Source organism: Aythya ferina (assembly GCF_964211825.1).
Source record: "Aythya ferina genome assembly, chromosome: 18".
NCBI lineage: Eukaryota > Metazoa > Chordata > Aves > Anseriformes > Anatidae > Aythya > Aythya ferina.
The window spans coordinates 10,647,413-10,787,683 of NC_140317.1; the positions used below are offsets into that span (position 1 = coordinate 10,647,413).

Consider the following 140,271-nt stretch of genomic DNA (forward strand, 5'->3'; position numbering starts at 1 on the left):
CTCTTACTGGCCATCTGTTTGCTGATCCGGGACTTTCTGGCTGGAGGTCGTTTCCATGAATTCAGAAAATGCAGCTCCAACGCTGTGAGCTGACCCCAAATTCTGGCAGCCCTGAGGCCTGCCCAGGCTCACCAGCAGCTCCTGCAGCACGCAGCTTCTTCATCCCCTGCCCTGCCAAAGCCCCTCAGCCCCACTGCGGCCACCTCCATCCCCAGGGGGAGGAGGATGAACGTGCTGAGCTACTGCTGGGGGTCCGCAGCAGTAATGACATATGAGGGTGTTGCTGCGGTTTCTATAGAGACATTTATTGGAAGGATATAAAAATACAGTGTAAATTTTAATAAGATGTATTTAAACGTGTCTCAGGCACAGTCCCACATGTTGGCAGGAGATGAGCCCAGGAGATTGGCAGTGTGTCCAGATTCCCTGCTGCACCCAGACTCACCGAGCAAAGCAAAACCTTGGTCCCTAGAGATGAGCCAGGACCCTTCTCACACCCTTCTGGTCCCTCTGCTCCCTCAGCCTCTGCTCTGAGCTGCTCCCTTCGACAAGAGCTCTCGCAGCGGGCAGCATTTCATCAACCAGCCCTCAGAAACTCAGCCTGGGGCAGGGCTCGGTGCAGACACCCCCAGAGTCCAGGTGAAATGCCGTAAGAAATGCCCTTGGCAGAGCTCCTCCTCCTCCTCCTGGTACACCGATAATGACAGTAAATACGCGCAATATCACACCACTTAGGTTAATATGGAGTAATGTGTAAATGAGCATCGTGGGTCTCTAACTGTCCTCCTGCTGCAGCTGTTTCCATTCGAAAGCCCCATCCAAAGCCAGATCGAAATTATCCTTCTCTTGCTCTCGGGAGAGTTCCAAAAACACCTGAAATGGGCAACGTGAAGTTCGGATCACTTCTCAGACCCTCCCTAACCCTCTGATGCACTTTTGCAGGCGGTGCAGCTCCTGCAGTTTCTTGCCTCCTGCCCAGACCTGGCTTCTGTTCCTGCTCACGCCTTTGCAGCACATCTGTCACCTACCTGAGCCAAAGTGTTCAAAGAGAAGCTGTACTCCTCGAGGCTGAAGTTCTGCTTGGCTGTGGAGAAATGGAAATAGAGCTGAAAATTACCAGTCAGTGCTCCACCTTTTCAAAAAGCCATCTTCCCTTGCTCTTACCTTCCTCTAGCTTGGAGAAAGACTGGGACAGGGGCAGCGCATCTTCCATTGGGACCTTGTAGACGAGCAAAGAGGGGAACCTGGGAGGAAAAGAAGAGGTGATTCCTGCTCGGTATTGACCATTGTCAATACTGTTTTTTACCGTGAAAAATGCCTTTTTTCATGTCACACTAGGAGCTGGACCTGTGGGTGTTTTATTGTGGGGATGGCAGCAGGGCTGGACTTGGTGACATTATGGGACCAGATCCCCACAGAGGGACTCTGACCCCTCTGCCTCTCTTCACCTGAATCCTGCATTTGCCCACTGCACTGGGCACACTTTTGGGGAAGAGGTGATCCTGGAGCCTCTGGTTCATCCTGTATTTATACTCACCGCTCCTGACGGGCTGCACTCGGGAAAATCCTCAAAACCTCAGTGTGGAGGAGATCCGTGCTCTCTGGGTCCTTGACTTTAATTTCCAGCAGGTAGCCTTTGCCAAACTTGCTCTTCAGGTACTGAATGGAGCCAATGCACCTGCAGGGGAGGGGTGAAGCATGAAGTCAGTGTGAAACCACTGATACCCAGCTGTCTGCTCCTTCCCAAATCATACTGCAATTGGGAGCACTTCATAATGCCCATGGTGGGGGGCTCAAGAGGCTGAGGCTGGAGGGAAAGACCCCATTGGACCCAGGGGGGGCTAAGAAATGTTTCCTGTCCCAGCCACACTGCTGCCCACCGTAGCTGCCCGGCCACCAGGATGGCCACGCGGTCGCACACCGCCTCCGCCTCCTCCATGTAGTGCGTGGTCAGAATGGCCCCTGTCTCCTTGGTTTTCAGGGCGGCACGGATCATTTTCCTGAGGACACAGAAAAAAAGAAAAAAAAAAAGAAAAGCCAACACTCCCTAGAAATGCCAGACATGTTTTCTTAAACCTTTTTGCCCCTCCAAATACGCCTACCCCTAAAACTAACATAAAAGGATATAAAAACTTTAGATGGGTGGCACTCGGAAATAATGAGAATATTCCTTATTTTTGACTCAAGTCCAATTACGGACTTTTAAATCCATATACAACCATCCTAAAATCTACAACAAGGATGGAATCAAAAGAAAAAGGGCTTCTCTCTTCTCGCTCATGCATTAGTTGGGGAGAACCAGGAAAACAGCGATTCTGATAAAACCACTGGCCCAGGGTGAGCAGCACTAACCGCAGATGAGGTAAAATGCCCTTTACCTAACCCTACACATTTACTGCTCCTACCCACCAGACGCAGCGCTGCCCCTTGGGGTCCATGCCGGTCGATGGCTCGTCCAGGAGCAGCACTGCGGGGTTGCCCAGCATGCACATGGCGAAGCAGAGCTGCAGAAGGGAAAGGGGCTGGGGTCAGGTCTGCTGCAGCCCCCAGCACCCTGTCTGCAAAGAGCTGTGGGCAGCATCACATTGCTTATGGGAACCGAGCCTCTGGTTTTAGGAGACACAAACTTAGAAGACGCTGGGTGAGCTCAGCCCACCGTGGGGTGCAATGAGATGCTCTCCTGGGGGCTGGGAGCACACACAGGTCCCACTGCTCACAGAGGGCATTTTGCAACGCTCAGCATAGGATCAAAAAAAGCACCTTTCTGGTTATCCCGGCAGATAATTTTCTCGCTGATTTTTTTAAGTAGTCCTGAAGCTCCAGAGCATTCACTATTCTGTGGGGGAAGGGAACAAAGGAAAAAAAAAAAAAAAAAAAAAACACATCAAAACCGACATTTTTGTTATTCCCAATTGAATACTCTAATCAGAGGTTTCCAAAACAATAAGAAAACAGAACTTTCTTCCCCTGGTTCTTGGCTCCTGTTTGTTTTCATTAAACATTTATTGTGTTGTAAAAATGTGAATGAATATTTGAAGCAGAGTGCACTGAATAGGCCACAAACTTTTTTCTAAGAACAATCACTCGTGTCAACAGCATTATAAATCCACTCCACCTTGCCGGTGTCAGCTCAGCAGGCAGCACTTAAGCACCCTTCTTGTAGTGCCAAACAATAAAACCCGAGATTTTAGAAATGCTTCCTGCAGATAACGTACTTAAAAGGGACGTCAGTGGTAAATCTATCCCCACCAAACACACTTAGGTAAATTGGAGATTTTCTCAGCCCACTCACTTAATCGCAGCATTCAGCACAAAATCGCTTTTGCAGATTCATTTCCCGAGTTCCTTCCAAGGTGCCCCCTGGCTCACAGAGGACTTTGACCTTCTGGTCTCCTCCCTGTGCCTTAGGAAGGGGGATAAAACCTTGCCCAAGACCTGGCACCACCCTGCCCTGTACCGGTTGACAGCAGCAGCCGTATCCTCCTTGCGCACTCCTTTCACAGCCGCGTAGACCTGGAGGTGCTGGTGCACGGTGAGGTCCGGCCAGAGTGGGTCGTCCTGTGGGCAGTGCCCCAGGTGGTCCTGCAGGCAGCACATTGCTCCTTCTCGCCTCTGCAGCAGCACCTGTACAACCATGCCAATGTTTCACCTCTCCCAACCTTGCCCAGACCCAGGCATAGGGCTCAGAGGAAGGCCAGGGGGTTTCAGCGGGATTCAACGGGGAGGGAAACCCAAGAAGCAAAGGGCTGATTTTGCAGCCCTTGGCTACATGGCTCCTAAATATAGTCACGGTGAATCCAGGGAGATGCAAGTGACTGGTAAAGCTAAAAGTGATTCACAATCATTTTTATTAATACACCATTTAATTTAATGGCACAAAGGATTTGCTTAAAACCTTGGTCCCTCATACTGCTTTGAAGAAAATCATTCAATAGCTAGGTGCAAGCTTTGCATGTGCACTTTTTGTGGACATTTATCCCTTCTCTCCAGACTCCAGGTGCCTCCTACCTGCCCAGCAGTTGGTGTCGTCTCTCCAGCAATCATCTTGATAGCTGTGCTTTTTCCAGCTCCGTTTGGCCCCAAAAGTCCCAATACTTCCCCTGAAATCAGGACAAAACACTTATTAGTAATAATCACCATTTAACAAATATATCAGGCAGAGTCCTATTAAAAGAAAAGAAAAAAAAAAAAAGCTTAAAAGAGAATGTATTAATAGCAAAGATCAAATAAAATTAAACAGCTGTATAAATATATACTCTGAGAGTCCATAAATTACATTTCAACTCTATAGCCAATGTGAGTCTGAACACTGCTCTGAGGTCACCTAGGAATTGCAGTGACTGCTGCAGAGGGGGTTATGGCATTTTAAATCAGAGGTCTAATTGGATCAGAGATTAATTGGATGCATCCATCTTATTCATTACCACATCAGCCATAGCACAGATATGCCTTAACCATGGAGCAAACAGATTCTGCCTTTATGTCGTGGCTCAGATGACTGAGACTCTTCAGAGGATTATCTCTTTGGGTATGAGCAGCATCCAAAACAGGGTGAGTAAAACAGTTCCACTTCTCACCTTTATTAACACAAAAGGAGATATTTTTGGTGGCCATTTTCTTCTTCTTCTTAAAAACAGAACCCGCTTTCTTTGTTTTATATTCCTTGCACAGATTGCTGACAATAATAACTGATTTCTGAAAGCAAGCAGGAGGAAGAAAGATTAGTCTATTATCTTGGGGAGCATTAATACTTCAGTAATACTTTTCCATTAAAAAAAAAAAAAGCAAAACAACTTATAAAGATCTTTGAATTTGATTTGTAGTTCTCTGAGAGTCTGAGGAGTGCTCTTAAAAGCTTTTTTCCCTATCCTGATGGGACCCATCCAGTCCCTTTGAGGGCTGGATTTTCCCAGTGAGGAGTAATACAGCCAGAGCATTGACTTGCCCTTATTAATCTTGTTATTTATTTATTTATTTTAACCAGAAGTCCTATTACTGATATCAAATAAAGAGGGAAGGACCACACTCAGTCTTACCTCCTCCTGACTCGGAGCTATGATGGCATTTCTCACTGCTGCTCTTTCAGCTTTAACATCTTCATCCTCCTCTTCTTGCTCCTCAGGATGCTGGTGGCTGCTCTCATTTCTCGGGGAAATTCTACAAACCCAACAGGTTCATCTTAGCAGTTTAGTCTTTACCCTTGTTTTCCACCAACGCATTTTGGATAGGCCAAGACTGGTTCAACATTTCTTTTTTTTTTTTTTTTTTTTCTTTTCTTTTTTATCATTATTTTCTGCAGGGCTTTCTGCGTTGTATGGAGAAGCAGGCTAGTACCTCCTCACAGCACAGGCAGCACCATGTGGAGGCACTAAAAAGCTTGAGGGCTGCTTTATGCTATCATAACATTGCAGGATTTAAGAAGGGATTTTAGTTATAAAAAAACCACCAGTAGTAAAAATAAAGAAAATAGAAATAGGGACATGAAAATCCTGACATTTGATCTAAATGTCTTCAAGGAAAAGCAGTGTGCCAAGAGATTAGATCTCGCATGTGCCTGGGGTGCATGTGTGTTTATACAAACCTAAATACCGGGTCCTTTCTCAGAACTGTTCTTCCATATTTTATCTCCAAATACCGAAGAAGAAAAATGAAACCCACAGAATGGATATAAGGCTGAAAAATAGAGGTTGGCACATTAACAGCCTTGCCTTCCTTTCTACTGTGGCTGAAGCTGAAAAGATGGAGGCAGTGTTATAAAATAGGTGAGGGGGAAACCCAGTGTGTGGAAAAGCCCATTACCATCTAACTCGGGGTAATCCTGAAGGCGGTGAACTCTGCTATCATTTATCAATGCACGAAACATCAATGGCAGAAGCATTAAGTGAGCTAGGCTCATTTCATTTTCCCTTACCTGTTTCAAAGGAGCAAAGCTATTTTTGCACAGGTGGGCAATCTGTCATCCAGACCCCCCGACATCCACCTTCTACATGAAACGAGCTTCCTCTTAGCTGAGGACAGGGTTTGGGAGACACACATTCCTAAATCAAATTAATCTTAAATGTTTTCTTACTGCAAAGACGGCTATTAGCACATGGTTCCTTGGACTAGCAGCAATTAAGTCAGCGTCCTCTACAAAAATCTGCAAGAATAAAAATATATATATGTAGTGAAGACCTGCAGATTTTTAATATAAAGCTGGCTAGTGTTGGAAGCCTTAAATACAAACAGAAAATACAACAACAACATATAAAAGTTTCTGATTTACCCAAAATGTTCACCATACAGACCCTTGGACTTGGGCACCCCAGTTCCAGAAAATGGCCCAGCACTCAGGAGGTGCATCAGACTTTTTTTGGGGGGATAATGGTCTATTAGAGGAAAACATCTGGTCTCCTCCTCCTTGGGGGCCCAACAGAGGGGGACAGGACAAAGCAGGACTCTCTTCTGTTTGGACTTTGCTCCTGAGTCACTTATAGAACATAAAAAGTTTTGCATGTAGCTGGAGGGTTTTGTTAAATTCTGAGCTGCCTTTCCACGATCACCCCTAGCTGAGAAGAAGTAAAGTGCCTCGTGGGTTTTCATAACGCTCACACGCTTTCCATGCACAGTCAGATGTATAACCTCAAATTTTCTCTTACGGTTGCTTAGGCCAAGTTATTTGACTTTGCATGGAAAGAATTAAGATTGCTTACCTAATCTACAGGCATGGCTCAACTGCACGAGAAGTAGCCCCTAGCAGTAACGAGCAGCTGGATAAATTACATCTGATCTGACATGGTTATCCAACAATGCGCTCTGATGGTTTGGAAAATCCTACCCACACGAAGAAACTAATGAGTCTTCCCAGGACGCAGCATGCGATCAAGCACCAGACTTTGCTTGCCAGAACAAAAGCTTTTGTTGTGCAGCATTCGTATAGAGCTGTGGGTATCTCGCCACCCAGTGCCCCTGCCTACCTGCTCGCTGTTGATCGTAACACCCAGCAGTGGGTACAGGGGAATCAAGAGAGACATGAGGTAGAGGGAGACACTCATATCAAGTGTGTAATCCATGACTCGGCTGATGATAAAAGACACGAGGCATACCTAAAAACGAAACAAGAGAGTTACTCAGCTGATACAAAGGGATACACTCCTCACTGGTCATCAAAATTGCATAGATGTACGTTTTCAGTTCCCTGTTGAATTTCTCAAAATGGACAAGAAACATACAGAGAAAAAAGGGTAAGGATGCAGAAGGGTAAGGATGTAGAAGGCACTCAGCTGTCTCTGCCTAAGGGAAGGCTGCTGGCTTGGGCCAGCTGGGGAAAGTCCAGAAACAGGGCTGCTTTGGGCAGAATAAAACAGTATGGCTTCTCATCCTGTTCCCATCCCAGTCCGTGCCAAATACCCACCTGAGCTGCCCAGAATAAGGGAACAGAATACAAGCTCCCTGTTAGTTTGCTTTTGAAACTTTACCTTGAGCAAGACCTTTGGGCAGGAGAACAAGATTTGCAATGGTCCAAAATGTGAAATGAATCCTTATTTCCAGAAATGTGAGAGCAAAGGGCTGGGGGAAAAGAGAGGGACTGGCACTGAGCAGAACACAGTGATGCTAATGTACATTGAATTGCCTACTATAAAACATATGTCCTTATCTATGTCTTGGACCTATACTTGATATTTTGATCTCTAGTTCATCTTTAAGAGCTCAGAATACTTTTCTGTAAACCCTACATCACATTATCTAGCCATATGCTTACCACGATCAGGATAAAAGACCAAAAATCACAGTTCCATCCTTTGCGAAAGATGAAGGAGATTAAATAGATGAAGAGAACAATGGAAACTCCGTAGCCCAAAGCACCCATGACCTGCAGAGAAAAGTGCTTTTATTAGAGAAAATGGAGCTGTGTCAACAACCAGAAACCTGTATGCAGCAGTGTGGTTCAGTTTACATAGTCATAAATTAAGATCAGGGCATTCAGAAATTACCACAAATTGACTGCTGAGTGTGAAGGAACGTATTAAGACAAGATTTATTGCCTTTCATTTCCAGCTGGGGAAATCCTCATAGGAGGTGAAACGAGGAGAAGGGCAGTAAGGATTTGGGAACCTGTAGGTGTGCCAGCATTGGCTACACTCATGCATTTTAGTCCTGCCTGCTGAAAATGAACTGGTAAATCCTGCCATGGTCCTGCATTGTTTTATGGAGATTTCCTGAAAAAAGCTGCCTCCCTAGACATGGCTGCTGTCTCAGCTACCCTTACTCTTGCTCAAATCATTACCCAAATCCCGCACTAATGAACCAACAACCACCAGGAGAGGACGTACCAGCAAGAAGATGTTGCCGATGCTCCCGGAAATCTTGTTGCTCATGGCGAACTGAAGGCCGAACATGGAGAAGAGAAGGAGCCAGCAGAGAGGGATGTCCACCAGCGCCTGGCCGCACCAGTACGCCGAGGGGAAGAGCCCCGAGACCCGCAGCTGGGCACGAGCTCCTGTCTGGGAAGGCACACGTTGGCCAGCTACCCCCGCGGAAATAAGCTAATAAAGCTAATAAAAAGCTGTTCCCATTGCAATATCAGGGTTAAATGTCAAATTTATTTACTTATTTATCATCTTCTAGCATTCTGTGCTGGCTCATGGCCACATAGTGAAAAAATCCCTAGAGATGCCCATCGTATTCAAGCGTCCTCATGGCAATACAGTTATGAACCCCAACCTGCTCCATTTCAGTGAATTTACCTTGTAATCCTGCAAGTAGCCCATCGCAAAGTGAGGAGGAAAACCAGGGAACAGCAACAGCATGTAAATGAGGTAGAAAGAAACAAAGTAATCCCAGAATCGTGGATTATCTATCTGAAAAGAGAAGAACAAAAGGTTTGTAGAGAACATGTGCAGCGCAGTGGCTGGATGCCACAGTTCATTTCGCTGCATTTCTCGAGGAGTACAAGACAATGAGAACAAGGCGGGCCTTTAGCCAAATTTTGGCAGGAGGAAGGTTTTCCTCACAACCACGGCAAAGTGCTTTCACTGGAGAGGAGAGGCTCCACGTGCCTCCCTGCTGCAATCTGATGGCTCACTGAGACCTGAAGCCTTTTTAAGGACAGTGCTTTGACACCCAGCTATCAGACCCTGACACTTACAGAGAAAAAAGGGTGACTCCAGATCCGAATGTGCGTGGTGGAGTTGAGAGCTCTCAGCAGAGCGTTGCTGATGATGTTCACGAGCACTGGGAAGCAGTTGACGGCCTCCATGTGGCACAAGATGGTGAACCTGTAGCTCTTCAAAGAGCAAGAAACAAAGGTGAAAACTCTTGGCCAAGAGAATCCAAGCCTGAAATAGCTAATTCTGCTTATGCCTTGTGTGTCAATTGCTTAATTCTTAAATTGTTAGGAAGAAATGGTAGGGCAAGAGGAAAAATCCTCACCTGGCCTTCACGAGACACTTTTATAGCCCCATTGTGTTTCAGCTCCTCTGTGATATTTTCCTGGCTTGTGATTTCCACTGTGAGATCTTGGCTCTCGAGAGTGTGGATAAAGTCTTCAATGCCTGAGCCTGGTGTGAAAGCCAAAAGCAGAGGAATCATAATACTGAGCAACAAAAGAGGCTTTGATGGTTTCTTTTTTGAATCCATGACCACCAAACAAAACCAGACAAAATCTAATGACCAGGGAAGCCAGACAGCACGTCGTTTTTATGAAGTTAATGGATTACACACTCACAGACTGAATTTTTGCCCTTTTTTTTTTTTTTTTTTTTTTTTTTTTTTTTTTTTTTTTTTTAAATAACATCCACTAAGAGGAATGTCAAAGGTAAAACTCTGGAAGCAGGATGATCAAGGATTAGTGTGCCCTTGCTGGAGCGTGGTGCCCAGTAAGACGCACACTCTGAAAAAGCAGAATTTGGGGCAGGGAAAGAACAGCCTCCCTTCTAATCCCATCTGCTGGGATATCCCTTTTCATGTCTGCATCAGGACCTCATCAGCTGCTGAAGCAAAAGTAGGCTTCATTCACAACCCTCTAAAATGGTGATTACCCTGCTCTTCTCTCACCAAAACTTTCACCACCCTTTACACCCCCTTCATCCTACAACCATCGTCCCTTTCCCTTCTTTTCCTTAATGGGAGAGAACAGCCCCGAACAGGACAGGATGACAAGGAGCCTCCCTGCCCCTTCCCCTCACCCGTGCTGTTGTGGACCAGCAGGCTGGTGGTCTCCGCTGGAGCCCTCTTCCCCAGGGGCATGAAGTACCGCGCCGAGGAGAGCTCCCAGGCGCTCATGCTCTGCCAGGCAGCAACCAGGGCCAGTTGCAAAACCAGAGGAAGCAGAAAAACCACATAGAGCAGCAAACTACATTAAGAGAGAAGTGAATAAACACTTGGAAAGTGGGTATTTTGCAGACTGTGCGTGTATTGGGAAGGATATGCTACCCCCGCATCTCCCTTCTTGTGTGCCAGACTGAAGACTGATGGGGCCAAATGAGCTCAGGCACTGACAACATGAGAGAAGTTTTAAAAAAATATAAAATTAAAAAGGAAGTCTGAAAGCAATATTTTCCTTGCTGTTTGTACACATTAGTTTATTTTAAAATTCTCTTCCCTACCTGAAATAAAACTGTTCCTAAATTATCATCTTATTCAGAGAGAAAATTGGTTTCCCTTGCATAAATCACTCAGTGTAGGAAAGAAGCTGCACAAAGGATACCAAGTATTAAAACTTTAAAGAGAGAGGGAAAGAGAGAGATGGGAGAGGCACGTGTGTGTTTGAGGCAGGTTTTATATTACTGGCACTGGAAAGGAAACAGCTTTCCTCATCTCTAAGTGCAGATTGCCAAAACCATCCATAGCCAAGACGTGACATCAATTACTCCAGATGCTCATCAGAACACGAGTGTGAAAATCATCCCCCCTGCTGTGACCGCTTTGAGCTCCAGCTCTGCTTGAGAGCATCCCTTTGGTACTTACATGGACCGGAGGTTTTTCACTGAACCCTTGAGCTTTAGGAAGTGCACCCAGGCCATGGTGGAGACCTGCTGCCTCCAGAGCGCCGCGCCGCTCACCATCGCCTTGCCGGTGCCCGAGAGCAGCAGGGAGCCCGGCTCCATCTCCTCAGGGCACCGCTGTCCTGCTTCTGCCCACTCCTCCCCAGGGATGTGATCATCTGTAGAGCACACTCAGTTATGTCTGAAACCAGCTTTTACATTACAATGTGGGGAAAAGTACGAGCCCCCTGGTGATCGGCTGCTGGGGTTGTAAAGCAGACGGGCTCTTTGGCTGGGGGTTGTGTGTTTGCGGTCACACTTGTACCTTCTTGTCCCAATGTGGCTTCTTCTTCCAGCCTCAGGAAAACATCCTCCAGGGTTGTCATGCTAACTCCATAATTGATAATTCCCCGGTCGGAGCAGCTGTCGAGGCCACGGAACAGATCTGTGTGACACAGAGACTGTCAGTGCCTTCAGGTTTCCTGCACGAGCACGTCTCAAGGGACCAGACCTTGGTGCAGCCGAAGTCAGCAGGGAAAGGGGTAAAACGTTAACTGCCAGGATGCAAAGCATTTGGAGGGAACCCAAAGCTGCCGTACACATAATTCATGTTTCAGACTATGCCTCCGGGGCAGCAGCAGGGCCATGGGGCTGCCAGACTGAGCGTGGCACACGTGGGTGAGTGAGCACCTGCCTGCTGCTGCTGCAGGTACGGGGTATGGTACCAGTTACATGGAGTTTCCTCTTATCACTGTTATTTCTTTTACCATCAAGAAAAAATAACCTGCAGTAACACTTGTGGCCCAGGTTAGCCTGTCACATGTTTCATTACAAGCAGCAGAAGAGCATTCATCACACTGTTTGATCTGAACTGTATGGATGCCCGAATTGTAGGGAGAAAAAAAATAAAACAGTTCTGAAGTCCTCATGTGACCCGTGCTGAGTCTTCTGAGAGTTTTCATTTCTCTTTCCTCACATACATTTCTGATTATTTTTATCCCACTATGGACAATTCTCAATTATTTTCATGTACATTACCTGGGAATTTATTCACGTTTTCTAATGGCAGTTTATATCTCAGCTCATATTGGCCGTGTCCCGAGAATATGACGTTGGGGATGTGCTGCTTAACCAGAGATGTCACGCTCTCTACGTTACAGGATTCACTGACATGGATCCTGTTCAGATGAAAGAAAGCAAAACAAAACACAAGACAGATGGTTCATTTTTATAAAAACAAAACAAAAATGAAAAAGCACTGTATTTGCTAGGATGGATAAAATAAAAATTCCAGCAAACTTCATTAATTCTCTCGAGCATAGTACTGCTTCAGTTAATTTAACTGAATATGAATTCAGCTCATTTTGCTGCTTTGACAGTTTCCTTCTTACAGTCCTTCTGGTGGATTCCTGTACATGCATATTCCCAGACACCAGTGTAGGGCTGAAGAAGATACCTTAAATGATAGCCGATCCCCCATTTTTTCTTCAAGAACAGGGAAGAGCCAACACACTTCAGCCTCCCATGCGAGATAAAAGCCTTGCGGTCTAAAGAAACAAAATGTCAAAGTAATTTAAAATATATAGTGATGTTTCGTGTATATATATGTACACATATTATTATTATTATTATTATTATTATTATTAATAATAATAATAATAATAATAATAATAATTTTCTTTTTTTTTCCCCAAGGGCAGATCAATGATGTTCTTTGCTTTTCAGAGGGCAGATCCCTTTGACCTAGGTTTTCATCCCAAGCAGGTTGGCCTGGGGAAGGCATCCATGTGCCAGGGATGTTCTGCATCCCTGCAGAGGCTGAGCCTGTGCTCACCGGCAAGGATGTCGGCCTCGTCCATGAACTGGGTGCTGAATAGGATCACCCGCCCGGCTCTCTGCTCCTTCAGCAGGCTCCACACCTGATGCCGGGAAAGAGGATCCAGCCCAGCCGTCGGCTCATCCAGCAGCAGCACCTGCACGAGGGATGCACTCAGGCACTTCACTGCAGGAACACTTGCCCACTTTGTGGATTTGGTGGTCCCTGAGAGGCCAGGTCCTGGCACCAGCAGAGCCAGGCCACCCGGTTTGCAGGAGCAACCATTCTGGGAGCTGCGCAGAGCTCAGGCAGCTCTCTGCTTTAAACTAGATCAGCAAAATTAAGATTAAGAATTTACCATTGTTCCAACATAACGACGACCACATTAAAATTATCAAATGGACCCAAATGTTCCCTACATGACAGAGCCATAGGCAATATACCTGGTAATTTAAAATTAAATTTTAATAATAAAAAAAAAAAAACAAAAAAAAAAACAAACAAAAAACCTAAAATTTAAAGCCATAGGTAATTTACCTGGGGGCTCCCAAGCATGGCTATCCCAATGGATAACTTCCTTTTTTGCCCACCGCTGAGTTTCTCAGCTTGAGTGTCCTGAACATTACTGATGTCCAGCAGCTCCAAAATGGTTTGCACCTAGAAAAGCACAAGAAAGTCCGCTCCCAGCACCAGCTGCCCTTCTGTCCTTTGGGAGCCACAGAGGAGATTTGGCTGCCTTGGGAGCAGCTCCCAAGGGTGCTTCCCAGTGGCTGGCTCCTGCCTGCCCCCCAAGAACGCCCCCTGCCCTCTTTAAGGCAAAGAGTTGAGTAGTTTTGGTTGCACTGAGCCCCCAAATCTGCCTGGCAGAAGCTCTACACCAGCTTCAATTTTCAGGGGAAACAGCCAGCCCTCTGAGCTTTGCACTGCCCAGCAAACCTTCGTTGAAATGAGGGGTTTGCCTGCCCTTGCCAGGCAGTGATGCCCTTCAGGGGAACACCCCCTTACCTCTCGCTCTACCTCTCTGGACTTGATGCCCTTGATCTCTGCAAAAGTTCGCAGGTTTTCTTTCACCGTCAGGACTTCGAACTGTACATTGAACTGTGGGCAAATGCCGATCATCTCTCTGATCTCTTCCCTGTCTCCTATTTCAGAGAGCTTGTAGTCATAGATGGTTGCAGAGCCTGTTTATACAAATAAGCACAAGGGGTGGGAAAGAATTGGTCTTTACAGCTCCTAAATCAAGCCCCCCCATCCTACCCTACCCTTTGCAGTCCTACCTTCAGAAGGCAGAGTCAGTCCGCTGAGGACATTTAACAACGTTGTCTTTCCAGCCCCACTGTGACCGAGTAAGGCAGTGATCTGACCCTCATAAATATTTAAAGACAAACCTAGAATAAAAGCAACACCAAGTTTGGGAAAAAAAGAAAGAAGTTTTACTTGCCTCTACTCATTGTCAAAGGCAAGACAAGTCCAGGAATATAAGAACTGAGTAGCAATATTCAGTCAGAAGTGCATTAAGCAAACTGAGGAAATGTTCTGCAAACCTAGAACAGATTCTTCTGCCTTTAATTTGTAATTAACAAAGAGAAAGCAACATGACAACTGAAAAAAAGCTTTCTTCTTCTCTTTACTCTTACTGGGAATGGAAAATCAGTCAAGAAAAATGGAATAAAATTGTAATCAGTTGCATCTGTATCTTAGATAATTTTTCAAGCAATCCAAATATTGTTTTATTTCTTTGGCCATCTGAAATATTTGCACAACTTCTTTTCTTCACCTTTAATAGGAATTAATATCACAACTTTCCTACCTCTTAAGGCTTCTGTTTTCTTGTCTTTCTTTTTATATGCCTTTTTAATATTGTTGAGTCTAAAAGGAAGGTAAGGCAGATATTATTTCAGGATTCCTATAAACACACTTCCCTGTTGCCCCTTCTCATTTCTGTGGGTCTTGATTTGAAATGACAGCAATGGCATGAGAAGCATGAGGTCGTGGCAAAGTGACATTAGGGTCCGGCAGGGTTGGGCATGCTCCATCTGCAGATGTGGACATCGCTACCTGGCATGCACTGACAGCACCAAACCTTGAAAAGACAAGGTCAGGCCCACTGCCAGGGGTGGCTTTTTACAACAGGCTGCCCTCCGGGTTCCCCTCGCTGTCTGTAATAGATGTTTAACCAAGCGTATTGCAAAACAAAACAAACAAAACAAAACGAAAACAAACCCAGCAGTTTACCTGAATTTCACCACTAGTGACCAGCATGAATGACCTATTTAACTATAACCTATTTAACCATTTTCATCCTGATTTTTCTATGTGAAACAGGTTTTCAAAGCCCTCATGGACATAGAAATTGCCTGGATGGATGGAAACAGAGCTGATGACAGGAGTGGTGGAGTACTGGGAGCATTGCCCCAAGCTACCAAGCAAAGGGCACGATTAGCAGTGCCTCCTCTCTCGACCTGATGGCCTCCTTCCCCATGAAGTCGGCGGGCACTGGCTCCACATCATCTCCTGGGGGCTCCTCAGGGCTCCTTGCACTGTGGGGTCCCTCCCCAGGGCAGCCCCTCCTGCTCCGCATCCAGTACGAGGGCTTCAGGCAGAAAAAAGCTGGGTGTGGGATGCCATATTTCCCTGAGAAGCACAGAAAATGATCCCTGGTTACCCAAATACACATTCAAAGTGTCATCTTACAGCAAACATGCTGGAGTTTCTGAAAAATACCTGTCTGCCCCCAGATTGGTGCTTTGTCCTGTTAAGAAAAGGTTGGGGATTTTCATCAGTGTGCATAGGAGCTGGGTTAAGCAGAACAAGAAAGGTGGCTTCAGAGCTATTTCTAATAAATTCCAATGTTTATATAATGAATTAAAATATTGTCCAAAACATAGTAAGACTATTTTCTCAGAAACAGCTCAACAGCAGTACAAGTATAAGTAGAAAGGAAAACAAAACCCTAAATACTCTGTTATCTTTGATTTGGGAATTACAAGAATATGGTAGACATAAAGAAGTCCCTGAGCAGGGTAATACCTTTTTTTCAATCCAAATCCTATTTTGTTTGACTTAGACAATGGAGCAGCCCATCAGCTCCTTGAGGAGCTATTACATGCAATCCATATAAATCAAAACTATAAAAGAGGAAAGAATGGTCATAAATATAAATTGCTCTTACCCGGCAGAACTTTGTCGAAGTACATGGCTAACAGCATGTACAGGACTGAGTCAAAGATCAGCATAATGTAAGTTGAAAATAAAAAGTATGATTCCTCCATAAGGTTAGAAAAAGAGAAACCTATTCCATATTTTTCCAAATGGAAAACCTGAAATAAAGGACAAAATTGAAGAGAGGTGATTTGGGATTTTTTCACAAAATTGCTCTGACGGGGCCCAGTGCAGCAAGTAGCTGGGATGGTTCATTGGCAGAGATAATGCCCCATACCTTGGCAATGCCAGCATTAAATGCAAAAGGACAAAAGAGACCCAGAAACCACTTCAAAGGCTCTGGAAGATTTTCTATCAGCACTGCGAGGCTCAGGCAGCCGAAGAGAAAGGTGATGAGGAACCCCATGGAGCCAGCGAGTTTGGATGTCCGTAAGAGGGAGCAGAGCATGAAAACCATGTGGATCTGTAAGAACAGAGGCTGCCTTCAGGCTCTGAAGGAGAGAAATATCCATAACCAGTGACATTCCCACTTGCAAAGAGATCTCAGGGGGGTTGGGTCTGTAATAAAATACGCTAACATCCTTTCTCAGTGGGTAGACCCGAGTTTCAACTCAGGTCTTTCTAGGCCACATCCATCCAGCCTGTCAGACCTCCAGGCTGCGAGTCAGATCCCAGCACTGAACCAGAAAAAACATTTATTTATTTCTCTTAGTGTGACCAAGTAAAATTTACAGTCCTGGCCACGGTGCGCGTGGCTCTGGAGCAGTGTCTGGGCTCATCAAAACCTTAATAAACCATGCAGCGGGGAAATTTGGTTCTCAAACCCGACTTACACATGCGAGGCCATAGAGGAAAAACAGCAGCAGGACGGCAGGGAAGCTGCTGACGTAGAAAGCCTCCTGCACCACGAGGGCCGTCAGCAGGCAGGACAGGATCAGCACGTAAACGGCGTAGAGCAGGCTCCAGGAGAGCCTGGAGATGGAAGCCTGCCATTACTTTGCTGTTTAATGAGGAACTGTTGTTACAATTTCACACCAGGACCATTTTAAATTAAAACATTAACTATTTTCTAGGGTGAACCCATTTGTATCCTATGCAAAGCAGACAGCATAGCCCACCTTAGGAAATTCCCAAAGAAAAACAATACTCAGCTGCCATACTCAACCCTTCTGGCTTGTTCTTAGAGTACTGGAGAAAACTTAGAAACCCATTTAACTAATTAACATAGTGTGCAAGTGCCCAAAGTATATTGTTTTTTGGCAAACAGGCATTTTAATTACAATGGAACTCACCAAAATGCAATGTCTTGCAGCCCCATTGTCTTCATGAGTACTTTGAGCTTTTTCCTTTCCCTTACGACATTCATTGATAAGAAATACATGAATGAAGAGAAACACATCACTATAGTAATCATGAAATAACTGTACTCTAGTGTAATCGAGTAGATGACGCTCCGGGACTTCATACGGACACCGGCAATTGACTTCATTTCTTCCCAGACAGAATGATTTGCCACCACCTAAAGGAGTTCAAGGTCAAAATCTTAACATTTAATTTATTTTCTACAGTGAGATGGAACTGTGTAATGAACCTCCTGATTCATCAGCCCTAGATTTTTTATATTTTTATTTTATTTTATTTTATTTTATTTTATTTTATTTTATTTTATTTTATTTTATTTTATTTTATATGCAGCTTTGTAAACAACATCAGGAAGCAATGCAATAAATCCCAGTAGCAAGGGGCTGCTCACTTGCATGTCTGCACGTCAGCTGGATTCTCTCCCTTGTCTACGGAGAGAAGAATCCTTCCCTCACCCAGTGCTGAGGATCTAGATACACCAGTGCCTTACACCCCCCAGGGCCCTGACTCTCACCCTGGGGATGAGAGCAGCCTGGACAGCTGGGGATGCACAGCCAGGTGCAAGGGCCCCTCTTCTGATCTATTTTTGAAGGACGATTTGGGAAGGAGAAATGACAGACATGCCTACTTTGAAACCAAATCATCCAGCAGCTGTTCGTACTACCCCGCTCTCCTGCAAGAATTGCCTTTTCCTTGACATCTGGGAAATCTCTAGACCAAATCGTGGCGTTACGTTTGGTTCCCAGCCTTCAGGGCTGATTGCAATTTTGAAGATAAACAGAAGTTAGTACAAATCTTCGTAATGAAATCGAAAGCAGTCCTCTTCTGCAGGAAACTGCTGATTCCATCCAAGTTTCCACTGTCGCTGTCAATAACACTCCAGCAGCTGAGTATTTCATGTTATTTTTTTTCTGGAGAGTTTTCAGACAAGCCTGTCCCTTGTTATTGTCCCAGAACAATTTGTCTTTCCTAGACAGAGTTTAAAATACAAGGAGACCTACTGCAGTTCATAAATCTGATTTACCTCTATGATAGCAGCATCGATGCTGGACTGCAGGGACAGGAAACCTTTGTACCAATACTTGGGGCTGTCACAGTATCGTACTGAGAAATTGTAACAGGTATCTGGAGGGTGGAAGGAAAAGGGCATCACTCATACACCACTGTTGATTTAATAGAAGAGGAAAATTGAAGATTCAGATGCTCTACAGGAACCAATAACTTAAAAAAAATGACAGTTTAATAAAGGCATCAAAGAGCACAAGAAAACAGCTGGGTACCTACCTATGTATCCAAGGTTGTCATTTGGAATAGCCACATTCCCAGTAGGAAACCGGAGGTAATAGGAGAAGTTGTTTTTAAATACAACCCCTATAATTTCATTATTCGAAATCCAGGCTTCCTCCAGGGCTCTCTCACTGTCCATTGCCTCTAGCTTTATACCTGTGGTTTGTAGGAAGAAACACTGCAATGAGTTTCTGCGGTTCTGAAAATGGGAGCACAGGCTTTGGGGATAGATCCCGATTTTGTCAGGGTTGCAGCTCCCCTTCTGCAGTTCTGCTCACTTTACAAAGTGGCAAAGATTTTAGGCAAAGCTTTACATTGCAGAAACACACACCAACCTTTCTAGTAGTTTAAATTACCAGAATTAGTTTTGAAGAATATTTGTGAAGAAATATTTGTGAGAATAGGGCATTTGGGATGAATTTTCTCTACTGACCAAACATACTTGAAAATAAGTAACACAAAACATAACAGATTAAACAAAGACAAAGCTAAATATTTAAAAGACAAAGTTATACCTGTCATTACAGACTTCAAGGCCACTGCATTCATTATCTGCCTTGTGGTTGGGGTGATGGGTGTAAAGGCGATGGTGACGCCAGCAGCATCATAGGCAGGGTCATCCAGCTGCCCGAGGTAGCTGTGTGGCACCTCAGGGTAGGGGATGTGCAGCATGAAGTTGCCCACAATGAACATCAGTGGCAGGAAGAGCAGAGACAGCATCCACTCCTAGGTAAGGGGAGAATGGAGAAGGGAGTTTAGTAGTATAGCAGGATAGGAGCATCTTCTCTGCAGGATCAAAATACAAACACGAGGCACTCGGTCACACCAGTTTCTTAGACATCAATTAAATAACAAGGTCTTTGGGTTGTGCACATCACCTCATCCAGGGAACGCATTCGTGCTCTTGTGTGCATCAAAAAATACAGATATCAGTTAAAAATGCATAGCCTCATAAGGCATTCATTACCAGCAAAGGCTTCTGAAGCGTAATTTAGCTGTTAACATCATAAAAAGAAATTGAAGTATAAGGGAATGCAGGGGTTAGACAATCTTCAGTGGTCACTTTATTATTATTATTATTATTATTATTATTATTATTATCATCATTATCATTATCATTATCATTATCATTATCATTATCATTATTAAATGAAATAAAACTACCTGAAAGCTCTGCATTTTCATCCTCCATTTGATAAGTACATTTTTCCACAAGAGAATTTTAGTTTGCTGGAACACACTCAGATTTCTCTGAAGTCTCCTCATCTTTGAGTGTACTAAAAAAAATAATAATAAAACATTACTCTTGGATACAACCAAAGCTGGAACTGCAGCAACTGCTTTTATTTGCACCACCTCTGCGTGTGTGCCAGGGCACCCTGCTCTGCAGATCCCACTGCCACAGACCCTCATCACCCTCAGTGCGTTCCCCATCCTTGCAGCTCGGCATTAAGACACCAATTTTGACCCAATTTCCATGCATCCATGCTTTAAGAGGGCTGGGAGGAGTTAACTGAAGTTGAAATCAGAGTGCATGACATAATTGGCTTGGTTGGCCTTAGTATCCAAGGAATGACAACTACATGGTCAAGTAAAATTGCCAAACTCTACTTGCATGTAGTTTTCATGTGCTATAGGCTCAACACCAAGTTGAGCAATGCCTGGCCATGGTACAAGCTGAGCTCATGCAGAAACTGGAGTCAATTGAAGGCAACTGGGAGCTACGAGAGAACAAATTCTTGGAAGTGCATTCAGGGAGCTGCCATTGTCGGGGTTTTTCACGGGAAATGAGAGAGAAACAAACAGCCACGAGTGTGCATTGGTGGGTTGCTCCCAAAGAGCTGGCAGCATCCTTACGATCTGTGGTCAAAGGAAAACAGGGATTCATTGCCTGGATAATGACTAATGCTGGCACGAAGGCAAAAAGCGAGCTGGAGTAACGCTGCGGATGAAGTATGTCTATGTTAACCATCAGGAAAACAGTCATGAGTAACTTTAATGAGTGAAAGGACACAGTACCAGATGCAAAGGGACTATGCTCACATAAACAAACTGTTTATCTTCTTCAAGTGTTTATATTAACATTTTTCCCCTCCCTTATTACTCTCCACGCCATCCACTTGAATATCCGACATTGTACGATTTCATGGACACTGGGGCCATATTTTCAGTTTCTCCTCCATGCAAGAAGTGTGCACCCCGTGCAACACCTGGAGGTGCCCTGGCTTTCAACGGGGTCTGGACCACAGCAGCAGGGTTACCTTAGGCATGAATGAACATTAATCCTGAGCTCCTGGCCTCACTGGCAGCCAGAGCATCAGCACAAGTGCCTGAGGAACGGCCAGGCTCTGCCGGAGAGACGTGGTGGGCACCAAGCACTCCACAAACTGCTGCAAGAAGTGGTGTTCCCCTGTGGGACACGTCGGGAGGAGAGGGATGAGCATGTTGGCTCGGTAACAAGAATCTGCTGTTTTGCCATCATGCTCCAAAGGCGTTCTTCTCTTACAGATGCCCTTGTCCAGGCATATAAAAATATGAATTCAGCCTTTGGTAACCACTTCCAGACTTCCCCGAAATTGTGGAGTTGACCTGAACTCGGACAAGCTGACCCATGGCTGGATTTAAGCTTCACACCCAGGAAATCCCGGGTGGGACAGAGCTGGCCACCAGGTCCCATCGCGGATGTCCCACGTGTCCCTCCCATCACCCCCACCTCTGCCTGACCCCAGCCGGTCCCAGTGGGAATTTTTAGCAGTGAAAGACAGACAGAAGATTTTTTTTTTAGGTTCCATCTTTAGCTTACTCTGCATGTAGGACAGAAATCTGCTCCTCTGTGTGCTGGAGGACCAAAAGTACTGAACTCAGCTGAAGTGCACCATATCCTCCCAGCACCAAGAACTGCCAGAAATACACCTCTGCTGCAAACCAAGCTCCATTTCAGTGTTATATCATACCAAAGCAGGGCTGAAAAGTCTCTGTCACATTTAAAAGTGACAACAAGCTTAAGCACAAGCTTAACTCAGCCTGTTAGAAAGACACCCAGGGACCCACCTATGCATTTGTGTCTCTCGCAGCATTATTTATGCTGTTCCTAATAACTGATTTTTTCCATCTCTTTTAAATACTGATTTTTGTTTGTTTTAAGAATAGTTAAGCCTTACCTTAGTGGGAAGGTCTGAAAGGAATCCAAAGATGGCTCGTTGCAACGTGCCCGTGGACGCAGGGATGCTGAGGCTCCCTGGGAGACGCTGGCCAGTTGCTGCAGTGGTGCTCGGAGCTCCTCTGCTCACGCACTCGTTTCTTCATTCGGGCATTTCTGCCAAAAGGCATTCCTCACACGGACCCGCGCTTCTCCTCAGCTTTCCCCCCCCGCCTTCCTCCTTGGCAGATTTTCAGATTTATTTATGTTATAAAAAGCAAACTGAGCATATTGTTGCGGAGTCGCCGAAGCCGATTCTCTGAAAAAAAAAGTTACTCAGGAAATTCTTGAGTCCTGGCCAAGAGAGGAAAAATAAGCCCAACAATAAGCCATAGAAAAATCCTTCATCTGGCAAACTCTTACGCCTTTCAGCGCAGCAATGGAGACTGAAGTCAGCAGCAGTGTTTCGGCACACTGCTGGAGGTGGAGGAGCGACCGCTGCCTGTTGCTTATCTCTGCTGACACCGGTTTTGTTTGCAAACTCAGCGCCACGAGCCCTGCTGTGGGAAGAGCAGTGAAGTGCTGCCACCTGGATGGGAACAGCCCTTCAGACTACAAAGCCTCACGCCAACATCAAAATAAACTTTTTTTTTTTCCTTTTTTTTTTTTTTTTTTTTTTTTTTGACTGACAGCCTGCTTCTAAAGGGCACGGTTTTGATTTTGTGCCCGGGCTGGGGATGCGGCTGCGGAGCTTGGGGGCCCTTGGAGAAGCAGGGTGAGAAGGAGAGGCTGGACATGAGGAGGGGTTGGAGCTGCTACCCTCTCTCTGCCCTGCCAAACCCTCTGACATTTAAGTGCCTTTTGGATGCTTTAGAGCCAGATCCATGCAGACTGAGAGGTGGAGTGAGGCAGGACACGGAGCATCCCAGTGCATCTGCTGGGTGTGCACACCTCCTCCTTCCTTGCGAATGGGGGTGGTGGAATTAAGCAGAGGGTTGGATATGCCAGGTCCTGCTCATGGCTGTCTGAATGAAGGGGCAGTTTCTGTTATGCTTATTTTCTCATTTATTATTTAGAGCCAATTCAGCCCAAGCACCAGAAGCATGCAGAAACAGCCAGGCCCTGACATCCTTTCCTCTTTCCTCTCTCCATGTCCCCAGTGGTGTGGACCAGAGATGGGTTGAGGTGGCTGGAACACACTTTTTGGGTCAAAACTCAGCCCCATGCACCTTCATAGAAAGCACCACCCTTCTCCGCCTCACAACACCAACCAGGAGGATGCTGCTTGGGCTTGAGTGAGCCAAATCTTTGGTGTCCTTGTGCTGTGGGTGAATCCGGGTTTAAGAATGGAGGTTTAAGAGCCCTCTCCAAGTTTGCAGATGAATTCCTCCAAAGATGAGCCCCTGCACAGCCCCTGGGGGTATATGTCCAGGCTGACCAGAAACATCCTGGCAAGGTTATCCCTCAGCACATCAGGAGAGTCAGTCTGAGTGTGTGGATGGACGGCAGGCATCAATTGTCAAAGGATAAAGGCTTTATTTATTAAAATATATTTTTTTATTTTCTTTGCAGAGCACCTGCTAAGCTCTACGTGATGCGAGGCAGGTAACCAGTCCCAGGGCTGTATCTGACCCAACACCCCCGTAGCACTGGCTGAGCATGCTGACAGCTTTCCTTTGTGGCTGCAAGGGCTCAGGGCTGGAGCAGCCTCTTCTCCACAGCCCCCTCGGGTGCTGCCTCCAGGTCGGGCTCCTCCAGGTCGCTGGTGAGGTCCAGGAATACCTGCAAGGCACCACAGTGGAAACAGCCCAGTTATGGCTAAGGACTGCTGGTACCAATGTTCCTTGTGGCCTGGTTTTGTTCTTAATACATGCAGTTTCTGATCTTTCCTACATTGTATCATTTCTCATATCTTACATGAAATATGTTTCCTTTATGTTCAGCTTTCTCGTATAGAAAGATTTGAATCAAAACTGTTAAGGGCTGATTTTTTATTTTATTTATTATTTTCCTCTGAAAGATCAGTACCAGGTTGTTATTTCTGGAACTTTTTTTAGAAATCAACAAACCTGTTTTTTTTTTTTTTTTTTTTTTTTTTAATAGCTTTCCAGCCATTTAGCACCATCTCTCTGGAGCATTCCTGACATTTTCTTTCTCAGTCAACATACCTGTTGCAAATTGTGCAAAGACAAGCTGTACTCCTCAAGCCTGAAATTCTGTTTAGCTGCAGAGGGATGGAGAAGGAATCTTTAAAAACCAAATCCGTATGAGCATTTTGAAAATAATCTTCATACTAAATTGTTTGTTTCCTTATACCCGCTTCTAGCTTGGAGAAAGACTGGGACAGAGGTAGTGCATCTTCCATTGGTATCTTGTAGCTGAGCAAAGAATAAATCCTGAAAAATAAAAAAAAAATGAACCCGTCACAGTGTAACTCAGCACCAAGGTTTAGGGGTGCTTGTAGGGTTGGGTGCTCTTGGGTAAATGACTGAGCGGGGTCAGTAGGAGCAACAAAAAATCCCAGCATGTGTCCAGGCTGGTGTGCAGCCTGCCGGGTAGCGACCTTTCTTGCCGAGCTGCGTGGGGGAAGAGGCGCAGAATTTCAGCGTGGATAGCATCGCTTTGCCCCGCGTCCTTCAGTTTGACTTCCAGGTGGTAACTTGTGCCAAACCTCCTTCTCAGCTCCTCAAGGGAACCGATGTACCTGCAGAGGAGGGAAAACGGTGCTTAAACCAGCTTAAGCGGCACATAAAGCATCCACTGTATATAAGCAGGATATGTACTTCCTCTAATTCATCAGCTAAATATGTGTGTATATATATATAATATATATGTATTTATATTACATTTATTATTATATTTATTTATATCTATTATATTTTTATATTTATTATATGTATTATTTATATATTATATATACTTATATTTGTTTGCGCTGCCCAAACACTCTGTCTCTTTACAAAATTATGTTCATTACATACCAGGGACAAACCAAACTAACATTTTCTATCAAATTACATAAAAATAATAATAATACAAAACAGATTACAGACTAAAATGAGGCTAAACGGATACCCACCGAAGCTGCCCTGCCACCAACACGGCCACCCGGTCGCACAGCGCCGCCTCCTCCAGGGAGCGCGTGCTGAGGATGGCTGCCCGTGCCTTGCTTCTCACGGCAGTCTGCATCGCTTTCCTGGGGACAGAGGGATGACGTTTACCTCCCAGCACAGCCAGAAAGAACAGAATTATTTAAAAGGTTTCAGTTATCCTGCTTGAAGATGACACGTGGCTGCCAGTGCTATATGGCACTTTGTCATGCATCCCTCCAGATTTTGCAGATTCAGGTAAATCTGTTGTTGAAGAATGACAGCAAGCACTAAGGCTGTATGATGGAGAGTAAGAACTACCTATAATTTTTTTCTCATGCTCTGAAGAAACAGGAGTTTTTGTCTTTTCTACCAAATGCATTGTTTCAGCTGGAGTCTACTCAGGTTTTCCTGGTGCACTACCATTAAGATTAAATCTGATGGTTGGCAAAAGGCTTGCTGCCTGCTGAGTAAGGAGCCCAGTGAGTGGTACCCAACCCCCTGTGCATCAGGAGGAAAAAGGGAACAAATGTCTGTCCTCTGCCACCGAGGCAGAGCCCTGTGCCTGCCCAGCAGTCCCAGAACCATGAGGGTCAGACCCGAGCTGCTACGTCCCCATCCCAGTCCTGCTGCTCACCACAGACAGCGCTGCCCTTTCACATCCATGCCCACAGATGGCTCGTCCCACAGCATTACGGTCGGGTTCCCCAGGATGCTCAGTGCAAAACACAGCTGGAATGGGAAAGACATGAGGTCAGGCTGGTGCTCAGTCTGTCGGTACAAATGCACTGAAACTGTGGAGCTGCCTGGGATGTCTTAATCCCTGGAAATCTCCTAGAAGCTGAAGCTTTTGATTGCAAAAAGCAGGAGGAACTATGAAGTAAACCCTCCTCAGGTGTTCTTGGTTAACATTTTAACATCTCCTCAAAACAGCTTTGTCCAGGCCTACAAGCGTGCCGATGATCTGAGAGTGGTTTTCCATCCCGTTTGCAGGCAGATGCACACCACAGGGCGTGAGGAGGAGATTACCTTGTAAATCCAATTTGTGCTAGTATTTATTAAACACACAACGTTGGAAGGGGGGGAAGTGTAAGATCCTGCCAGGCTGGATTCAAAAGCTACTGACAAAACCAAAGCATGCCAGGAAGCTGCTCGCTGTTTGCGCTTCTGGCTTAGAGCAAGGCAACTGCCTTCAAAAAGCCTAAGGACCTTCCACCAGCACATTGAGTTTACAGAAATTTTAAATTAACACTGAACTTTAGCCTTCAATCCAAGACGAAAAGCTTTTACAACACCAAGGAGTGCATTCTGCTCTCCCTGACACCCGTGCCAGGAACCCAGCCATGACGGAGGCTTTCTGTGCGCCACGCTCAAGGAAGACAAGGCAAGCTTTGAGCCTTGCTCCAGAGCCAAAGCCCAGTCTAGCACATACCTTTCTGGCTTCTCCAACAGGCAACCTCCTAGCTGGGGTGTTTAGATGCTTCTGGAGATCCAGGTCCTTTGCCAAACTGTGAGGGTGGGAAGGAAAAATACTGAAATTCAAGGCTGTGAGTGCAGCTAATGGGATAAGTCAGTTACTAATGCAACTGGACCAAAGGAGAAGCAAGTTGAAATGTTTTCTGAAGATTTTCTAGATAAACTAGAGTGAAAGTCTTCACAGACAAGGGATTGAGAACAGTACAAAGCAGCAGGTAACAGCAGAAGAGAGCCCATCTCCCCAAGGCAAAGAGGCCCTGAAGGCACCGCCTCTCGTTCGCCCTAGCCAAATTTGTCAGCAGAAAACCCTTTTCCTGTCTTAAATCTCCGGAGAGAGGAAGGACGGCGAACTGGAATCATCTGGCTGTGTACCGGCTGATGAGAACAGCTGCATCCTCTTTCCTCATCCCTCTCACGGCAGCGTGGGCCTCCAGATGCTGGCGCATGGAGAGCTCCGGCCAGAGCGCGTCCTCCTGCGGGCAGTGCCCCAGCCCTCCCTGCCCTGGGGGGGAAGAGGCCTCGCAGCCCTGCAGCAGCACCTGCACAAGACACACACCTCTGCAGTCATGGGGGGTTGTTTTGGGGTGAATAACGAGCCCTTTGGAAAGGGGGTAATGTTTTCTCCTGCGCTACGGGGACGCAATGTGGTCCTGATGGAGGAGGAAGCCCAGCATCACTCAAGATCATCTCCAGCTGCTGCAGCTTCTCCTCATCTGGATCCATGTTTGTGCAAAACCAAATGGTGTTTGCTGCCATCACACCGCGGGTGAGAGTACCAGCGTGAGACTCTCATCTCCTAATAATACTTTTCTATTTCAGACATTCGGTCCCAAATCTGTAATAGCAATGGTATTCCTTCCCCCCCCCCCAGCACATGTCGTTAATCATCGTGCACATAATTAAGTGATGGATGGTTACTGACCCAACCCTGTTCACATTCGTTTTCAATTTCCTGGTTTTGCAAGGCTTTTTATAGAGTGTTATTTCTTTTAAAGATGTGAACATTTCTTACAGTGCTTGTGAAATATCAAGTAGGGTTTCAAATCCAGACTGAAGATTTTGCGTAGCTCCAATCCATTAGTCTCTAACCCTGATGAAAACTAGAATATGCTTTATGTGTATCGACACTTTCTTCTTTCTTCTGTCTGTATCCAGGGTTGTGTGCACATAAATCCCCTGATTTAAGGGCTGTGTTACCAGCTTTTCTTATGACATCCTTCATTAATGAAGGCATCAGGGTTACCCCAGTCGCTCCAGAGGAACCACCTACCTCCCCAGCAGTCAGTGCTGTGTCTCCAGAAATCATGTGCATAACAGTGCTCTTTCCAGATCCATTGGGTCCTAACAGACCTAGTACTTCTCCTGGAACAAATATGCAAGAACAGTTAATGATGATAAATATTCATAAGACCTTTTCTCCTGTGTGCCAAGCAATGCCTACAAGTTAAGTAGGAGGAAGGGATATTCATTGACGCATCCCAGCAAAATGAAGCCCAGAGTACAGGAGCCCAGGTAGAGAAGATGCTGCTTGCACTGGGTCTGGTTGCACACAAGGAAGGTCTAATAAATATAAGGTCTCCAAATACGACCTTCACACCAGATGGACATTGGGAGTGGGAAAAGAGAGCATGGCAGCAATGTATTAGAACCTTTTTTAACACTGAAAGAGAGATTTCTGACAGTAACTTTCTTCTTTTTCTTAAACATGGAACAGGCCTTCTTGTCTTCGTACTCCTTGCGCAGACTGTTGACAACGATAACCGCCTCCTGCAAAGAGATGGAGCGAGAATAAAAGCTCTCCTCCTCCTGTCCCATGAGACAGCTCAGCTGCTTTTGCCATCAAGCATGGCTCTTTAAAATCTCTAAATTATACATCCGAGAAACAAGGCAACAAAAAATAAAATAAAAAAGCAAAAGCAGAATGTGAATAAAAGCTTTGTGCCAGTAATTCCTGCACTGATTTCTCTCTGCCACCAAGGGTCAATGGTCTGGATGATGAGGAGTGCTCCAGGACATGGACAGTCTGTCCGTGGAGGTATGTGAGCTCAGAGCAGGCAGGCACGAAGCTGGGGAGCAGGAGGACAGCGAGGGTGGTGCTCAGCTCACCTGGGATTGCAGGGAGCCCATGGCACTCCTCACCCTCTCCCTCTCCTCCTGCACTTCGGGGGCCTCCTGCCCTGGAGGGTCCTTGTTCTGCTGCACCAGGGCTCGCTGCCGCCGGATCCTGCAGGAGAGGATGGGGAGGTCCAAAAACACTCGGGGTTAGCGGGTGGCTTTACAGGATTGTTCCGTGGGCAGCATTGGTGCAGTGCCCAGCACATCTTTGAGTCCATCCCACAGATGGCAGTTCAAATATTCATTCATGGTGTGTGGGGGGGAGATCACTCTGATATGTATGAGAAAATAAAGGCCAACTTCAGCTTGTTTTACATTACTACTATTGACTAGTTCCCTGTTCAACAAGTGCCAATGACCTGGTCATATAACGTACACCAGGGAGATGTTTCGGCATCTGACTGATAGTTCAGTCCTGCCTGTTAATGTTTGACATCTGAATACTTCTACAAATACGTTTTACGTTGGTCACACACTGCTGGTGGCAGAGGAGCAGAGAGGTTAGCAGATGACCCCAGCCTGGTGGAGCTTCAGGAAAACTCTGTCCTGCAGAGAGCAATACTTGGTGCATTTGGAAAGGAGGCAAAATGCTGGACTTCAACTTGTAACTATTAATTTTGCCAGCTATAGCGAAATGTCCTGAAATTTCAGCAACAGAGCATAATTTAAAAAGCTCAGGTCACATTTACTATTCTCACTAGGACATTGCAGTTTAACTGATGTTCTGTTGCAACACGCTGGGTGGGACTGTGCCCGCAGACACACTCAGGGAAACTCCAGCAAATTAAATCTGAAACTGCAATGACCCAAAGGAATAAAACAATTCCTCCCTCCTTTCTCAATCTCCTCCTTTCTGGGTAAACTGGTTAGAACTAAAAGGGTGGGCTTTGCTCAAACTTTGCAAAATACTTTTGAGCTCACTTGTGCTCTCCCACTGCCATCATGGGTGACTGGGGGGGCCATCAGGGATGCCCACTGCTCCAAGGCACCCAGGACACACCTGAAGATGGGATCCTGTCCTGTAACTGTGTCTCCGTATTTCATCTCCAAACAGCGCAGGAGAAACACAAAAATCAGGCAATGGATGTAAGGCTGAAAAACAATAACTAATTAGGTTTGCATGGAGAAAGATAACAACACACTCAATTAATTTTACTTATAAAGAGATGCATGGACCCATAATTTACTTCACCTATTGGAAAGATAATCATGCAGGTCCAAAAGGCAAAGAAGTTAATTAAAACATTATGTACATTTCCATCTCATATGCAGATCGTTTGAGAAGCCTTGACTTCACGCTGCAGTTTTAGCTCAGTTAACCAGCACCCTAGCAGACTCTCTAAGGCATCCTACAAGATCAGATCTCACATCTTTCTTTTGAAGAAGCAGCATCAGACTGGTCAGTTCATAACAGCTTCTCACAAGTTGGTTGAAGTCTAAGCTCTGCCTTCTATATCACCTCCGCTTCATCCCCCCACCATTTTCCACATATGATTTGGTGTCTTGGGGTCACGAGACAAGCCCATGATTACTTGGCTGTGCCTCCCCCACCGACATTTAAGATGAAACTTTCTGCACAAAACACATGGTTTACTTTGGGAAGATTTATGAGAGCCCAGTGCAAGTCCATCACATTAGAACAGGCAACTATTCCAAAATAGTTATCATCAAATTGCTCCTTACTGCAAAAACAGCTATGAAGATGTTATTCAATGGATCAGGAATATTCATACTGTGAAACATCAGGGTGTGCTACAAGGAAAAGAAAAAAAAAAGAATTAAATCAGTCAATTACAAAAACTCCTTAGCACAGTGTGCCACAGCGCAGGACTGGAGCAGGTGTGGGATGTAGGGGTGCATGGCTTTTCTGCCAGTTGGGAGAAAGGAGCTTTGATTTCTATTTATTTTTCTGGTTTCATACTTCCTCAAAAAGCTGTGACTTCCATTGCTACAGCTAATTCAGAGGTGCCTCAAACCGGCTAATTTAGACTGACCTTTTCCATCATTTTGTCTCTCTTCCCACCAATCTCCATCCCTCCAGGTCTCCCATTCTACTGCCTGCCCCTCCCATTCTAGCCTGGCTGCCAAAAGGCAGCCATTGGCACAGCTTTTTGCATCTAAACAAACAAACAAAAACCATTCAAGTGAAGGATCAACAAATCCCTTCCCTCCTTCCCCAGCCTGGACCTTTTCTTCTCCCATTGCCTTTTCTCGCTCTTTTTTCTCAATCTTTTCTCAAATCCTTTTTTGAGATTTTTTTTTTTTTTTTCTCAAATTTTTCTCAATCTTTTTGGCAGTTGTTGCTTTGGGAGAGGAAATTTGGAAAGCAATGTGGAAGTGAGGATCCCAGCACACTATTCTGGTTAGCACCACAAGGACCATTATTGAGTCTAGTAGGATATGTACCCTTAATGAGTAGCTCAGCGAGCCCAGCAATGGAAACAAAGGAATCAAAGTGGAGAAGGTGATGCAGAAAACTTCATCCGAATAACTGATCATGAAGAGAATGAAGTTCACCTGGAATAAAGTCAAAAAAGTATTTCCAGTATTCAAGTATTTCTAAAAACTGGGCTATTTGCCACTGATTATTCTGGGGTTATTCCGCTGAATATCAGTATGTTTGAAGTGAAACCTCAAGAGACAAGGTGTGGAAATCAAACATTTCAGAGTGCAGATTCACTTTTCTTACCAGAATGAAGATGAAAGACCAAAGGTAGCGATTGCTCCGACCCTTGCGAAACTTAAAGGCGATTAAATAGGTGAGGAGGATGAGAGAAAATCCATAACCGGCGGTGCAAACGATCTAGAGAGAGAGGCTGATGTCACCAGCAAGGAGATGGATGCGGATGCACCAAGTCCTGCTTACAGCAGCCCATTTTGGTTAAAACACTGAATGCCTCTGGGTGCCCAGGTTCCACCTGGGCATGCTCGCGGTGAGAGGAGGGAGGGGGATTTGTGGGTGCCCACCCAGTGAGAGCTCACCATGGGCAGGATGGTGCTGGAATGCAAGGGGCAGGAGTGGCTGAAGAGCAGTATGATGCCAAACAGGATGCAGAGCAGGGCCCAGAAGAATGGGACATCCACCAGTGCCTGCCCACACCAGTATGCTGAGGGGAAGAGCCCTGCGAGCCGCAGCTGGGCGCGAGCCTTTACCTGTGATGGCAAAGGAGAGAAGGAAGGGAGCTTGGCAGGGCCCCAGACACTGTTCCTGCTCCTCCTCCTCCATCGCCCTCACTCATCCCTGCTCCAGTGGAGCCTTCCTCTCCCTTCCAGGCACTTTCAATTCTTAGCTCAACTGCTGTTAAAAAACCACATCACTCTTAATAAGAAAAAAAATAAAAATCTTCCGCCTCCAAAATCTTTGTTAATTAACACCCAAGTTGTTCTGAGCACACGCTGGCTCCCGGAGATGCAGGCTAACATATTTTGGTACAACGCTGTGTTTGAGTTTTGTGTTTGAGAAATGTACCATTTCTTCCAGTACCCTCCCTAGAAGTCAACACATGAGCTGCTGTCCAGAGCCGTTGCATTTGCATTCCCTTCCCTTTACGCAAGACTGTTTTCAGGACATGCTTTTTACCTTGTAATCCTCCATGCTGCTCACTGCGAAGTGAGGAGGCAAACCAGAAGCCAAAATCAGCATGTGGCTGAGAGAGATGAAAAAAACATCACGCTTCATTTCTGGGCTGTTTCTCTACGAGAAAGAAATTCCAAAATCATCAATGATCAACAGCTGTCTGGGGAAAGCCTAGCTAGCTCAATGCTCATAGCATGTTTGCAAGGGTAGTTAAGGTAATTCATTTGTGCTTAAGAACACGAAACAATAAACAAAAGCATTTAGCATCTTAAAATTTGCAAGAAATGTTGGGATTACTGTAAATCATGGAGAATAGGCACCATCTTTTTGATACTGACACTTGTCAAATGGATGCAGAAGCAAGGGGGAACCTGCAAATATTGCTGCTGTATTCCTCCCTTATTGCCACATAGCACAAGCTGGGATTTCTTATGGTATTTAAGCCCTATTAAAAAAAAAAAAAAAACACTGCAGAAGAAATTCTCATTAAATAGGCCTGGTATTGACTGCTGAGAATGACCCTAATGACTGGCCAGCTGGACAGGCTTCCACCCGCCCAGCCCTCATCACTCCAGCTTGGCTATCTGGAGTCATTTTCAGCAAAAGACACAGGATGCTCACAAAGGATAAGGAGTTGCTCCAGATGCGGATGCGTGCAGTGGAGTTGAAGAGCCTGAGGAAGGAGTTGCTGAGGATGTTCACGAGCACAGGGAAGCAGTTGATGGGCTCTGCGCCGCACATGAGCGTGTATCGGTAGCTCTGAAAGCACAGGAGGAAAGGATGTCACCTTCATGTCTGTAAGAGGTGTGAGGAGGCACGGATAATAGTGAAGATTTTAGAGAAAAGTGATGGCAAATGCAGTCAGTTTTATTAAAGAGTGGGAACTCAGAGACCTGGCTGTGTGCTAATAGGTACTGCAAGCAAAATGACTTAAAAAAGCAAAAATTTCTGGAGAAAAGTAGGATGACTTGCATTAATACTTTTCTCTAAAGATCACTATAATCCTGAATTCCCATTAACAAGATTACTGACAGTATTTAATGTGTCAAATAAATATTCTCCCCTTTGTTGTTCTGTGTATTTCCCTGTACCCCACTTAGACATATTTGAGACGCTCCTGTTGACGTACGGGATGAAAGAAGAAAAAGTATCATTCACCTTGCCTTCCAGGGATATTTTTATAGCTCCATTATGTAGTTGCAGGCTTGTGATGTTTTTCTCAATAGCTATTTCTGGCATTATGCTTTGAAACTTCAAAGCAGCAATGAAATCCTCAATTTCTGATCCTAAAATCAAGTCAAGAACAGAAATTAGAATAATTAGATTTTTAATACAGTCTCTTATAAACAAGCTCCCACTTGCAAAGCAGATGTATGTTAAAAAACTCATTTAGAATCTGGGCCAACTTATATTTTCTATATTTTTTTCCTGTATGAACTAAACTTTTTAAAGACAGTGAATGTTTCTGCAGTTATATGATTTTTTTTTTAATACTTAGTTCATTATTTTTTTAAATATCAGCTACTCAGATATCACCACTAAAACTGGATTTGTTTTTGCTCACAAGAAAACACCTCCCAAAGCCACAGATGCATAAAGGAACGTACAGAAAGAGGAAAACAAGGCTGGTCTATCAGCTCTAAGGGGACTCAGAGTGGTCCAGAAAGTGAACCAACATCACATGTCCTTCTTCACCTGTATCATTGAAGATGAGAAGATTTGTCGACTTGCTTTGAATTTTGCCTCCAGTGGGATGAAAATAGAATCTGGTGGTCAGCTCTGACATTCTGGAGCTGTCCCATAAGTGAAATCCAATGACAAGCATAAGCATCGGAAGGATAAATACTCCAAACATCAGCAATCTAGAGGGAAAAACAGACCATGAGTGGGTCCAGGGGAACTCCACCTTTAACTAACAGAGTGACTCATGTGGCAAAGGACAGGGAGAAATTTAAAACTGGGGAAAACTTAAGCAATTCACAGCTCTACCAGAAGTTCTAACTGTCCTTATTACTGCAACATTCAAGCAATTGCCACCTAACTCTTAGCTTCCAAATACTTTTCCCTCAGTCACCCCAGGGAAGAATCAAACCCTTTGGGAAGGCCCAGGCCAGCACGAGGGGTGCAGGCTGGGCCCTGTACTTACAAGGCCCTCAGAAGCTTTCCTTCATGCTTTAGTTTCAGGAAGCGAATTCTCATCACAGCGCAGACTTGCTGCCTCCAGAGCGCCATGCCACTTGTGGCGGGGCTCATCACTTCAGGATGCACCTCGAGGCTCTGGTCCCTCTCCTCCAGGTCTCCGTCTGCTGCGTGTTCAACACGAGAAACAACGTTATCCAAAAAGAGCTTTCAAAGGACATGCTTGTAAGTGCAAACAACCAGCAAGGGTCCTCTGTTCTGAATAGAGGAATGCTTTTGTCTTAGTCAGAAAAGAAACAATGACAGAGAAAAAGGGCCATAATTTACCCAGAACTGATTTATATAAGTGAATTGAAAGCGGTTGGACCTAGACTCATGTGTCTACACATGCAATGTCTTCACTGGCCTTGGAAATTGCCTTCTGACTTTTTTCTCTCTTCCCACCTCCTGGTCTGGGCAGTATACCCTTCAAATCCTTTACAACATCACTCTTCAATTCTTGTGTTTAAAAGCTCGTTGTAAGTCGAGACTGAATCACCTAGACTTCTCTGGGAAGATAATTGTCACTAAAGGAAATCTGAATTTTTATACAACTGCAATTCTTGACCTGACAAAAGCTATGACAAGTCACATTCAACAGAAACTTACATATATATTTTTTAAACTGAACACCCAATGCAGAACCTTAATCATGCCAAACTTGCAAAGCGGAATCAATATTTTACCTTCGTGATCAACGGCTTCCTTGCCCTCCAGCTTCAGGAAAGCATCTGCCAGGGTCATCCTGCTGACCTCGTAATTCACAACCCCCTGCAAGAAACCGCTGTCGAGGTGGCTGAACAGATCTGCGTGACAGAGAGAGCCAGGCTCAGCCCAACAGCCAAGGCTTCTTTAGCAGAAGCTCAGACTGGCATAATTAGCATGATTAATACTTTCTAGTATTCATATCACTAAGCTCCATAATGTAAAAGCCATTGCAAAACAACCATACTCTTTAGAGGTAGGTAGTACAAAATTCAGAGTTCTCGATTACCACCAGCCTTCCTGGTGGGCGAAACCTCATCCTGAAACCAGAGAAGACTCAGTAGTTTTTAGTCTGTGGATTAATTGGTGCATTTTCTTTTGTTCACCTGCAGAGTTAATATTAGCATGTTCATCAGAGGCTTTCTTCAAGGCTGATGCTCATGCAGCTCTGGGCTCCCTAATCCTACGCAGCACAGGCAGGGGAACATAATTATGACCTTCACAGCAATTTTGCATTCTGCTTCTCCCACCACTTCATTTCCCATTACAACCCTCATGCAATGGCAGGCTGTTGTTACCTGGGAAGCTGTCAGTGTTTTCCAGAGGTAGCAAGTAACACAGCTCATCCCCACTCTGTCCTTTGAACACGGCATCGGGGATGTACTGCCTGACCAGGGAGGATGCAACCTCAGGGTCACACGCATCATTTATACGCATCCTGTTTGTATTAAAAAAGCAATTGCTATAATATTAAATAAGAAAAACAATGCTTGCTTCATCCCTATAAAAGACAAAGCCAGCAGCCATTCTTCAAGCCATAGGCAAACCTCCAAAACTAGGCAGTGTTTCAGTGGGAATTTTTTAATAGACGTCTGCAGTGCCCCTGGTTTTACCATGCAAGCAAGAAATAGCTGAGGTTAAGAATATTAATCCTGGCCAGCACTGCTAAACCAAGAACACAGAAATTAAAATCCGGAGAAAAGCAACTTTACATTAATGCCGCTGTACGTCACTCTGGCACCACAGAGTATGTGGAAACTGCAATTCTTCTTACTCTGGTCCCCTTTTGGCTGCAAGGGAGGTTGCAAAGTCATGTTAGCTACATGCTCCGAGCTTTCAGGATTGGGTCCAAAGAAAAGCAGCTTGCTATCCAAAGCAAGATATTTTTGGCAGCCTCAAAAATCTCCTAACATGAATTGTCAAGATTTCTAATACTCTATATAGAAACTCCTTGGAGACACAGCCTCTATGATAAAATACACACGTTGCCTAGAAGCTTTTCATAAAAACAGTGATGACCAAAAAGAAAAGGATTTACCTTAAGTGATAGCCAATTCCCCATTTTCTCTTCAAGTACAGAGATGAGCCAACACACTCTAATCTCCCATTTGAGAGGAAAGCCTTCCGATCTAAGGAGGTATGAATACGAAAGATTTAGGGGGGATTTACAGCACTGCAGTAGATTGACCTTATTCTGCTCCTTCTGAACTCAACGGATATTTTTATAATGAAGTCAACAGGAGTAAAGTCAGGCCAGGACTGGAAGTTTTTTTTTCTTTTTTTTTTTTTTTTTTTTTTTTTTAATAAAAACAAAACACCAAAAGTGCTGCCTTTCATCTAAGCACCAAGATTAGTCTTTTACTTACTTATTCTTACTGGCTTATAGAAAATACCCCAGGCAGCCCAAGACAAATAAAGACATAGGAAAGATATTAATTGGAACAACATCCCCAATTGCTGTGCGTGCAGCTCGTGGTAAGCCCTGATTTAATGGAGCTGGGCACAGGATGGGTCTCTGAAGCACACCTCACTCTCAGACACGATGCACCCAGCAAGCCCAGACCCCACGGGGGCTGGTGGGGACCCCCTAGTCCTACACTGCAGCTGCTCTCAGGGTGGATGCCTGGGCTCACCAGCGTGCGTGTCGGCCTCATCCATAGACTGGGTGGTGAAGAGGATGACACGGCCAGCCTGCCGCTCCTTCAGGAGGCTCCACACGTGGTGCCGGGAGCACGGGTCCAACCCGGCCGTCGGCTCGTCCAAAAGCAACACCTGCAAAGAGGAGTGAGATCAGGCTGCCATATGTCCAAATTGCCATTTCCATTGCCACTTATCCTTGTTTCGTGCTTTTTGTGGTATCACTCAAAGGATAAAATGCATCCTCAATGGCAGCCATTCTTATTGCTCTTTTTTTCTATTTCATTGTTAATACCTTTTTCATTTACAAGGTTCTCACTGACCTGGATTCCTTGATCCTTCTGGCAGCCAAGTGAGTCACTAGGTCAGCAGGCTCTCTGAGTGCCAAGGGCAAAGTACACGTCTGTCATCCGAACCAAAATGCAAAGCTATGTGCTAAAACAATACCCATTTTGTGTGTGCAAGTATGACCGGTGCTTACCTGGGGATTCCCTAAAATTGCAATTGCAAGAGACAGTTTTCTTTTTTGTCTCCCACTCAGAGCATCAGCGTGGATGTCCTGAAGGCCAGTGAGGTCCAACTGCACCAAGACTTTCTGTACCTTGAGAACGAATTAAAATAAAACATGCAACATTGGTCATATTTTGATTCATGCATGGCTACACACAATACAGAAGGGAACGACTTCGGGATTTAAAACTTCCCAGCTTTAAGTGGATTTGCTGTGAAGTAAGTACTGCAAACCTGAGTTCTGACTCTTATCACATGAGGATAAGAAAGAATTAAAAAATACTTCTCCCCTAAATCAGTGTTGCTCTCGTTTCTGCAGAACAAGACACTGGTGATAATCTATAATATAGCTCACCAAACTGTCCAAATGCCGTAGGACAGAGGTCAGCGACCAAGAAGCACATACCAACCTCTTGCTCTGTTTCCTTCCACTGAATCCCTTTGATGTGAGCAAAAAGTCTCAAGTTTTCCTTCACCGTTAAGGTTTCAAAATGCAAATTAAATTGCGGGCAAATCCCAACCATTTCCTGAATTCCTTCCATATCCTGCACTTCAGATACCTTGTAGTTGTATATCGTTGCAGAACCTGCACACAGGAATAAATAAAACAGATTTCATACTGCACAATCCTCCCCAATTGTAAGGGGAAAGCACACCGTGTTCACACCTTTGCTATTAATTCCAGCATTGAGGGTGTTTCTCTCAAAAAGTAATGCTGTTCCAAAATACTTCAAGTCTCTCCCTTAAGAACTAAATTATATTTCCTATTGATTAGCAGCTCATGGAAAACATCAGGCCATCCAGATGGAGCCATAACCATCTGCATATGCTTGCACACACGAGGGATGTGCTAGTGCTGAAGCTGATGCTGAAGGAGCACTGACAATGAGCCAGACTGAGCAACCGAGATAAAACTTGGCTTTTTGCTTCTTTACCCCCTTAAGCTTGCAAACCAGACAGCTTCTCCTCTTCTGCATTCAGGTCCTACCTGCTGAAGGCTTGGAAAATCCACTGAGCAGGTTTAAGAGAGCCGTTTTTCCAGATCCGCTGTGCCCAAGCAGTGCAGTGATTTGGCCTTCATAAATGCTGAAGGACAAACCTAGAAGAGAAATATGGCAATATTAGGATGGAAGTTTGTGAGGCCAGCAGACTTGTTGCCAAGTCTGCCGGAGGAACATTTTATCTTTTGACACAGATCTGAAAATGTGTGTTGCGTGTTAATATTTAAACACAAAACATTGATTTTATTTTCTACAAGGTTCATAGCCTTTTATTTTGGCATGACTCAAAAGAGAGCCCCCACAAAAAGAAGAGCCCATAGCCTCATACCTTTCCAAGATATGAGTGTTCAGGAATTACTTTAAAGCAGGAGATACAGAGTTTGCTATCCACATTCCTTAAAAAAAAGGCTCATTTTGGATATTTTTTTCACCCTATGTAAACCTTTGAGACCACACTGATATTTTCACTGTCTCATGGCGTTCTTGTTAAACAAAGGCATTTAACAAACTTCTCAGGGCTGTGCTATGATGATGCCAACCATCTGCACACCTGTGGCTGGCAAAAGAGCAAATGCTTAGAGAGCAGGGCTCAGCCCATGACAGCAGATGTAGCTCCAGCCAGGGACCCAAAGCCAGTTTTTTTTTTCCCAAATCAATTTACACATTATGAGGGAGAGCTGAGAGGCGATTTTTCACAGCGGCTCCTGGCTGAAAAACCCACAGATTTTAAGGAGGCTTCTGCTATTGCAGAAGTAATAAATAATAATTTTCCTGGAGTGAAAAGGCAAAGATGATAACCTTATAGAAATTTGCCAGTAATTTACCCTGGCAGAAATAACCATTGCATAATTATGCCTCCAGCATTGTTAAAATGCAATAAGTACATCCAGTGCGTTTCAAAACAGCTTGGGTTCATATCTAGTGAAAAATGAAATTAAAGCAATTGCAAAACCTCTCTTACCTCTTAAAGCTTCAGTTTTCTTGTCCTTCTTCTTGTATACTTTTTTTATATTGTTTAGTCTAAAGGAAAGTTAAGCAAGCTGTTACTACTGAATCCCACAATTTTGGCACGCTTCCTCTGCCTCAAAATAAACTTGGAAAACTAGGCGAAAAAAAAAAACATTTCTCAACCTCCTCCCCGGGCTGGTCCTTCTTGTCACCGTCAGGGGGTAGGGTAATTCCATTGGAAGGGATGACCTGGTATGATTCGTTTGGGAAGCTACGAGCCATTCCCCTTATCTGTCCTGCTCAACCAGCTCAGTACACCCTTCACCAGGCAACCCGGCCATGCCCTCCAGCCAAACCCAGAAGGCAGCAGATGTTTTTCATGCCTGCAGAGCTGTTACCTGATGGCATCCTTCCCCTCGAAGCCTGGTGGCATCGGCTCGGTGTCACAGCTGGGGACAGGCTGGTGGCTGCCCACGCTGCCAGCTCGCAGCCCCGCACCCTGGCTCCCATGCTGAAGCCAGTACGACGGCCTCAGGAAGAAGGCAGGAGGGTATGGCACCCCGTACTTGCCTAAATCAGAAGCAAACAAGGTGAAATAGAAGGCCCAAACTGCTGTGTGTCAGCTCAGCTTTGTCCATCTACAGCTGCAGAACAGAGCCCCTGGGCGGTGTGGAGGGAGGGGTGATTTTTGCAGTTTCTGCTCGCTCATCCCTGTCTACAATGCAGGCAGGCAACAGTCACAGCAAAGACCTCAATAGTCACCTCAGCCCAAAATGCATACAAAAATTAGAACATCCTTCTAAACCTAGTGGTTAGGGCTGCTGGAGTAGACCTAGATGATCTCAGTGCCTTGCCAAAGGATTTAAGGTTCCTTTTGGAGCCTGCTTTTGAGGCCAAACTGGGTAGCTACACGCAGCCAGCTGCTGGGAAACGGGATTCTTCCCAAAGTTTCTACACAAGCAATGCAGTAAATCCAATTTGCTGCCCTTCATGCAATGAGGCACAGCCTTTGCTGCTGCAATGCCATCCTGCACCTCTTCCCCATGAGGGGGCTGGGGGTTATAGAAGAAAAATAGAAGAATTTAACTTTTTTTCCTTATGTTTCTACTTACCAGGCAAAACCTTATCAAAATAGATGGCCAGCAGCAAATACAAAACACTGTCTAGGGCCAGTATGATGCATGGGTTAAGGAGAGGGTACAATTCTGGTTCATATTTTTCTAATTTTATAACCTAGGATGGAAAAAATAGAAAGCACAAATCAGATGCAACACTCTTTAGACAGAAACACTGCATGCAAGCTACAGCTGTGTCATCATGGCATGTTCTCCACAAGAAACTCATGCCCATCTGGGATCTCTGCTGTAATCATTTTCCAGAGCTGGAAACTTTATATATATATATATATTTATATATATAATGTACATATACACAGAGAGCTGGCAAAGTTCCTTGTGCAGTTCAGGTTCTAATTATGTTTGTTAGGAACTAGCATGCACTTTTTAAAGACGAATTTTGGTTGTACTAAATATTTAGGGTGGAGGGGCAATTGTGTCTCTATGGCAATGCAAATTACACATGGCAGGTACTCCTCCAGCTGGCAGAAGCCTGCAGCAGGATTGCTGTGAGCCGAGCTCCCCTGATGGCTTTATTTTGAGCATACCTTTGAGATGCCAGCTATAAAGGTGAAAGGACTGAAGAGGCTAAAAATCCACTCCAAAGATGGGGGCACTTTTTCAAATATTGTAATAAAGCCCAGTAATCCAAAGATGACGTGAAGGACAAATCCCACGAAACTGGCAATATTAGGCTGCTTTAGCAAGGAGCTGAGCATGAAACAGAAGTGAATCTGCAGCAGGGAAAAACAGGTGTTAGCAGGATGCATTACTGCTTGTGATTAAGGAAAAAAAAGAAACATATAAAAATCCAACAAGCAACATTAAGAGACCCAGCTGGGTTCCAGTTGTCACTTAGAGATGCACACAGCTTCTCACAAGGATTATTTCATTTAGCAGTCAGCTTGGATATTCAGGGCAGGTCTATAGGGATGGGCAGACCAGACCCAGCTCTTCCTCCCCATGATGCAGCCTCAGCCCCACACAGCACCAGCTTTCTCATGCCCACTCATGTTACCACCACTCCTTGCTCTGATTTTAAGTCTAGATCTCCCCAAATCAAAGAATAGGAGTGGTGTATTAGCCTACAAACTGTAGCAAGAAAGTGCAGTAATGGAGAGGTTTTTGTTTCTTTCTCCCAGCCAGGGAGTACTCTGTACTCTGTTTTAGATGCTTTAATTAGGAAATGGAAAAAAAATTTGTACATCATTAAAAAAAATAAAAAAGAGAGAGAGAAAAAGAAGGCAGACTTACAGATGCTATGCCATAAAAGAAATAAAAGAAGTACATTTCCAAAAAGTTGCGATCAAGGGTGACTCCGTTAATCGTGATTGCAGTCATCAGACTGGCCATGATTGAAATATAAATGGTGTACAGGAGGCTCCAGGACAACCTGCAAAGGAAGGCACAGCTACTGTTGCTTCTGTAGGTGTCAGCACCTGCCAAGACACAGCCAGTTCAAGGTGCGCCCTTCTTAATTCGGACCCAAAGTAATTCCCAACCATGGCTCCACCTGCAGCTGCCCCACCAGAAAGGAGCCAAGGAGCCTTCCTTGCAGGAGGAGGTGCTTTGTGGTCCCTGCACCACCAAGGAGGGGAGTGAGGAGGTGCCTCGCAGCCACCCAAACCTCTGCAGATGCAGCAACACCAGCAAATTGCTGCTGAGCTCTGCAGCCAATGTTACTCATCCCGGTGCTTTCCAAACAACTGGAAATACCCATGCTCAGAAGGCTTCGGAAGTAGAGCCTTCCTGTTTTGGTAGACCCTACACCCCCGCAAGCTTCATCATCTCCAAAATTTCCCATTTCTTCACTTTTGTTGTTGTTGCTGCTCTCTGCATGTATCAGCCTGTTCCTGGAGGCGTGCAACACCTGGGCACCAAGAGCTTTGCTACACGAAGAGTGCTCTTTCACTGCCTCTTTTTATTTATTTATTTATTTTTTTTTGAGAGCTCAAAACAACGAACAACCAAATCCTGCATCAGAGCAACGTCCTTGGAATCTGAGCTCCTCCAGCTGACAATAAAAGCAGCGAAGGTTTGAAGCAAAGGCTTCAACGACGTACAGAAGCCCCCTGCCCACTTGTCCTTTCCCCTGCCTGCTCCCATCAGGCTTACCAGAAGGCAAGGTCTTGCAAACCCATGGCTTTCATCAACACCTTCAGCTTCTTTTTCTCCCTGATAACTTTCACTGAGAGAAAGTACATATATGGGGAGAAACACAGCACGGCGTAAATGATGAACCAAATATAATCCAACTTGTAGACAGGCTTGATGGAGGGGGATTGCAGACGCACGCCGCTAATTGATTTCATCTCTTCCCAGACAGAACGGTTGGTTTTCATCTGAAGGACAGAAGTGAGCCATTAATTTTATTTTCTTTATTTTCTAAACAGCCAAATTTGGGAAAAATAGCCTTTCGTAGGCATTAAACTTACCAGTTTTTCAAGAGCAATGTTAAGTTTAATAGGGGCAAATTAGCCTCAAAATTTAATATCTTTTTGTACTGCCATGTAATAAACACTAATGTTGCCTTTGAGCTATAAGAGCAAGCATTGCCTACCAAACAGATGGAACAGAAATATAACAGAAGTAGTGAAGCAATTATAGTATAGCTAAAGGGCAGGAGCTTTACTGCTCTGTAAATACTGTATTTGGAGTTGATTAATTTTTCATGACGGAAGAATTTATCACTGAAAAATACAGTTTGGTCCATACTGAACATTTCACACTTCTTTTCGAAATGGGTCAATCTGATAAAAATAAAACCTGAAAGATAAAAATTCCAGCAATATTGTTTCCATTTGTTTTACTTTGAATTTTCCTGTAGTCCTGAAAATAATAATAATAAAAAAAAAAAAAGAAGAAAGAAAAGAAAAAAGAAGAAGAAGAAAAAAAGAGTTTGGCAACAAAAAAAGTTCCATGCTTTTTAACTCCACAAATGGACTGTCACCCTCTAAATCAGCATCAGCCCAGTTATTCCACGAGTAGGTTAATTTTCAACATAACTCAGGAAATCGCTTGCACCCAGAAGAAATATGCAACTTGCCACAATGATCCATCATTCTTTTCACTTTTGAATGACACTAGATATTTAAGAAGTTAACAGCCATGGGACTTTTTTTTTTTTTTTTCCTAGTAAAGTTTCTGGATAGCTCTAGAAAGAATATTTTCTATCATGATCACACTTACTTCTATGACTGCTGCATCAATGCTGGACTGCAATGATAGGAAGCCCACATACCAGTACGAAGGGACCTTGCAGAAGTTTAATGAATAATTGCTGCAGGTATCTGTGGGAAAGAAAGAAAATGAAGCATTTATCTACATATTTTCATATATATATGGGTACATATTTATATACATACATATATGTACACACACACAGATATGTATACATGTGTGTTGAAAATGTATTTGACCCAAGAGTCAAGAAATCAAGATTTAGTACTACTGAGCCCGGAGCAGCCATTTTTCTCCCAGAATAATGTGGCATGGGGAGTCAAAGGCTGTGGCTCCCTGGTTTCCTCCTAAGTGAACAAAACCTCAAAGTCTAAATAAAATCTTTCTAGAAGCATTTAGCATATACAGCCTTGAGCCCTTCTGAGTGGCATGGCAGCACAGAGATCCATCTATACATTTTCTAGTGTAAAATCAAGTTCTCTGGTTTCATTTATTTTTCTTACCGATGTGTTCAAAGGCTTCGTTCGGAGACACCACACTGTAACTCTGAAATCTGAGATGGTAGGAGAAGTCATCCTTAAAAACCACACCGATAATGTCATCACCGAAATTTTCTCTTGTGTCCAGGATTTCCTCGTTTTCCACCTCTTCTACTAATACACCTGAGAACAAACACCACCACAGCAGAAACTCTGATTAGCAATGCACCCACACGAAGCAGCAGCCACATCGTGTGCTCTTGTGAATTGGGATTTGGGATGTCCAAGCCCTTTTAGCTAGTTACCTGTCATCACGGAGTCTGAAGCCACTTTGCTCATTATCTGCCTGGTGGTGTTTGTTACAGGTGTATACATCAGCGTCACTCCTGTTGCATTAAAGGCAGGATCGTCTAATCGCCCAAGGAATTTATAAGGGATTTCTTGCCGCACAGAGTGGTCTATCATACTTGACGATATTTGTATTATTAAGAGAAAAACCGCACATGTAATCCATTCCTAGGAGATGGGAGAGAAATAAAGGTGAGTGGCAGCACAGTGGTTTGGAAATTGGGTGCTGTGGGAAGAGGTTGGAGCTGCTTCAAGGACCGATCTGCCTGCATGGTCCGGCTCATCCAGCCACGAATGCTTTCTTCCTGAAAATGAGCTATTTTACAGGTGGAGTAATTTTAAAGTATGAGGACAGCTCTGAGTGAAAAACCATGTTTTTTTAGTATGGGAGCCAATAGGTGGACATCATGAGTTGGACATTGTGTTCTTCTGGTCAGCGCGGAGATGGGATCAACAACACACAGCAACAAGCTGGCTTTGTCTCAACCCTTATTATGCTACAATATTGTAGTGTCACGGGAAGAACCGCAACTGTGGACATTTTCCAGAGAGCCACATAACCAGCTGAGGCTTCTCATGTATCACCTAGAACAAAAACAATGCAGTGCAAAAACAGTTCGTAGTGGAAATCCTAACTTCCCTTTGGAAGGACAGACACTTGCCTGGAAAGTTTCTGTTTTCTTCCTCCACACCAGCAGAATGTTTTTCCATAAAAGAGCCCAGGTTTGCTGGCTTATTTTTGAGGCTTTCTTGAATATTCTCTGCATTTTCCCACCTAGGATGAAACAAACAAACAAAAAAGCATTTAGGTCGTTGAAAGTTAATATATTTACTTGGGTAAGCTCCTCTTTAGAGAAATCCAATAGCACTCCAAAGGCCCAGAGCTTTTCCACATGTTACAGTTCAGACACCAAGGAGAAGTTCAAAGGAAATGGTGTGGGATCACACGTGAACACAGGGCTGGGGGTCAGCCCCAGCTGCCTCGTGCTCATTTCCAGATTCAGCCTGTGCCTTCCTCAAGAGGTTTGTAGGAAGAGGCTTTTAACTGGCTGTAGTTTGATTCTTCACCTACATGAAGTTAACAGAGAGAAGCTAACGTGAAAGGATTGAGTGGTTAATGGAAGAATATATATTTTGTTTGCTTTTAATGCAATTTCTCCAAATGCTTAAGATTCTGGATCTGCCACCACAGCACGAAGGCCAGCTGCTGAGTGCAGCAGTTCTGGCACATGCTGTGCATGCAGTTGAGCCTCAGATCATGCATTTCTTGCAGGGAATTTGTGCCATGCCTTAGCCATGCATCGGTTTGCCACCGCCCCTCTGCTCTAGACGGCATAACCAGACAGTGAAACACCCGCTACATACAGGAGACCAAATCAGAAACACTGCTTAGATGCCAGAAATAGCCCAAATGAGATGCTGACACCATCTCCTTTAAGTGTGCTGGCAAGAGCCTGATTTTTTTTTTTTTTTTTTTTTTTTTTTTTTTTACCCCACCTCTCCCCTCTCAAAAATAATTCATTTCTACTCAAATGCTATGTCATAAAATCATAAGTCTAATATAGCTGGAGGAGGGTATCGCTAAGAAAATACAACCTGTTTCTTTATCTCCTCCTAAATACTGGACAGGGAAATACTGGAATTGGGGAATATTTATCCCAGCTCTAGCTTCAACCACACAGCCCAGCAGCCAACATCCCGTGCAGGAACAGCGGCAGCTTCGTGGTGACTGCCTGCACGACCTTCCCAGAACGAGAGCTGGGCGGGGAACCTCAAAACACGTTTTTGCATTTTAGCCCTTTAGAAGGGATGAAACCAAAATCAAAGCAACCTCAAAAGCATTGTGCTCCGTTCCCCTCAGACATCGCTTCCTGGATTCATGGATCGGGCAGCTGGAGTTAATAAATGATTCCACTACTCCATTCCCCTCATTGTTTGTTTTTGGAAGGACTAAACATTTGTATACTCCAGGGGCAATGGATCCCTGTTTACCCTCTGATTATTAGCACAAAGATATTTCCCTGCTGTTTGCCCTGCCCAAGGCTTTCTCTCGCGCATCCACATCGCAGGCTAACGGCAACTGGGAGGTGATTTCGAGGAAGTGCTACTTGCTTTTGGCCAAGCCTGGATTTCACTCGTGAACCGACAGCAGCAGCTCAGCTGAGGCTGGGACACTAGACAGAGATCCACATGGGGGCATTCGGATAACAAGGAAAATACAATGGTCCTTTAAAAACTACGCTGACTCTCTACTGATGTTAACAAGCTGTTACAAAAAGGGATCAAATAGGAAACCCAAAAAAATAAATATCCAATTAAATTTTTACTGGTTTTAATTTTATTTTTGCTTCTGGAACAAGAAACAAATACACATTGGAAGCTGAAACATGAAGCTAGAACCAGATAAATGGTGATGTCTACAAATGTTGCATGAACTTCATCAGGAAGAACTTCTGTGTAAAGCAGATACCCAAAGACACAAAACATAAGCAGGAGAGATGCTTCTGAAGGATCTGGGATTCAAAGCTTCAGATTCAGAAGAAAGAAACCAGAGATGTTTTGGGGACAGCAGTGCTGAGAAGCCTTAAACCAGTAAGAGCATCGCCTGTAAAACTGAGTATCTCTAGAAATATTTCCTTTTTGAATGCTCAGTAAATGAACCTAAACTTCATGTTCTCCAGGAACACACTTCCTAGGCATGGCAAAAACTTCTGCTGTGGTTCTGTGTCTTGCTATGCCAGAGGTAGTCCCAGGAAGGCACGTCCCGTGCAAGCACCTCATCCCTTCACTTACTGTCACAGGGATTTCCAACTTGGAACCTCCTCAGATTTTTTTCCCTCTAATGTAAAACGAACAGAGCATATCACAACTGACTCCTAAAAGCAAACTGCTCCTCAGCATTACTGGCAGGAAACCCTCGATGCTGGCTGGAGAGGGATAAAGGTGAGCTGCACCCCGTGCTGCCATGAGGAGCTGCCGACTCTCCATGCACCAAAGCTGAATCCCCACGTGGAGAACGTGCTCTCTCAGTGCCCTCCTGTTTGTGAGTGTCTGCAAACAAAAACTTGCAGCTGGCCCCTGCACAGCCTTGTATTTACTACCTGATAAATACAGGATGGGCTTGCACAGATTCTGCTCTAACACAGTTCTTCAAATAATTTTTTTCCCCAACTTTGAACTCTAGAAAAAGAGTGCTAAGCCTGTCTCATATCAAAGTTCAACTCTTTAATTTCCCCAGAGAAGTGAACTTTGAGGGTTCCCATCTTTCAAAGCCTTCAGTAGGAACGCAGGACCGCAGGAGGGGAGGGAAGGGAGGCAGGGTCGCCGGGTGCTCAACCTGTGGTGCTCAGGGCATCCGTGGCAAGAATCAAAATCCATGAGCACCCAGAAAAGCCTCTTTAACTTTTTGATGTAAAACTCAGTGTTTGTCAGAGAACAGAGCTGGAAAGTAGAGCTGTTACACTTTTAGCATAACACTATTAAAATAACCAGGAAAAAAGAACCCCTCCACGAAGACACCCCAGGTATAGTTTTTCACTTCCAGAACAGAAACAGGGACCCCCTTACCTGGTGATGTGTTTTCCATTAGAAGTGCATCTCCAGCAGCTCCGAGATGTCTGGGCTCGTCGTCTCGTTGCAGTCCTGGAGAGGGTTCAATGCTGAGAGGCAGCCGGTGGCCATGCCCCTCTCCAGCCTGACGTCAGAGTCCGGTCCCGGCGGTGTCGGCGCTCCCAGCGCTGCGGGGAGGAGGTGATGACCCCGGTGAGCGATGCCTGCAGGCAGCTGGCCTGGGCTGGGAGCTACGAACCTTGCATTTCGCACTACGTTGCGTTAACAGGACGCGTGCATCGCGTGGAAGATATAACAGCATGTTTCCGCCAGGCTTTCCACGTGTGCACTCATTAGGCAGTATTAGGGTGAGCAAAAACAAAATCAGAACCTAAATTAAATACCAGCTGGCTTAACATCGTTTTTAAGGTTTAAGGAAGTTACTTGATTTTTAAAAAAGTTCACTTGATTTTGCCACATTAACAACAAAAGGACACTTTCCAGCAAAGCAGCTCTGAGAGAAGACTGCTGACCAGCTCAGCATCTGCTCACACATTTACCTTTGCCTGGGGTTCCCAAGTGCTGCTGCAGGTGCCAGGGAGAGATGCAGAGCTGTGGGGACTGGGATGGGTGAGCTCAAGATCCCAGTCGTATGGCAAAGAAACCTCGACTCTGCCAAGCTCCTCTGCAGGGAAAGCTTCGCTGCCTGCTCCCCATCGCGCCCAGAGCCTGAGTCAGCAAGAACTTCTTCCTCTGCCAGGGCAAATCTTCTGTCCTAGCACCAAAGGGACTTTTATTTCGTGTTTTCAATCTCCCTTTTGTTTTTAATATTTTTTTATTTTTTACTTTTTTTTTTTTTTTTTTAGTTTCCACTCCTTTTAATTGCTTTCCCAGCAGCTGCCACGCAGCTGGAATCAAGATGGGGATTTATCTTTATTTTTATTTTTAAAAATAGATTTCCAATGGATTTGCATTCCAAATAGGGAGGTGAGGAAGCCAAATAAGCCAGGAAATCCAAGTGAGTCGGAAGGGAAATAGTGCAACCACTCAAATAGTTAAGAGAAAGTAATTTCACTATCCTAGAACTTCAGCAGCTTGAGGAGACTGCATCTGCTTTGCAAAATTGAGTGAAAACACAGAAACAGCCTGGTTGTTGCTTAACAAGGGGCTGTAGCTCTTCTGTGGCTGCCAATTCATTTAATTTCATGGAATGAGCCCACTTAGGAGAGGAGCAGCGGAAGGCACAGCAGGGATGCACAGCTCATTTTCAGTAAATTCACCGAAAAAAAAATAAAAATTATAAGCACATCCTCTGTGCTATAGTGCACTTGTACCCAGCACAAAGCAGACCCCTAGCATGCTTGCAGGTTATGTACAGAAAACGCATTTTAATACAGAGGGGATGCCTGCCGTGAGCGTGCTTTTGGGTTTCCCAACCCGCATGGGTGCTGCTGCTGGCCTCCTGCTCAAGGCAGCCCTTCATGGTGCCACTGGAGAGGAACAAGGGAGCCCAAAGAACCTCAAAGGGCTGCTCACAAGGTCTCCAGGCACTTGCTGCACAGGATTCCTTAGGGGGGGGAGGCTCAGGGCCAGGCTGGCATCAGCCCGCCCGTGTCTACCAGGGCAGGAGAGATGCTGGGGACGGGTGCTGCGAAGATGATGCTTGAAGCAACTTGTTTTGGGGAAGAAAAAGAGAACTGAAAGCTCCAAGAAACTTTTCACTAAGGAGAAAAATCAACATACTGAATTAGGGACTTTCTGAAGATCTTTTAAGGAAACATTACAGGGAAATTAATTCATTTTTCAGCTTTAAAGAAGACACTTAAAAAAAATAAAGAAAGAAAAAAGGCATGCTGCCCTTAGGACACCATTAAACACAAACTAGTATGAAAACCTGGGAACTTTGACTAAATTGAGATTAAATTTCTTTGGGGTTGTTTTCCTCCCTGCCACAGGCACACCCCGCTTTTCATTTCATTATGTCCTTAACTATGTCCTTAACTGACCCGCAGGGCTGGAGGTGGATGACCTTCCCCTCCTCCTCCTCCTCCCAACCCATCACCCTCAGCCCTTCGCTGCAGCGAGCACCCATCCAGCCACCCAGTGAGCCTGTCTTGGGCACGGATCCAGCCGGAAAAATGAATTACTTTTCTTGGTGGGGTGCATTTTAAGTGGATGAAGATGATTCATCGCCGCAGATGCGCAGCTCCGCGTGCCAGCAGCGCGCAGCTGCTGCGGGGTCACTTTTAGCAACAGCCCGGATCGGGGCCGAATCGATCTGGCTGTGAAACACGACAACTTCACGCTGTTGAATCCCAAGTGTTGCAACACCACAATTCCCTGAATTCAATTAAAAATATGATCTTAGTCCCTGCAATAAAATAACCCTGAAGGCTCCAGCCGTGCTGAATGCCGCGCGCTCACCTGCACGGTGCGCTCCGGGCTTTTTGAGCCAGTGCCCCTACTTCTAGGGCAGCAAAACACATGCATAATAGAAAGACAAGCACTTAACAATCCAATCCATCTTTATTTTGGTAGTTCTTTCTGCTGGAAAATGGAAAACCTCAACTTTACAAATAGAGCAGAATGGTAAAATAGGAAAAAAAAATAAAAGTAGTAAATCAACTGCAAATGATTCAAAGTGCCTGACTGTGACATCAGGAGTGTTACAAACATGTTTAGACCCACAACCTGCTGTTTCCTGCTACCAGAACACTGTATGTCTGCTAGATTAGGGTTTACTCACTGCACAGATGTTTTTAAATACGGGTTTTCTTGGTAACATGAACAAAATCAGACACATTAAATTCCTCCATATAAAAATACATCCTTATAATAAGACCACAGAGTAAAGGCATCTTCAGATTTCTGGATACACTGGCTAATTACTCATCGCAACATCCCTGCAAAGCAGCTAAGGATCATTATGCCTGGGAAAGGCAGCACGAAGAAAGATGGTTTGCCCCAAGGGCCACAGCAAGCCCAAACCCCACACTGCATCCTCTTCCAGGTGTTGCACAGAGTGGGGCTCAGGTTGTATGGCCAGCACTTGGTACATCACTGACAACAGCTGAACAAAGGGACTTAATCTGCAGGATTAAATCTTAGACTTCTCGGGTTATTCTAGAGTTTAATTATGCATGTTTTTTCCCTGTTCTGGCAATTATAGACATCATCTAACACTTTGGAAGACTTTTTCTACAGTATACTGTAATTCCGGAGATGTCTTGGGGTGGCACCTTATGCTACATTGAAAGCCAAAGCCACAACAGCAAAAAGATCCCACCCACATATGAAGTTAACTCAACGTGCCAGATCCTTTATACAGGAGGTTGCACAACTACAGTGCCACATCACCTGGGTTACGCCGGGGTGAGGAACAGGAAAACCAAGCTGAGGAACTCCAGGTGCTAACAAAGTTTTCATAGGGTCTGTTTGAAATGTTAGACATAAGAAACTATGTGAAATAGGATGATGTTACCCAGACAGAAATCTCATTGTACAGAATTACCTTACAGCCTATTAGGTGAAAAGGACTAAAATTAGAAAAGGGCAGCAATGGGGCTGCATGTGCAGAAAGGACGAATTCAGGTCATGGTCCTGGTGCTACCACAACTCCAGGGCTCAAAGCTTCACCGCAAAACAAAATCTGTACCCTGAGCTGCAGCCTGAGGGTACGAAGGAAGAAGTGAGAGTTGTACATCTCCCTGTGCTGGGGTGAGAAACGTTTGCATGATGACAAAGGAAAACAGATCTGGGCTGTCAACGTGATGAAAAACCAGTATTACACAGACTATGTACAAACAGCTGGGCCAGAGAAGTCCTCATTAACCCTTGGTTTCTGAATTTCCTCAAGAAAAGCAAAGGTATTTTCTAACTTTAACGTGAAGATGCACAATCGATATGACTTATGAAGCCAGTGTTTTGATAAAAATGCATCACTAAATTTGTTCATTGCAGAACACAATGAACAGTTAACAATCCTCAATTTCACATATAAAACTAAAAAAAGTGATGATAGCTTTGTGTAGAAAATAATATATTTTAAACATACATCTTTTGGATCTTAGGATAAAGAACTATGTATTCTTCTCTTCGTAGTGCTTCTATGCAAAGTAAAGGCACGATTCCTACGTGTGAGGTTGTGAAGTGGAATCTTATTCTTTTGGGTTTATGAAGGCGAATGGAAAACTGCCACGCTGGGATGAAGCACGCTATGCTGAGCACACTACGGCATTAGTTACTGCGATCACTACAAGGAAGGACTAGGATATCGTGTTGCATGTGCTTATGGATTCACCGCCAAGAATGGAAACAGCTAAAGGGACTGCCTCCAGCCCAGCCGGCAGGATACGTCGCACCCCACAACAGAATTGGACTGTTTCTGACACAGACTCGAAACACATTTCTGCAAATCCCATAACTACACAGCTATGTCTTTGTACTTTTACCAAGCTGGGGAGGGGGGGGAAGCATCCACTTCTGTGTACCTTGTTTAACCCTACAGTGCATGCATTACACACAGCAGTGCCGCCACACCTGCCAGTCTGCAGCAGAAAGGACCACGAGTGCTGACAAGGGCTGGGTTGCAGCTGTAAGTGAGCAGTTCCAGGCTGGCTGGACACCAAGCTAAGCCTGTGGACCCTTCAGGACCCTGCTTGCAGTGAATACGGTTACATCGGAGCGATTTTCCCCCTCTCCAAAGCAGGTGCATCTTCTAAGCGTGAGCAGGGATGGATTAGCCACGGGGATAGGACCTCGTGGGGACACACACGGAGCCTCGCTGGGCAGACAGCGATGCCTGCAGGGGAAGGATGCTCCAGGGGAGCTGGCGTTGCCCAAATGCCCAGCTTGCAGCGAGGGCAGCCCAACCTCGGCATTGTCAGAGCACAGCTAGCAGCGGTACCGCTGGGGCAGGCACCAACGCCAGGAGATGCCCAAGTGTCCTGGCAGCGTCTGCTCACTCTGTGTGAACCAGGAACCAAGCAGCAGAGGAGGAATGTCACAACAGGCAGAGTAATGGTGGGGATCCTCACTGCTTCCACCAGTATCGCTTGGGCCGGGATGCTCAGCGTTCCCAAATGCCGTTCTCCTTCCCTGCCCCAGATGCTTTCCACGTACTGCCCTGGCAGCTCAGCTCCCCCAGCACGACACGGTGTAGGGGATCATCACTTGCACAAAGCACCAGCAGCCCGGCGAGCCGTCGGGATGGCGAGGGGCTCAGAAAACGACCCTGTCCTCCTGTGTCCTCTCCCACCACAGCGTGCTGTTCAGGGTGCCGAAGCTGCTGTCCTCCTCCTCCTGCTCCCTAGCAAGCTCCACAAAGACCTTGAAGGGACATAAGGGAGATGAATGTGCCAGGTTCCTTGGAGGAACTCGCTCAGTCACAAGACAATTTACGGTAAAAGCCTTAACAAATACAGAACATATTGCTGCAGATCCGACTTGGAAGTTTTTTGTATTTTGGATTTTTTCCTCTTTGCTCCTACCCTCCCACCTCAAAACACTGGGAAGGAAGCTGCACCAAATACGAGCTGAAAGCATTTGTCATCAGTGGTAACTAATCCAGATTAAGCAATAGTAACCTTCAGTTTTACCCCCTTTTCATAAAAAAATAGCAATGTCTATCTTTCTAAGAAATCACAGCGATAGTTCCACTAATGCCACAATTATTTTTTTCTTTGTTCTAGCCAGCACATCTGGCCGGACTTATTTTAAAATGTAAGGGGAAAACGGGAATAAGGGGAACTGAAAGTCCCAATTCATGTTCTGGGGAAGTACAGCCCCACTTTCCTGATACCAGAGAAGTCACCAGTGGAGCAGCCTCAGCCCCTTGGAGCTGGGCACCGAGCTCCAGCTGTGGGTACAGGGATGCCCACAAGGATGCATGGCTTAGGGCCCGTAGACGTGAAGTTAATCTGCCCCAGACCCCTATAGAAACCCCATCCTGAAAACTTTAATGCCTAAGCCTGGCATGGATTACTTTCATGGAATAACATTTGCTTCAACATACCTGTTCCAGTGTTGCCTGAGAAAAGCTGTACTCCTCGATGTTAAAGGTGTGTTTTACTGTTAAAAGAATTCAAAAGAAAGCATATTTAAGCATACTTCACTATCTGAGACAACTGGATTTAAAGCATTTAAGCTGGTACATGTGCTTACTGTTGGCTTCACAAGAAACAGGGATGGCAACAGCAATAGAAAAAAGGAAATTAAATGGATTTTCAACATAAATGCAAACGTGCCTCTGCACGTGGAATGAAGGGAAACACATCAGCTGTGGGAGACAGAAAGATTTCCAAACACGATGGGTGGCAAGTGCTTAGTTACCTTCTTCCAGCTTGGAAAAACAATGTGAAAGCGACTGTACATCTTCTCTAGGGATTTTATACGCCAAGATAGAAGCAAAACTGAAACAATCAAACAAAACAAAATTAGCTTCAGGTAAAAAGCAAAAATACAAATATCCAAGTGAACAAATTTAAATCATTTACTAAAGACTACTCGAGGCGTTTTGACGAGTTGTCCACACACAAGAAAAGAGGGATGGCCCAGCTCCAAGAGAGCAGAGGGGTTATAACCTGTTTGAGAGCACCCTGGTTGGGATGCTTCAGCTGAAACTCACCTGGGCCTGCTTGGTGCTTTTTATGCCCTTCAGCTGAGAGTCAGCCATTTATATTCTACCTATAAAGTGACACACAAAAACTCCTGCCAGGGCTTAAACGATGAAGTTTTGCCTTTCACACCAGCTCTGACAGGGGTCACGCTGCACCCAGTGCTCCAGAAGAGGGACCTGCTTTACCCTGCACAAGGGCTTGTGAAAACCAAACTCTCCTTCAAATCTCCCCCATGGGAAGGATGTGCCTTGTGCAATGCCTGCAGTGCTCTTTCCGACATCCTCAGCAGCAGTCACCAGGAATTCAAAGCTGCTGGGGGAAAGCCAACCAACCCACCCTCAACCCCAGGTCCCCACAGTTCAACCAAGTGTTTCCAGCTATGGGCAGGGATTCCGTGCCTCAGAATTCATCCCATTTCCAGGATGACAGAGAAGGAAGCCATCACGCAACAGTTATGCAGAAATCTGGTTTTGCTTCTGCTATGCCACTTTTGCACACATGATTCAGATGCTTGGCCCTAGTCGGTGGCACGAACACTTCGGGTTTGCTGACTTGCAAAACATTTTTTTTTAAGCTGTATGGGAATTTTTTTTGTCAATGTTAGCATTATGGCATTCCTTACTCATTACTGATGAGCTGCTGAGAAATCAGAGACTTGTATTAAGCTCAATGTTCTCTGCTTATTTGTTAAACATTACCTTTCTTGGCGATTTGCATTGGGGAAGATGTGCAGAATCTGCCTCTGCAGATACTCCATCTGCTGTACATCAGGTGTTTCCCTTAATTTCATTTCCAAGAAGTATCCTCTGCCAAATTTACTCTTCAGGTGTTGAACAGTGCCTATACACCTACCAATGGCAGAGAGAGAAAAGGTGGTACATGCTTTACACCACACTCAAAAAAGCAGACTAACATCTAACAGCCCCTTTACACACACTTAATTTTGTTCCAGGTTGGGACAATTGTTGCCTAATTTTTAGAACAAGGCTCCATGGCCAGCAGCTGCCCCATTTTCCACTGCCAGCAGTACCTGAGCTGCCCAGCCACCAGGATGGCCACGCGGTCACACACAGCATCCGCCTCCTCCATGTAGTGCGTGGTCAGAATGGCTGCTCGCTCCTTGTTTTTAAAGGCTGCTCGAATTGCCCGCCTACAAAACAGGAAAAAAGGAATTCCCAACCAGGACACTACTGAAGCAACAGCAAAAAACAACACTGGGCATAAAATGCTAGGAAGATACTGGGAGGGGAATCATCAAATAACGCTGCTGTTATAGAAAAACGAATTCAGTCTTTGTTTCCTTCTGGTTGCTGAGGTTTTTCAACTGTCCTGGTCAAAGACAGCTGAATGTCAGTATTTTGCGGAGAGGTGCACAGGCAGACTGTCCCAACACCAAGTGTCCATGCACTGCATATTACATTTCTCCTCTCCTGTTAGGTGTGCAGTGACTCCCTGCAGCCCTGGGCTTGGTTTGTGGACTAACGGCAGAGCAAGGTGTCCCACTGAGGTTTTTTTTTTTTTTTTTTTTTTAAGAAAGATGACTCAAATCTCATACTCCTCGTATTCCTTTACTTTGAAGATTTCTTTCTCCTGACTTCCATGCTTTTCACCCCGGGGCTGTTCCAGGAGAGGACACAGGGGGTGTGCATCTTGCCCCCCAGCTGGTAGCATCAGCAGTGATGGGGCTGCTCCCCAGGACCAATTCCCAAGCGGACAGGAGCCCCCTGCCAGCACGGCACTCACCACATGTGCTGCTTGGCTTTGGGGTCCATGCCAGTGGAAGGCTCGTCCAGCAGCGTCACCCGCGGGCTGCCCAGCATGCTCAGGGCAAAGCAGAGCTGAAAGGAGGGCAAAGGAGCAGGGTAATTGCCATGATGCCTCCTGCAAGCAGGCACCATGGCAGCTTTGGAAGCAATTCCATACCTTGCGTTTCAGCCCGACTCCCAGCTTCTTCGTTGTCTTCTGCAGGTGGTCTTTTAAATCCAGGGCACTTGAGATGCTGTGGAAGGAGAAGCAGACATGAAAAGTCCAGGTAACACAGGGTGTGGTGGTTCAGCTTTCTTCTCATCACACTGGAAGCAATCAGTCCCATTTAAGAACTGAATTACAAAGATTTGTAGAGAAAAAGCAAAGCAGTTAGCAGCATCAGAGCTGGGCGCTTCTGTCTGTCACAGGCCCTGTGTCCCAGTGGAACCGTGTGTTGACAACCCAGACATGGCTCCAAGCTTTGGCCTCCCTATCCTTGCAGCCCCTGCCAAGGCTGTCACTGGCATTTCACAGTTTTTTAGAAATAATAAAATACAAAAAACAATTGGATTTTGTGCAGTTTAATCTTTATCTCCTAAGCTACAAACTAAAACTTGATGAATTTGCTAAAATGATCTGATCATAAACTCAAAAAAAAAAAAATACTGTGTTAGGAAAAGTGAAAAAAAAAAACACCAAAACAGTTAAAACCTCAAATGTTTCTATAATAAACTACTTACCGTTTTACAACTTCCTTAACATCAGTCTGACTCATGCCTTTGATAGCGCCATAAATTTCAAAATGTTCCTGCAGTGTAATATCTGGCCACAGTGGATTAGTTTGAGGACAGTACCCCACGAATTTAACCGAGTCATCGTCGCTGTTCACTCCAGAAGAATAATCTCCCATCAGAACCTGCAGAAGAACAACAGCTTCAGTCGATAATATTGTCAGTTTTAGAACTGGTTTTGCTGAAGACTTAGCAAAAGACACTCAGGAAGGGCAGCAGTAATGACAAATGTTAAGCATGGATTCACTTTCTGTTTGGTTTGTAGGAAGGATATACCTGCCCGCTGGTCGGCTCAACCTCTCCAACAAGCATGTTAATTAACGTGCTCTTCCCAGCTCCGTTGGGTCCTAATAATCCCAGTATTTCTCCTAAGGGCAGGACAACACACAAAACACTGCCTGTGAGGTCAGACAAATTAATTCACAAAACCAAGAGTCGTTTTTGTAACCGAGGCAGCTCAACAGCAAACGATCCAACTCGAACCTTTCCTCACGCAGAGAGAGACGTGTTTTGTTGCCACTTTCTTTATTCTCCTCCCCAGACGGAACTCCTTCCTCTCATCATACTCCTTGTGCAGGCTGCTGACCACAATCGCTGGCATCTAAGAAAGGAGAGAGGAAGGAACAGTGATGCTCTGGCACGCTCTGCACGGAAACCATGTCCCCATGACCCGTGGTGGCTGCAGCCCCCAGCAGCCACTGAATTTAGGGTTTGGGGCTGCAGCATTACCTCCTCACTATTGGGGTTGCTCAGCGCTTCCTTCACCCGCAGCCTCTCCGCCTTCACATCTTCATCTTCGTTCTCATCACGCGGGGCATCCGGCAGCTTCCAGGTTTTGACTTTTGTGAAGCATTTTCTAAGGGGAAGAAAACAGCACGAGGCCTGCGCTCAGCATTCCGGTGGAGCAAAGCTTTCTGAGAAATCAATCCAGATTTGCTCTCCGGTTGATACAGAAAGCTTTTGCGCTTGCCAAACCTCGGAGTAATGTGTTTATGCTGCGCATCCGAGAAGCCCCAAAAGAGTTGAAGGAGCTGTCAGTGTGTGCAATTATGCCATTTTAACGCTGAGCTCTTTGTTAGAACATCCATCTCTGATGATGCAGTGGGAAGGGAAGTTCATGGCTGCAAAGCAAGCAGCAGCTCTGCTTCGGTGGAAGCAAGTCACTGCTGCCCCTGCAGTGCTGCTCACCCTCCTGCTGGTGGGCACTCACAGCTGTGATCCTGGTTATACATTATCAGAAGAGGCATTGAAATCCCCTTATTAACCTTATTTTTAAGTAGGATTGCCCTCAAAATTTGTAGTTCTGTATAAAGATAACTCAAAAGGAAGCAAAAGCTGCACTATCCCCCATAACTGTATGCTACGTATTGCAGTTCAACCACCTGCATGATTTTTAAGAACTGCTTCCTTGGACTTACTCCTTTTTAAAAGTCTGCTCAATAGAGAAACACACCTGAAAAATGGATCCTCTCGAATTGTCCTCCCTCCGTTCTTCACCTCAAAACATCGCAGCAGGAAGAGCCACACAACACACTGCAAATAGGGCTAAAACAAATAGAAGTCATTTGTCAGAGCACTGCTAGCCCTCCGGGGATGGAGATCCTACAGGTAGCCCTATAGGCAGCCCCACCGGTGTGACGAGTGATGAGAAGCACCAGCTCTTCACCACAGAAATGCTGATGGCTCTGAGAAGATGAAATATATTCTTATGCCCCTGCTTTAGCCATGAAGAGCTGGCAGTAAAGAGAAAGTCTGCTTTGATTTAATGGCAATTGCTTGGCTTCTAGGAGAGAGACAGACTGTCCCCTGCTCTGGAGTTCGTCCTCCATCGGTATGGACTCCCATAATAATCAGAATTAATGACAGCACTGTTAGTAACTCTACTGAAGCAGGAGATATTGAGTTGGTAAGTACAGCAAGTTTTACTGATATTGTTCTGCTGCAATAGCCTGCAAAGCAGCAGACCCCACAGATGCTGAGCATTAGATCAATTTTTTACTAATGCAGATGCCCAAAAAAAAGGGGTCTCCCAGCTGGAGTTACCAATTCTCTATGGCAAATAATGATGCTTACTGCTATAACTGCCACCAGGAGCCTGTCCCATGGGTCATGGTATTCTCCATTCTTCTGTTTGTCTGTCCACGAGACCTAACAATGCAACAAAAACCCTGTTTAAGAAAATAATTACCTACCAGAGACCACGTATTCTGCATTGCGCTTTACCCTGTGAGCTCTGTGCAGATCCGGATCAATGTGCCAAACTAGCCCAGCCCCACAGGCTGAGCAGCACATGGCTTTCCTTTCGATATTTAATGGTAGACTTGTGTCTTTCCTCATGTTAAACCTGCAACACTCTGCTTGCAGGAAAAAGGTGACTTTTTGCCAGCAGCTGCCCTTCTTCATGCAGTAACTGGCTACTGATGGCACTATGCAGGTCCCAGTCACATCTTTAAAGGTGCCCACCCGATTCCAGCCATTTGTAAGCACTCTGGAGAGCATCTGCTTTGTGTCCTTACCTTTATGAAACAGATCAGACAGCCGATAAGGGAATAGATGGGAATGAAGATGGAGAAGACATAATGCAGGGTGGTGGTCACTGTGTAAAAATCCAGAAAAAAGGCCACTTCGGTGACAACCGTACACAGCAAAGCTGCCTATACAAAACAAAGAAAAAAAATTCCATTTTCATTCAATTCTGGCTCTAAAAGTGTACGTTACTTAATTTGAGGCATATTTCTAAAGCTTTTGTCATTTAGTATATGTCAGTAATAAAGAAACATTGGTAAATATTCGATTTCTTGTGCAGTAAGGACACAGTGAAATGACCAGGCTGGAAAGGCTGGCGTGGCTTTGGAGAGAATCAGGCCTCCCAGTTAACCAAAGCTGAGGGAAAGTTACTCACCACTGAGAATATAAATGACCAAAATTCTTTTGTATTTTGGACTTTTTTAAATGTGAAGGAGACGACGTAAGTGAACAGCACGACTGACGGGACATAGCCAATCAGGCAAAAAAGCTGCAGAGACAAGAAAGATTTCTCAGGAAGCGTGCAGTATAAACCCATTTTTTTTTTGTATGTTTATCAGCTGATGTTATTTTAGGGTTGTACATGATTCTGGGTACAGCATGTGTCTTTAAATACAGAAATAGATACATAGGTAGGAACGCCCTTGGATGTAGTTCCATGTTTGCTGTATTTACTCTTGCTTTTATTTAAAACAAAACAAAAAACACAGGCTCCCATACATATCAACCTGATGATTTTAAGAAATATTACCAAGCCCTCCATCAACGTTAGCATTTTTGCAACAATCAGAACAAGGGACGGATGCAGCAGTAACAGATCAGCCCTGCGGTCACACCCCAAACCTGATTAGCGCAGAGCTACCAATTCTGGGAAAGAAGCTGGGAAAATCCAATTCTTCTCAATTACAGCTAAGATTTCAGAAAAGCCAGCTCCAACTATAAAAGATATGATGGCTTGTAGCCTCCTTAGTTTATGCATATGCTGCAATTCATTGCGGAGCTGGTCTGTGTTCAAAGTCACCGCAACCTTGTCATTAGCAGAGTGCCGATGCAAGCGGCGCAATTATCAAATGGCAGCAACAGCGCAGAGCAAATTGAGCAAAGAATGACAGCGCACTTCCTTGGAAGGTTCTGGTAATTTAAAGCTCTGTTTTATTCTGGTTCTCAGTTAAACCCTAAATCCTTCCCCCCTCCCCCCTCAGGGGAAGAAGAGGTTTTGCCTTTGGTACATTCAGGCTGGTGCCTCTGCACCAGGAACCCTGATCAGGCATTTTCTGTATACATTGTTTTGGAAAACCCTGCTGAACCATCTAATAAAAATAAATGCTTGTGGAAAATAACAGAACCAAGCCCCTGCACCTCTGTGTGTCCTCAGGTCCCCACCACACTCACCACAGCCATGAACTTGCCGACGTAGAAATAGATGCCATAGTGGAAGGCAAAGAGACTGCCTATCATCAGGACGAGGATGGAGAAGAACAGCGGGAGGTCAACGACAGCTTGGCCCACCCAGTAAGCGGACGGATAAAGCCCTGCTATTTTCAGCTGTGTGTATGCTTTGATCTGCAACAGGAAAAGAAAATGCCCACGATGGTCATCTGTATTGGTACATGGGTGGGCTCTCATTTCTTGATCTGACTCACCACTTTTACATGGACATTGTATACATGTAGAAGCACATCGCCCACTTGTTGCTGATCCTAGCTGCCAAAGCACGTAACATTTCCACAGAAAGCCAAAGGGCTTTTCTGAAACCTGCTCTACCCGATGCCACCAACACCGGAGTCACTCCTGCTCTGCTCTGGCTGCCCTGTGCCTTGCAAGGCAAAGGATACTACTTAAAACACCTCTGAAGATCTTTCCAAAAAATCCCAAGATTTTTAAGATCTTGTGTGTCTACAAATCCACACCCAGAAGCTTACCTTATGGTTTTCTGCATTCTCCATGGCAAAATAGGGTGGCATGCCCGTGACAATGATTCCCAGCAGCACAGCTTCGAAATAGATCTCCAGTTTGAAAACAGTATCTGGAAGATCCTGAAATATACATCAGATTTCTTCAATAATAGAAGGCGTGTGGGGAAAAAAATGCACTTATGATTGGAACACGACTGGGAGTGAAAAAGCATGAGTTCTTGAGCCCACCTCAGCACCAGCTCTGCTGCCTGCTGCGAGCTGTCCCCAGCCCTGCTCACCTGGATGAAGGGGTTGCTCCAGATCTGAATGCTCTCGCTTACGTTCAGAGTGCGCAGCAGTAGGTTGCTGACAATATTCATCAAAACTGGCACGGCATGCACCATGGTACTGTTGAATACGATTGTGAAAACATAGTTCTGGAAAGAGAAGTATTTGTTACATTAATTAGTCTGCCTGAAGGGTAACGCCCTGAAAGGGCTCTCCTGTGGGCTTAATTAAACCTGAACAATGATAAAAAAAAATCTCTGCATGACAGAGGATGCTTTGCAGGAAGCTCTGTGCTGCTCAGAGTGGTTAGAACACAAAACCTAATTCAATAATACAGTCATGCTCATAGAGAACAAATTATTTGGAATAAATCCTCAAAATGTTTTATGCAACTGTTACACTCTGACAAATGATGCTCCAGCCAATTACAGCCTGAAAAACAAAATACACAAGGATCTGCACTCATAAGTTCTTGCTAATGCATTTTAAAAACAGACAAAAATTTATGTTAGCTAAGGACTGCACTGTCACACTGCTATTAGTAGTTGCAACAACAACAAAAAAAAAAAAGGGAACAAGAGATAGAGCTGGCATACTGCAAAGCATTTCCTTTGTTGGAAATTAAATACAACCCTGATATTCAAATCATCCTGACACTCCTTCAGTGACCATTGTGAAATGAATAATTCCAGTCCAAGATACTCATTTTTCTTTACACATGAGAGCACCATGGAATTATACTTCTGTCAAATTGTGTAATTCAGCCAGTGCAAGTAAGGAATAAGTTCATATGCCAGGTCTCTTGTGAAGTAAAATATTTTTCTTGGCTTTTTGTGTGTTTGTGAGGAAAGAAGAGGAATGGAAGTTTTATTAACCTACCATAATTATCATTATGAAAGAATGAATTTATTTTGAGCATATTTCCAGTCCTCTACAAGTCCTCTTTGCAGGCTTCTTGCATAAGCAATATTATATGACATTATTTGATTATATAATTCAATACTTTGGACGTTTAAAAATTTGATCTCCTTATTGAAAACAACCCAGAGCCTCAATACACAGAGTGGTCCCCAAATGTTCACACAAACAGCAGAGATGAAATTTCAACCCTATCACCTCAAGTGAACAATCAGCATCAACCTCATCAGGCTCACCCCCATGCCTTTCAGGACAGAGCAACAAAACCAGCCCCTGGCCAGCTGCTCTGGGATATGACCGAGCAGGTCTGTCTGTCTGTCTGTCTCACCTGTCTGGATTCAAGGTCGAACACATTTAAACCTGCACTGTGAGGTGCAGCTGAAACATAGTCGCTGTCATTGAACATCTCCACCAGGACGTTCAGGCTCCCGAGAGAGTGGACAATGTCATCAATATCTGAGTCTGGTAAGAGACAGAAAAAGACATCACCAGCTTGCAGTGTTTTACACAAAATTATTGATGTGTTTTCAAGTCAGCAGTGCTGCAGTCTTCTCCCTGATCTAACCATATGATAGCGACCACCCTTTCATTACACGTGCCCGCTAAAGAGAGTCCTCTGCTGTTCTGAGCACCGCAGATGTTTTTGTCTCTGCTTCCCCCTCCGCAGCCTCCCCAGAGCTCGGGAAACACTCGGTTATTTTACACAATTAAGTCGCACAGGCCAAATGCAACAGTTGGAAGCAGAGGTGCCAAGGAGCATCATCAGGTTACCCAGCGTTTCAGCTGCACAGAGAATTAGCTAACAGACAGAAATCAGAGGCGCTTTGATGCAGTATCTGGAGGACTGAAAGCATATTATGTACAAATTCCCGAGAGCTCAATAAGATGTTTATTTCTACTGCCCAGATTGCTGCTAGCCATTTTTAAAACATCTCCATTTGAAACAGAAAGGAATTTTACAAAGCGCTTTGTAGCAGGATTTTAATGCCTATATCTCCAAGTGTCTCTGTGCCCAGCTCCTTCACACGGATCATCTTTGTGTAGGGAGCACAGCACCATCACACACAGGAGGAGGGAGATCTCTGAAGTGAACCACACAACACAGAGGATTCTCACTCTCTACCGTGTCTGGCCACTTGGAAATGCTTGATTTGGATTCACTTCAAGGAAAGTTGTTTTGAACCCAGAAGGTTGCAACCGCCACCTTTCCCCCCATCCTGCACCTTCCCTTCCTCACCCCAGGGGATGCAGCAGCCAGCAGCCAGCCCTGCAGAGCCCCTTCCCTCCCCTACCTGTGGAGTTCTGCAGCAGCAGCCGACTCCTGTACTTGTGATATTCCTCCCCAGGCTTCAGCAAGTACAAATCCGGGGAGAGTCTGACAGGAGCTATTGAATTTTTGATGTAGTGGTGCGTGAGAAACAACAAGATCTGAACGACAAGGAAAATCAGAAAAAGCAACAACCTGAAAGCAAAAAAGAAAAGGTTTGGTTTTATTAAAATTCAGCAAATGCAGGCCCAGCTGATGTGCACGTCTATTAAAACAACATCTCCCTCACCCCAAAATGCAGCTATTCAACAGCAATGAACAGCCTCACACTTGGTTATGTTTAAATGTGACTACAAACAATAATTAAATTGCATCCTGCCTCTTCCCTGTTGTCATTCAAACAGGTTTTGAGATTTTTGTGTACGGACCAAAAAGCCTCAATACTTACATCACTCTGACACACTTATTTTCTCGCCTGAGACTAAGGAAGTGAACTTTTGCTATGGTGGAAACCTGCTTCTTCCACAGGGCTGCGTGGCTCATTGGGGGCGACCTGGTCTCTGAGAGCATCAGGAGGCTCTGCTCCATGTCATCGAGTGACTTTGTGTCTGCCTCCTCCTGCACTTGCTGGGAATTAAACACGCTGTAATCTGGAACAGAAGAGAGTAAAAGGGTATGGACTGGGCTGCTCTGACAGGGCTACATGGTTTGAGATCGTAGGTCTGGAGGAAGCTTTGCTGAAGTCAATTCTTGACCGCTGCTATTGAGAAATCACCTCATCCCTCCCTGGGCTCTCAATTTAGCCCCAAGGCCAATGATACTAATGTACCCCAAAGCACACAGATCAGACACTGAAGGCAGATGATACAGATTTCTGCCCCGGGGAGAGCAAAACTGATAGCCTACAAACACTCAGACGGTGCAGCCTTGCCCTAGCTCCACTACATCAGCCCAGGTACATACCTGCATTACTCAGCATCAGCACACTCAGCTGTTAAAGCCCCTTACACCCACTCAAAAACTTTGCAGTGTGGATAGTTTACTACTCTGCATTGCAAAAAGCTCTAAAAAGATAAAGGCAGCTTCAACCCTTCACAGCTGACATCAGAAGATCTGATCAGCTCTGCAGTAACAGTCGGCGGTCCCAGCTTTTCATCTGGATGAAATTTAAAGGAAGGGGAGAAAGACAAGCTCAGCTTCAGCCTTACGTGCAGGCTACCAATATTACTGCTCATCTAGAAGGCTGGAAATCAATTTTATATCATGAATTTATTCAAAGTAAGCTCCGTGAGGTAAACAGAGCACATTATAAAAAGATAGACATAAGAAGTGCAGCTGTGAAGCAAAGAAGTGAGATGTAGGTACACTGTATGAAAATTAAATCGTTGCAGAGACAGCACCAAAAAGCCTTTTTTCTTCATCCTCCCAGAATTTCTCTCCACCCAGCTCACAGCTTATGTGTCTTTTTCCTGATAAATATTTCAAAAACCTGGGATAACTCAAGGCCTGAGGTGCCCTGTGCCACCAGACACAGCGCTCTGCGAGGCGTTTTTAATTCTTACCTCCATAGCAAGCCTCCTAGCAGCGACGCGGCACAGCAACATCTACACTACCTCGTACTAAACCAAATACAAGGGAGAACAGGAAAACACCATGGGCCGTCCCACCTGCTTGATCGATTTCTGCCTCAACTTCCAGCTTCAGGTAGACATCCTCCAGAGTCGTCATGGAAACACCGTAAGTAATAACGCCCAAATGGGAGTGGGTGTCGAGGTCAGAAAACAAGCCTGCAGATAGAAGTGAAGAACACTGGTTGCTCTGGGACAGGATCACATCGTCCTCCCGAGAGATCTTCAAGCAAGCCAGAAGCGCTCTGCATCCCTAAGCCTTCAAGACCATAGCGCGTAAATGTGGCTACTTCAACTTGAAGACACAGGTCATGGCATGACAACCAAGGTGAGGATAGGCTCATTATAGCACAACACTTTTCATCCTATGTGGTCAGGCACAGAAAACGTAAATTACAAATAAATAAAATGGGAAGAGTTGCTGGACACTCAACAACACTCGCCAGGTCTCCCCAGTTGCTCCTGCCTCCATTGCTGAGGCACATCCTAGCTTCGACTTCTCCTTAAAACAGTTTGGGGGAACTGAATCAGTCTTGCATAAAGATGTTTCTTTTTGAAAAGTACGAACAGTGACTGCTAAAGGTAAAGCTAATAAATTATTTACTAGTTAAATGTAACGGGAAAAGGGCATTTATGAAATGTGAGCTGCAATCACATCCATATTGATTCCCCCTTAGCTTTTCCAACAGTGAAAAGGACACACTGTTTCTTCCATTTTCTTCCGGGAAACAAACAAGGAGTGCTGTGTACAATTAAAATCAGATAATTGCTGCCATCTAGTGAAACTAACACATTTGTTCCACACTCTCTCTCTCAACAGTGAATTTCAGTGCAGGGCCACAATGCTCTTTGTGGCTCACAACAAGGGGGATTATTGTAGGACTTATTGGCTTCCTGCTGGAGGCCAGCCCTGGTCACTGAAATGTTCTGCAGTAAGAAGATGCTTGTGCCAGACAACAGGACTCTTGGACAACAGGGTCTTTTCATGTTTCTGCTACAGGCATCTCACCAGCATCTGCACCACAGCCCCTTGAGGAACGCAACAAGGTCTTCGCTTGCCTGAGAAACTGATGAGAGCTAAAGCAAAGACCTCGCTCACTGATCTTGAGCCAAACCATAGCCCCCCCCAGAGCTTGTATAAATGCACAAATGCAGAAATGACAGTTTGACAAGTACTGCAGGCTACAGCCATGCTCGACTCATTTCCCTTCGACACCCATCCCACCCTACACCAATACCTGCAAACTTGTCCATGTCCTTGAGCGGCAGGGTGTACACGAGCTGCTGGTCGGTCTCTTGGAGCAGGCTGGCTGTGGGTACGTGCTGTCTGATCAGCGAGGTTGTAGCTTCTGTATTGCAATAGGCATCGATGTGCATGCTAATGAAAACACACAAGAAACTGGTTTTAAAAATGTGGCTTTTGTCCTGATGCCCAGATCAGAAAGATTAGCCTGCAGAGCACCAAGCAATCAGAAGATGATAAAAGGGTCCTTCTTGGGGTAGGGGTGCTGTCTTACTGATTTACAAAGAAAACACAGATAGATGAAGTCACACATAAAGAATACCTCAAGCGGTAGCCAATTCCCCATTTGGTTTTCAGAAAGAGAGAAGATCCAAGGCATTTTAACATCCCTTGAGAAATCACAGCTTTACGATCTGGAAACAAAAATCAAGAAGGCCTTTTGAGCAAGAGGACTGCCAACAGGCTCCAGAACCCAGGTGAGCCCTTTACGTAACGGTGCCTCCCTGGCTGCAGAAGCACCACCTGAGGCTCAGTAACACAACTGTCGTTTATGGACAGGGCCACAGCAGGGCTCACCAGCAAGGATATCTGCCTCGTCCATGAAGTGAGTGCTGAAAACCGTCACACGATTTGGTTTTCTGTTTTTCAGGAGGTTCCAGACAATGTGACGTGAACATGGATCCATGCCTGCAGTTGGCTCATCCAGCAGCAAAACCTTTGTGCAAAAGTAGAAGCATTTGTAAGGCCATATCCGTGTGCAAGGTGCAGCCTCAGAAATCCTATCTAAATGACAGACACAGGTTTTTGGTTTGAAGCCTGCTAGTTATTTGCTCAAAACACAGGAGACATCCTATCTTCCCTTCGTTTTGAATAAACACACCTCCTGTTGTGAAAAATGGAAAAATCATTCAGTAAGTTAATGCCATAATCTGTTTTATTCTATTTCAAGTGCAATTACATTTAGCTATGCATTGACTCTGTCTATTGAGGAATGCTTAAATATATGCTTTTAAAATCCCAGTGAACTGTCAGATGTATCCTTTTTTAATGCCTATCTAAAAGCAGCCCCAGTTCCTACAGGGCAGAAATAACAGATCTGTAACACAAGAGAGCTCTGTGGCTCTGCTCCCAAGCCAAGGACTCACGCTGCTTGCAAGGAAAGTCTTGCTCAGATTCACTGTTAGGGGCTAAATATTACCTGCCAGGAACAATATAAAGCTTCTCAGTTCTTTATTTCATAAAGACATCAAATCCACAGCTACTACCATCACCTAAGGAATTAACACCTTCAAGCATGGAGGTTGGACTAAATTGTTTAAAACTAAAATAAGGGGGAAAAAAAAGTAACAGTTGCGCACAGTATCAACTTAGGCATCTAAAATGTTAAATGCATTAATTGGTTTTGACAAGAAACATCATCACTTAGGTGTGTTAGTAACACAAAGCTGGGAGCGCTTCTGTCACCCTCACCTTTGGGTTCCCAAGGACAGCAACTCCAACCGACAGCCGCCTTTTCTGCCCCCCACTTAACTTCTTAGCTTGATTGTCTTTGATAGGCTGCATATCCAGGTCCAACAACACCTTCTGAACCTTTAAATGTAAGAAACAGATTTATTATTAAAAAAAAGCTATTTTTTTAAACCAGATTGCAATTTTTAGCCTTCAAATTAATGTTAAATTTAAACGTTTCATATGCATTTTAGTTTCCTAGGAAAAAACAAATAGATCATCCTTGCAAAAATGTCTGCCTGTACTCTGCCTCTGTCTGCTGTACTGTAAAGTAATATCCCCCTCCACACCTGCCTTCAGGAAGCATCTGGGCCACGTAGGGTTATTGTGCTGTGTAGGTTAAAAATGAACATATAAGACTGTACTTGTGTCCAAGCAACTTACCTCTTGTATCAAGTCATTCTGAGGTATTCCCTTAATTGCGGCAAACAGGGAGAGATTCTCCTCCACGGTTAATATGTCAAAGTGGATATCAGACTGAGGGCACACGCCTGCTATTCGCCGCACTTCAAGCATTTCATCAATTTCAGAGACTCGGTGACCATAGACAGAGACAAACCCTGAAAAAAGCCCAAAACAATCAACTTAATTTTTTCTTCTTCTTTTTTTACAGGCAGCCAGAAAGCAGGCTGGCCTGGGTAGTTAAAGAGGGGCAAGAAATTCAGGTGGGCTCTTTCAGATATTATCCAGAGAAAAAATTGGTGCATCTTGAGATAATAAGAAGGGATAATGGTTTTCAAAAGCAGGGTGGCCAAAGCTCCTGGCAGCGGGAAGCCTCACCATCTGTCGGTGGACACAGCCCACAGAGGATGTTCATCAGCGTCGTCTTCCCGGTCCCGCTGTGCCCAAGTAGTGCCGTGATCTGGCCTTCATAGATGTCGAAGGACAAGTCTATCCAACAAGGTGGACAGGAGAGAGAGGAGAGGTTGGTGATGAGCTTGTGGCACCCTGAGTGGGTTTATGCCAGAGAGATGAAATCAAAAAATGACATATGGGGTAAGCCTCGCGTTCTGCTAGGAGGAAGGCCCAGCCTCCATGCCATGTTGCGGCCTACCAGCGGGGTGGCCATGGCCATGAGTGGCACGGGGCTTTGTGCCATGGGGCAAGGAGAGGGCTGGGGAGATGGGGCAGGCAGGTTGTGCCTCCTGATGACAGGGGAGGAGGAGAAGTGACTGAGACGGTGTCATCAGGCTTTCTTTAGTGAGGGAAGGGCTCCTCTACTGGGGCACTGGTTTAGAGGAGATCATTGCCAAAGCGGTGAGAGAAGGCGCACACAAGCACATCTGGCATTCACGCTTCAAGTCCCACCCCAGTAAAAGAAACCCAAAAGCCCAAACTGAAACACAAAAAGATCACTCAACAATCCAGCTACTGCTCCTCTGCATCTGATAAGCAGCTTAAAAGCTAAAATGTTCTTACTTCTGAGAGCCTCCACAGTTTCCCCCTTTTTCCTGAATGTTTTCTGAACACAGCTGATTCTGAAAGAAGACATGTCATTTTATAAGCTATTTTAGGATCTTTATATGTCATTTTGAACGTTCAACACGCAGCAACAGTCACAGCAAGATGACTGTGCTAAAGTGGCACAAAACACATCTACGAGCCATAGAGGCAATGCAAGAGACAGGACATTCTGTCACAGAACTTAATCATCTCCACCCTGGTATCAGAAAACTTTTTCTTGTTGCCTTCTTAGGCATTTCCTATGATGACAGGATGAATTATTTCACGTCCGTGTTTCTTTCACACAGTAGAATAATGCACTAGAGGCTTCCCAAGTTAGAGAAGGGCACGGCTACTCCCCAGTAAATTCACAATCTGACAGAAGATTCAACAGACACAATGTGGAAGAGACATATTAGTACAACAAGACTCCGAAGACATGATTACTGGCAGTTCTCCATCAAAATTAAGCAAAAGAAAGCAGGTATTTTCTCTCTGAGAGGTAAAAGCCTTCCTTCCAGCCCTACTGCATTTCAAAACAAAAACGCAACACCACCAAAACCAACCACCAGTTTACCTGAAGGCACAACGTAAAGGATGGGTTTTGGAAGCCTGACCACCTTGCAAATGAGGTCAGAGAGGAAATTACAAGTATGAAGAATGGGATGAGGAAAGGGATACGAAAGACTACAAAACCTGTATGTTCAAAGACAATGGCAGAATGATGGCAAGCTGGTGGAGACACACTATGGAAAGAGTCCAGGAAAGATGAATAAGGCAAAAAGTAACTACAGCATCCTCATGAACATTTCCATTAAAACTTCAACCTATGGCAGACACCCAAAGAGACATGGAGAGCACAGACAGCACAACACTCATTCTGGTCACTAAGCTCAAAAACTCATTTGAGACTAGTGAAGCCATAAAAAAGGAGTGAAAACAGAGTTTCTCAGCTCACATGAGGCTATGCATTTGGACAGTGATGAAAACAAAAACTAAAGGAAAAATTCTCAAAACAATATCTAAGAAACACTAAAAACACAAGACAATCCGGGTGCAAGACAACAGGCAAAGCAAAATGAAGAGTGAATTATGAGACCAAGCATATCTATTTTGCAGTTTTGTTTTACCCTCTTGCCTATGACTGCTAGGTAAAACCACCATGAAGTTCCCCTCTTGTCTATGGAGAACATAACAGACTTCCCAGAAACCCAGAATTCAGCTCTCTCCTCAAATGTGCATTACCAGAAAATAAACTCTCCCAGCAGAGTAGGCGTTTCAGCATCTGCAATCACTTACGCCTCTCGCGGCCTCAGCGAGGCTGAAGGAATGGAAAACCGGCCGTTTTTGAGAGGACTCCAGCTGAAGGAATACAATACACAAACAAACCCTTTCTTTAAGCCCAGTGATTTACCCTTGGAGAGCATCCATGTAGCTGATGGTGGGGCTTCACTGAATATGGAAACACGCTGTGCTGCGTGTGCGGAGAACTCTCCGCAATGCATACCATGTGCTATTTGAATCAGCAGATTAGAGGAACAGAAGTAGTTTCCAAATTACAAATGAAACATCGAAGACTCAGGTGATCTGCTAAACTGCACATGGGGCCAGGCAGGAATCATACCTGATGGCTTCCTTTCCCTGAAATTCGGAAGGCACAGGTTCAACCATCTCACTGCAATTTAAATTGCCATTGATGCTGCTCTCGTACAGTTCCTTGTAATTTTTTCTGTGCTTTGACCAGAATGAGGGCTTCATAAAGAAAAATGATGATCGGCGTAGTCCAAACTCCCCTAGGTAATACAGGAAAAAAGAAAACTTCTTAACTGTAAATACACTGCAGCTTTTGGGATTTGGCTATAAAAGCCATGAGCTATCCTGCTCAAAGTTTAGGAGCCAGCCCACATCCAAATTCTGGAGGGGCTTCCCCAGCCAAGTTTACATTATCTGTATTTAAGCCATGGTTTCCATCAGTGCTGCTAGCAGGTCCTGGATTTGTTAAGTATTTAAATAGATGTGTAAATCTCTTTTTATCTGAGAAAAATCTCCAGTGCTGAAGGTACGGTAACTTAACTACATGCGCTAGAAAGCAATGGAGATCACAGGCAAAGGCAGTGGAAGGGCTTAACACAGGCATTAGTCACATGAGGAACAACTTCATTCTGTTTCATGTTCATTTACAGCTGTCACAAGGAAAGGTCTGGAACAGGCAAAGTGGTCTTTACTTTTTTTTTATCCCGTAAGAACAAATTGCATAAGCTGAGACCCAAGCTAGCCTAGTAAGGAAGCCTTTTAGAAAGATGGAGACAAGGTTTAGCTGACATACTTAAAGACCATCGATTCTAAACATGCTAATACTCCTTCCTCCCATATCCCAACTTTCACAGAATATAACTTATTTCAGCTAAAAGTATCCCGAGTCACTTTTTAAACTTTACTTGCAAAGAACAGCACTATCTCCTTTCTCCACAGCTAGAATCAAGCCAAACACTGCATGCCAACACTGTGGAACCCAGTGGGCAGGAGGAAAGGACCCAGGAGTTCAGAAATGCCACCCAGCTCCACCAGAGATTTCAACCAGAGGGCTCAGTACTTTGGGAATTCATGACATTAGCACAGTTCAGTTCGATTTCTCTCATGAACATACCTGGAATGACCTGATCAAGGTAGACAGCTACAAGCAGATAAAATATGCTATCCAGCACCAGTAAGATAAGTGAGATAAAGAGTGGGTAAGGACCATGACTTAGATTTGAAAATGTTGCACCATCTTCATAATCTTCCAGATGCATGACCTGCCAACAAACATGCATGGACCGAGATGTTACACACCCACATTTTACCAGCTTGGCAAGGCATGACAAGAAGGGTGCAGAATGTAGCAACAGAAAAAAAAAATAGTCAAAAAGTGACCAAGATCACAGAAACAACATAAAGTTGCTTGATGGTGCACTGGGTTTTACTTGATATTAGAATTGCCATGGGAAGCTATTAAGACGTGCATTTTTCCCCACCATCTGCTTACTAAATAAATAAATAAATCAAACTATTTAAGAATATCTCTATGACTACCTATCAGAAATGTTGCAAGACAAATGACTGCTACGAAGCTGCAGTCCAAGCAGAAGGTTCTTTACCTGTGCAACACCAATCAAGAAGCTGCACTGGCACAGGGGGCTGAGAACCCACACGAAAGACTTGGGGAAATCTTCCAGCAGGACGATATTCAGGCCCACAAATCCAAAAGCCAGGGTGGCCAAAAACTCAACTATACCCACGTGCTTTGACTTTTTAAATAGAGGTGTCAACATAAGTGCAAAGAATACCTAAGAACAGATTAAAAAAGAAAGGAGCAATATGTTAAAAAATATTAGTACAAGGTATAGAAAATAAAATTAGAAAGACTATAGCTTCTGCTAATCAAATAATTTTCCTGGTACAGTCACTACAACATGAACCCAAGTTCCTTTAAAAACAGACCATCATGAGCAACAGATTTCCCAAAGATGCCAGGTGATGGCACACAAAAGAAACTGAAGTAATAGAAATAAGGAGCCATACTGCTGAGTGTGTGTGTACATTCCAGTTAGTAACCCCCCGCGCCTTTTTTTTTTTTTTTAAGTGACAGATCATAAGCAACCAATGCAAAAATATTTGTTTATGAACTCACACATGCAATTTGTTGTGTAAATTAATTCCTTATTAATTAGGGCTTTAACATTACACTTGCCCTAAGGAAGTGACGTTTGTTCCAGACTGTTTAGTAGAGAGAACAAGATCAGAGGGGATAAAACCTGTGGATGGGATGGCCGAGGCATACTTACTGAAGAGATGCCATACAGGAAAAAAAGGAGAAATATCACAAAGGCACTGCTCTGGGGAAAGAGTGAGGAGGCCGTCGCAATCACCGCCATGAGAATAGACATAACGAAGATCAGACTTGTGTACAGAAGCACCCAAGAAAGCCTACAAGCAAAAGGGGAAAAAAAAAGGAACAGAAAGCAGTGAATGAATTCACATCCTGAACTACTCACATGCAAAACCAGCTAGAACTACAATTCTTTCACATTCCGGGCAGCTGCACCACAGGCCAGGCTTGCGAGAAAACAAGAGCCCCTAAATGAAAAGGGCTCTTGTAAACGTCCCTGGGACTGTTCTGAGCATCAGGGCACAGACATCAGCACCCGCTGCTTCCAAAAGATGAACAATTACACAATTCATGATTTCTAGTTTTTTTTGTTTTTTTTTTGAACTTGCATAATTAATTTCCCAGTTTAACCAGAAGAGGGTAACTGAGCAGTAGGTTTCAATAATTAAAGAAATTCTATTTAAAATTTAACACACTAGTCATTCCGGTAGCTGCGCCAGGTAATAAAATCCTTCCCTTTTTGACAGCGGTGTTGCAAGACTGTGAGCAACTCTGGCCTCAGCAAACAGATGCAGTTTGTACGCAGGTAGTAAAAATAACGCATTTCCTCCAACACATGCTTCTGATTTTTTTTTCCAGTGCAGAAGCTGCATTACCAGATCACACCCATTTCACCCAGGGAGTCCCTGAAGCAGAAAGGTAGAACAATTTTCTCAACATCTGCAATGCTCAGGAGGGACATGTGCAGCCTGCTACCGCGGCCGACCAGCACGGCCACAAGGGATCAGACCCGTGGGAAATGAGGTTTGTCACCAAGAAGGCACCGCAGAAAAACAGAGCCGAACATCAGGAAAGGGCTCTGGTACAGAAACACAATGAAAACAACCAGGAGGAAAAAAAAAGACAGCCGCAGCTGGCTGTTATGGTGCAGCGGGGCACAATGCTAAACCACTCTAGGCAACTGCGGGAAGCAGAAAGCGAACCCCTTTTTATCACTACAATTATCAATGTGTTTGAATTAGTACGTCCTCTTATTTGGAAAAAAAATACACAAAGCCAACTGCTTTGTGCTGCATAGGACAATTTTCCTCACAGTAAGAAAGCAAATTAAAACTTGTTGTTTAGACTGCTCTTCGTGGCACGTTAAAATTATAGAGTTAGATTGGCTTAATTATGTGTTGGGGAAATGCTGCTGATAGGCTCTGAAGAAAGACTGTGTGTTACCTGTTGATCCTCCAGGAAAGGAGTTACTGAGCCAAAGTGCTGACAACGATAAAAGCAAACTACACAAAAACACCATGCTGCAACTCCTTTAATCCCTCCAAATCTGGCACTACTTGGTATGGATAAATGCAGCAGCATTACTCTGGTATTTATTGACTGAAACATTCCTGTTTTTATGATACCGTATCTCTATGTTAGACTTTGCAGAGCACCTCACCTTTAGGCTGCTGCAATATTAATTTGATTAAGTGAATATAATTGGTAAACTGAGGATAGGATAGCAGAGCTTTACTGTGAAGTGTTATTTTATTTTATAATTCTTCTCTAAAGAATGGGCTATACCAAACACTCACGTACCAAAAAGCAGTATCGTGAAGTCCCAATATTTTTAAGAATTCCTTTAGCTTCCTCTCCTTTTCTGCCACAATATGAATTGCCAAATAATATCCAAATGGCGAGAAAGCAATTACTAGGTAAATTAAAATGATGGCGCGAGGAAAGTTGTCGATTTCCACCACCGCCGCCTCTCCCATAACCGTTGCTCTCGTCAGTTCGAGCTGTTCCCAAACGGATTGATTGGTCCTCAACTGCGAGGAAAAGGAAAAGCTGTTTTAATGCTGTGGCTGGTTTCACAGCCCTGCTCTAAGGCACTCACAGGTGCCTGCCGCCGAGCCCTGCAGTTAATGCCTGCCCTGATGCATTGGGCTCATCTGGACACAAGGACGAATGTCGGTGTGATTCAGCTGGGCAAGAACATTTCTGTACAAAATATGGCAAAACACGTGAAGCAGTCTGCCAGCTCATTGGATTCAAGCTGATTTTCGGTATGGCATTGTACAGTTAATATACAACGTCACAAAACCACCCAGAACCTGGCAGCTCATGGAGCCGAACCTCAGTGGTTTCGTTGCTTTATTTGTTCGGACTGACCTGTATAATCGCTGCATCGATGCAGGCTTGCAGAGCTGTAAATCCTGAGCTCCAGTACGTCACCGATTCGCAACCCTTCCGCAGGTTGGAGCAACTGGCTGCAGAATAAGCAAGGTGTTTTGAAGAGCAAGCCCCAGCCCCAACATAAAGATGGTGCAGCTTGAGGCCGCACCTTGTAAGAGGTGGGAACAACTTCCAAAACATGACATACACACACACCATCAAGCCCACAGAAAAAAAGAGTCTGATTTTCAAGTTCATCCCCTTATGGAGTACATGTAAGGGCGGCATGTTTACCTCTCGATTCCGTGTACACAGAAGTCATAGCCACTGTATCGGGGAACCTCAGCTGGTAGGACATGGCATCGTTGAACACGACGCCCACAAAGTTCGAGGGTTTGAAAGCACTGGCCTCCTGCAGCTCCTCTTCGCTTAAATATTCCTCCGTGATGATGCCTGTGAGGTGGAAGAAATTATCGTGTTGACTTAGGTAACGGTGCAACAGGAAGAAAAACTGTGCAACGCTGTTTATTTAAAAAAAAAAAGCCATGCTAATCATTAATGATTTATTTGGTTTGGGATATATATAGAACTGTATTTTTGTAAAGGAAGAATTTTTTGTAAAGGAAGAATTTTCCTGAACAGGAACATGCAAGACTGTAGCTCAGTAGTGGGGTAGGCAATTCAAAGGAAAATACGAATTCCACTTTTGAACGTCCCCGAGTTTTCCCCCCCAATCCTTTCTTGTCCTCAGGCACCACCGTGTTTCAAGAAGGGCAGATTAATTGGGACATAGGGTTATGTGCAAGACAAGAGGGTATTCTGCCACCACCTTCAGCTGAGAACTGCAGCTCTCTGCATGCCAAGCACAGCCACAGTTTTTAAGGGAAATGGACTGCAAAGGCAGAAAGCAGACGAGGATACCCGTAATGAAACACAGGCATCAGGCTGTGCGGCTTCTCAGCGGTACCTTTGAAGTGCGAATACAACCAGGAAGAGATTGAAAGATACCAAACTAAAAATGCATCAGAATGGTTTGGGATGTATCAGTTCCGACTAGATGTGCCAGCTGTACAAAGCACTTTAAATATATATATATATATACACACATAAATCTGTACTTTTCAAAAGAAAAGGTGAGAGTGTTAATTGGAATTGTCATTAAAAAAAAAAAAAAGTTGTTTTGATAGCTACGGGATAGAAAACTCAACCTAAAATATCTGCAGAAGAGCATTATCTCCTGAATTTGCACTGGGATGGCACAGGCAGGTGTAACCAACCCTAGGGTGGTTCAAGGGCTTTTTGCGCCCTGCATTTGGGCCCTCTGAAACCCTTTTTTGTAGCTATAAAACACTTATTGTCTGCAACAGGAGGATGGGAACCACTTTCAGGAGGCAGTGCCAGAATATTTGCCAACCAAGCAAAAACTGCCTTCACAGTCTGTTCTCTCTCTGTGACGGAAAAGCAACACTTTTTATCTTATCATTAGCAAGCAGCAAGAGCAAGCTCCTTCTCTAAACACAAGCCACAGCATGAGATATATTCAGAAAAAAACAACTAAAAACAACTGCTTAGTTCCGAGTACCGTCTTCGAAGTTATCGAAAGCCACCTTCTTCATGATTTCTCGTGCCATTCTGGTGGGCGGCGTGTATCCAACGACAAAATTCACCAGCATGGAGGTGTCCAGAGTACCGAGGTTGGTGTTGGAGATCTCGCCATACTTCCTGTGCGGATGCATCATGCTCATCAGAATGAGCCAAAACAAGAAGAAGAGTGGGAAAAGGATCTCCTGCACCGAGAAGGAAGAGACGAATTAAAACTTCCAAGAGCAGGCGTAGAAACAAGAATCACCAACAATTTGTCCGAGTTACACAAAGCTTAGACAACAGACTGTGAGCTTAATTACTTGACTGTAAAGTTTCCTGAACGTTCTCGAAAAGTTCCCTGAATGTCCTCAGTGTAACAGTGATTTCAATGCCAAATCCTTCTCTGGCACTGAAGCAGGATTTTAATCGCATGCATTGGTAACTTGAGAAACCATTTTATGATACAAAGGGATAATTCTGCATGCTTCAAATATCAGCAGGCTTATGCTCTTTGGAAAGAAACAAAACAACCCACAATCCATTAAACAATTAGTCAAGCATTCGACTGACTCTTGTTCACCTCAAAACTCGTACACATCACCTGTGCACATGGCTAAACAGTTACAACAGAAAAATCTTCTGGAGAGGTCCTGCTACCCTGGCCAGTTCTGATCTCTAGGAAGGGTGAAAATGTTTTTGAAAATGCAGTGAGATTGCATTATTAATACAAGGACATATTCTGCATAATGCCTTATATTTTTGGGACAAATAACCAGCCAAAGGATCATGAATTTTTTTATGAAAAAGCCTATTTCAACCAAAACTCAGAGCAAACCACGAAGCTTCAGAAGTATTGTAATAAAAGTGAGTGTTGCCCTCAACACAGGAACCACTTCAGTGCCGAATAACCACAGACAGGCAGCCAGCAGCCAGCCAGCACCCCGCTCACCTGAACGCTGCTTTTCTTTGTCCTACATTTAACAAGCCAGTTCTTGAACAAGAGAGCTCTGGTTTGCCTCCATACCCCTGCTTCTCTCGGAGCATCTGGCGCCATTTTTCAAGTCTTAAAAAAAAAATTAAAAAAAAAAAACAACATGAATTAACAAGATAATTTAAAAAGCAAAAGCCAGGCAGCTGCATCATTTAGTATCTCTAGAAACGTCCACTTGTGTGTATGTTAGATGCCTGCTGTGTCAAGAAATTGATAGTATTCATTTCCAACAAGAGAGCTGGGCACATTGGCTGGGGGAGACATCGGGGTGCCATCTGAGCAATCCCCACCCAAAGGCAGGGTCAGCTCTACACAAGCTGATGGGATCCAAGCCAACCCGGGCTTATTTTTGTTTTATTACATACAAATTAAAAACAAAAGTACTTATCTCGGAACATAATTCTCGTGTCCAAGAGCTGAGGGCAGCCAGCCAGACCGACGCATCAAAAAACAAGACACCTCACCCCAGGATAACTGTTCAATTTACCACGAGCAACCCCTTTTACTTCTGGAGCGGATCCAGCACTACTTATTCTCCTGATTTACCTTTTCATTAGGCCAGCTGCACGCTGCACTGGTGCTGAACGGGAGCTTTTGGAAAAACTGAAGACAACTGAAGTTGCTCTTCCCCTTCCACCACAATGTAGCTGGTGAGCAGCTGCCTTTACCCCCAGCAGGCTGCTGTCAGCGGCTCGGGGTCACGGTTCCGTGCACGTCCCTCTCCATCTCCTCACCTGCAGGTGGAAATACAGTCGTGAGCTGCTCGGCACCAACAGCAGGATGGGTGCAGGGTTCCACCGGGCCTGATGACTGAGCTGTCACCACCACTTCCAGCTCCACGTGTCCCACCTGCTGCAATGCCTACAAGCCACAGGGGAGCGACTACATCTTTTCTCAACATTTGACCCAAAACATAGTCTTAAATTTTAAGAATTTATCTGCATTCCAGGCTTTTTAGTTACTAACGCTTCTCCAACAAGCAGACTCCTGTTTTTGGTGACTGCACGCTGGGAGCTCCGTAGCAGGACATACTTTCTCTGTTATCTTTTAGACAACACACAGTTTAAGCTTCCTCCCTCAGCAGCATATTAATATGGAAATCTATTTTTGGAGTGCTGGCCTCATCTAACTGAAGAAACACATGAGGTTGCTCAGATGTCAGCACCGCTGCCATCAGCTCAGCTTGAAACACTCTGAGCAAACTGCACATACACGGACAGCAGTATCGGCGCACGTATATCCGATAAGAAAAGAGGGGTAAAGCCAGCTATTGCCACTAAAGTCACTGTGTGCCCCCTCCTTGGGCTTGGTGCAGGTGGGCTGCAGCAGTGGGATTTGGGCCGTGGCTGTAGCAGGCACCAGAGGCTCAAGGACCCACAGGAGAGCCGCCGGCACAGCGCTGAAACCGATGCCTTGGAAGGGAGCCCGCTACTGCCTCAAGTGCTTCCAGTAAAAGCCCAGGGAACCTACTTTAAAAATTAATGTTTCTTTGATTTTTTTAAAAAATGAAGTGCTTAAATACCAACTTATGCTAATAACTAATTCTTGTGGGAGATTGCATACAGCATCTCTAGATACCTTCAACCAAAAAACGATGCAAAATGGTGGCGGAGACATGTAGAAACAATCCAGAAGAGCAGCTGTCGCATATAGGTCATAAAAACCAAAGTGCTTCTTCCCTCTGCTCGCAACACTCTTTGTTAAGTGCCTGGACTTCCACTGTTTGCTCTCAGGAGCAGATTTCAAGAGCACTTACAAGAGGAGAAGCTCCACTGAGGTCCTTACTCAATGCTATGCGGCTGCATTAAAGCAGCGAACCCTTCCCTCGGTCCCACTTCACTATTTATAATGAAATACAGAAAACTGACAGGGCTGATTTAATCAAATTCAATCACTGAGGCCATTTGCTGCTTCTTTAATTATTTTCTATCCATCAATAAAAAAAAAGAGAACCCCAACCAATAAAAAAAAAACACAACCAACAACAGCAATTCCACATCTTCATTGGAACGCTTCCATCCTTCAATTTACATCGCTTAGGTTAGAGGGAGAGTCGTTTTAAAAATGCTAATTCATTTCTTGATACTACATCTGCCATCTCCAAAGAAGCTGGTGAGGCTACATAGCACACTATTGAGAGCGCTGAGGAACTAGCACTTGAACAGTGAAGAACCACAGCTGGGTGATAAAGCCTCCCCAAAAAGTCCAGGCCAGGAAAACGAACACATCGGCTGAATAGGAAAAGAGAAAGGCTGCCAAGACATTTATTTGAGTAAGTGCAATAGACAAAATGAAAAGATTCTTAACCTGCAAATGTCCCCATCAATTTAGCCACTTCCCTGTGGCCTTGCGCTGATAGGAGCAGCGGCTGAAACACAACTCGTGGGCATCTCAAGGAAATTACTGCATCCATACTTTAATTCTACACTGCAGATGCTTGTGCTTCTTACAGGGGAAAAAAGGACGATCAGCTAATAGTTAGGAAGGATTCCCTCTCCTCCCTGGACATCAACCTCATAATTCTCTTTAAGGTTTTAAGGGTCAACCTATATATGCTTTATTGCTGCATGGCACACCTGTATTTTTTTTTAAATAAAACCATAGGAGCCTCAGCCAAATGAACTGTGGCTCCAGGAAAACAAAATCTATCCCTGAACAGCAATACCTGCAGAAAGACAAGAGCACTAGATTACAGATCTTGTTGAAAGAAGACAATACCTTAAATGATACTTAAGAAAAACTCCAGATGTGCTCTTTACTGGTCTTAACGTTATTTCAGCTAAATGCTAAATTTATGCTTATTAAAAATAATAATAAAAAAAGGCTGAATTTCCTTCCTCACCCGAAGCCCAAAGGAAGCAGCTGTTTCTCGGGTTAGACCCCAAACACCCCCCCCACCCTACACCGCAGCGCACGGCCCCGCTCGGGGGGCGCTGCCTGCGGGGGTCCGGCCCCCCCCGGCCCCTTGCAGAGCGGGTCTCTCGTGTCACGACCAAATGCAGAACGCAATACACGGCGTGCCATGAAATACACAAGGCACAACGAAAAAATGCATAGTGAAATAAACACGCCGAAGCATTTACTAGACAGCGATGACGCGCACAGGTGCAGCAAAACTCCTCCTCTTCCTTCCTTTTTTTTTTATTTTTTTTCCTTTTTTCTTTTTTTTTTTTTCTCCTTTTTTTTTTTTTTTTTTTTTCTCCGTTTTCCCCTTTCCCTTTTATTTTTTTTTTCCTTTTTCCTTTTTCCCCCTCCCTCCCTCCCCTTGTTATACCCCCTCCCCACCTCGGCGGTCGCTCCCCCGGTGCAGCCCCCATCTCCACCCGCAGCGGGGGTGCCCGCTCCCCCCGGCACTCACCGCCTCGGCCCGGTTCGACCCGGCTCGGCTCGGCCCGGATCGGCTCGGGAACGCCGCGTTTGCAGCGGGGCCGCAGCTCGGGGCCGGTCCGTGCCGTGCCGTAGCCGCCGCCCCGGGGCGGAGCGGGGCGGAGCGGAGCCTCCCGGCCGCGCATCCCCGGGGGGTCCCAGGGGAGCCCCTCCAGCAGCCGCCCTAGGCGGGGAAGAGCCCCAAAAAATGGGGTGCTGGAAGGTGTCGGGGGGTCCTCAGCGTGCCCCGGGGGTTTAGGGGCGAGAGGGAGCCGCCGTGATTGATTCCGTGCTGCTGCTGCCTACCTGCTTGGGGGGATCTCCACTGCTTACTCGCCTTATCAAAAATGGAATTAAAGCATTGGAAGCGCTGCCCTGGATGCAAACGCTGAGTTCTGGCTGGGTGTCGTTGCCCGTCGTGGCTCGCTGGCACGTGATGGCTCCCACTGAGTCCTTCCCTCTGCAGTGAGCGCTCTTGTCAGCCTCGGGCCAGGCCTTAGCCCATGCCCAGCCGTGTGCTGCCCAACGGGATGCTCGGAGATCCAAAATGCTGAGATCTGGACAATCCAAGCACGGTGAGAGCGATCTGCCGCCTAGTTCCCAGATCTGCTGAAAAAGGGAAGGCAGAGGTGTTGCGGAGAGCTGCAGCAGGGATGCTGTGTGCATGCAGCTCCCGGTGCTCCAGCACGCACCGGCTGCAGGCAGCAGCCTCTCCCCCGGGAGAGCACGGCATTGGGTGGGTGATGTTTGGAGACAGTGCTTGGAAACCTCTGCCTGAACTGGGTTTGTGCACCTGAGGAGCTGCACAAGCATCTTGCACGCCTGCACTGAAGTGCAGCAGTGTAATGACAGCACGGGCTCAACATTTCTACTTGGAAAACAGATCTGGAGTCTGCATCTGTGTCCACAAGAAGAAAGAAGGTCTCAAAGTGCCGTATTTAAGCGGAAAGCTTGGTTTACAGGTGTGGCTAACATGGCCATGCAGAATCCTTTGCATTCACACTTTTACCTGCTCTGTCTGGGAATATTCACAACTCATCATGTGCCTTCTGCAGATTTTGCTCCCTGTCACGTTCCCCCTGGACTTCTGGCACCTCTCCCCACCTCCCCACTGCTCCCTGCTGCCGCCAGCCCCAGAGCAGCAGAAATCCTATGGGCTGGTTTTGGGGAGCTGGTTTTAGGGAGCTGTTTTTGGGGGGAGGAGGAGGCTGCTTCCACCAGGTGTCCTCTGAGAGCAGTGTGGTTCTGGGCTGGGCAGCACTGGGTCCAGGCTTTTTGGGATACCTCACACGTACAAAATGATCAAATTCTGCCTGATCTCTATGCTAGCAATCCCTTAGGAAAAAAAAAAATAGGAAAAGAAAAAAAAAGTAGCTATCAGAAAGGCTTTAACTGGAAATATTTTTTCTTCTTGTTTCCACCTTAACAAAGAGCAGTAGATACAAGCAATCTAATTTAAAAAATGCCCTTTCGTTTTGCTTAATGAATACTGAGTAAATGCACTGGCATAACTGGAGCTTCAATAAAAAAAAAAAATAAAAACAAAAGCAAACTTGTTATCGTCATCCAACTAGCATTAAATAGCAAAGAAGCCTGGCTGGAGCTAAATTCTTCTGGTCACTTTGATGTTTGTTGTGGTCTCTTTTTATGCTTGAAGAGTTTTAACTGCTCATATTTATGTTCTAGCTGCAGAATTTGGAGCTCCTGGGCTCTAACACACGTGAAGATAATCCCCTGCAATATATTTTGTGTTCAGAGAGGGGACACCACTTGCACCAGGCGTTGCACCAGGTGCTGCTGCAGCCAGACAGCCCTGGAGCCAGGACCATGTCCATGCCAGGGAGTCAAAGCACAGTGGGGAGAGAGCCTGCGGAGAGCAGTTACCACCTGATGTAGGGCAATGCTTTTCATCTTCAAAGCACATTAAAACCATTATCGAATTAATTTTTCCAACAGCCCTGTACATTCGAATGCCCCAAATACGATCTCCGTTTATAGGTGCAGAAAGGCAGGGGTGATGTAATTTGTTCGAAACCAAAGGGAGCCCGCATCTGAGGTGGGGACGGGCACTGCTCAGTGCAAACAGAGCTCGCCAGCAACCTCTCCAGCTTTTACTTCTTAGCAAAAGAACTTTGAAGACAAAAGAAAGCACTTCCATCTGTTTGACTGGGGGAAAGATCTAAGCAGCCAAACCCAGGTAGTGGCACCATGCAACAAAACCACGCGAATGGCTGGGCAAAGGCTTGGCAGTGCAAATTCTGTTTTCTTACAGGGAAATTAGTTTCTGCTTACTTCAAACTGTGAGGCTCTACCTCTGTAGCAGCCTCGCTCCATCAGTACAAAACAGTCCATGACAAACAAGAGGTGAGTTCACACCTGGAGACACAAGGGTTAGGGAGCAGACAGAAACATTTATGGGTTTGTTTCAGACCTTGGGACGTTTCTTCCTGCTGCTCAGTGCAAACACGCTACAGTTGAAAGAGTTGTTGCTTACAATACATTACACGAGTTTGATGATGAAAGGCAAAACAACAAATAATTCAGATGTGAGCCTGAGCTGAGCTTCTCTAAAAGGTGGGGAGATGAGCAGGGGTGTGCCGAGGCCACGCTTGGTGTGCGCTTCACTGCTGCCCTCGGCTGCGGGGCAGCTCCACCACCGTGTCTTTGCACCTCTGGCCTGTCTGTCCTCAGCCTCCAGTATCTGTCCCTGGGGAAGCAGAAGGTTCAGAGGGGACAGGCTGAGCGGGGTGCTGCAGAAAGAAGCCACTACCTGGGGCCAGCACAGCCCCGCTGAGGATAACGGCAGCATGATTGCTGGTGCTCAGCTCCTCCTGCACTGTTCCTGCACGGCATAAGCAGAGTTTGAGTTTGGAATGCAGAATTCCAATCTTTAAAGGCATGTTGACCACCTGAACTCAGTATTTTGGCTGTGTTTCCACTGTCCCCTCTTTATTTTCTGTACACAAATGCATGCTGGCTTGTGCTGAAGCAGTGGGAATTTTTTCCCATCCTCGTGGCTCCCGTATGCGGGGAGCTCCGAGGCTGATGCAGCGCACACCAAATGGCACCACTGCCCTGCCAGGCACAAAAGACACCTCTTCTGCTTTCTTTTTGGAGGATCTTGTGCATTGCAGAAAGCCGTGCATGGCCACCGGGCCCTCGCCCAGGGAATTGAGTGCATGGGATGTTACGGAAACGGCCGCGCAGTGCTCTGCAGTCCTAATGCGCACAATGCGTTTTGGAAAGGAAGCACGAAGTAACCGAATTTCCTTTCTTTGAGTAGGCAGTGCCTCAGCCTGTAATTGAAAAAGAAAAAAAAAAAAAAAAAAAAAAAAAAAAAAAGAGTTAAAATTGCAAAGGACCATTTGTAAATACTTGGGTCATGTCCCTGCTCAGCCTGCCGGCGGAAGGGCTGCACGGTGCCTGCTGCACCTGGACACGGAGCAGGGCTGGAGGCAGATGCCCACGTCAGAGCAGGTTTTATTACTGGCAATCAGCGGGGAGTTGTACCCAGCCCTTCCTGTGCTGCTTTCAGAGAAAAGAACGAGTTCAGCATCTGAGACAAATGGCCCGAGCTGGAAGCTCATTCTCGTTTCAGCTTGGTGGACGTGTCCCTTCTGTGCCCGGTGGCGTTTATGTCACGGCTGGAGGGAGCATGCCTGCCCTGAGTGCTCTGCACAGCCAGCAGAGTTTGCAAAAAAAAAACAACCTGGAATGCTCAAATGATTTTGTGCAGCGATGCAGAACCGTCAGGTGAGCAGCTGTTCCCTCACTGCTTCTCTTTTTATCAAAGCTTTGCAGAGCCCTTTGAGAGGCAGAGGCCTACCACAGAAACTGCTCAGATTCAAACCCAGATAAACCCGAGCTCTGGTTTGCATTTTCCTTTGGACTCACCACCTGCTTGTGAGCTGACTCGAGTCTTGCTCCTTGCCTGTTGCCTGTTAATGTTTAGGCCGATTTTCTCCTGCACAGAGCTGGCTCATGCACCCGGTATGCTTGTGCCTGTCCCCTGCGGCAGGGACTTGGGGACCGGGACCTCGGCTGCTGGGAGGCCTTGCTGTGCTGAGAGTGCCTTCACTTTCCAGAAAGCACTAATAAAAATAAAAATAAAATTATACTGTAGATCATGGTTGGTTTTCTCATGCAATGAGAAGGCACAGATGTTCCCGACCAACAAAAGGCTCCTCCCGCACTGCAAGCTGGAAGAACTGCTCTTCTAATTCCTCAAAGGATTTCTGCTACAGACTGTGCCAGCTAGAACCAAATTGTGTGCAAAACCTGAGATCCCCATCGTGTCCCACTTCTGTTTGGAGCCAGCACATCCCATGTGCCTAGTGCTGCTGGGGAGGACAAAGCCTCCGTGCTCCACACGTGCTTTTTGGGGACCGCAGGGCAGCATGCAGAAACTGCAGCTGCCTCCCAGCTCTGTTTCATCTGGATAGAAACAAAGCAAAGCTGTTAAAAAAGCAGCCTGGCTGGAATTCTGGGGGTTTAATTAATCAGGCAGGTTGCTGTAAATGGTTAAACTCAGAGCACATCCTCAGCAGTCAGTTTTTTCTGTAAGCAGTTGTTCCAGCCCCCAGAGCAGAGGCAATTGCTTGTAGGACAGAAAATACACTCCATATTTACTGGAAATGATGTGCTTGCATCAATAAGCCTGCATATAAGCATAAAGATGATGCATTTGCATCATCTAGTGCTAGAGCCCAGATTGTCTGCCTGGGAAGCCCTTCAGCAGTAAATCAGAGCACCTAATTTAGTGGGCTGCCTCGTTCTGTGAGCTGTAAGGAGACTAAAATTGAACTGTGCAAACACCAGCCTCCGTCAGCACTCCCTGTTACACGTCTGCAGCTGCTGTACCTGCACACAGCTGAGAAGGATGCTCTGCCACTGCCAAAGCCTCCAGCTCTTGGCCACCAAAGCCCTTTCCGATATTCACCAGCAGGGCACGGTTGTGAAGCCTAGGCCAGTATCAGCAGCAGCTCATCCCCATGAAAAGAAAAGGGATAAAATGCTGTTGAGAACAGCAGCATTTTGCAGCTCATTAAATGGCTTTGACTCTTTTTGAGTCAGTTTTGCTTATGGCAGGCAAGACATCCACATACGAAACAAATCTTATTTCAATGCCCTTATCCATTTTTTTTAAACTACATTCAAAGTGGTTCAAAATTAAATTTAATGAAAGAAGTGGCAATCTTGGCCAAAGTTTTGGCACAGAGACATTCAGCCCAGGAAAGACTTTTAGGGGAAGTCCTCTGAAAAAAAAAAAGCCAAGCTGTTCACTCTGGTCAGGAACGATACCTCATGTTTGTAGAAAAAAGAACTAAAATGTCTATTTTAAATCAGTTTTGCAAACAAGCAGAATTATGATAAGTTCTCATCCAGAGGATGCCCAAGGGCAAACTCTGCTGTGGTGTGTGGCAGCCTGTGGCCAGCCCACGCCTGCCCACCACCAGGTGTGTTCCCTTCCTGTCACTTTTGCCACACAGGTTATAAAATGCAATTTCCTGTTTTAGGAAGCACAGCATTGGCTGACTTTGTATTAAAACATACTCTCTCTATATGTTGTTTAAATAAAATTATGCTTCCTGCTGCCAGCCCAGTAAAAACATCCCTTCACACAGAGGTCTCTACCTGTCCTTGTTTAGCACTGCTTTCATTTGGAGCTGCTCAACCTCATCCAACCATGCTGGAAGACATTTTTTTGCATTTTCTTTTTTGGAGGCCATTTTTTTGCCTCTTCCTCCTTCCTCTCCCTGGCTGCCAGTGAGCCGTGAGCTGCTGGCTCCAAGGATTTGGGCTTCTCCTTCCCTTGCACCCTCAGCACGGGGAGTTTCCAGGTGGTTTCCTACCAAACCCCAGCTAGGTGGGACACTGTGCATTGCACCTGCAACCAAAAAATCACCAGGTGACCACATTTGAGGCCAGACCATGGGCAAGACTGGCTTCTGTGGACAGAAACATCATGCAGATGGGGCTGGGGCACTGAAATGATTCCTAAGGGCAAAGCCCCTGCAAACAGCATGGGGCTGGTGGCCACCAGGACTACCAGTGCCTGTGCAAGCCCCCAGTGAGCTGTTCAGTGAGACATCCAAATCTGTACCACGTTAAACAGGAGCACAGAACACCACCACAGGTTTTGACAGGCTACTCAGATATATTCACGAGGAAAGCCCTCTCCAGTAATTACCTCCAGACCATGTTACCCTGGGAACTACGTAAATATAATAAAGGTTTAACAAAATACCTCACCAAACCCTGGCGTGGCGGGGGCTGCACACACCAAGCAATGGGAGCATCCCCACCCTGAGAGTGTGCAGGCACACCGAGATGCTCTCGGTGTTGCATCTGCTGCTGGGTGCCCCTTGGCTTCCAAGTGGCCCAGAAAAATGAGCCATGGCTTTGTGTTTTTTTTTTTTTTTTTTTTTTTTTGAAGGAACACAGCTTGCAAATTGTTTTGCTGGAAAAAAAAAAAAAGCAAAAGAAAAAAAAGAAAAAAAAGGAAAAAAGGAAAGAAAAAGAAAAAAGAAAGAAAAAAAAAAAGAAAAAAAAAAAAGGAGAAAAAAAAAGTTTGGTGTAAGGTTTTAAACATTAGTCCTGAGAATTCAGTTCTTGCCATCCTCCATGACCGGCGGAAAGAAGGAATCAGGGACAAGCAGCGAGAAACAAAGTCCAAAGTGCAGAGCGGTGCCACAAGGTGAAAAACCCCACAAACGCCACAGATAAGTCAGCGAGCCGGGCATTAGCGAGGCAGGTGACACACGGGGACAGCCACCGCCAGGCCGAAGGTCACAGCCACATCTGCAGGTGGTGACACAGCCGCTGCTGTGAGCTCCTGGAGGCTCTGCCCAGGATGGATGGGGACAAATGCCAGCCCCTGGGGCTCCTCTGGGGCAGCTCAGGGCACCCTGGTCTTGCAGCAAACTTAACGGGGTCGTTTTGAATGCTCCTTCCTTGCTCTGGGTGCAGGGTGTGTGGTGCTGGCCTAAACCTTACCAAAAGGTTTGGATGTTCATGCCCGGGCAGAATTTAGGGAAGTCTGGATTTGCTTCTTGCTCCTGTCCCACCCACACTGCCGGGTCTCCAAACAACGACTGCAAAATCTTACCGCCACTGAGCCTGAAAGTGCTGTGCATGACCCCAAAAGACATTTAAAGACCCCTGGCAGAGCTGGCAGTGCCCAACGTGCCCACAGGAGCAGCGCCAGCCCTGCAAATCCAGCAAAGCACGGGCTGTGGGCTGCCCTGAGTGCTTCCGAGGTGCCCGAAGGATGCGTTTTGGTCAATTGCTTCACCAAAGTAATTGGAGGAGCTATTTTACATACACACATGTGTATATTTAATGTGTATATAAATTGTATATATGTAAAATATGCATACAAATGGAGTGCAGATAGGAGGGAGTCCAAAGAGGAAACAAACAGGCAATACTCGCAGCATCCAAACCCACACCGGCATGCAAAGGAAAAGCAGCTCCCAGCTGACTGATTTCCAGTGGTATGAGGCTGCTTAATTTGTCATCAGCCTCCGGTTTTTCAAAAATAATGGTAAAACATCTGACCTGGCTCACATGGCATGGCTCTTAGTGGTCTGAGATAGAGCATTTTAATCTCTACCCCTCTTCTTTAGCCTAAAAGAGACCAGCACTGCCCTCATTTTGCTTGGAAAAGTGTGCTCAGCCCCTCGCTCTTATCCAGCAGGGGTTATACCTCTAAGACTTCATTATTTCTTCAGTTCCTAAGCTGTAAGCAGGTTTTGCATATCAGCCTCTGCCACGTTTATGAGCTGTGAAGCCCTCAGCCTCTGGTCATTGCCCCTCTGGTCAGTGTCCCCCCGAGCTCCCCACCTGCCCGGGGGCAGCACGCTGCTGGCTGCGGTGTCCCGCTGCATTTCTACCCATCCGAAGTGGGAAAACACGTGGCATGCAAGCGGCTGCAAGGGAAAACACCAAGGAAAAAAGTAGCAGAGGCAAGGCAGAACAAAAGCCCTGGCGGAGCTGAACTCTCAGGAACTCTGCTGGGCTTTCACAGCACTCCCAGCCTGCAATCCCCTTTAAATCGGGGAACAAAAGAACGGGGGCGATCGCCCAGCACCATTCAGGACGAGGAGCAGATGGTCTCTGCTCCCAGAAGCAGCCGTGTTTAGGACGCCTCATTGTTTCTCACCTCCTCGCTCGTAAAGCATTTTTCTCCTCCTCAGCATCTGCACCCGCTGTTTGCCTTGGCTTTTCCTTGAGCTCCATCCCCAGCCGTCCCCGCAGAGCCCCCTTCTGCCTAGCTGGTCCCTCTCATCCTGGAGAAACTCCTGGGGCAAATTCACCTGCTGGAGGTGAGCCCAGCCCCGTCTGCCTGCCTTGTGGCCAGCAGAGTGCTCATCCTGCTCAGCACCGATGCTTTCTGTGCTCTGGAGGAGAGGTGAGGTGTGCGTGCTGTGCCCCAGCAGCAGGAGGGAACCAGCTGGTGTCCGCCTGTCTTCGTGCCATCACCTCTGCTGGGGTTGATCTCAGCCAAAAAATGACTGCAAAATCCTCAAGATCCTGCCTAGGGGAGAGGATTGCCTAGGGTAGGATAGCACAACATCTCCCTGCTGTGGGTGCTGCCTGGCCATGCTCCTCCTGCCCAATTCTTTCGTACACAAAGTATATTGGTTTGGGAAGATCTCGCTTCCCAGGCACTGTGACTTCTATCCTGCCATGCATAGGTCATTACCCAAAATATACACCGGGTTTAGGCAATAGCAGCAGTGCCTCTGCACCCTGAGGCACTGTACAGAGCATGATTTGGAGCCCAAAAGCCCTGGCATGAGGAGCTCAGCAGGGCTGCAGGCACCACGTTGCTTCTCTCTGTGCTGCATTGTGTGCGCCTCGGTGGTTACAAAGCACACACAGCGCCGGGATCTGCACCTGCTGAGCTCGGTGCAGCAACCTGCAGTGAAGGATTGTGGCACAGGGAGGAACATATGCCAAACAGCCAGGTGGCTGAGATGGAAACGTGGTGATAAAGAAATGCTGGAGGAGCAAAGCAGGAGGGCTCCAAGAAGCAACGCTCCTCGAGCCTGCATTGTTTGTGGACACAGCGCTGGGATTCATTTTTGGCCTGTAGATTATTTGCAAGCAATCATTCCTGCAAGCACTGAAAACAAAACCTCTAATTGTATTTTTCCTGGACAAAACACCCCATGGCACAGCGTGCCTTCCATCACCCTGATCAAAGCGTGGGCTGGGAAGCCTAAAACAAATCCGTACCTCAGTGCAAAGTGGCTCTTTACAAGTGCAGAGATGAGAATTTTCAGTTGTGTCCTGAAACCATGGCGTGTTTGTCATTTTTTTTTTCCTTTTCTGCAGCAAATTCATCTCTTAGCAATGAGGGAGCAAGCTGAAGGGAGGAATAAACAAGCCATAACCATGCATAAAATTGAAAGGGTGACATAGAGACAGTCGGTGCTGGAGGAGAAGTTATGGCCAGGCTTGGAAATCACATCTCTTCGTGCAGCCTTGTGGATCCATCATACAACGAACTTCCCTGAGAGCTGATCTCTCTCCAGGAGCTTTGATTTCGTGGCTTTTTGCTACCATTGTTTTGGTGCTTGAGCATCCCAGGGATGGGCATTGCACATCAGCGGAGCACGGGCAGGGAAGCAACAGCGGGTGCTGCAGGGGCTTCGTCACCCTGATAAATGCAACGCCCCACCTCCTGCATGCGTCCTGCAGCCCAGCTGGGAGCTGCTCTCCAAAAAGTCACTGCCCAGGTATGCAGGCGGCAGGACACTGCTTATTGCCACAACAGGATGATTAAAGTGATGCTCCTGGGGAAGGCAATTAGGTGTATTGAGAGGCGCAGCCTTGCACAAGGCTTCTCCGGTCGCCTCCCCGTGGCTCCTGGGTCTGCAGCCGCTGGAGAACAGATTGCTCTGCTCTGCTTCGGCGTCTGCTCCACCGGACTAATTGCTCCGCAGCAAATCGAGGCGTCCTGCTGTAAACAAAACCTGCAGCCAGCAGCTCCCGTGGTGCTTAAAAAATTACTTAACGAGTCCTCAAAAGGCAAAAGGCCTTCTTCTCTACCCACAGCTCGCAAGCGCTGCACACCGGAGGAGATGGTGTGAACAGAAGGGCTGGGGGTCCTGGGCCTGTTGCTGGAGAGGAGCAGGGTGAATCCTGCTTGGGACAAGGGGAATTCGGGCACAGCCTGCAGGATTTAGGAGTTTGAAAATCTCTACACAGCTCTGCAACAATTCCCATTGCCCAGCCCTAGGAAAACCCCCAGGAGAAGGGGCAGTGCTGCTTCCCACCTCGGGGCTCCCCTCTGCCACCTGCATTTCGCTGGGTATAACCGAGCATCTATGCCACTAATTCAGCTGGAAATACTTTTAAAGCACACATTTCTTATCACTTAGGTGTTGTTTTATGTTGTTGTTGCCGTTCCAGTGTTCCCATAATGAAATATTTATTGTTAAGGGCTGCTTTAGGAAGGCCAAGAGCTTTTATTTCCCTAGGGTCTCTCCAAGCGGGGTTCCTCGTTGCACAGTGGGGTATCCCCCCCTCCCTGTGAGCCTACAGGGCCTGAGCTGGCCCACGTGGCTTAGAGCCCTCCAAAAAAAAAAAACCCACAACACAGTAGGTTTGGGACACGCTCGCTGCATCTGCTTTGCCTGCAAGGGGAGAAGACAAAAAGGCTACAAATCCTTAATGCTTTCTGATGTGCCTCAGACCAGCTGCGCTGCCACCGCCGTGCTGTGCACAACGGTGCAGAGCCCCTGGCACCGTACGAACGCAGGGACGAGAGGTTTGTCTCTGGTGGTGCCTTAAAATCTAAAAGCAACGGGGACAAAGTGGAACACATATTTTTTGCTCTTTCCAGGGCATTTTTTCCACCACAATTTCTCGTGTTCATTGTGGTGAGCAGGACACCACGATAGGATCTCCTGTTCTGCAGGGGGTCAGCAACACCCTCCTGACCCCAGCATGTGGAGGGGGCAATGGGGCTGCCTACAAGGGCCCTGCTGGTGCCACCTCCTCACCCCCCATTGCCTGCATTCTGGCCACCCCACTGCATTCACCCCCGAGCATTTCCCCAGTCCCACAGCAGCCCGAGAATCCACCTGGGAAGTGCCTGTGCTAAGCAGCCACTGCCTTCTCCCTGCACCCGGTAACTCCCAGGGCAAAATTGTGCCAGCAGCAACTGTGTCCTGCAGCCAGCACTGGGCTGGGAGCACCAAATAATGGCAGGGCACGCAGGCAGGGTGATCCAGGCAGGGTGCAGGCAGGGGTACAGGCAGGGATGAAGGCCAGGAACGCACGCAGAGATGCAATCAGGGATGCATGTGGGGCTGAAGGCAAGTGTGCACGCAGGGATGCATTCAGGGTTGAAAGCAGGGATGCATGCAAGGGGTGAAGGCGTGCAAGCATGCAAGGGGCAAGCAGGGATGCAAGCAGGAATGCAATCAGGGATGCATGTGGGGTTGAAGGCAAGCGTGCACACATGGATACAGGCAGGGATAAAAGAAGGGATGCGCGCAGGGGTGCACGCATGGATGAAAGCAGGGATTTAGGCAGGGATGCATGCAGAGATGCAAGCAGAGATGCAGACAGGTGCAGATAGGGATGAATGCAGGGGTGCAGGCAGGGATGCATACAAGGGGTGCATGCAGAGGTGCAGTCTGAGATGCAAGCAGGGATGCAGACAGGTGCAGATAGGGATGCATGTGGGGGTGCAGGCAGGAATGCATGCAGAGCTGCAAGCAGAGCTGCAGACAGGGGTGCAGACAGGCATTCAGGCAGGGATGCCCGCAGGTGTGCAAGCAGGGACGCCACCAGAGCAGCGCACACAACCCCCTCCCCACTCCCACCTCAATTCAGACAAACCCACCCCCAGCACAGCCCTACCACCGCACCACTCCACCCCCGACCGCCTCCCCCAACCCCCCCCTTCCCCCTTTAGCACCACATCCCCCCCATTTCCCCCCATTTCCCTCCCTTTCCCCCCCCTCATCTCCGCGCGCAGCCTCCGCGGGTGCGCGCAGCAGCGCAGCGCCGCCCCCTGCAGGCAACGAAACACCGGGGGGGGGGCACTACCAAAAAAACCTACAACTCCCAGCAGGCTGCGCGGCGGCCGCCGGCGGCGCGCGAGCGCAATGCGCGCCCCCCCCCCTCCGCGTTCTGCTTTCCCCCCCCCCCCGGCTCCCAAGTTTGGAGCTGCGAGCTGCCAGCCCTGGCCCATCATGTAGGTGCAGCGCAGCCTTGCCCTCGCCGTGCAAGCAAAGGGGGGGGAGGCCGCCCCCCCCGCCCCCGAAGCTGCTCCTGCAAAGCGTGCAATTGCACGGCTTTCCTCTCTTCCCCCCCCCCCCCCCCCCCCTTTCCCAGCTGCAAGGAGAGCTGCTGCTGCTGCTGCTGGTGCTGCTGGTGGTGCTGCTGCAGCAGGCGGGCGGGAGGAGTTTCCCCCCCCCTCGTTGCACGAAGATTTTTTTTATTTTATTTTATTTATTTTATTATTTTTTTTTTGGGCGCTTGCAGTCCGCATCTTTGTTGCAAAACTAGCTCCAGAGGAGAGGCAAGGCAAAGTCTTTTGTGCTTCCCCTCCCCCCCAGCAAAGCAAAGGGGAAAATGTCTCAGGCGAGAGGTAAGGCTCCTGCTTCCGTTTCGTTGCAAAACGTGCAAGAAGGCGTGCATGCATTTCGCAGTGCATGCATGCATTTTGTCGGGATGCAATTGCATTTTGAAGTTTGAGGCTTTTCAGTGGCTCTCAGTTGCATTTCCTGTTTAGCGTGTGCCTTTTTGCAGCCACACACGCACTCACACACACAGTTCCTGTAAGGCAGGGCTCGCAGTTCAGCTGTGCATTGACGTTATTTGAATTCTTCTGCGGGGATTGCTGAGCCCTTTTTTTTTTTTTTTTTTTTTTTTTCTTGCCTTTTGCACAGTCAGGACAGATAAAGGGTGTTGAAGAGCAGCTGCGTTTGCTGCTGGATGTGTGCATGCAAAAGGGGCACGGTGCATGAGAATTAGAGCTAATTGCAAGTGCAAAATTAAATGAAACTTTTACAGAAGTCCGTGGACGAGATGAAAGGTGAAACTTGAGTGGAGTTACCAGGAATTAAATATATACCTATGTTTCCATGGGAAAGTATTGTTCTTGTGCCAGGGCTGAGATCATTTTCCAGCGATCTCCCCCCCCCCCCTCGCACCCTCCCCGGTAATATTTTGTAACTTTTGGTCGGAGGCAGCGGTGTGCTTTGCAGCACCGGATCGCTGAGAGCGTGCAGGGGGGGCTTTATTTGGCATTTTGGAGCATGGGGCTCGGTGCTTGGGATGCAGCGGGAGGGGCCGGGCTGGGTAGGGGACAGCAGTGATTTTTTTGCCAGCAGCGTGGGAAAGGCTGGAGCTTGCTTTTAAACTCGGTGGTTGTTCCGGACTCGCTCTGCCTTGTGTCCTGCAAGGGCTTGCGTGTCGGGGAAAGGGGGGGGTGGGAGCTGGGGAGTTGAATATTGCAAAAACTGCTGTGGGAATGCAACAGTCCCTGCAGGAGCAGGCGGAGATGGTTCAGGAGTTGCTGCTCTGGCCATTCATTGTGAAAATAGATGCACATATGTCAGCGCCCGGCCACACAGATGCAGCTTTCTGAGCTCCTCTGAACGCGTGGATTTGCTCTTGCAGCTGCCTGCTCCTGCATCTTGTGGCCGTCACGCAGAGTGGGGAGCAGGGGGCGAGGGAATGCATGCCCTGGGGGGTGACAGCAGCCCCCAGCCTGGGACTGGGGCTGGCTTTTGGCTTGTTTTGTGTTGTTTTCCTGAGACGTCTGCAAAGTTGGTGGCCATCCACTGCCAGCCTCGCTGGGAGGACATAGGAAGGAGGTGCTTTCGCAGCTCTTGCCACACAGTTTTCCTTTGTAAGAAAAATGTAAAGTTGTTGTATAATTTATTCCTAATTTGGGTTTGCTGCAGTCATCTTTTCCAGCCAAGCAGGGAATTGTAAAAGTTTCCAATGGAAAGAGCCAAGGAAGTTTGATAATGCAAAATTTGAACGCAATGATACCCGGAGCTCGCTGCTGATTGCAGGAGGGTCCCTGCAGGACCCATGGGGACAGGAGCTGCGTGGGGAGCAGCTGCTTGCTTTGGGGCCCTGCAAAGCCTGGGGTGGGAGAGCATGGCCACAAGGAGCCAGGGGTGGGCAGGGACTCGTGGGGTGTCCCCGCAGCCCACCCCTGGGGCACCACACAGCCCCCACGCACGCCGGCGCTGGCCTTGTCCGTCCTCAGTACCAGGAAAATGGGCAAACGCGAGTAGCCAACCCACAGAACACGATCCCAATGAATGGCATCATTCTTGAATCCGTTTTCCGTCCATCTCCTGCCCTGCAACGCGAGCGCCGGGGCCGGAATTCCTGGCGCAGATAAACTCACCGCGCTCAGCTGTCCGGGCTCAGGTCCTGCTGGGGAAGGGGCTGCAGGCTCAGGGGCTCGCACCCGAGGTATCGCTCCCCGGGATGAATTAAATGAGCCACAATCTGCATTTCGGGATCAGCTTTCACGTGTTGCAGGGGAGGTTGCTCGTCAGCTTTCTAAAATACTGCGCAGGGCTCCAGCCAGCTGCCGAGCTGCGGAGCCCTCTCCCTGCCTTTGAACTGGTTCCAAAGTTGTTCTGAGAATTTGGCAGAGATTAATTTTTTAGTGCTGCCTGTCAGGGGGGGACGGTAATCGAGAGGGCTGCTCTCTGATGAGAGGGCTTCTTCCCTGCAAAGAGCCTCGCCAGGCTGAGCACAGCCCCTCTCTGCAGCCCCTACCTGTGCCACACAGAGAGCGGCTTCTTGCACGGCCACGGCGCTGCTGGAGGAGACAAAACTCTGCCTGGAGCGTGGAAACTGCACTTCCCTTCGGCCCTGGCTGCAGCAGAAAGCAGAAGATGCTTTCAGCATCGTGCTTGCAATATTCAGTGGTGCCACCTGCGCTCGGATGGACTTCAAGGCTTCGTAGTTGACAAAGTATGGATCAAATCCACAGCATGCGACCGGGTGCAAGCTCTCATGTTTTGACGCCTGCTCTTTTCCACTTCCATTCCTCTCTTCAGCTACAAAATAGTGGTTTTAGTTGGATGGAGTAGCCCATGGAAAACAAGACTTCTCCGAGCACCGAGGGTCCCTCAGCCCACTCCTGAGCATGGGGCTGGGCCGTGGCGGTGGCTCGGGGGCTGGATCCTCGCCCAAACGTGGAGCATTTGGCTGTCATGACTAATAGGATATTATTTTGGAAGAAAAAAAAAAAGCGGAAGTCCATATTAATTACAAGCTAGACACAGTTTGAGGCTATAAATCTGAACTCTGGTGACAGCAGATACGTTCGGGAGCCTTCCAAATTCATCGTAACGGGGGAATTACCCACCTGCGGAGCCCACATCAGAGGAGCAACCTGCAAATATGCAAACTTCTCCGCCAAAGTAAGAGAAAAGAAGGGGAAACAGTTGCCATTAGAGCAGTAATTCATAAATGGCTCATGGAAGTGAGGTACGTGCAGCTACCGGGTATTGCCGCACATTGATCTCTTTCCTAATTCTCACAATTTGTTGCTTCGAAGACAATTTTTGTGTGCTGTGGCTGCAAAGGGATCCTGCCCTCCTGAGAACCATGTCCCACGTGATGCTGGCTGAGCGTGTACCCTATGGACTTTGACCAAAGGCCCTGCACCTCTGCAGAATAACACATTTCGTGCAAAATGCTCTTTTTTTTGTTTGTTTGTTTTTTTCCAGCTAGAAATTGCCGTGGAACAAAACGCAAATCTGCAATGGTAGCTCTTGTAAAAAAAACAATCGCTGTCCCGGGCAGGTGGCAGGTTTTTGCTAGTGTCAAATTAACCTGTGAGCACTGCGAGGCTGCTGGAGGTTGTGCAACGTGCCTCGTCAGCACCACCTCAGCGCCTCTCCATGACCGCGCTGAGCGGCGCTTGGCAAGGGCAGGCTCCGCCGCGACATGGCCAGGGAGGTGCCAGCCTAGCAAGGCTTGGCCTAGTAGCAAATGCAACCCAGTTCGGTGCAAATTGCATGCTTTTTTATCTTTATTTTGTTAAAAGAGACCATGCTGAGTCGCTCTCTCACCCTGTTGCATGTCCTGTCTGCTTCGGTGGTGGGGTCTGCCCGTGTTTGGCGCTGCAGATGCACACAGAGGAGTTTAAAAGTCTCGTGCAATGCAGTGCTGGAGGAATTGAGTAGCATGGGGTGAAAGCAAAGCAGATGGCCTGGGTGGAAAGTACTAGGCTGGAAATGTCAGACAAAACCAAATTGCTGCATGGTGCAGCTGAGTGAGGGGGGACCGAGGCACCCAGCTGAGCACCTCCAGTCACTCTCTTGCTCCGTGCACTGCGCAGGGAAGGATTTGCTTGCAGTGCTGCTGGAGGTGCTGGCAACCCTCTGCTGCAGGCAGCAGTGCTGGGGTGCCGAAACCAAGTGTATTTTGGGGTGCCCTGTCCCGTGTCCTGGCACCGAAGTGGCACGAGAGCTGGCAACGTGGCCAGGGCAGCAGCTCCCCGGAGCTGAGCATGCTGCTCAGCAGGGCTAGGAAAATATATAAACATTTAAAAGCTCAAGCTATAGAAGTAATTATAGCCATAAAAGTGATAAGTTGCAGAGGAAAAGGAGTAAAGACGTGCTTTCTCCTCCCAGCTGAAAAAAGTTTGGGTTTCTCACTGCCACACGAAGTGGTGCTCGTTTGTTTCGTTTAGTCGCCAAAAAAAAAAAAAAAGGATCTTCCTCTGGGGTGAATTCCCTCCCGTGACACATACGCAAGCTGCTAAGGTGAAGCAAATGATACTCAATTAAAACCACAGGCGTAATTTAGAGGGCTGAGACACTTCATTCTTCCAGGAGCATTGGCATTAATGGAGCACAATTACCTTGCAAGTCACAAGGCAGACTTGTCAGTTGTGTGCTGTGGTTGCAAATACATAAGATGACTACAGAGTTGTTTTTGTTTGCTTGTTTAGCTTTTTTTTTTTTTTTTTTTTTTTTTTTAAACGTGCATTTGGGGTCAGTTCTCTGTTTTCTCTTGCTGAAAAGAACTGTAACATCATCTGTAGAAGGCTCTTGGAGAGGGATCACATCTAAAGTGAGCTTAAAGGTGGAAAATGAGGAATAACACAGAGGTAAATAGCACAGGAGCAGGAGCACGCCTGCAGACCTCTGTGGGTGCGCTTGGAGGACAGGACCTGTTACTCCAAAGGCTGGGCACAGTGCTCCCAAACCCTTTCCAAGGTGACCTGCTGTCACCCCATGAGCCTGCAGCCCAGTGCTCGTCCTGCTGCTGCCTGCTCCGTGTCCCTGCTCCCAGCCTGGGGAGCTGCAGGGGACACGGCAGCACCGGTGGGTGCAATGGGGTCACGGTGTGACTGTGTGGGGTCACTGGTGGCAGGAGAAAGCCCAAGACTGCTCTTTTCATTTTAGCCATAGCCAGAGCTACAATAATCACAGTTTTATTATCCGTAGAGTTGCATAGCTCCCTTCCTTAGGGCCTGCCTGGGACTAGTGTAGGAAATTACCATTATCAGCTGGAGCAATGCTAGCACCAAAGCAGGTCGAGGACCCGGAGCTGCACCACGCCGGGTATTAGGGTCTGTGGTGGCAGTGTGGTGAAGGGCGTTCTCTATGATTTCCAGACCTGCTCATTTTGCAAAAAGTTTTTATTATTATTATTATTATTATTATTATTTGTTTTTTTTCTTTTGTCTTCCAAGTCCATGTTATTTTGCATGTTGACAAGTACAAATGGAAAAGCGTCCTCGCACAGTAACCCTGGCTCAGTAAAAAGCAATTTGGAGGGGGGAAGCCCGACACTCTTGTTTGCAGGGCTTTTTTTTTTTTTTTTTTTTCTTTCTGCCTCAAAGCCAAAATTAAAGCTATCCTTCCCTTCGAGCAGGAAATCCCAAACACTTGGTTGACGTCTCAGAGAGTTCATCCCATCATTAAAGTCTCTGGGGTGCTAAAGCACTTCTGAGTCATCTTGACTTTGGAGATGTTGCAAACAGATGCTCAACATCCTTCGTCGAAGCTCCAGGCAGCCGCTCGCACATCTCCGTCTGCTGGTGCTGGCAAAGCCTTGGCTCAGCACTGCTGGGGATCTGCACCCTGTAGCCACACACAAAGGCTGAGCACGGTGAGAGCAGCATCTGACCACATCGGGAGGGCAGCTCGGGGTGGGAGCTGCTCGGGCTGCTCTTGCTCCCCATTAATCATCCCAGGAGCTTTGGCCATTGCTTATTAGGCTGCTGCAAAAAGCCGAGTGCAGCGAAGCCCAAGGAGCATTGTGCAAGCAGCCGGAGGGAGCAGCCTCTATGGCTGAGGCAGTTTCATATTTGTAAGAAAGATTTCAGAGAGAAAGCATTTATTTTTTTCCCCCGTTCAAGCAGGAAAACTCTGCTGAGCAGAGCTGATCCAGTTTCTTGCTGTTGCTGTTTTGTTAGCCTACTTAGCTTGCAATTTTATAATCACGGCTAGATTTTCCTAGCCTGCACCGAGCAGATCAAAAATCATTAGCAGAATTGAAGCCCAAAAAACATCCACTTTTACTGCGCTCTGATGAAACCAGTGGAAAAAAACAGTAAAAGTTGCAGATGAGATGCCAAAGATAAGGCAGCAATAGAAAATGAGTACAGGAGTCAACACTTGACTGTGTCTGCAGCGAGAGGCTTTTTATGAAGGCTGAATAAGCAAAGGCTCCGGAGCTGCTTTTGAAGGAGAATCTTTTTCTAAACAAAAATATGTAATTGCACTCAATAAAACAACGCTCGCCGGTGCCAAATGGCCTCAGAGCATCGTGTGCCGGCTCTGCCGCGGACGTCTCAAGCAACATGTTTTTGTGCTTATTTTCCTCCTGCGGTGGGGTCCGGGCCTGATGCTTCTCACTCACACAATTTCGCTGGGGTTGTTTGACACTCGAGCAGCAAGTTGCTTTGTGGACATCACAGCTTCGCGCCGCGTTATCCTTCCTCTTATGGACGTTTCTTGCTTCTCTGGTAGTTCAAGGTCAGATGGAGAATGACTCAAAAAAAAAAAAAAAATCATTATTTTGGAGCTGTTGGAGCGACAAAAAGTCCCCGTCCGGCACGGACAGCCCTGCTCAGAGCAAAGAGGGTGAGAAGGGTTCAATCAGCGTTGATAGCTGCCTCTCCCCGGCCTTGATTCCTCACAGGCTCCCAGCAGATCCCATCCCATTTCTTTCCAAGGAACATGGGAGCCCTACAAGCAGCCCTGCGTGCCCACGCAGGTATCTGCGTGCAGGAGAAGCCTTCCCTGCAGAAGGGTGCCCGGGCTGAGAAGGTCCCGCTGGCAGTGGCTCCAGGCAGGATCCGTGCAGCACCTAGCGCTGCCCTTGGCACCGGCCCCTTGCTCCCCAGGCACTTTTCCAGTGCCCGCAACTGGAAGCCATTTCGAGGCACGCTTTCCAGCTTTGATTTCAACACAGCCCTTTCTTTCTAGTGCTGCTTTAATTGCCTACAATTAGGGGTCCCCGGCGCTGCAGAAACACCGGGAATTAAAGCCAAGTTCGGCTTCGCGAGGACTGGAATTGATTTCTCCTCTCAGGCAGCTGATGCCGTGGCCTCTTGTAAAGGAGATGACAGGCTGTGATCCTAGCACTCCTGCACGCTACTGCCCGCGGGTTAATTAAAGCAGATGCACGACGTTTATTGTGGCTTTATTCGAGGAGCCGAACACCTGTAGGACCCGAGAGCAGCCGTTCCCCTTCTTCCAGTTGGGTGCACTGTGAAGGAAAAAGCAGGGACTTGACGTGCTGTCATCAGGATGCCAAAATCCCTCTGGGCAAAACTATGTCTTGAGTCAATTTGTTTGAGCACGGGGCCCCAGCACTTGGCAGAAATGACTCTGAAGGAGCATGGGGCTTTGGGCAGCCCTGATGGGTCCGTAGAGGTGCGATGGGGGCACCAAGCTCCTGCACAAGCAGGATCTGAGCTGGATTTCCAAACCCCATGAGGATTTTGGAGCTGGAAGCAGGACAGAGACACCGTGACAGCTCTCATCACAAGCTGGGCCACCACTAAAATTTTAGGGATGGACACAGACCTCACCTGCAGCCCCTCCTGCAGGTTTGCCTCTGCTCAGCGCCGTGCTGGTGGTTAATGCAGAAGCTCGCTCCCAGGAGAACCTCGGTACTTAACCGTACTAATTAAATGTTTTCAGAAACCACAAGATTGACCTTCACTGCGTGCCCACAGATTTTTCTCTTATTTAACAAGCACGGGGTTGACAGAGTAACCTATTAAAGGAGAAGAAAGGCAGTGCTCTAGATACTGTTGTTTTCCAACCCCTTCTGAAGGTTTTTTTTGCTTTTTCAGCTCCGGGTTGGAAGCCATAATCCCCTAATAACCTACCAGGAGCAACCAGGCTGGAGATGACGGGTGCTTAGCTCAGAGCACAAAGCCTGATAAAGCAGTTAGCACACCTAAACCCGAAGTTTCCTCACGTACCTGTGCAAGAAGCCCCAGCAGCCATTATCTGTAGGGGCACTTCAGTAACCAGAGCGCTCCTCTGTGTGCCGTGGAGCTGTCCTCTGGGAGATACCCTCTAGAAAAACAATAAAAAATAAAGGCAATTAACAGGCTGACTTCCTTACCTTTCCCAAGGACGCCAGTAATTTGCTCAATGCTAATAAAACCTGGAACATCTCGACGGAGGACTTGAGCTCCTGCCAAGGAATCGGTTTTTACAAATTAACTCAACGAGCAGCTCGGGGCCGTGCCCGGCACGGGGGGACGTCGCGCAACAGCCCCTGGCACCAGCATCTGAGCTGCAGGAACAGCCCAAAATAACCCCCTGGCAGCTGGGGAGGGCGACACAGATGCAGCGTTCAAAGATTATTGCTAGTAAATTGCTCGCTGAAGATAAGAGCACCCAAATTCACAGCGGGTCCCTCCTCGGCAGCCAGCAGGACCTGCGGGATGTGGTGGTGTGGGTACCTGGGCAGGCGCTTCCACCCAGCCCGGCTTCAGCTTCATTCATGCCATCAGGCAGCTTCCTTTAGAGCTAACCATGTGATTTATTTATTTATTTATTTTTTTCCCCCTCAAAAACATTTGGTACTTCCCCCGCAATGAAATCAGAAGCTTTCTGTCAGATAAGAGGCTGGAACAGCTTCCTGCAGTCGGCGAGCATTCCTCCTCTCACTCTTCCTGTGCGTCCCTCAGAACAATGCCAGCTCTCCCAGCACCAGCGAGCGTTCCCTTCGCCTCCCAGCACGGCATTTTGGGCCCATCCTGTGCAAGCATCTCCCCAGGCAGCGCCTCCTTCTGCTTTCAGGAGGCCTCGCTGTAGCTCAACGCAGGCAGCGGTCTGGGAGGTTGGATGGGAGACGGGTCTGGAGATTTATTTTTTTCCACCTTACAGTAGAAGCTGATTTATTTTATTTTATTTTTTTTTCATATTCTGATATTGAAACTCCTCATGCATGTGTTAAACTTGGATCGGAAGAGCTTTTTTTTTTTTTTTTTTTCAGGAGTCACTGGGACTGGGTGTGCTTGCAGTTAAGCGTGAGGATTTACAAGGCTGGGGGTGTATTCTGTCCTGCTGCCAAGCAGGGTGGACATCAGGGATCTGCCTGGATGATTTACACCGCCTTCCTCTCCCTTGGTTCCTTTTTTCCCCTTTCTGCTTGTCTGTTCTTGCAACTTAGAAAGCGGTATCGGATTCGGGAGCGTTTCTGTATATAAGTGAAACTGCAGCCTGGAACCTCGCACAGGGACTTGTGTAGAGGCTTTGACAGAAGGGCTTATAAAGGGAGGTTTGTACTTACAGCTCCTGATTTAGAAGGCTGGGTGGAGAGATGCAGCCTAACAGGGTTTGATCCACGTGGACGTATGTGGGTAGAGAAAAATCTGCCCGGTTGTGTCAGGGACACTTGACTGGAAAAAGAAAAAAAAAAAGGGCAAGAAGTGCCATCTTCTGCCACGGTGCCGTGCCATCAGGAGGGCCGTAATGCTTTCCGGACTGAAATAAGAGCTGCAGAAAGGCTTTTGTTCTTTGCTTTACTTTATTAGGTGAGGTGTGAGCATGTGTGCGCTCTCAGCAGGTGGCTGGAGGATGAGCTGCAAGTCCGTGCCCTCTGACGTCTGGCACAAACCCCTCCGAGGCTCCCAGCTCCCCTGGGTGCCCAGGAGCTGCTCCGAGTCCTGCACACCTCCACCTGCACGGCTCGGAGCTTCCTGAGCTTCTTGCACACTCAGACACATCACTGAAGGATGGCAGGGTCAAGATGTTGTGGTTTGGGTTGCACGGAGCTGCTCCGGTGCTGGCAGCGCCCAAAGGTGCTGCAGGGTTTGCCCGTGGTCACCCCTCGCTCCTCGTGGGTGCCCACGTGTTTGCAGGCAGTCGGAGGAAGCTCTGGGTGCCTGGAGGCATTGCCAGCAGAGGGAGCATGAGGGAGGTCCTGCCAGCTGCGCTGTCCAGAGCTGTCGAGTATCACCCTCGATTATTTTGGTACAGAAATAAGCAAACGTGCTCATAAATGAGAAAAAAAAATATAGCAAAAGAGGGGTGTCTAATGGGGAAGCACGAAGGCAGATTGGTGGCAATCCTGACTGCGTCGACAAGGACATTTCTCTGAACATTCACAAAATCTCCCACCACTAAGGGTAGCTCGGGGAGGGGAGGCTGTGGGGTCTTTTGGTGCTTGCTCCTGCTCAGCATCCACGCAGCATGAACAAGGATGTGCTCACGCTAAGCACGTGCTAACATTTAAGCACCATTGCGGTGTGGGAACCATCACAGCAGGAGCCACACACCAAAACTGAGCTTTTAAATCCCCAGCACAGCTGAAATCAGTGGGTACAAACCTTCACCTTCATCTCCTTCATCTTCATCTTCCAGAGCAGCCCGTGTGTCCCTGTTTTCTTCGGGGAGCAGCTGCCCCCGATGAGCACACCTCAAAAAGCCCTCACAGGACCCGCTGGGAGAGAAACCCAGCTACACCAAGTGTGTTTAAAAAGCCTGAAAACTAAAACTGGAACTGGAGTGAGACCTTCAGCAAAGTGGTGTTCATGGGCTGGTGGGGAGCGGACCCGTGCCGGACTTTAGGAAATTGTTTTCTGGGGTTTGTACAGAGCAATGGGAAAGTTTTGTTCCTCTGCTGAGTTTTCCAGGGTTAGGAAGAGTAGAGGTGTCAGTGGCTGGGCTGGGGGTGGTGGTTTAATGCATCCTGCTCCCACCCTGGCCACGAGGACATCTGCTTTTATGCTGCGTGTAAGAGGCTTGCTGCTAAACGATGGGGCTGCGCGCGGTCACCCCTGGTGGGGTTTTGGGGTGAAACCTCAGTCATTTAGGGGAAATGTGTGAGTGCAGCCAAGGGTTACAGGCATGGGTGAGGTCACCCAGCACCCGTATGTGATTGCATGCCGTGATGCATTTTTGGGAAGCACTTGTTTCCCAAGACACAGTGGGAGGCGTCTGTCCGCGTGTCCGCGTGTCCCCAGCGTGCGCTGCAGCCCGTGCCCCCTGCTCCGCCGGCAGGTGCTCCTCGGCAGGGAGAAAAGAGAAGCGAAGGTAGCAGCCCCGAAAGCAGCCGTGTCCTCCAGACCCTCCTGCACAAAAGGCCTTTTGTTCCGCGGGTGGATTCCAAGAGCTTTTCTCCCCTTTTGAGTCCAGCAAACTCCCACTGGAAGCAGGCGGCCGAGGTTTTGAAAACAAAGCAGCGACTAAACCAAAAGTCCCTCGGCAAAATCCCCGCGAGGACTGGAGGCTCTTGACGAACAGCCTCCCCGGCCAGCAGTTCCTGTGGATTTCCTAACGGGAGATAAGCACGCGGACTCTGCGATGGGAAGGCAGCAAAGCCAGTGGCCCTTGGCAGGGGGACGATACCGGTGTGATTTATGGCGTAGCGGTGACTTGAGGGAGCGACTCCCTCTGCTGCTCAGCTCCCTGGAGCTCCACGCTGTGATTTCTCATGATAACCGGGTGAGAGGAGAGGCCCCGAGGCTCCCAGGCGGGCTCCCGATGGCCTCTGCTGCTCCCCAGGCTCTCCATCACCACCACATCCTTCCCAGGTCAACAAGGGAGGATGCAGTGGGGACGCGGGAAGCAAAATCCTCTTGGCCATCACTCGGGCACTAATGAGGTTTCTCCAAGCCGTTACCACTTGTACAGCAGGATTGTGGGGTTTGAGGCCATTTGGGGCAGGAGCAGGTTGGTGGCAGAGGATTTCTGCTGCGCGTGGGCTGCATGCGGAGCCGGAGCACTGCATCAGCACCAAAGCAAATCAAATCGATGGATGGAAAAATAGTTAGGCAAAGAAAGATGAAAAGGAAGAAGAGGGTTTGGCCCCTTTGGCATTTCCATCAGACTGCTGGAGATGGGGCGTGTGCAGGCACCAAGTCAAATCTTGCATTTTGGGTTTTTACGCAGCGTTTTTCTGCAGGTGCCTCCCCAGCCCTTGCAGATGGGCTCAGTCTGGTGCTCGGGGACACCAGGGGGAACGGGCCTGCTGCCCGTGCCCCTGCTGCCCTATGCCACGTGGGCAGCCTCCTCCGCCGGCTGCCAGCCTCCTGGTCCCGGGGGTGACTCAGAGCCCCGAGCACCAGGCGTGTTTTTGCCTCCGTTCGTTATTGCAGCACAGCCGAGCGCCAGGCGGGGAGGCACACGCACACAAACAAGGCTTGTGCAACCTGCCCACGGCCATGGACGGGGTCATTGGGGACACGAGCGGAGCGTGCACATCCCTGTGCCGGGTCCCTGCCGCCCACCACCTCCTCCTCTTTTTCCGTGGAGGCTCAGGAGGCTGCCGGAGGGCATCGCTGGAGCACCTCGTGCTTCCTCCTTGCATCCCCCTGGGCCATCCCTGCTCTGAGGAGAGCTGGGCAGGGGCAGGGCTTGTGCTGGGGGCAGCTCGGGGCAGTCGGGGTGGGATTGCCCACCAGGAGATGTCCCCAGCTCCTGCTCCCGGTGGGTCTCTCTCCTGCTTGGTGACGTTGCCACCGCCTGCACAGAGGTTGCAAGGAGCCATGCCCTTTCCCCCAGGCCACCGAAGTTCATGCAGCTGGATGCACACGTGGGATGGGTTCAGCCAAAGTGTTGTAACCGCTTTTATTTATTTATTTATATATATTAAAGCCTCTTGTGCCCTACTCTGAAAGCCGTAGGCAAGCAAACCCCTCCTATCTCCCATCTCCTGCTTGCATTAGCACCTAAAGCATGATGAATTTCGGTCTGGTTTTGCATCGCATCTGTTTTCTAAAGAAAAGCAGGACGTCAGGGGAGGACTCTGCCTTGCCTCGTCATGCCTGCAGGTCCCAGCCCAGCCCTGGCAGCAGCTCAGCAGGAAGATCGGGGTGGCCCCGCGCTGCGCCCGGCGCTGCCTGCAGTTCCCTCGCTGCGGCTGGTACAGCTGGCAGAGCTGTCTGTTGTCACCGCCCGATTTCCTCTGAATTGTCAGCCTCAGAAAAGAGCACGTGGCTGCTCTCTGACGGTCTGCGAGCGTGACAGCGGGTGCTGCAGGTCTCCTTTCCTCCCACGGGGGTATTCCTGCAAGCAGGCGCTGCAGCGAGGTGCAAGGAAAACATCGAGGCAGAGACAGGTTGGGAAGGGAACTCCAAGGTGCCAGCAATGGAGAGTCCAGGATGGTGCTGAAGCCCATAAAACAGCTCAGCGAGGTTGCAGCACCCGCTGTGGGGCAGGAAAGATCATCCTAAAGCATCGCAGCCTCTCCCCGTGTGGCCTGGTCCCGATCAAAGTGTCTCTTCTCCGCCGCGCTCAGGTCTGAACTCCTCTAAAATGCAGAGGAGCTCTTACCAGAGGGACCAACAGCCTCTCGTAACCAAAATATGCTGGCAGATAAGGAGAAATCGCATCCCTCTGGCTTCTTCATCGGCCTGGATAAACGCTGCAGACTGCAGCCCGTTTGCAGGCTGCGTGAAGAGAAAAATGGGCAGAGCGGGGGAGATCAGCCCAAGTCAGGAAATTGCCCTCAAAATTGAATTACCGAAACGCAGAGCTTATTGAAAGGCAGGGAAATGGGCTCTGATATTGGCACAGTTGGGTGATGTGTCTGCATGTTTCTGCGCTGTGGGACAAGCAGATTTACCCTGCTGGAGCCCTCGTTGCCAGCCGTGCTGCTGCGCCTTCTGCCAGCGCTTCGCTCGCCGCAAACCGTCCCCTGCTGGACGCAGGCTCAAAGGGCTGACCTGGTGGTGAATGCACCTCGCAGCAGAACCAAAGATCTTTGTCTGTGTAGCTCGGCAGAGCTGACATTTGTCAGTCGCCACAAATTGGGCACGCAGCCCCTTTGCAGCGGGGACGGGCCCTGAGCCGCAGCTAACACTGGCGCGAGCAGGGCACGGCTTTGCGCAACCTCCGCTGCCCGGTTCAGGCGGTGCACCTCCTTGCGACAGCCCTGCTATTTTGGTTTGGGGCCTCTCCTGCGCTGGGTTCATTGCAGGTTGCCGGGCTGAGTCACGGGAGCGAGCGGAGCCTTGCGACAAGGCGGCCCCGAGGCTGGGCGCAGCAGGATGGGATGGGACGGGACGGGGTGGCTGCTGTGCTCTGGTCCCAGCGGTGCTGCACGGTGCTAACGGTGTCCCTGCACAGGGTTGGGGGGACTGCTGTGCCCACCCCATGGCATGGTGTGCCCCTCTGGGCTTTGGGATCCTCAGGAATTAACCCAGGAGGTGACTGCAGCATCCTCTGCTCGCTTCCAGGTTTCCAGGTGTTGCTTTTCCCAGTGGGGACTCAGGGTGCAGGGCTCTCTGTCTCCGTATTTTTACTGCTCAGGCTGACTTTGGGAAGAGGAAATTAACCACCTCTGGGCTGCCGTTCTGAGGTTATCTCCTTGCCAAGGGGAATTTGGGTGATGGGCTGGCTGTGGCTGGGTCTGTGGGGTGTCTGTAGGAGCCGGACACCCTGCACGGTCAGAGCCAGAAAGGAGAGGCAGAGGAAGAGAGCAACGGAAAAGGACTCGAGCACTCCCTTCAGCCCGCTGGCATTTCCAGTGTTGCTATATTAGATAAGACGAATTGATTGATTGATTTTTTTTTTTGGAAAAAAGCACAAGAGGAAAAGCAGAAGGTTGGGAGGTCAGAGGAAGCTGGGGCTATCCCGTGGTATCTCTGTGCCATGTTTTGGGCATATCCTGGTGCCGGATCTTTCTGTATCCATGACAGTCGTAAAAGCACCCTTGCTTTTCCTGCTTCCTGTCCCAAAATACAGTTTGTGTGGAAAAAAAATAAAAAAATAAAAATAAGAATGCTTCAGGAGTGGGGCTGGCAGTGGTGATGATGTGTCCAGACCTGGATGTGCCGAGGGCCCCCGAAGGAGCTGGGAGCTCCAAGGCACCAAATGCAAGGAAGAGGATGGAGCTGGGATCTGGGATCAGGGATCTGGGATCTGTGAGCCAGGAGCTGCTGTAGCCCTATGAGCTTGGCCCCTTCCCCCAGCAGCCCCGTGCTGAGTTGTTAAGGAAACAGATCCCAAGTTTGCCGTTTCCAAGGCGTTACTGCAAGCGGCCACGAGGGAAGATGCAGATGGGAGAGGTGCAGGAGCCGTCCCTGCTGGGCACAGAGCAGCACCACGCTCCCCATCGTGCTGTCTGGCTGCCTCCGGCTCATCCAGGTGCTGATGGAGCCATGGAGGAGCAGCCAGTGGCACTTGGCCGAGCCTATTTATTGCCAGGGCTAAGGAGAGAGCAGCTGAATTATATTTTGAGGAGGCAAAGAAAGCGCAGCATCCACTTCAGCCCTTCCCTTGGCTTTTGATTGAAACTTTAACAGCCTTTAAGAGCCTCTTGCATGCTAAATTCCTTTTTTGTGGCTCAATGAGGGGTTGGAAAACAGCTTTTCCAGCCCATTTCCATGTCACCGGTGCTTATGTGATCACCTAGCTTTTGTTTTTCTCCAGAAACCGGGGCTTGGCTAAAGCTGTGCATCTACAGATGGGGGGTGGGAGCCCCTCACCCTGCCCGTGTCTCCCTGCTCCAGGCATCTCACCATGGCTTTGTGCTACTGGGTGCTCCTTTTTGGCTTGATTGGCTTTCAAAAACTTTCAGGAACATCAGACCCCAAATCCTTGAGAAAGCTGGGAATAGTAATGAGCCACTTTTATCTCTCAGAAAAGGGGCAGAAAGAGGCATTTCCCTCCTGTGAAATTTTACCAGCGGACTGCGTGCTAACGAGAGTTATTTGAAAGAAAGTGTTGCTACACGGCTATTAAACAAGGCTTTAATAATAAATTGTGGTGAAGACAGAACTGGTTAATACCCTTTCGCGGAAATAGGAGCTTTTTGTGGCAAGGAACCATTTACTTTGGATTATATCATAAAAAGTTTTTGACTGCAATGAGAAGTCTGGAGACTGGGGAATGGGATTTGCCTTCAGAAAAGAAGGTTTATTTTCTGTTACGGTGTATGTGGACAGCAAATTCCTCTGTCTTCCCTTTCTTTATTATTTTCTGCTGTTTCTTACCCTTCTATTGTGAAACTTTGAGGTCTCACTTTCCGATATTGCTATTTAACATTGCTCTAATTGGAAGGGGCCAGCGACAGTAATTCTGCGCGCTCAGGCAGCGGCGGTGGGAAGAGGTTAACAGGCCCACTGGAAGCCGTATTTTCTTCCCCTCCCTCAGGAACTGGGTTTAAGACCTTCACAGGGAAGTATTTAATGTGTTTTCATTAAGTTTTTCTTTTTCCTGCTGCAGGTATGCTTTCGGACTTCGCTCCCACAGGCATGGGGTGGGTGCTGGGGCAGGGGGGCTCATGCTGTGCTCCCCTTGGACAACACCAAGGGCTCCCAAAAGGGGTGAGGGCAGCATTTAGCAATTGCTGTGCTAAAGAAGGTGGATGTAAGTTTGTGCTTAGCATTGCAGAGAGCCCCGGATGTTTTTCCGAATCAGAACTCAGGGCTGGGAGATCTCTATGCCCTGCTCAAAGCCACTCTATTTTTTTTTTTTCACATTTATTCCTAAAACCTGGCTTTTGAGTCAAGTGTTTGTGAAAGTCTCTGCGTGGAAAATTGCAGGGAAGAGTTTTCAAATGAGCTTTAGCATGCAGGCTCTGAGACCAGCCAGCCACCTGGGGCTGCTTACGCGGGACACGACTCCTGATTTCTGGGTGCTGCAGCTGAATTTTCTGGGCTGCAGCTGAATGGCTGGCGTCCCCACGGGCTTTGGTGCTTCAGCCTTCCTCTGAGTCAGGGACTTCCTCAGTCACCTGCTTCTACCAGATCTGCAGTCTCCAAGAGCTCAGTTTCTCTCAGACACGGCTGAGGTCAGCCTGTGGGTTTACACTTACCACCAGGGACGCAGACAGTCGGATAAATACATGTGCGGTGATTTTCTTCAGGAAACAAAGCTAAAAATAATAATGATTCACGAAAACGCTCTGAAAAACACCATCCTTCTAGTGGATGGAGCAGGTAACAACCAATTCTGTGTGCTGTTCAGCTGCCTCCACGTTTTGAGCTCCTGCACGGATGACTTTCTGCAGACTGCAGTTCCGCACGGCGTCGTCTTTCGAAAGCGACGTCTGCTGTGGTGAAGTGGAGGCTGTTATTTTGACAGCGAGATGCTTGCTTGGCAGCTGTTGTTGCAGAGTACTGATCTTGGAACTAACATTTTTCATTTTTTTTTTTTTTTTAAAAAGAGCCCTGCCTCTGGGGACAAACTACCCCAAGCACCTGGACGCTGCCCCTGGCACGGCTGCTGGAGCCGTGTGGCCGCAGATGCGCTGGGTACCCGGTGCTGTCCCCCTTCCCTGGGTCCCTTGCTGTGACTTTCCCACGTATTGTTTGTTTGGGAGCAGGTCTTGCCTAGGCCACACTGCTTGCTTGCACCCTCCCCGATGTGCATGCTCAAAGGGATCGGGGTTAGTTTAAATAGGATTTTTTAATTTTCTTTTGCAAACCCGCATGCAAGGAGCAGCTTGGGCACCGGGTGTTTTATTGCCATCCCCACTGCTCGCCCGCCATGGTCCCTCCCTGTCTTTGCAGGACATTTTATTTAATGGGGCTTGTGTCTTGGAGCAACTGCAGAGCCTCAGCTGAGATCCCCCATGCAGCTGGGAGCTGAGCAAGAGCTTCATGCTCTTCATGCTCAGGATGGCTACTGCTTTGTGGCCAGGATGGCTGATGCTTCATGCTCAAATGCTCAGGATGGCTAATGCTTCATGCTCAGGATGGCTGATGCTACCTGGCTGTGTGGGCAGGATGGCTGATGCTGCCCACGAGGCACTTGCAGCCCCCGGCCTCAGGAGGCTCGGAGGGAGGAGCAGTTTGCATCCATCAAAACAAAAGGAGCCGAGCCCCTTTGATCTGGTGGAGAGGCCTGAAAACATGTGCTTGCAGCCTGACATTCATTACACAAGCAGCAGAGGGGTAGCAGTGCAGAGGTGACCCATCACACCCTGGCATGGGGAGCGGGTCCTCAGGAGGTGCGGGTGCTGTGGGCGCATCTCCCCCGTGGTGATTCCCACTCACGTCCTTCCCCGTGCTCTCCCGAGCCATGTGCGCTTTGTGCTGCCTCTGTTGCTTTCTTCTGTCTTGAAAAGAAAATCCCAACGAACGTTAAACTGCGTCTGTGTCTTGGCAGCTCGAATATGCGAGCAGATTGTGCTTCAAAAAAATGGCAAAGTTTCAAAATATTGTATTCTGTGAAGAAGAGACAAGGAAAATAAACTCCCCAAAGTGCAGATTTTATTTCACCAGGAGGCGGAAGGCTCTTAATATTTATTTGGGTTTGGTGTTTTGCTACCTAGTTCTTTTGCTGACACCACTTGTGAACCATGGGAAGATTAAATGCCTCATAATCTATTCTGGTTCATGTTCAAGGCAGGGTCACTTCCAGTTGGTTCCTTTACACCCTCCCAGAGCTCTTGGGTTCCTGAGGTACAGGTACAGCACCCGGGACTGTGCAAGCAAATCCACAAAGGAAAAAAATAGAATGGAAAAAAAAAAAAAAAGAGAGTAAATATCTGCTTGTTTCCCTTTTATTTTGGTGGTTGCGTGCGTATTGTTGCAGCTGTGTGGCTGGACGGATGCTCGATGTGCAGAAGTAGCAGTGTGCCAAGGGATGGCTGGTGAGGGTTAGTAGGAAAAGTTCAGCTCTAGAGTTAAAGAGGCAGGTCCTGCCTCCGTGGGCAGTTCAGCAAATTTCTGTCTTCATTCCCATGTGCAAAAGAAGGATGAAAATGCAGATTTTTGCATGCCTGTGATTGCCTTGTTTGCCTAAACTGCGAGAGGATGCAGACAGGTTTTTGGAGGCAGAGAGGCCGCGGGGACGGCAGACTTAGAGGCTGCCAGGGAAACAGGGGGTTGTTTGCTCGTGCTGCAGGACCTGTGTTTTGGAGATGCTTTTTTTAGCTAAAAGATGACAACATCGAGAACACCGCTACCGATTTAGCATCCTGTTGGATACGAAATGCACTTGAGGCGGTTTGGGCAAGAAGTGGTACAGGAGGGGCTGCTTCTCAGCTGGGCCTTCTGGAGACCTCTGTGTGCAACTACGAAAAGCAGTAAAAGGGTCAAAGAACAGCTCCCCTAGCTGCAGAAATTACTGCACTTGTTTTTACAATTATTTGTACTTCCGTACAAACCGGCTTCTACCTCTTGGAAAATCTGAGAGCTGTTCCTCATGCTTCTGAGTGGCCCCACTTCTTTTATTTTGCCTCTTCTGTGTTAGACTGGAAGCTCTTTGGAGCAGAGAACTGGCTTTTTTGTTTTGTTTTGTTTTGTTTTTTTTTTTTTTTGCTTTGTAAGTTTGCAGCTCTGCAAATTTCTAATGACAATAGCGAGCGTGCACAGTGGTTTCCAGTAAATGCTTTTCCCACGAGGTGTCATCAGCTGGGTTGCAGCAGCCTGTCCCATCCCCTGGAATTGCTCTTTGCCAAACGGAGCGAGCACGATCTTGTCTTTTGGAGCAAATGTTAAAAAAAAAAAAAAAGGGGAAAAAAAAAAAAAAGGTTGGCAATCTGAGTTGACTAATTGCTTCAAAAAGGTCATTTTCAGTTCTGGGTGCTTGCGCTTTGATCTAGCAGCCCTCCGGCATTGGGATGCGCAGACATCCATCGACCTGGGTTTGTGTCAAGGGGAAAAACAAACCCAAACATGTATAGGTGAAGTTTGAAGGAGAGTGCTGGGAATAAAGAGTAGAGCTCCGGCTTAAAAGAAAGACAGTAATTGATATAAATTGTTAGGCTGAAAATGTTTAAAGCCTAAATTAGACGCCTGTGCCTTTTTGGGGGGACCAGGGATTTTATTACACGCTCAACCAGCCAGATGTTTACCTTGGGGTTTTGGTGACATGACTTATGTTTCCAGGTTATTTTATCCATGAATCCAAAACCCCGTGCTGAAATGTGGCTGTATATGTTTAGTCATAAAAAGGTTCTTGTATTTCTCTAGTCTGCCTGGCTCTTACGTCTGCCGGCTTGGACCCCCTTTACAGGAGAGCCTGCATTTGAACTGCTTCAGAGCTTGAGCTGCATCCAGCTCAGCAAGGCTTGGCTGGTCAGTGTGAACAGAAACAAATGGCTTTGAAGCCTGCAGACTTCATTCTGCTGTATTTTTTGCTGGGTTTGCACAACTTTAATGGCCAGGAGGTAAAACGTCAGTTTAAAACAAAATCGGAATCTAGTTCGGGACTTTCGGATTCAACCTGAAAAGGATTTTTAATCCCGCCAAGGTTTGCAGTAGTGTAGCTGGAATGGTTAAAATCTGTCCAAGAAACATTTTAAGGGATCCTACATGGGAAGGGCTGATGAAGGAGAAATACCTTTCTTTTTGCATTTTCACATGGCCTTTTCGCATGCTAGGACTCTTGCCTGTTTTCTGTACCAAGTTGGCAGCCAGACCCTGCAGGTCTAAATGAAGCATTACTGAACAAAGGCACTTTATGTTTTGAACTCTGTGCCCTGAGTCTACACCACCAGCCTGGCCTGGCATTTATGTTAAGTAAGGTCAACAAATATAGACAAGCTGCATTTTGCAAATTAAAACCAAAAAAAAAAAAAAAAAAAAAAGGCCTTTCTTTAATTCTGCCCCTTTCTCGTTTCGCAGGCAAGAAGAGAAACCCTGGGCTGAAAATTCCTAAAGAAGCATTTGAGCAACCACAGACAAGCTCCACGTAAGTCGCCAAACACTGAGGGAGAAGAAAAAGAAAACCACGAGCCCCGGCTGCCTTCCAGTGCCTCTGCTGCTGGGGCTGGGCCGGTCACAGCCAGCAGCCAGGGCTTGTCCTTGCAGGGCAGGATAACGGGAACCCTTCATGAGGAGAATGGCAGCATTTGGGCACCATTGGGGAGGATCAGAGTTGACAGCCCTTGTATTTCTTCCCCTGCTGCACCTTAGGGGTCTCTGTCCATCATGCTCTACCCGTGGTCCATGTCTTTGCTGCTTTGTGATGTGCCCAGAAAAAGGAAAAAAAATCAGGGTGGACACCCCGTTTTAACCCACGTGGCCCTCACATGGGAATAATTTCAGGCTGATCACCCCGTTCCAGAAAGAAATTAGCAACCCCCCAGCTGTTCTCCTCCCTCCCTCCTGCCCCCACAGCCCCAGCTCCATCCTGCTGCCCCTGAGTATTTCGGAGCAGCAGTTGTTGGGTTCACACCGTGCTGATGCCCAAATCTCCCTTTCGGGGTTTAATGGGGCAGGTCAGCGACCCCATACCTTGTGTCCAGCAGAAGAACATGGTACGGGCAATGTTTTTTGGTAAAAGCAACCGATTCTGCAGTGCTGGAAATGAGGGGCTCGCTGAGAGCCCCATCCCTGGGCAGCCCCGAGCTGACACCTTCCCTGCCCGGGGAGAAAGGGGGAGGATGTGGTGAGAGGCTGAGCCCTCCCCGTCTTGTCTTAGCTATTTCTGGAAAGGATTAACAGAAACCAGGTTTTGCTTTTGACCTTTATGCCCACTTAGTCCATATTTCATACGGGCTGACAGAGATTTGGTGCTTGTCACCTCGCTTGCCTTGCCCAACACCAAGCTGCTGAAGGAACAGATCTCTGGGTTCCTGCACAGGGGTTTGGATGTGAGAAATGCCAGCTCCAGCAGCTGCCTTCCTGACCCCTTTTTGGGGTGACTTTGTGGCTCTTGGTTGTATTTATTGATCCTGCAAAGCTAGGAGACCATTAGGCTGCAAGGGCTGCCAGCTTGCTGGTGCAAGGGGATGGACAGGGGTCCTTGGGGGTTGTGAATACTTGTTGAGGGAAAAATTGACCTTTCAGGGAACATTTCACATCTCTTCCCTCTTCTCTCCTGCAGGCCACCCAGGGATCTAGATTCCAAAGCCTGCATCTCTATTGGTGAGGAGGTAAGACTGGGAGTGACGATGAGAAGAAGACCTTTGGGGCCAGGTGCCTGTCCTGTGCTGGCTGCTTCTCCACGCAGGCTGCTCTTGGGATCGCTTCCTTCTTAATTGCAGCCAAAAACGGGGAGGTCGACAAACACCAGCTATTTAAAAAGCACGGCACATTTCACGTGAAACGGGGGGTAGATGCTGGATGCATGGAGGCTGAGAAGAGCCAGGCTGGGATTTTGCTTCTCCTGTTTTTTGTGAGCCCTGCGAGCCACCTCCAGCCCTGGGGAGCCAAGTGCTGGCTGCTGGTGGTGCTCCTCCAGCAAGGGTTGTCCCCAGAGCACCAGTGGGCAGCTGGCTGTGACCTGCTGCTTGTCCCCACCCTCTCCAATGTGCCCCCAGGGGCTTGCCCTTTGCTTCCCATCACACCGGGGGCTCCTTCAAGTGTTCCACTTCGGAGAGCCCTGCCCTGCCTGAGGTGCAACTAATCCCCTGGAAATATCCGTTACAAAGTGAGGGGATTACTAGCGTGAGATTTTACTCTCCTTTGCAGTTGCTCTGCTGATTTAAAGCCTTCATCCAAAGTATTTCCCTTCGCTAATACCGAAGGCCTTCTCAAGAGCCTGACTCAGGGTAGATCTTCCTGTCCTGGAAGCAAATCCTTCTGACAGCATGGAAACCGGTCCACCTGATGCTATAAAAACATAGCAGGAGAAAAACAAAACCGAGGGCAGCTATTTTGATAGGAGAAAACGGCACAGCAGCATTCATAAAAAACACTTTAAAGCTGGGTAATAAATTTATTAGGTGCAAAAGATAGACCTCGGTGTCAGCAAGTTAATTTATGAAGTGAAATACTAATGCAGTGGCATTTTATGCTGTCTATCTTTGGATGCTTTTCTTTCATTTGGGATTTTGTATTTTCCCTGGCATGGAGCAGGGGCTGGAAGGTGGAAAGAGTGCGAGATGCCTCTGGAGCAAAATGGTGCAGCACCAAGGCAGAGCCACCGCCTGCTGCTAGAGCAAATCCAAGAAAATCACTTCTCCCCTGCAGTTCCAGGGGCGAGGAAAGTCCAGGTGCTCCAAAACAGCTCCGTGCACGGAGGCAGAGAGCCCGTGTTGGACGGTGCAGAGAGGCACTCTTGTAAAACACAGAGCTTGGTCTTTTTTATGGATGTGGCTATCTCAGAGAGACTGATGTGTCAGGGCTTGAATGTCCCGTGGGCCCATTGCTTACTTGTCTGGCCAAGTTCCTTTAGGATGCGCTCCCCTTTTCCACCTTCCTCCACTCATCCCAATCCCTGGAGAACGCCACTTTCCCCTTCTCCCTTTAAACTTCGCTGCTAATTTTATGGGTTGCCCTGAGAGAGCCGAAGTGCCTCCTTGGAGAGGGTCCCGCAGAACAGTAGCAGCAGTGTCAGAGATGCTTAAATCATGCAAAAAAATGTTCGTGAGGGCTCCTTTAGCAGGCAGCGGAGCCTGGGCGCACAGTAACGCAGTGTATGGCCCCCGTGTGTTGCAGCCCCCCCGGCCGGCACGGGCCAGGCTGCAGGATTTTTCTGCTGTGCAGGCAAAAAAACGGTGTGGGATTATGCGCCGTGAATCAGTTCATTATAAGCCGCTTCTTTCTGGAGGATGATTGACTGATGTGGTTGCGCGTTCAGCAAACAGAATGGCCAGTTTTAGTAGCAAAGGCATGTTTTAAAGATCCAAAAATAATAATAAGCAAAAAATAGAGCTGCTGCACAATATCGCGGCATGAAGGGAGAAGGGGCAGGTTAAAATGCAGGGCTGCAAACAAAGTAATCCTTTGTGTAAGGCCAGGAGAAAGAGATCTCCAGTGCTAGACGAAATAAATCCTTCGTGGCTTAAAAATGGGGTGCACTCAGTATTTGGCCGATCTGCAGGGATGCAGAAATCAGATTTTATGGGCCTAAAGAAAAATTGGTGGTACTTCCATGATTGGGGGAGGAGAAGGATGGAAGGAAACAAACAAAAAAAGAAAGAAAGAAGGGAAACTGAAGGTGATTCTCTGGGGTGAGGCTGCTTGGGTGCTCTCCATCCCAACTCGTGGCGAGGCTGAGGGGTGGCTGGGTGCAGGTGGCTGCAGCACCTTGCTGAGGAGCACCCTCCCTGCACCCATCCTGCTCAGGGTGCTCTCAGGGGGATGAATTCGTGTGCTCAGCGGGGTTGGATGTGGGTTAGATTTGGGGTGTGTTTTACACCTTGCATCTACCTTTTTCCTGATGGGTTCCTCCCTGCAGAACTTTGAGGTGAAAGCTGATGACCTGGAGCCCATCTCCGAGCTGGGACGAGGTGCGTACGGGGTGGTGGAGAAGATGCGGCACATGCCTAGCGGGCAGATCATGGCAGTGAAGGTAGAGTGAGCCTCCCGAGCCGCTTTCTGTGTGTTCGTTGTGTGTGGACGCCCTCTGCGCCCTCGTCCCTGCGCATCTCTAATCTTGCTTGTTCTCACGCATGCCTTTGCTGGGATCCGCTTCTTTCCAAGTGGAATCCTCTTTCTGCACAGGGGCAAGGAATGCTGAAGAGGATTTGGGCCCTGTTGAACAAAGAGAAGGGATTTGTTCAAAAAGTGGGATGCTCAGTGTGTTTCCTGCATCGTGGTGTATACAAGCATATTGTTCTTCTATGTCTGCGACATGCCTGGTTTTTCTAGCATTTTAAGGGTTATATGCCATAATTTTTTAAATATACATATTTTTTTTCTAGCATTGATCTATCCTCCATTCAGGGCTCTGCACAGTAACTGTAATTATAAAGAGGACTGCACTGTAAATTCAATTGCATAAGATCGTTTTCTTCAACTTGGACTTTTTAAATCTCTTTGGAACACAGATTTATTTTTTTTTTCACATTTTGTCTGCTGCAGTGGGGTCTTGATTCACGACAGGTTTGTAGATGCTATTATGAAAAGTTTTCATAACAGCAGCTTTGACTCATAAGCTTGCAGCTTAAGGAAATAGTCATGGGAAAATTTGTACCTTGGGAAAGGCCAATTTTTACAGGGCTGAATTTTAGCTCAAATTTCCTTTCAGAATAAGAAAAAGACAAAAAAAAAAAACAACAAAAAAAAACATGCAGAGCTGGAAGCCAAGAGCAAACTGAAGGGAAATTCTTAGCTCCTCTGTTATGGCTGGACCTTGCTGTGGATGCTGGGATGTGTCTCAGGGCCTCCACGCTCTGCATTTTGTCTTCTTGTTTGCCAAACTGCAAAAGACCTCTCTGAATATGATGTGAAGGGGGTGCAGCAGGCACATTCGGGCTTTTACTTGCATCTGCAGTGCTGAACGGTGTAACTCCATCACTTACTGACCTCGGGTGTCTTTGGCCAAAGAGCCTGGATATGTGCGTGCCCCATCTGGGGTTGTGCTTTGCCTGTTTGTTGGGCTTCCCAGCTGAGGGGCTGCAGGTATGTCACATAAATGACATCTCTTCCTTGGGAGACTGGGAAATGTGCACTTTCCAAAGCCATGAGGTGCACGTGGTGTCAGGCTGCAGGGATGGAGCCTTCTCTCCTGACCAAAGCTGCTGATGTGCATAGATGGATGCTGCAGCTCCAGGAGCTGTGGGTTCTCAGCAGCCTAGAATTTGGTTCCCAGCTCCTTTCTGAGATCCCAAGCCCCAGTGACTTTTGGCTGTTGTAAAAAAAAGTGGCATTTACCAAGCAAAATCCCCTGCAGTTCGGGCTGAGGTCAAAAAACCTCTTCATCCACTGTGGCCTTCTGTGGCACTGGGGTGCCTGCGCTTGGGATGTGCCCATGACAAACAGGGGTGAGAAAAGGTAACTCAGGGGGTGTGAAAAAAGATAAAGGCACGATTTCAGGACATGCTGGGCAGCACGGCACCGCTGCAATGGGTCCCTGCATCAGCAGCATGCCAGCAGCTGTGCTGACAGCCAACGCTAAACTGCTTTGTGTTCCAGCGCATCCGAGCCACAGTCAACAGCCAGGAGCAGAAAAGGTTACTGATGGACCTGGATATCTCCATGAGGACGGTAGATTGCCCCTTCACCGTCACCTTTTACGGGGCACTTTTCCGAGAGGTATGGCATCCCAGAGACCGGCTGCACTGCCCTGGGGGGCTGGATCCCCTCCCAGGCTCCGTATTCCCCGGCCTCCCTCTGAATCCAAGGGTTTAATCTAGATATGAGACACAGTAGAATTCGAATTTGCTCAATCCTGGCCTAAGGGGCTGCCATGTGCAGTTATTTCGTGGTGAGCGAGGAGTGGCACGCTGCCAGGTGAGGAAGAGCTGAGAGCATCCGAGCCCCTGTGCTGGGATGCTGGGGCTTGGTGGTGATGGGGGTGGCTGCGTGCCGAGGACACCAACTCACAGCCTGGTCCCTTTGTGTTAATATTGTCCTGACTTGCGATGAGAAAGCCACACAGAGGAAAAGTGTGGAAAGCTCTGGAGAGCAAGGTTTATTGAAAAGGTTTAAACACAGCCCTGCAGAGCTGAATTTTTCCTGGCTGAGCAATTGCTGAGGGACCTGAGCACGTAGGAACCTCAGTCCTGATAACTTTCAGGACTCCTAAGTCCACTGGGACTCTGCTTTGGGATGAGACGGCAGAAAATGCACTCAAAGTGGTAGGGAAGGTGGACAGCACTTAATTCCAGCTGGGGAGTAGAGAAAGAGAAAGCCCAGTAGAGTTTTGCTGAATAACTTTTACGAGACAGGGAAGAAGCAAACCGGCCAGCAAAGGGCAAGTGCCAAAGAAGGCGTTTGTACATGAAAGGCAAGGATGGTCCGTTCCAGTGGGCAGATGTTTGCTTTTTGTATCCTCCAGGGAGACGTGTGGATCTGCATGGAGCTGATGGATACCTCACTGGACAAATTCTACAAACACGTCATTGACAAAGGCCTGACGATTCCCGAGGACATCTTAGGGAAAATAGCCGTCTCTGTGAGTATTAGCGGAGTGAAGGGGGAAGGAAAAAGGGGTCTCTTTTTTAAGCCAAGTCCTGCATGACCCAGCCTCCCAGCAGTATTTGTGCGAGGAAGAGCATGGTCCACAGGCCAGCCCATGTGGACATCCCTCGGTGGCTTCTAGATTTTGGTTTGGGGTGATGTTATTTAAAAGCCATAAATACCCCCAGATGTACCTGTACACCCTGTAATGGAGAGGTGGCACCGTGTTAAATGTGGGGAGGTCCCTGCAGCTCCTTTGCCTTCTCAATCAGGTCCTCGTACCCTTGGAGATCCCTGGGGACCCTCTGTCACCTCAGGGTGCAGGATGCACGTAGTTCCTTCCCTCTGAGCAGGTCCATGAGGATGGGGGGTGAAACCAGATAGCGTTCCCTCCCCGTTGCAGTGCTGCCAGCTGTGATTCACTCTAGTTTTGTTCTTTCAGATCGTAAAAGCACTAGAACATCTACACAGTAAGCTCTCCGTCATCCACAGAGGTAAGAGCCAGGCACACAGCCGTGGCCGTGCCGGTGTCTGTCCGTCCCATGCTCCGGCATTTTTCCCTTTTTGCATCTCAAATATGCCATGAACACACTTAGAAAAACAAATTGCAGTGTTGCTGCTTAGTACCTTTATTTCTAAAGGGTCGTTTTCAATTTTTTAAGAGGAGGAAAAAGCCCTCTCCAGGGTGTTGCTGCAGGGGGAAGGAGTGTCCGAAGGGAACGGAGTTCAGCTCCAGCAGGCGGTCATGTGCTGTAGGTCCTGCACGTGGCTGGGGACTGAGTTCCTGCCTTCTGTGTCATTTGCAGTGGGTGGAAAATGCTGCTCAGCTTCTGAATTTCTGTTTGCTTCTTTGATTTCCACTGAAAATTGTCTTATTTCAAGATAATAACAGATGGGTGAGGATCTCAGATACCTGAAGCACTTGATTGCAAAGCGCTGATTAAAGAGTAGATGTTAATGAGCTGTAAACCACCCAGCGCTAAAGAGCAAGACTCAAAAACAGCTTCTGGTCTCCCTCAGACGGTGTTTCAGCGCTTATAATTAATCTTTTATCACACGTAGGTAGATGGCCTTCTTGCAGAAGTGACCTCTTATTTCTGGGTGTCAACAGGGGAAGGATTGCTCCCTTTTGAGGCTCAGTGCTCAAATGAGAGAAGGGTGGCCTGTGTCGGGCATTTAAATAGCTCAGCAAATGGGTTTTGTGCTGACATTTCATCTGGGAGTAGCCTAGCCAGGAAGCCCCTGCATGCTCTGGCAGCTATCACTTTTGACTTCTTTCTGTACCTTAATTTCCCTTGCTGATGGTGATTATAACCGCCTTCATGAGAATGATGCAAATGCGAATGCACCAGGGATTATAAGGCCGTGATGGGAAGCAGATAAATCTGGCAGTAATAAATAGATGAGACACTGGACTGATTTCCATAAGGTGTGGAGCACCCACACGCCTGCTGCTGCTCTCATTGCCTTCAAGCTCGGTATCCTTAAAATTAGAGGCCACTTCTGAAATCTTGATCCTTGTCTCAGTTTCCTGCTCCTTCCTTCCACTGCAATCCTCACTGTTCTTCACCCTTTCCTGCCCACCTCTTATCCTTTTCCCCATGTTTTTTCCCCTTGTGCTGGCAAGACAGCAGCTTCAGCTGGGGACTCACTGGTGCTTCAGGCTCTCACAGATGTCCCCTGGAGATGGCCCAGCTTTGCCAAGCTGTGCCCCGTGAGCACTCTGATGGCCGTGGCTATCCCCAGCACGCTAGGACACGGTGGCTACATGCAGGGCTCCCTCCCACCCCCCAAATCAACGAGGGGAACCTGGAAGTGAAGGGACACTTGCAGGACATAGGACAGGCCCACGAGGCAGTCACCTGAACTTGCAATAGCCACAACCAGCTGAGATTCTGTCCTATATGAAGCACCGGGGTTTGCACGGGCACCTTTGGTGCCCTCTGCTGATAGGAAGCTCTTTGGCTTTTTTTGGCTTGGCCCATGCATGACAGTGACTGTGGTATGTGTTCCTTCTTGCAGATGTAAAGCCCTCTAACGTGTTGATCAATACACAGGGGCAGGTGAAAATGTGCGATTTTGGAATTAGCGGTTACCTCGTTGACTCGGTTGCTAAAACCATGGATGCGGGATGCAAACCCTACATGGCTGTAAGTTGAGCCGCCGAGAAGCTGCTTGTGAAAGCTGCTGCAGGGCAGCCAGAGGAACATGAGCCTGGGTGTCGGGTCATCCTAAAGGGGGAAGGATCAGCCACCAGCATGTCCCGGGGCCTCATTTTGTAAGACGTATCCCTGAAGTTACTTGTAAAGGGGTAGAGGGAGGAGAAGGATCTCACGGGTCAAATCAGGTCTTGTGAGCATGGCTTTCTGCTGCCTTATCTCCTCCCCATGACCTTGGGAAAGGCTTTGTAATTACTCCGTGTTGAACTTTTGCTGTTTGCCCTGTGGGGACACCAGTGCTTTTCTTTTGGGAGAAAAACACTCCTTTGGATTTTCTTTTTGTGAAGTAGTCGCATGGGGTGAACGCGGTCCTGGAGAGTTGAGGCTTGTCACCTCCCTTCGTGTCTGATGTGCTGGGTCAGCTGCACCACCCCAAACCTGATGCAGGTGCCATCTCCTTCTGGTGACCCATTTCACTCTGCCCTTACTGGCAAGGATGTAGGCTTGCTCTGATGCCAAGATGGTCAAGTGAAGGAGCTGGCAGTGTGGACTAAGTGGCTCTGACCCGTGAAAGACCCCTCAGAGGTTGGTGAGCCCTGGGTGCAGGCATCACGCTGAGTCCATCCCTGGTCCTTAACTGCCCTTGTGTCTCTTCACAGCCTGAAAGAATTAACCCGGAGCTGAACCAGAAGGGGTACAGCGTCAAATCTGATATCTGGAGCCTGGGGATCACGATGGTAGGGCAATCTGGGGGCTGGCAGTGTGGTTGGGGTGTTGGGTGTGGTTTGTGGATTCGTTTTCCTCCCCGTAGCCCCCTGGCACTGGTGGCACTGGTTCCCTGGGAAGGTGTCAGGGCTGGAAGGGGCACATGGCGAATCCACAAGGTACCAGTGAGCACATTGTGGGGTCAAGGAGAAGGCAGACGGAGCTGCTTTGCTGGCTTTGATGTGTTGGCGTGGCAGGGCAGGTCTCCAAGGACGTCCCACCCTTGGGACACCCCTGAGGCTCTGTCTGCGGCTGTCCCGGGGACTGCCACCCTGCTGGGGACAGCCCTGCTGTGGTGGCCACAGGCTGCCGGGAGATGGCAGCATGGGCTAAGGCGAAGGCGTCCGGCACTGTGTCTGTCTGTGGAGCAGGTTGGATTTCAAACCTGAAAAAACATCCCGGCAAATCGCACTTAGCACAGTCCCCATCAGAGGAGGGGGCATCGGCGGCATCTCCTGCACACCAGGAGAAGCAGTGTTCAGGGGGAATCCGTCTCCTTGCCATTTTATAGCACAGTGACCCTATGCAATATGTGTTTTTTAAACTTCTGGCCTCTCCCCAATGATGTCCAACAGGAGGGCAGGAGGGAGGATTGGATATGGAGGCTGCTGGGTGTCCTCAGGCCCGCCCCATTTGCTGGGGGAGGTTAAACACAAAAGGTTTCCTGCAAGACACTGTGGCCTGGTGGGGTGAGGATATTCCATGTGTTTGTGCAGGGCCCAAAAAAACACATGTGTGGGTGGTTAAACAGGCTGCCAAAATCCTGTGGGGTGGCAAGATGAGCCCCAGGGTGTCTGTCCCCTGAGACTGAGGTATGGGTGCTGTCTCCCCAGATCGAGCTGGCCATCCTGCGCTTTCCCTACGACTCCTGGGGGACGCCCTTCCAGCAGCTCAAGCAGGTGGTGGAGGAGCCGTCGCCGCAGCTGCCAGCAGACAAGTTTTCGTCGGAGTTCGTTGATTTTACCTCGCAATGGTAAACCTCCCCCCATCCCTGCTGCCCCAGCCCTGCTGGACCTGGCCCTTCTGGCCCTGGCCAACTGAGGATGAGGAGGACAGGTGCTGGTGGCCTCCCATATCACTGTCCCCATCCCTACCGTTGTCCCTCAGGGACATGGTATTTGTGTAGTAACCACCCCTCAAGGGCAATAGATGTGGTGGTCAGCTATGGCTGGCTTTCTCTGCTTGAGACCCAGACCCGGTGATTTTGGGGACGTACAGGAAGAAGGGATTAAGAAGGATATCTCAGCCAGTCCCCCCATATGAATATCATGTACTGTTTGTGGCAGGGTGGGGAAGCTGAGCAGGGTCCAGGAATGGCCACATCCTCCAGCAACCTTGCCCTGAGCAGCCCCTCGTGCCACCCTGCTCCTGGGGGACGCAGCTCTGAGGGCAGGCCCGGTGCTGAGCTCGCCCCGCGATGGCCCCGACTGTGGCTGTCCCGCTGCCGGGCCCTGCGGCTGCTGCTCCGCTCTCGCTGGGACTCGGAGCTGGAAGCAGCGGGAGGATTTGGCTGCGTCGTAGGAAAAGGGTTGGAGCAGATGCGCGCTGTCTGGAGGCTGGGAGTGCTGCATGAAAGCGCAGGCTCTCCCAGCACCCGAGGAGACTCGCAGCTGCCCTCATCATATGGTTCAAAGAGAGCTGGCAGCGGCCCCGCGGCTCCTGACTGCTTCTCCCTCCAGCTTCCCTGGAAACCGCCTGGGAGGCGTTTTTATTTTCCAGGCGCTGCAGTGCCATCTGCGGCTTGCCAAGTTGGCAGGTGGCTGGTGGTTTGCAGGGTAGCCAAGAAAGGACGGCAGATCGACAAATACAGAAATGTGAGACTGTTCCCGAGCTGCCAGTGTCAGGGCCTGGAGTCCGGCCGGCTCTGCTGTGACCCAGGAAGGGGATTATCAGCCACTCCTGCCCGGGGACTTTAAGTACTGACACTCAAATTCTTCAGAGTCTTGTCCAAACATGTTTTCGAGGTCCCTGGATTCAGCCGCACGCCTCTCTCCTGCTTTGTGGTGGGGAATACCTGCACATGCCCACACTGCTCTGTGTCTGTCAGAGGTGGGAGCTGGCTTGGAAAAACCCTCTCGCATAATGCCCACCGTTTTTGCAAGGCCCACGCTGGGATTTTGGACCAGCTGCCTTTCTCCTGTGCTGCTGGCTCACTGCTTGTTATTGCAGACTTGCCTGTTTGTGCCAGGCAGGCTGTTGTTCCCCACTGAACAGAGGCATAGTTTGCTTTTGCAGACACGGTGTCTTGCAGTTATTGCCTTGTGCTGATTTAGGATTAAGATAGCCACAGCTGTTCGTGGTAGTTGCAGTGAGAAGCATGACCCTACTGAGCAGCACTCGTACCTTGAAACCTTATGCTTTGGAGGGTACATGGCAGTTTCTCTCTGTGCAAAACCTGTCATCTAGGATCACTGAAGACCCCTAAACACCAATGGAGTTGCATGGAATCAGAGGAGCGAGCTTTGGCTGCGTGTTGCACTGGTTTTGTGGTGTCAGAGTCTGAGGATTTCTTCTGACACCAAACCAGGTCACGACAAGTCAGTGTATCAAGGCTAGCTGCAATGCAGGAGGTCGCAGGGTGAATACATCATCCTCTGTCTGGGGCAGTGAAGCTGCAGTGACCTGTCTGAGCTAGCATCAGATCTAATAACGGCGCTTTGTTCCTGAAAATTTACATGGATTTCAGTAATTTGTCACCAAATTTCCTGGTATTAATAACCTCGGAAAAAAAGGTTTTGTTTGTAGAGCTTCTAAATTAAGAGGATTATATCCAAATCGTGCTTCTGGACGTGCCCAAGCTTGAAATTCACCTTAGCATCTCAGCTTGGGCTACTTTTGAGCTCAGAGGATGTGACACATCCCGTACCTCCAGTTCGGCAATATTGGCACGTATCGTTACTAGGTTCCTCTGTTCATTCACAACATGACACTAAACACGAGCCCGCTACACACAGCAAGCAGGAAATATCTATTCAGTGTGTGTCCTCCGCTTCCTCTGGGGTCCGGCAAATCCCAGCAGAGGAGCGACTTATCATCACCGAGGTTCTCACTTTTGTTTTGCTCAGTGTGACACCTTTTCCCCGCCACCGACGTGTACGTGTGTGAAGATCTTTTCAAGTTGCTCCAAGTGTCTTTCCCCTAAATACACTGTCAGGAAGTGAGTAGAGATTACGTCCTGTCTTTTAAAAACTATTTTCTGCTGGAGGGAAACCAAAATAACTTCCAGCTACAACCCTCCAGAGCCATCTGTTGTAGGAGAGGAGAAAAAAAGGATGTCCCATGGAACCGTCCCCACTGATAACAGCATGGTGATAAACAAATCGGTGTACACATGCTTTGGAGCCGCCCGGTCACCATGCCCAGCCAGAAGCATGGAGGCTGTATCCATTCCCTCAGTCGCTGACCTACCTGATAATACCCAAAAGACCGATGGTGCCTGGTCCCCAGCAACAGGCAGTGGTATATAGGGTGTATACACTGGTATATAGGGTGTCCCTGGATCTGTGGCCTTGTGCTCACTGCACTGGTGTAACCAGCGCTGTGTGCCAGCTGGGGCCTGTGTGCAGGCTGTGGTGGCTGGGGGTGTCCTCAAGACCTAAGCTGTTTGCTTAACATGGATGAGTAATTTAACTCACTCTACAAGGACTTCAAACCTTGCTTTTGTCATGGTACAATTTTATAGCTTTGCTTAAATTTCATAAAGAATGTAACTTTTAATTTTTATTTTTATTTTTTTCATTAAAGCTTGAAGAAGAATTCCAAAGAACGGCCAACATACCCAGAGCTTATGGTGAGTGTGCCTGGATTATGCAATGTACTGGTTCAAAATTGAGGTGGGTTATAATGAGGTACTGTAGACAGGGTTTCCAATAGGGAGTGGTGATTTGGGATACTCAGCATCTGAATTTTCGTAACAGATATGAGAATCCTGGCACTTCAGTGTCTCAGGAAGGTGCTGCAAAACGGAGATCAAGTCAAGTCGAGTGCTCTTGGGGATCAAGTCAATCAAGTGCTATACCAGTCAGATCAAGGGAAAAAAAAATGTAAAAGCAGTGAACATATTTGCTAAGGGATAAGAATGAGGCTGCAGAGATCACTTAGCAAGGGTAAAATCCTCCTCTGGAGTTTGTGTGATGGCTTCAAACACTGAAGCCAAATGCTTGCAGCACGGATGCTCCACATGGGCTGCAGGAGCTGAATGGTCTGCTAAGCTTCATTGCCACGGAGGAGACTTTTTGGACAGGGTGATTCCTGGATGTTAGGGACAGAGACAAGTCTGTGACTAATAATTCCGGTTATTGAATTTTGTCTGCTGCTTAGAGACTGTTTGCTGTGAGCACGCCTAGGACAGAGGAATAACTGAGGAAGAAAATGCTGATAAAGACTCATGGCTGGGGAAATGCAAAGCAGTGCAGGGGGTTGAGGTCAGATGCACTTAACTGCTGATGAACTTCCAGCAGTGCAGACACTGGCACAAACTCAGACACAGCTCTAGGCTGGAGCTGGCAAGAAGAAGGGATTAAGATGAGATTTTTCTGCCAGATACCCACAGCTTTGTGGCTGGACTCCTGACTTTCTGGTGTTGATCCTGATGCTCCTAACAGCTGGTGCTCCTAAGTATCTGGTCCCTTTTTTACTGTCATCTGCTTGACAGCTTGCTAAAGGGAGTCTTCTGGTTAAGGGGTGGAAACTGCTGCAGAATATCCCCAGGCATCGGTGTCTTCTTCCCCATAATTGTAGGATGTGTGTGATGCTGACCATGGGGTCAGCCTCATCACTGCCTCAGACCGTGTGCTTGGAGGTGCTGGGACCTCTGTAGTGTGAAAGCACCAGGATTTGAGGTGTTCTCTGGCTACAAGACATGCTAGAAATCCACACACCTTTCAAAAGTGAGTTGTAAGCAGTAAATGATTCCTGTGGCATTTCTTGCTGGGCCCTGTCATGCAATTAATCTATATATAGATCTGATTTATACACAGTTTGCCCAAATACTGGTTTCAGACAAAGGGAGGCCTGAGGTTTATGGCTTTTTTTTCCCTTTTTTATTTATTTATTTTTTAATTATTATTATTATTATTGAATAAATACATAATATTTTAAGCATATTTCTGAAGTTTGCCAAATGGCCTTTTATCAAAAAGGTTCACCGGAGCAGCTCTGTCTGTTGCAGCATTAATACCCACTGGCAAGCGAGCGCATTTCTATTGAATTAGGTTCTTGGATCACCTCTCCAGAGTATCTCAATGCTGTGGTATTTTATGGCTGACATGAATGTTGTGAGGTCCTGTGGTTGAGGGTTGCTGTTTTGTTGTGTGTTATTTTTTTTTTTTCTCCTTCTCTCTCTCTTATGGCATTAAGTTGCGGTACTGGATTGGACTTGTCGTTTAGACCAAGGCTGCTCCCTTGCTTTCCTGTGGAATTGAGGTTTCTCATGGAAAATATGACGCTATGCTATCTTGAGCATCAGGAAAACTGATACCGGTGCTTAATTTCATTTAAAAACCCACTTCCCCAGGTGAAGCAGAGCACGAAACTACTGCAGGGCTCCTCCCCGGTGGTCTGCACGTTGCAAGAGCAAGCAGTGCCCACCCAGCACGGGGTATTTTGTGCCATCACCAGCCTCAGGCGTTGCAAAGGGTTTGGGTTCACTGAGACAGGGCTGGAGGCCACCACTGCCACTCGTGGCACGCCTGCGGGTGCCTCCAGGCTGCGGTAGCTCTGCTTTGGGTGTGAATTCGCCGGGTGTGAAGGCGGTGGCATCTCGCTGGGGTAATGATACAGCAGGCCACTTGGGCTGTCTCTCTGGGAGTTATTCAGGACACTCCAATTCCCGTGACTGTTTGACCCAGGGAGACCTTAAATTATGTCTGGATCCTTGCCTCAACCCATTTCAACTCGATTTCCCACATAATTGTGCTTCCTTTTCCTTGCTGCTGTGTCTTTGGGTTGCTTCCCGGCTGCTCAGAGCTGCCTCTCTTCACCGGATAACTTTCTGCTCGAGCCCACCTTGGAAAGTCTCTTTTCTTTGCCCTTCTCCTCCCTCCGTGTGGCCACTGCTAGAAATGACCTTTGAGATAGCCAACTCTCAGTGACGGGGGGTGGCAGCTTTGAAAAACCATCTAAACTACAACATATCTTTAAAAATCTGGCTTGAATTGAGAGGGTCAGGAACCGAAGTGAGCTCCCCCGGCCCGCACATGGGAAGTACAACAGCATTTTACACACAGCAGAGCTTTGCCTGTGAGCCCCACAGGGCCCCAGCTGCCTTTTGGCCCTTTCCGACACCCTCAATACAAATAAATGTAATTAACTGCCAAAACAGTGTGTGGGAAAGTGTGTTTTGGTGATTTCAGGTGGAAGCTGGCTGATCTCAGCTGATACGTTGCAGCCCCCCGAGAGCAAACCGAGCCACCGGTGCCGGCAGAGAGGAGTTTTTTGTTTTTTTTTTTTGGGGGAGGGGGGGGAGACATTCGGCTGTGGGCTTTTTTCTCCTTACACGTATTTTTCCATTTGCGCTGAAATGTAGGCAAGATTTTCTGGCAGGATGTCTTCCCATGTTGGTCACGATTAAGTAGTTAAACATACAGCTGCGGATGGCTTTCCAGCCGGGATGGCTTTCCTCTCTGCGGCGGTTCGGGGTAAAGTAGCCATCTCCTGCTGCGAGCAGGAGCAATTGCAGGGAAGAAATGAGACTCAGAAGTCACCAGAGGGTAAATACACAGATAAAGCAGGAAGCTGAGGGAAAACCCACTGCAGTCAGCCTTCCTGCAAGGCTTTTTCCCTTGCTCCCGTTGGAGCTGGTGCGCGGTGGGGTGGGTAACCGCCGTCTCAGGAGCAGCGCTTCTCATCCCAGGGCACCGCAGAGCTGTGAGCCAGCTTGGGCTGAAGGGCATGACATAGCAGGGATAGAGGCAGTGTTTTTAATACCTTCTGTTGCCTCAAGAGCAGCCCAGGTCAGCCCTCCCAGCCAGGGCAGGGTTTAGAGGGAATCCACGGCCTCCATGAAGTGGCCCCTTGGGCTTCCTAGACTCCCTGCAGCTGTGAAACATGGAAAGCCCAATATTATGATGCTAGTGACAAAGTGTTTTTCACTGTCTGGAAGACCGGCTGAAAAGGGGTTAGGTTTGGTCCTCAGTGTTGTGAATAATAAACTTTTTTTTTTCTCTCTCTTCTCTTCTTTCCTAGCAACATCCTTTCTTCACCCTGCACGAATCCAAAGAGACAGACGTCGCCTCTTTTGTCAAACTCATCCTGGGAGACTGAGAACTGGACTTGTATATGAATTGCCCTTCTGTGGACTGGTGGGTGCAGGGGAGGGGCACGTGGCAGGACTTGTCATGAAAGCACCAACAGAAAGTCGCCGTGTTTTGTTTTGTTTTGTTTTTATTCTGAGAAACCCCCGCCTCGCCGAAGTTTTTAAAAGGGTTCTTTGGTATCCATAGTGACATAGAACGAGCTGGTTAGTGAAATGAATTTTAATAAGGTTGGTAACCTTAAAACAAAAACAAAACAACAAAAAAAAATTGAAAGAGTGATTTACATATTTAATGACAGTCAAAATCCCTCTTCCTAACTTTCTCCTTATTCCCCTTCCCTTCCTCCCGAACCAGAATTTGCTTTGTCATGGTAATAGGTGCTATGGTAGTCATGAAGTTGTATGTAGATTTATATTTTGTCCCTTCCATTATTTTAATATTTATGTTAAGTGCTTGATGGAATAGATTTCTGTTTTATATGAGGATGAATGTGTGGTGACGATGATGATACTAAATGAGGCCACAGCAAGCGATAGTCCTAGGGCTTTGCTGGGGTAAAGGTGTCAAAGGAGAAGAGAAAGACGAGAAGTGTCTGTGTCGTGGAAGATATTTAACATGCATCTTTAAAAGAATTTATAAACAAGGATCTCAGCTCAGCTACTCGAGCTGCCTTCATGGGGTGCGAGGCAGCGTCACTGTAAGGCAGGGAGGCCCCGGCATCCCGCGAGGTCTCCTCTCCTCCGGAGACCGTGCTCCGAGCCCGGGCAGCACGGCTCGGCCAACCTGGTGCCTGCGGTGCTCTGCCAGCCTCCTGCCTGGGGAAAGCCCCTGCCCTGCGTCCCACACACTTACTCTGCTTTATCGGGCAGGTGATGAGGTCCGGGGTGGGAAGATATTGTGGGAGACTGGCTGGGATCGAAGCCCCAGAGGGAAAAGGCCTGTCCAGTAAGTTGCACAGAGTTCAGGAGGAGGCTGCAGTGGCTGGTCCCCGCCTGCCCTTGCGCCCAGCAGCGTTGCAGTGTCTGGGGTCACCTAGGCTGGGGATGTGCTGCTTTGGGTCTAAAAGGGTGTTCCTCTCTCCTTCTCCAGATGGGAAAGGCCAACAGTCTGCATAGCAGGGATATCTCGGCGCGAGTTTCCAGGCGCTGCCTCGGCAGCAATCCCTCCGTGCTTGCCCGTAGACTTTTGGGAGTGCTAGCGAGCTCCCCTGGAGCCTGTGCCGGCGTGCGGTTTGGGTCGTGTCCAGCGCTGGTCGGGATGCTGAAGGCAGCTGGGAGTGCTGGGCTCCGGCACAGGCTGCAGGTGTCTCCCGTGAGAGCAGCCGCCGGGAAAACCACGCAGGGAAACCACAGCCCACCCGTACCAGGAGCTTGTTGCTGTTGGCCAGGTCCTCCGAGAAAAGCTGCGAGCCAAGGGCAGGAGCACGGGGGCTGGCTGGGTGGTTGGGGAAGACAGTGTATCACGCTGCTTTTAGGTAAGGCGGTTACTTTCTAGAGAAGGGGGGAGCTGCAAGACATTGCCATGGGTCTGGAGCAAGGCCACTTGCTCCAGATTGATGCTGGTTTGACTGAGCCAAACCTGCACAGCTGCCTTGCTCGTCTCTCAGGCCTTTGCCTTTGCCTGTGGCTCCTTCCCACAGCCCTGCAAAGGGGAGTGCCTGTGTGCGACTGAGCTGCAGCGTGCGTGCCTTGTGCCCCTCTGCGTGCTTCCCTTCCCCACCCATCACTTCTGCACAGGCTCTTGGAGCCAAATCCCAACTGGAAGCATGCCTTGCCCTGCAACGTCTCAGTTGCACGGGGTGTAATTCAGCCTGGGACCCTACCCTTTCTCTCCCATTTTAGTGGCTTTGGTCTCCGTTGGAGTAGGTTGGGCTTCTGGACTAGCCTGAGCATCCACCTGGGAAGCGACCCCTTGGAAAGGCCAACGAGGAGGGCAGTGTTTGGAGCAGGGATCCCCGAGCAGCGGTACTGCTAGCACTAGGGACGTGCCAACCACTTCGAAGAGGTGCAGACACCGCCAGTGCCTGGGCTGCCGCTGTCACCGTCACGGCCGTGGCTGGTGGTGCCCACAGAGGTGGCTGTGAACCCTAAACCTGTGCTGCTCTGCCCTGCAGCCAGCATCAAAGGGGACGGGGTGAATTGCTCCTGAGGATTCATTGATCCTTGTGCCCCTCTGCTGCGGAGCGGGGTGGATTGAGGCGGGCTCGCAGGGGTCAAGGTGCAGGAGTTTCCTTGCTGCAAAGAGCTCACGGGTCGAGCAGGCTTTGGGGTGGAGGTTCCCCTTCCTCAGCCTGTGCTTCGTGAGCCTGCCCAAGCCTCAGTAACGATGGGCTCCGTATTCCACTTCATGTCAAGGAGAACCTTTCAGGTCACATTTCGTTGCGGATGAAACACAAAAGATGTTTTACTTCACAGTGTAATTTTAAAAGGCCTCGCATGGCTCATAATCTGCCCTCTCATATTCCATGGTGTGTGTGTGTGTTTTCTCTCTCTCACTTTCTCAGAGTCACAGAGCTGTTTTGATTGATTGTCCTCAGCTGCAGCTGAAAGTCCGGCCAGCCAGTTTATAGAGTTGGTTCCAGCATCAATTCTCGCTTTGAAAAACATGACATTTAAAACCACCCTTTGGTTTTCCTACATATGGATCTGATGCTTTTGTTAAAGATTGTTTTTGCTGCTTTTCTCCTGGAATATAAGTCTCGTTTGGACACCGCATCTCCTTGACCTCACAGCACCTTTATTTCAGTGCCATTGTAATTGACAGGTTGAATTTATGAGATACTGTCAAAGTTCAGTATTAATAGCAGATATTAATGTCACCAGCGTTTTCCAATAGAAAATTAATGTCAGTGTTGTCTGCAGCTAGTAACCCTCTAAAACGATTCCTGCATGCCTCAACACTACATGCTGAGTGCTTTCTTTTATGCTTTTTGCTCTTGCAGTGCTTGGGCCGTCTAATCCCTTTGTTTTAATGACATTACAATAGAACATGCAACAAATCACTTCACTTCCCTCTTGATTCTCCATCACTTTGTTCCTTTAAAAGTCATTTACGTCAGCCCGGAGCAAGTGTGAATCCTTGTGACCAGCGTGAGTAAAAGCAGCGATCCGCGTGATCACCACTGCGGAAGGTACTCACGGCAGGAGAGCCCTGTGGAGGCTCTGCCTCTGCATCTCTTGTAGCATGTGTGGACACAAAGCTTGGCCTGATCCAGGGTTTTCTTAGAGAGAAGCCTGAGCCGGTGGCCTCAGTGCAGGGAGGAGAGCCAGGGACTCCTGCGTGCTTAAAAGCTGGAAACATGCTGGGTTGTAAGACAAAAATCAGGCTCTTTTCTCTTTCCTTTGATTGTGAGCTCTGTAAAGATGAAAAGGCTTTGGTCAATACTCAAAATCTTGTTAGACTATAACATGAGTACAGGTTGGCCTGTGGCAGGCATGAATTCAGGGACATCAAGCCCTTCCTAACCACCGTGCCCCCCGACCAGTCATGCTGCTGAGCTGAAGCTGTTTTCCAAAAGGCTTTTTTTGTTTCTGACAGCACTGTGGGCAGCACGCAGGGTGTTAGATTGTCCTGAGTCAGGATATTTAAAGTGCGAAAGAAGCAGGTCTTATGCCATGGACCTGAAACAAACCAAAACACACCAGGGAGCAAAGAGGAGAGGAAAGCTGCCCGGAGCTCAGCACCGAGCTGTGGCCTGGACCAGCAGTGGGAATTAATTCCAGCATTTGCAGAGCAGCGAGGGCCTCTCTGCTCCTCTCTGCTAATCTCTGCTCCTCTCTGCTCAGCCACAGCAGCGGCTGTGGGGCTGCAGGAGACATGCACGGCCCATCCTCATGGCAGGAAGAGGGAGACCACAGGGGCATGATGTTCCGCTTTTTTCCTCTGACATGCAAATTCCTTACAGCTCCTGATGTGCCTGGAACCTCCTGCATGTTGCCTTGAACTGTGGCAAGCCTGAAAGCTACTTTTTGGGACCCTGATGGTCCCTTAAATTTAATGGAGATATCGGAGGGCATTTGCTGGTTACTGTTTTTAAATGCCAGGTTCCTGCTGCTGCAGTGGGTGCAAGGCCCATCTTCTCTGGAGATTTTCCAGGTGTACAGAACTACACAGATATCCACGTACTGTATTTCTGCATTTTTCCTGCCTTTTGTTGGGCTTCCTGGCAATGAAGGAGGCATCTCCGACTTGTTGCAGAGGAGGGACCATCAGTTCTGGGGGCAGCAGGCCTCCCCTGTGCGGCGGGGAAGGCATTTGGTAGGTCAGAAGTGGATCTTAAAATATTAAGTTGAGCTCCCAGTTCTTTAACAGCCGTGTAAGGAGGTGGTTGTGTGCCTGTTGGGTCAGTGTTAGGTGCACCTTGTGGCAGTGCCGTGCCCAGTTCCAAGGGCAAGAACACCGGCACTGCCACCCTTAGCCAGGATTTCTCCGTGTCTGCAGGAAGCTAAGTATGTACCTGCACGTTTCCCTTCTTTCCTAGACATTTTGGAAGAGGAAATCCTGCTCGGCCAACGCAGCATTGCTTTAGTGGCTGGTCTGATGTAGTTCAGACAAGGTTCCCACCAGCTCCCTTGTTTAATAGACCTCTTTTTTATTAAAAACAAAACCCAAACTCCTCTCTCAGAAAAGCCAGCCAAGATGCTCTTTTTTTTCTCTCTCTTCCATCTTGTTCCTCTTAGAGGAACTCTGGGAGCCTGTCTTGGTGCTTTCACTCTTTCACATGCCAAAGATTGCTACATCCCTCTTAGTTACGCTCCTGCCAAACCAGATCTTATAGTCTTGCCTCAAAAATCATCCACTTCCCTGCTCCTTGGGGTTCCTTTTGTTGCTGTTGCTTTTTCATTGAATTTCCTCATGTTTATTGACATGTCTATTGTTGAGCTTCCTGGACTCATGCGGCTCTCTTTTTCAGATACAGAGAAAGACAAATAGTTGCCTTCACTGATCTGCTCCCGCTGTTGGGGAAATACTGCTAGCGATATGATTCCTGCAGATGGGGATGGGTCTCATTTAGAGCTAGGGTCATGGAGGGTGTAAACTGGCATTGCTCCATTGGCTTTGCTGGAAAAAGGCCAGTTTTGTCCAGCTGAGAATCTGTCCTTACTGTCTAAACAGTTATTACACACTAATAAAGATTAATGATTGTAAATCCCCGCGGATTATACATAAAATGGCAAGTTTTACTCATTAATCTTTATTGCCATATTATAGCTGTTTATGTTAGAGGAGTCATCTCTCTCTGTTCTGAACATGCACTTAGGAGGAGGGGGCTGAGCTTGGGGCAGACGAAGGGTGGACATAACAGACCAGATGTCCATGTGTTTTACAGCCTGTGTCCTCTCCCCCAAGTTGGTTGTTTCCTTGAAAGCCTTTAACCAGCAGCAAAGGATGTATCGCAGAGCTTTGTCTGCTTCTCTGGCCTCTGGCTGAGCTATAAAATCCAGATTGTTTCTGGTGAGAAGGGATCAGATCTCCTAATTAATATTTCAGCTCAGCCTTTACTGGAGCAGATGGATACTATGAAATTTGACGTGTGCTCTGGCAGGCCAGAGCTATGCAGCATACTGACATTCACTCCCGGACAGTGGCTGGAAGAGATGCTTTATGCACTGTACTTATCTCTGTTGCAGGTTGAAAGAATGCAGCTCCTTCGTGTAACCCCACGCCACAACAGCAGTTGATTTTGTTGTTAAGGAGGGCAAGAAAAAAAGCTCATTTTAATCACAGCCTTTATTTATTTGTAGGTGAGCATAAGCACAGCTAGGAGGTGGTGGCGCCGGTGGTCTGGACACAAAGGTTTGTGTGCTGTAGAAATGAAGAGGACTCTAAAGAGAGTATAGTAAACTGCAAGGGTGGTTTTAATGGCATAGGGACAAAATAAGTCCTCTGCTAGGCAGCTGGTCTTGGTCCCCTCTGCCAAGGAAGGTCTGGAGGTGGTGGAGAAGAGTGAAGCAGACAGAGAGGAATGGATTTAGGGCATGCGTTTTGTCACGTGTCCCAGATGGCCACTGCGTCCCCACTTCTTGCAAGGGAAACAAAATTTAAAACTCAAAATAAAATGACTGGGAAAAACTGCAAGTGAACCAGTGCTTGTTGCCTGCTGCATGGCCTCGTGCTTTGCTGCTTCCCCTCTCAAGCTTGTCAGTGAGATTCCTTGGGCATAGATGATGGGAAAAGCTTGGGAAGGCTTCTGTAGCTGAGAAAGAAGAGGATAAACATTTTCAGGTGGCTTATAACTAACTGAAAAATGGGAATATCTAATTTACTGGCCACAGGGGCAAGTGAATTCTGCAGAGAGCCATGCTGCGGGCAGTGCTGTTCCCAGGAACGACTGTGGCTCGTGACGTTTATTACACGGCCTCCTTTAGTGCACTCCTGGGTTGCTAGAAAGCTCTTAGCCTCCATCGACCCCTTACATCTTGGTCACTGTTACATTTTGCGTTTTACTGTCTGGGATTTTACTAGCAGCCTTTTTTCTAGGCGGTTGGGCGGAGTGAAGGCAAGGGATAGGGGCCTCCGGCCAGCTCTCCGCGGAGCGCTTTGGGAGAGGACGGCGCTGCCTGCCTCTTATCCAGCGCCTGCCCACGGGAAGCCACAGCCAAGGCCTCGCTATCCTGCGGGTATCCAGCCCAAGCGAGAGCTTCCCTGGGCTGTTGGATTGCTCTCTGACACGCTCTCATGCTTCACTGCCATCCCATTAAAAATCCCTTCCTGGAAGCGGAGCAGCTCCAGAGTTGCAGCAGCCTCGCGGCACGGCGGCTTGCCCTTGCCGGCAGCCAGGCTGTGGGCCGGGCGGTGTTTCCTTCCTCGAAAGGCTCTTGGGTTTCTCTAAACGATGGGGCACGACTCCAGCGGCTGCGAAGCGCCGCGAGGATAAGCTGGGAAATGCTTGGAAGTGTCTTATGTGCGCTGGAAATAGAGATGGAAATCTCAAAAGATCAGACAGCTTTCGGCAATTTCCAAAGCTGTGTGGTTTTAGCCAGACCTGAAAACCCTTCCTAGAAGTTTATTTCAGGGTATTTTGGTATGTTACTTTCGCTTTTGGGCCCAGTTAAATCCAGGAAGCTCAGAATAGTGTAATTTCAAAATAAAGGATAAGCACACCCGCCCCAAGTATTGCTGAACCAATCAGGAAGGTTTGTGTTTGGTTTCTCATACAGGGAGAATTCAGGCCAGCTCAGGGTTTATCCTAATTCATTCTGATTTTGCCCCAGATTTTTATTCTTTTTGAGAAAATAGGAGATCAGTCCGTGGTCTTTCTAAAATGCCTTGACCCTTCATGCAAGGCTACGAACCAAGTTGTGCCAAACGCGGATGGAGATAAGCGCTATGGCAAGAGGCGGCCAACTCTGAGAGATGGAAAACAGTCTGGCAGCAGGTGTGCCCGCAGCCCCCAAAAATGTAGGGAGATGGATTTTCCCCAGGGTTGCGTGTGATGGAGGTATTGGGGTCTGCCACATCTCCTTTTGCTGTCTGTTCCTCTAGTTAAGAGCTTTCAGCCGTCTTGGGGTGTCCAGGAACAATAGCTGAAAGTCTTTGGTATTTCTCAACACAGTTGTCTGCTGTTTTTTTTTTCTTTTTTTCTTTTTTTTTTCCAGGAAGGGTACAGTGAAGAGTCAGAAAGGACCAGGTGTCCTTGATTTAGGCAGCCAGAGGGAAGAGATGTAGATTAAGTGCCTTGTAAGAGCCAAAAAGGTGTGTTTAAAGATAAATTACAGCCTGCGCTGTAGCTGTTAAGTCAGGATCGAATTTTCACATCTACAGGTGCAGCTGCAGAGCTCCCCATCCACATTTTGCCCAGAGTTAGTCATGAGTCTTCCATAAATATCTGATAACATAGTCCATGCTGCATGGTGGTCTTAACTCAGATCGGGGCTCTACAGACAGAAAATAGCCCGGTACAAAGTACAACATCACCAAACCCAGGATGTGGCTCCGAAATTCCCCATAAATCTAGGTATGTAGTGCATTTCCAGAGCTCTGCCACCATTTCTCTTTCTCCATAACAGTGAATCGAGGGCTTGTGTTTGGTGATGGCTGTCACCGTGCCAGCGGGGCTGCTGGAAATCGTCACAACATGCAAAACGGTGGGAATTTGGCGTTTGTTTTTCAACAGCAATACACCGGGGGGAAGCTGCTACATGTAGCGTCTTGCAAACTGGGGATATGCTGGAGTAAAACTTGTCATTTCTCACAGAAAAAAAAAAAAAAAAAAGCTGTCTAAAAATGTCCAAAATCTTCAATTTAAGGAATGACAGTTTTATTCGTGAAGATCCATGTTTGGCATCAAAATATATGAAATTTCTAGCATTTCTGTCACTCTGCGTGTGAAATGTGCTTTTTTGCAATGGTGGGAAGTATGTAACAAGGATATTTCTATGTACTTTCACTAAAAAAAATAAAAAATAACTGAGCTGAATGGAAAAGCAACCACTTCCCAGTGGTCTGCTGGTGTTGAAGAAGACACAGGCAAAGCAACTGTGTTTTGAACACATTAAAAAGGGAAGACTTCCAACCTACTGTAATGCAAGTCCTTACTTTATTTTATTTTATTTATTTTATTTTATTTTATTTTATTTTATTTTATTTTATTTTATTTTGTTTTGTTTTGTTTTATGTTTCATTTTATTTTATTTTTGGGGTGTTTTTTATTTTATTTTTTTCCCCAGTACCATCATTTATTTCATAACTGTGAAAGTCTCTTCTTTTCCTCACATATGGAAAGCTGATTATTCTTTCTCATGTTCTTATTATTTATTATTTATCCATTCCTGGTACTACCCAAGATGTGCTGAAGGTGTCTCCCAGCCTGCCCTCAAGCTATATGGAATCACTTTAGTATCTCCTGACAGCTGGGACAGCAAGTGTCAGTAGGTGGCTAATTATTATTTTAAATTATATATAGAGCATCTCAGTTTTTCTTTTAGTGACCTGGTTTGCTCTGGAATTGGAGATGGAGATAAGCAAGCTTTTTTTTTTTTTTTTTTTTTTTTTAATACAAAAGCATTTTTCACTTTTTCTTTCAATGTCTTGGAGTATTCTGAATAAGCCTATTCACTTTTTTACTGTCGTTTTTAATAGGAAAAGCACCGGTCGGGTTGTAGTTGTTCCTTCAGGAGGGCATTGACTTGCACCAGGGTCAGTTTAGCTGCCATGAAC

The 140,271-nt window shown here is 47.4% G+C and overlaps 4 protein-coding genes across 9 annotated transcripts in view; 1 reads left to right on the plus strand and 3 right to left on the minus strand.

Annotated features, from left to right (window-relative positions):
• Window positions 1-284: 284 nt before the first annotated feature.
• LOC311420661 (ATP-binding cassette sub-family A member 10-like) lies at window positions 285-22,249 on the minus strand. Its single transcript, XM_084491750.1, has 39 exons — window positions 21,753-22,249; window positions 19,756-19,868; window positions 19,107-19,317; window positions 18,589-18,747; window positions 18,329-18,429; window positions 17,235-17,461; window positions 16,776-16,914; window positions 16,220-16,405; window positions 15,953-16,100; window positions 15,243-15,414; window positions 14,591-14,649; window positions 14,058-14,168; window positions 13,786-13,961; window positions 13,318-13,437; window positions 12,799-12,937; window positions 12,421-12,511; window positions 12,003-12,142; window positions 11,290-11,409; window positions 10,948-11,143; window positions 10,167-10,333; window positions 9,412-9,539; window positions 9,128-9,265; window positions 8,727-8,840; window positions 8,313-8,483; window positions 7,742-7,852; window positions 6,957-7,085; window positions 6,071-6,139; window positions 5,582-5,673; window positions 5,037-5,157; window positions 4,578-4,695; window positions 4,009-4,100; window positions 3,458-3,624; window positions 2,761-2,836; window positions 2,410-2,504; window positions 1,881-2,000; window positions 1,538-1,678; window positions 1,165-1,244; window positions 1,029-1,084; window positions 285-873 (listed from the first exon to the last, which is right to left on the minus strand). Exons 2-39 carry the CDS (start codon window positions 19,855-19,857, stop codon window positions 775-777), a joined length of 4,881 nt encoding a protein of 1,626 aa, XP_084347876.1. The 5' UTR covers window positions 19,858-19,868; window positions 21,753-22,249; the 3' UTR covers window positions 285-774.
• Window positions 22,250-23,246: 997 nt separating this feature from the next.
• LOC311420662 (ATP-binding cassette sub-family A member 9-like) lies at window positions 23,247-48,649 on the minus strand. Of its 2 annotated transcripts, XM_084491751.1 has the most exons (40): window positions 48,478-48,649; window positions 47,936-48,105; window positions 45,031-45,143; window positions 44,326-44,536; window positions 44,045-44,203; window positions 43,551-43,651; window positions 42,477-42,703; window positions 41,616-41,754; window positions 40,910-41,095; window positions 40,359-40,479; window positions 39,645-39,816; window positions 39,260-39,318; window positions 38,286-38,396; window positions 37,708-37,883; window positions 37,269-37,388; window positions 36,784-36,922; window positions 36,189-36,279; window positions 35,449-35,588; window positions 34,852-34,971; window positions 34,134-34,293; window positions 33,683-33,849; window positions 33,146-33,273; window positions 32,609-32,746; window positions 31,991-32,104; window positions 31,393-31,563; window positions 31,100-31,213; window positions 30,817-30,927; window positions 30,094-30,162; window positions 29,411-29,502; window positions 28,402-28,519; window positions 27,945-28,062; window positions 27,566-27,657; window positions 26,668-26,834; window positions 26,252-26,327; window positions 25,457-25,551; window positions 24,810-24,926; window positions 24,294-24,434; window positions 24,047-24,126; window positions 23,899-23,954; window positions 23,247-23,512 (listed from the first exon to the last, which is right to left on the minus strand). In XM_084491751.1, the coding sequence occupies exons 2-40, from the start codon at window positions 47,952-47,954 to the stop codon at window positions 23,423-23,425; spliced, it is 4,818 nt and encodes a 1,605-aa protein (XP_084347877.1). In that variant the 5' UTR covers window positions 47,955-48,105; window positions 48,478-48,649; the 3' UTR covers window positions 23,247-23,422. The 2 variants fall into 2 exon arrangements, with proteins under 2 accessions (XP_084347877.1, XP_084347878.1); XM_084491752.1 differs by lacking the exon at window positions 48,478-48,649 and having other exon boundaries at window positions 47,936-48,256.
• Window positions 48,650-50,424: 1,775 nt separating this feature from the next.
• On the minus strand, window positions 50,425-82,317 carry ABCA5 (ATP binding cassette subfamily A member 5). 3 transcript variants are annotated; one of them, XM_084491749.1, is made up of 40 exons: window positions 82,061-82,317; window positions 78,935-79,122; window positions 78,347-78,460; window positions 77,396-77,600; window positions 76,108-76,266; window positions 75,811-75,908; window positions 75,238-75,467; window positions 73,613-73,754; window positions 72,926-73,114; window positions 72,436-72,583; window positions 71,413-71,581; window positions 69,765-69,823; window positions 69,126-69,236; window positions 68,730-68,905; window positions 68,307-68,426; window positions 67,413-67,551; window positions 67,159-67,249; window positions 66,832-66,971; window positions 65,633-65,752; window positions 64,414-64,615; window positions 63,991-64,160; window positions 63,027-63,160; window positions 61,792-61,929; window positions 61,520-61,633; window positions 60,990-61,160; window positions 59,974-60,087; window positions 59,588-59,725; window positions 59,145-59,219; window positions 58,525-58,616; window positions 57,801-57,927; window positions 57,555-57,672; window positions 57,348-57,439; window positions 57,021-57,196; window positions 56,458-56,533; window positions 56,278-56,372; window positions 55,565-55,684; window positions 55,233-55,382; window positions 54,248-54,327; window positions 53,931-53,986; window positions 50,425-53,245 (listed from the first exon to the last, which is right to left on the minus strand). In XM_084491749.1, the coding sequence occupies exons 3-40, from the start codon at window positions 78,449-78,451 to the stop codon at window positions 53,138-53,140; spliced, it is 4,947 nt and encodes a 1,648-aa protein (XP_084347875.1). In that variant the 5' UTR covers window positions 78,452-78,460; window positions 78,935-79,122; window positions 82,061-82,317; the 3' UTR covers window positions 50,425-53,137. The 3 variants fall into 3 exon arrangements, with proteins under 3 accessions (XP_084347875.1, XP_084347873.1, XP_084347874.1); XM_084491747.1 differs by lacking the exon at window positions 82,061-82,317 and adding an exon at window positions 81,747-81,849; XM_084491748.1 differs by lacking the exon at window positions 82,061-82,317 and adding an exon at window positions 79,238-79,376.
• An 11,616-nt stretch (window positions 82,318-93,933) lies between these two features.
• Window positions 93,934-140,271, plus strand: part of MAP2K6 (mitogen-activated protein kinase kinase 6) — a 53,394-nt gene continuing 7,056 nt past the window's right edge. The window contains exons 1-13 of one of the 3 annotated variants that reach the window (XM_084491753.1): window positions 93,934-93,971; window positions 94,262-94,367; window positions 114,765-114,831; window positions 115,969-116,017; window positions 118,267-118,380; window positions 119,946-120,065; window positions 120,811-120,927; window positions 121,375-121,426; window positions 122,955-123,082; window positions 123,751-123,828; window positions 124,690-124,829; window positions 127,601-127,646; window positions 131,042-131,692. In XM_084491753.1, the coding sequence (XP_084347879.1) occupies window positions 94,352-94,367; window positions 114,765-114,831; window positions 115,969-116,017; window positions 118,267-118,380; window positions 119,946-120,065; window positions 120,811-120,927; window positions 121,375-121,426; window positions 122,955-123,082; window positions 123,751-123,828; window positions 124,690-124,829; window positions 127,601-127,646; window positions 131,042-131,119 (1,005 nt within the window). In that variant the 5' untranslated portion in view covers window positions 93,934-93,971; window positions 94,262-94,351 and the 3' untranslated portion in view covers window positions 131,120-131,692. Of the gene's footprint in view, window positions 93,972-94,034; window positions 94,368-114,764; window positions 114,832-115,968; window positions 116,018-118,266; window positions 118,381-119,945; window positions 120,066-120,810; window positions 120,928-121,374; window positions 121,427-122,954; window positions 123,083-123,750; window positions 123,829-124,689; window positions 124,830-127,600; window positions 127,647-131,041; window positions 131,693-140,271 lie in introns of those variants that run through there. The other 2 variants (XM_084491754.1, XM_084491755.1) reach the window with 2 other exon arrangements.

Coding starts and splice junctions, on each gene's coding strand:
- LOC311420661 (XM_084491750.1), bottom strand. CDS start 19,857: ATGAGGAGACTTCAGAGAAATCTGAGTGTGTTCCAGCAAACTAAAATT. Junction 14,650..15,242: donor ATGGGGAAGGAGGCCATCAG/GTCGAGAGAGGA, acceptor CCTTCCTTTTAG/ACTCAACAATATTAAAAAGG. Junction 12,143..12,420: donor GGGATCGGCTATCATTTAAG/GTATCTTCTTCA, acceptor TCATCTGAACAG/GATCCATGTCAGTGAATCCT.
- LOC311420662 (XM_084491751.1), bottom strand. Junction 44,204..44,325: donor TTCAGACTCCGTGATGACAG/GTAACTAGCTAA, acceptor GTTTGTTCTCAG/GTGTATTAGTAGAAGAGGTG. Junction 41,755..42,476: donor TTGCAAGACCTTGCCTTCTG/GTAAGCCTGATG, acceptor CTTCCTTTGCAG/GTTGTCCTGGAGCCTCCTGT.
- ABCA5 (XM_084491749.1), bottom strand. CDS start 78,451: ATGGCGCCAGATGCTCCGAGAGAAGCAGGGGTATGGAGGCAAACCAGA. Junction 55,383..55,564: donor CTGGTGGCTGGGCAGCTCAG/GTACTGCTGGCA, acceptor TGCCATTGGTAG/GTGTATAGGCACTGTTCAAC. Junction 53,987..54,247: donor TTTTTCCAAGCTGGAAGAAG/GTAACTAAGCAC, acceptor TTCTTTTAACAG/TAAAACACACCTTTAACATC.